The sequence below is a fragment of the Mya arenaria genome, chromosome 10 (genome assembly GCF_026914265.1).
Source record: "Mya arenaria isolate MELC-2E11 chromosome 10, ASM2691426v1".
In the NCBI taxonomy this organism is placed as follows: Eukaryota; Metazoa; Mollusca; class Bivalvia; order Myida; family Myidae; genus Mya; species Mya arenaria.
In genome coordinates, this window is record NC_069131.1 from 40,460,231 (window position 1) to 40,604,409 (window position 144,179).

General features: G+C 35.1%; 5 protein-coding genes and 1 long non-coding RNA gene across 6 annotated transcripts; 2 read left to right on the forward strand and 4 right to left on the reverse strand.

The window, feature by feature from the left end:
• Positions 1-17,485: 17,485 nt before the first annotated feature.
• Positions 17,486-22,137, forward strand: LOC128205271 (monocarboxylate transporter 3-like). Its single transcript, XM_052906795.1, has 6 exons — positions 17,486-17,588; positions 19,020-19,156; positions 19,380-19,608; positions 19,889-20,030; positions 20,818-21,068; positions 21,475-22,137. The coding sequence occupies exons 1-6, from the start codon at positions 17,558-17,560 to the stop codon at positions 21,693-21,695; spliced, it is 1,011 nt and encodes a 336-aa protein (XP_052762755.1). The 5' UTR covers positions 17,486-17,557; the 3' UTR covers positions 21,696-22,137.
• Positions 22,138-23,085: 948 nt separating this feature from the next.
• Positions 23,086-24,984, reverse strand: LOC128204223 (uncharacterized). The gene is made up of 3 exons (XR_008256126.1): positions 24,908-24,984; positions 23,957-24,063; positions 23,086-23,280 (listed from the first exon to the last, which is right to left on the reverse strand). It is a non-coding gene; the product is annotated as an uncharacterized LOC128204223 (long non-coding RNA).
• A 9-nt stretch (positions 24,985-24,993) lies between these two features.
• LOC128204701 (cadherin EGF LAG seven-pass G-type receptor 2-like) lies at positions 24,994-90,894 on the reverse strand (the record flags this gene model as incomplete). Its single annotated transcript, XM_052906102.1, has 17 exons — positions 90,891-90,894; positions 58,337-58,417; positions 51,246-51,422; positions 49,782-49,857; positions 48,276-48,445; positions 43,496-43,666; positions 43,063-43,187; positions 38,803-38,977; positions 38,368-38,526; positions 33,147-33,281; positions 32,363-32,485; positions 31,463-31,648; positions 30,000-30,187; positions 28,573-28,698; positions 28,155-28,275; positions 26,575-26,895; positions 24,994-25,088 (listed from the first exon to the last, which is right to left on the reverse strand). Coding segments are annotated over exons 1-17 (2,433 nt in total), but the record flags the coding sequence as incomplete, so codon positions are not given.
• Positions 90,895-94,756: 3,862 nt separating this feature from the next.
• On the reverse strand, positions 94,757-100,666 carry LOC128204702 (neo-calmodulin-like). Its single transcript, XM_052906103.1, has 6 exons — positions 100,657-100,666; positions 98,174-98,317; positions 96,447-96,509; positions 96,046-96,142; positions 95,445-95,545; positions 94,757-94,788 (listed from the first exon to the last, which is right to left on the reverse strand). The coding sequence occupies exons 1-6, from the start codon at positions 100,664-100,666 to the stop codon at positions 94,757-94,759; spliced, it is 447 nt and encodes a 148-aa protein (XP_052762063.1).
• A 36,440-nt stretch (positions 100,667-137,106) lies between these two features.
• LOC128204703 (neo-calmodulin-like) lies at positions 137,107-141,098 on the reverse strand. The gene is made up of 6 exons (XM_052906104.1): positions 141,092-141,098; positions 140,679-140,723; positions 139,277-139,420; positions 138,002-138,064; positions 137,667-137,763; positions 137,107-137,206 (listed from the first exon to the last, which is right to left on the reverse strand). The coding sequence occupies exons 1-6, from the start codon at positions 141,096-141,098 to the stop codon at positions 137,107-137,109; spliced, it is 456 nt and encodes a 151-aa protein (XP_052762064.1).
• A 174-nt stretch (positions 141,099-141,272) lies between these two features.
• LOC128204704 (uncharacterized) lies at positions 141,273-142,280 on the forward strand. Its single transcript, XM_052906105.1, has one exon. The coding sequence runs from the start codon at positions 141,273-141,275 to the stop codon at positions 142,278-142,280; it is 1,008 nt and encodes a 335-aa protein (XP_052762065.1).
• Positions 142,281-144,179: the final 1,899 nt, after the last annotated feature.

The following is a 144,179-nucleotide window of genomic DNA, read 5'->3' on the forward strand; positions in this document are numbered from 1 at the left end:
TCAGGGCCCAGTAGCCTAACAGAGCAGTGGATTTCAAATGTTCAGGCGGTTTTCTTGATGTAAACATGCAGCCATGGTGATTTAACCTTCTGAAGATTCCTATTGATTTGCTGGATCTCTCATGGTTCAAAATGTATCTTAAATTATATGTCATTCATTTTATCCTATTTGTTACATAATTATGAGTCTTTTAAAAGGTTATGCTATAGATAAGTAAAATAATGCTATTCCCCTCACTGTGAGTCCATGACACATGGTATTTCAGATCGTATGTGTATACAAGAAAACATGGTCATAACTTTTGTATGTGGAAAAGGCAAATGTTTGAATTGAGTGTATCATTAAGTCATATAAATGTACATGCATGATACATTGAAAACTAAAAATTAAAGTATATAACTAATTTAAATAACTATTAACTTGAGAAGTTGTAAGTGACAAGTCTGACGGTAAAATTGTGTGTTTTAATTATGTTTTCTGTATATGTATGTTATTCTTTGTTAAAATGCTTGTAGATGGCTTAATATTCAATGGTGAGGGAGAAAACAAGATCAGTAACAGTTGGAGCATATAAAGCAGACCTTACCCTCATAGAAGGTTTGTGAAGGATTGTATTTATACAGAAAGAAGTATATCTATATTGAATTTAGGGTCTTATAGTTTTAAAGCAGTATTGTTACTCATGTAAAAACAACAACATCACATTTGTGATGAGTAACATTTTTATGTAGCGGGTAATTAAAATGCAGACTATGTTGATTTGAATGTTTGCATTTGTGTGTTTTGTTGCATGTTTCTTGCGATTGCCCAGAGCCATAAAACAGGGTTTGACTGCTGGGCATGTCCTTGTTAACATATCCACCAATCTGTATAAGTCCCGGTGGCTGTGTGGACTAGTCGGCTGTTTTCTAATATTTTCTTGACTTAACCGGCATGTTTCAGATGCATTACCAGGAAAACTTATTTTTGGTCCAAAATCATGAGCAAGTCACTTTTAGCTGTGAGGATGATAAAATGTGCTTGAGAATGTATAAATTGGTTAAAAATGATGCGTTTTGATACTAGTGGTAAAAGAATTTTACATGATATTAAATTTTACTGATGATTGGGTGACGTCATAGTTGCTGGACATAATTCATTTGGATCTGACTGGCCCTGGGCTTTAGGGCTGAAGCCCCCCCCCCCCACGGCGCTGGGCTCAAAGATATGCTTAGGGGAGGGCTGGTCTTTTTCCTGACAAATGCAGGGCTGATTTGACCATTTTCTTGCAGTGTATTCTCTTATCACTAGATCAATACATCATGGTTTGTGACAGTCATCTGGTCAGTAGGCCACTAATCCCTTCCCGGGGGGGGGGGCAATTAACGTTGTCTAGAATACTGTGACATTGTTAAAATTCAAATTAACCTTCTGAACAATTAAGTGTATTCGCAAAGGATATAGTTTTAAACTGAATGAGTTAATGAATGAGCTAATGAAAGCATAATTGAAGTACATTCTTGTTCTGATTTTGTTGTGAACTGTTAAACTGCTTAATTGTGAATATATTCCAAGTTTACAACATATATATATATTATATTTTGATATCAATGACTCATGTTTTGTTGAATAATCTATGTTGTTGTTGTTCTTTAAATGTTATAGATGTATTGTTGTTGAATGTTTATTATATAGTTTAAGGTCTCATACTTTAGATAATTAAATATGTTCATACTTTCTGCAGGCATTGTTATATTCAATGATGAAATGGTGCTAACAACGTCAGCTACAGGGAATTTATATTTATTTCAAACTGCTGTGAGGGTCAAACCATATTTTCGGGGTTATTTGCAGAACCTTGACATCTAAAATATTCACAATGCTGTTTTACATATTAAAATAGTAAAGTACAGGTTGATTGCCAGATAACTGTGATCAATAATTTTCAAGTTAAGGTTTGTTTAACTTGTTATGTTTAAAGTTGGAATCATTATTTTGTTCTGTAACTGCTTGTATGATATTCAGTATTTAAGCTAAATAAGTATATTTATTGAGTTTGTAATTATGTGTTTTCTCAAACATTAAAATATTAAATTTGCTTTGCATTGCCTTAAGCTGACTTGTGATGCACCTTAATGATCTAATTGATCGTAGTCATAGTATGTCATATCAAATCAATGTTGCCTTTTACACTTGTTTATTTAAGAACCAAGAGGGCCCTGAAGGCCCTGTATCCAATTCAAGGTTTTCTATGATTTGACCTAGTGCCCTGGTTTTTGACCTCTAATTACCCAGTTTCAAACTCTACCTAAAGATCATCAAGAATAACATTCTGATTAAGGGTCATGATCATATGGTCATAAATCGTCCACGATTTTATTGAGAGTAACATTCTGACAAAGTTTCATTAAAATTCTGACCAAGTTGTGACCTCTAGAGTGTTAACAGTCAAATTATGGACGACGGACGACGACGGACACAGGGCGATCACAATAGCTCACCTTGAGCACTTCGTTCATTAGCAGTTTCTGTAGTTGATAACATACTTAGAGCCCGTCTAAGGCAGTGCCTTATTTCATATTATCATACTGTGTGAAAACTTGCCCCCTTAACGATTTTTGTATCAAGCTGTGGGGCAGCTGTTTCAGCTGAACTAATTCTACTGAATTATGAGCGAATATTCAACTACTTCACGTTAAAAAGTTAGCAACGAAGTAGTTCATCATATTAAAAAACTCAAACCAAGTCTTGAACAATCGACCCATTGTTCAATCATTTATTTCATATAAAAAGCTAACCTTAATTATCCACCATTGTGCCACCAATGATGTGTTTCTGGTTGCGTCTCTTCAGCCAACTCTGTTGGAAAGGTTTCACTTTCGGTTAGATGGAGCGACACTTCCGGTACCGTTTGCGCTGAAACATTGAACCTATATATGTATATTATGTATATTACCTTGAGCACTTCGTGCTCTTGTGAGCTAAACATAGAGAAGAAATAAAAAAAGACTTCTTCTCATCTCCCTCATTGGCGAAAGAGATTGTTTGCGCACACACACAAAAAAAACTCTTGATCTTATGATAAAGGTAACACACTTGTGGACATTTTGCTTTTTGCCGTTTGACAACAATTGAAAGCAAAAAATAGCAGCATCAAACCAGTAGAAACAGTTCGGGATATTCGTACAAATCATTAAAATTACCAGCAAGCGAAGTGCAAGGAAAACACACAACATACCTGCAATCCCGAATACAACCATTACGAAACGTCCATCTTGTCCCGGTTCCCACCTTCACCTGACCAATTTAAATGCAAGGCTGAATTTATCGCTCCATGCATTCACACCTATTCGACACATGTCCAGGGGCTAGAATGCATATTATTATAAACTAGTGTCTATTTTGCTTCAAAACTTTCACTAAGAGTGTGGACGCGCTGGTCATGCACGGATTTCATGAATTATATATAGGGCCCGTGACCCCCCCCCCCCCTCCAGCGGGCCGGCTAGTAATGTTTTTTGGGGGCACATCTTTATTGATTTAACTGTACAAATACGTTGTTTTGTCACAATTTAAATTGTATGTAACCATTTGAACAAATAAACAACCTGTTTATCAAGAATAATATAGTATACGAAACGAAAAAGTATTTTGAAAAATGACATCGGGCCCCGAGCATTCGATAAAAAAGAATCGGCGCCCTTTTGGGGATTTGTTGTCAAGTTGTTTTTATTTCAGTTAACTTATGCTACGTTTACACTATGTTCCAGGTACCACCGTCGAGAAAACGGGATAAACGTGAGACAGCGCGGGGGAACGAGATATGCAAACGTGACAGACCGTTATTGCCGTGCATGCCGGGCCAAAATTTTAAACTGTCAAAACATTTGCCACGGCAGCCACGGTGAGGATGATACACGTAGTAGGTCGTAGTAAAACGGGGTTAACGTAATGACACGTGGCAGTACGTGACAGTACGTGACAGTACGTAATAGGCCGTTACACAACTTATAAATCGTCCGTAGGGGGGCGGGAATCATATGTAACCCCCGGCATCTGAAGTTCCTTCCCAGTTTTGTCACGTTGTGCTTCGTTTTGTCACGGTTTTCACGGCAAGCTAGGGTGAACGATAGCCGTTTCGTTACGTTTCATTTGCGGTGAAAACACAAAATCTTCTTCATCTTGGGAATTCATGTTTACTTGTCGAAGTATTCTTATACAGTGATACAGTGATTGCTGTTGTTTGCGGGATTTTATTTATACCGTGGACACAAACGTAATCCAAAGTTCTGCGGTGTTCGCGTTCGATAGGAAGCCTTGACAAAACGTGGAAAACGCATCAGACCTGGATAAAGACGTGAACAACGTGAGGGATCCCATCAGAACGTATCGGCCCAGGACGCAACGTACATGCATCCCTGGTAGACCGCGCCCGGACCGTAGTGCGCCTCGGACGAACCACTTTTTCGCCCCTACGGCTTGTCACGGTTACCTTGATAAAACGTGAGGAAACATAGCACAACCTAACAAAACTTGTTTATGGAGACAAAAATGGCCAAAATCACACGGCGCAATACGTTTCTGGCAAACGGGGCTGCCGTGGCCACCGAAAACATAGTGTAAACGTAGTATTAAATTTATAACAATGACATCCGAAGTACTGCAGTATCGTTGAGTGCAATCAATATGATGTAGTGTATGTTTATATAGCACTAATTTTTAAGCTTAACTACGTGTGTCTGAGGTGGACGAGTGTTTAACGACTTAACCTGTTAATCCGTCGACCCTGGTTCGATTCCCAAAAACGGCTAGATACCTTTATTGTATATTGAAAGGTTTATCTCGGTTAATGATATCTTTTAAATTCAGTTTATCTGCCTAAAATTATTGACAGTGAAGACAAATGTTAATTCCATGTCACTATATGATTAAAATAATGCATTCTAAAAAGTTTGATATGTTTATAATTAGTTGTGCCCTCCCCCATTGAGAAAGTCCTAGATCCACCGCTGGCCTGTTTTATATTTTAATACACCATTCCCTTTTTGTGTGCAATAACTTCATATTAATTAGTTGAATCCGTTTAGTTGCAGCGTGTAATGTGGACCATTGGCAGAATGTAATGTGGACCATTGGCAGAATGTAATGTGGACCATTGGCAGAAACATGTATAGTCTCGTTACCGTATCAATTGTAACTTTCTCGATACCAAATTTAGATAGTTCTCAAGATACCGCTACCAGAGTCTTGTATACCCGACCTCCTCCAGGGGGATTGACTTCGAAGCAAGTGATTAAGATTGCGTTTAAACATATCTGTTCTACTTCTTTGGAGACCAAATGTCCCTCCTCCAAGTCACTTAAAGGGGCTGTATTCCGTATGATAAAATTGTGAAAAAAAAAGAAAATTGTCTAAAGCTGTCATAAACTTGGAATTAATGTGTACAATGCATTGAAACTTACTAACTGAAGTACCACAAAGTTACAATTTATTTTACGTTTAGCAGTTATTCAGGAGAACTGATATTTAGGCTGGAGAATAATTTGGTTTTGTTTACAAACAGTGTATTATCATCTTTTATTACTCATCTGAAATGATTCTGGTCATGTATTTTTAATAGAAATTGAGATCATCCTATAGAAATAAAGCGTTTTCGCAAATAGAAACATTCTAAAAACATTTAACGCCAATCATTGTGAGATTTTATGAAATTTCCGATTGACAACACTGACTTATAACATTATTTTTACCTTGTCAAGAGCATCCGAATGTTGTTTTTGAAATTATTGCAGAAAAAATAAGCCATTTTGACTACATATACTTTAATTTTTCATTAATTGTACAATACAGCCCTTTGCTAAACAAAAAAAGGAAATATATAAAAGATCTGGCACCAATATCATGAATATACTTAAGTCAAATCTCAGTCTAAACTCATTTTCCAAATTACAGTTTGGCATTATAAAAAATACTAAAGTTTTACTACTTTTAAAAGCACATATGCACATGCATTGTGTCTATTAACATTATTGTTCAATATTAAAAAAAAAAATTTCTACAGCACAAAATGTACTTGAGTAAAACTCAAAAATAATAAATTTGACTCAAGTACAATTTTTTCTCTCAAATACTTTTTTCATTTAAAATATTGACCAAATTCTTTTATCAACATAATAAATGAGAGAATGCAAATTTAAAAGGGTAAAACATTTGCAATTTTGAATCGTATGATGCTGTAATTTGATAAAAAAAAGTTGAGACTGAGATAGATTAACTTGAGTTTTTCCGTGAAATTGGGGCCTGAATCGTACAAAATATGTTATCTTTACTTTTCGCCCATTATTACGTCGACCAACGTCAAAGAAGACTGGCAAGCCAACTCATTCACACTATTCATCGAATTGCGGTAGCATAACAACGCATAAAAAACAGGCCGGTGATGATGTTGTTGTTGTTGTTGTTGTTGGTATTGTTGTTGTTGTTGTTGTTGTTATTTCCCAGTTGTATGACCCTCCCGCCTCTTTACGAGGACATCAGGTGTGGACATACCAGCTTTACATGGTGAAGGAAGACCTCAGATGCCTCTCCGGGCAATATTCAGGCTCGAGCTGGTCCTTTGGTAGAACCACCGACGTTCCGCAAGCTAGCTCTTGACCGTGAGCCTCGTTGGCGCAATGAAACTTAACGCTTAATAAAACGGATAAGTTTCACCAAAGGGATATTGTTTCGCCGTATCAAACCTTTGCCAATAGAAACAGATGACCAAATGGAATCGGGATACATAGAGAAATCCTTTTGCAACTTTCAAGGTACACGGTAGAACATACTTCACATACATTACATCATTATTCAATCTCACCAGTTGGACAGTCTACATATGAATTATATCATACACAATATTGCAACTTATCATACATTGCTGCAATTAATTCACTATATATCCACGGTTGGAATGTCATTCACAAATCTATAATACTTTTCATTCATAGAAAGGTGGTTGCAGAACCAAATAGCACGTGGGTGTCAAGTCATTGAGTACATACAAAAACACGAGTTAGCTCATGATATTCACGACTGGATAAATTTCACTCCATCTAACTTCTGTTATACAAACACTCGGACTGTTGCGAACTACTTGTTAAATTTTATAACAAAACGTTTTATATAAACCTTCTAGATTTACCATTAATTGCAAAATAGTTCACTACTACTGACTAACAATCATTTATTTCTTGTTCACATTTTATTTAATGCTTCTAATTAAATTATACCTGTTTGCTAGAAAACTGTTTGTATGCTTTAGGCATTATTGCCTGAATGCGTTAAAAGTTGTTGATGGTGTTGTTGTTGTTGTTGTTGTTGTTGTTGTTGTTGTTGTTGTTATATATGATTCATCGTTGATAAAAACGGAACCTCAAAACTAAATTAAAGTCGATTTTGACTTTTGCATCGCAGCCGACCCTTAAGTCTTATTCACTTAAAATCACAGATGGCAGGTTGAAATTTTTGAATAGACAATTTGCTACAAACGTGAGTTTGTATAATGTGTTGAAGGTTCCATTGAGCTGACCTTATTCGATCAGTGATTGATAGTGTTTATTTTCCAAAGAATGGTGAACTTCACGCTTATGTAATAAAAACGAATTTCGATCTCGTGTTGGTTAAAAGTGATCTGATGTTTCATCAAAATTAGAAGGTTTTTTATAGTCTACTTAACAACAGTTAAAGATGCACTCTTACTCCCAAATAAGATTTATCACAATTAATACAATAGACTTAACAACAGTTAAAGATGCACTCTTACTCCCAAATTAGATTTACCACAATTGTTACAATAGACCAAAAAGAATGAATAAATTGAACAAGAGCTGTCACAGAGACAGCGCGCTCGACTATTCCGCCGCTTTTCAGTGTAAGGATTGAGAAGTTTTGACGAAACATACACGGATCACTGTTAGATTAGATTTCAATGCAATACATGATGTGCGGAGATATTAACATAAATGTGGTTACATGCAAAATTTTAACCAGAATTTTTAAGTGTAATAATAAAGGGCCATTATTTGCAAAGCACAGTTATCTAACTTGATTATTCAATTAGGTTGGGTGGTTGAATACCATTGTATAAAGTCTCAATACAATACATCAAGTAGTTGCTGAGATATTATCCTATGTGTGCTAACATGCAAGACCTTAACCAGAATTTCTAAGGCGCATACTAAAGGGGCAAAAATTATATAATATGAAAGATAGAGTTATCTTACTTGATTAAATAAGAAGGTTAAATGGTTGGGAGCCTGTGTGTAAAGTTTCAATGCAATACATGGATGTATTTGCTGAAGCATTATTAAAAGTGGTTACATGCAAAACCTTAACCAGAAATTCTATGTTGAATAAAAACGGGGCCGTTATTTGAATTTAATGCAAACTAGAGTTATCATACTTGGTTATTCAAGTAGATTGGATGGTTGAGTACCATTTTAGTCTCAATGCAATTCATCCAGTAGTTGCTGAGATATTAACCTATGTGTGCTTACATGCAAAACCTTAACCAGAATTTCTGAGTCAAATAATAAAGGGCAATTAATTGCTTTAAATGCAAACTAGAGTTATCTAACTTGGTAAATTAAGTAGGTTGGATGGTTGAGTACCATTGTATCAAGTCTCAATGCAATACCACAAGCAGTTGCTGAGATATTAACCTATGTGTGCTTGCTTGCATGCAAAACCTTAGCCAGAATTTCTAAGTCAGATAATAAAGGCCTATTATTTGCATTAAATGCAAACTAGAGTTATCTAACTTGGTTAATTAAGTAGTTTGGATGGTTGAGTACCATTGTATCAAGTCTCAATGCAATACCTTAAGCAGTTGCTGAGATATTAACCTATGTGTGCTTGCACGCAAAACCTTAACCAGAATTTCTAAGTCAAATAATAAAGGCATATTTTTGCATTAAATGCAAACTAGAGTTATCTCACTTGGTTAATTTAGTAGGTTGGATGGTTGAGTACCATTGTATAAAGTCTCAATGCAATACCTCAAGTAGTTGCTGAAATATTAACCTGTGTGTGCTTGCACGCAAAACCTTAACCAAGGGGTGACGCCGACGCCGAAGCCGACGCCGACGCTTGGGTGAGTAGTATAGCTCTCCTTATTCTTCGAATAGTCGAGCTAGAAAATGCTTATGAAGGATACCGAGATTGATTTGAAAGAAAGGTACTGAGAACAAGGTATTTCTACCATATGAAACAATAGTAAATCACAGTAAATCTTTTACCACTCACCAATCATTTAATATTTTTCGCGTTTTCTGCTATTGAATACACGGTTACAATCTTGTAATCAGTAATTAATAGTTTCCATAAATGCATTATTTAGTATGTAGTGAAAGATTTATCACTCAAAACTAATGTTTGTGAAACATGTATAGGTAGTGATTTTGAATAAGAGTGTCACTTTAAATATGTATGTTCATTGTTTTACAATAATAGAGAGGTTTTATGATTCACTTGTACATTCGTTGAAGTACACATACATTCAAAGAAAACGCTACACAGATTGGTCCCGTGCCATTTCGTGGTAATTTTGTTTTGAAGTTGCATAACCAATTAGTTTTGATAGCGCGCCATACATACATGAAAAAAATGCATAAATAGTCGTTTTTACTCAAGACCTAATGTCTTACACTTTAGTGAAGTTTTAAATTGTTAGAACCCGGATACCTTAAGGAAAACAGCATTTTTGTTAAAATCTTAGTTAATTACTTTAAACGAATCTGATCATGTATTTCATAGTTTTTCATTTGATATCTCATAACTATATCGACTGTATTGTATCCTAAGTCAAATAAATGAATTTGTTTTGTCATAAAAAATAAATAATACTACAGTGGAAACTCACTAAACCGGATCTCCACAAAACCGGAATCCTCGGGATACCGGACTTTTTTTCAGTGTCCCGGTTTTCCCCTTCTATTTTTAATGAAAAATAATCCCAACAAAACCGAAACCTCGGAATTCCGGATACCGGACAAAAATCGAGAAAAATTTGTTAGTTGTCAACGTAATTTTACCTCACAAAACCGGACGTATATTTGTTCAAACATGTCAAAATGAGTTTGTGTATTATGAATTCGCGAATCGCGTGTCTCGTTGACACTTTGTTTTGACAGCCGGTGCGTTGTTAAATATTGCACCTGTGATGTTGTGTTAACTCGATAATCGAAAATGATGATTGCGCTGTGGATTGACTGCCGCGCGATAATCAAACGAAAATTAAACTGGTGAAAAGAAAATTTATTGAAACATTAAATTACGCGAGTTGTTTTATTTTAAGACTTGGAAAAAAAGATGATTATAAAAACGCAGAAATCTAATTTTTGTCAGCGGTCTTATATAACTGGTTTCCATGGATTTTCGCAAAAATTGGCGAATGTCCTTTTTTAATTAAAATAACTTTGATGCATGTTTTTCCCACTTTCCTTTCGTATTTACTTCTTCCGTCAAAACCTTGTTCTGTAGGCTATTTATTATAGATTTAAACATGTCATCGGGTTTCACACATGTTTTGATTATTCCCATACAGTGGACATAAGCTTCCGGTCCGAAATATTTCATGCCATGTGTTCCCCTCTGCTGAGCATCCTAACTTTGCCATCTCTTTTCGTGGACTGATTTTGCGATTGACCAATATGTCCTTCCGGTGTTTAATGCGTGACACGAATGTATAGATTTTTTTTCCAAACGCCAGAGGAACTGATGTTTTAAACTTGTCGGCGAATACAACATGATCATCCTGTGATGTTTTCTCTTCAGTTCTCTACAACTGTTTGAGTAAACCCTACTTCTATCTTTCGACTTAAGTACGCCTGGTAATTCCTGAGATACCCCATGACACACGGAGCACCAACATGTCTTGAATGGTGACCGTGACTTTTGATCATTGCTTCATCAACAGATATGTATTGATGCATGTTGTATTAAGTCATGCTCCTTTCCCATACATCTCTCATAACAGGAGTCACTGTGGTTCCAATGTAACCTTGATGCGACCTTGTGATATTTGTCCGGTTGGTTAATTGTCTATTGCAGTGGTATTCATGGCAACTGTGACAGCTATTTTGTAATGGATGTTCTGTTGATACATTTGCAGTCACTATGGTTTCCATGATAACTTTATAGAGATCACGTAATAGATGTCCGGTTGGATTTATAAGAAAGTTATAGCATATATTTCAACAGTTTTAAAAGGAAGCGTAACTAGCGTTTAATGACCTTCAAAGGCAACGTCGCCTTTGAAATTGGTTGTGTTATGTTGATTACGTATTATGTTTATACAGGAAATACCGCAAAAATTGGCTCCTTCCAAGACAAAAAATAAAAAAAAGTTGTCAACACGTTCAATCTGTGAGAGTGCAGCTTTAAACTACATCATTTGCCGTTGGCTAATATTTTTTTCACATAGATAAGACTATAGGGAATGCAATATTGATAATCGTGTATATGTAAAAGTGCATCGATTTTAAAGGCGCACAATGTAGTTTGATGCCAAAAAAATGATTTAATGCATTATCATGTTTAACTCACTTCATTGTAATGATCAAAACAAAAGCATATGTTCAGATACAAAAATATCAGCGATATTTTCGCGCGTGTTTTATATTTATTTATGGCTTCTGAGCTATTAATCATTCATTTAAGTAAGAATATTTTTTATCTGTACCTTAATTGTGTTGTTTTTTGTGTGTTTGTTTTTTTAACATCATTATTTCTATGAACTTTTATTTGTAAGACGTGTGAATGTAGAATAATGACAATCAGAAATTTAAATTTCTAACTTGCAAACTGTCAGATTTTTGGTGGCAGACATTTCGACTGATAACGTTTACTCATTTGATGTCGGCAAAAAGTGAATACTGTCACGCAAATGCATTGAAACAAATAATTCTGATATAAAACCGGATCGTGATAATCAAGTCCAAGTCAAATCAAGAAGTAATGCCATGGTTTATGGGAAATGTCAAATTTTGACATGTATTTTCATGTGCTAATACTATTCCAATAAAAGTACACACAATGTATATATCATGGAATAGTGCATGAATGAATATGTTTCTTCGCGTAAATCATCTGCAAACATAAACGGATGTTAAAGATTGTTTAGACTTTTTATCGTACATGCCTAGAAAAACATTTGGCGGTCGAATTTTCCATATGTGACCTTTAAAACCATATATATAGACATAATCTGAATCCCCAACTACTGACTGGTTAGCAGTTGAATATTTCCGAATAATGGACTGGAAATGGTCGAATATCCGACTGGCGAATATACGAATAAAAGTGATTAAAACAGCGTTTGTCGCAAAGATACACATGTGTACATGGATAAACAAACATTTGGCGGTCGGATATTCCACATGTGACCTTTAAACCCGTATATATAGACATAATCTGAATCCCCAACTACTGACTCGTAAGTAGTTGAATATTCACGAATAATCGACTGGAAATGGTCGAATATCCGACTGGCGACTTTACGAATAAAAGTGATTTAAAACAGTGTTTATCGCAAAGAAAAATAGGTGTACATGCATAAACAAACATTTGGCGGCCGAATATTCCGCATGTGACCTTTAAACCCGTATATATAGACATAATCTGAATCCCCAACTACTGACTCGTAAGTAGTTGAATATTCACGAATAATCGACTGGAAATGGTCGAATATCCGACTGGCGACTTTACGAATAAAAGTGATTTAAAACAGTGTTTATCGCAAAGAAAAATAGGTGTACATGCATTAACAAACATTTGGCGATCGAATTTTCCATATATAGACATAATCTGAATCCCCATCTACTGACTATTTAGTAGTAGAATATTCGCGAATAATCGACTGGAAATGGTCGAATATCCGACTGGTGAATATACGAATAAAAGTGTTTTAAAACAGCGTTTGTCGCAAAGATACATATGTGTAGATGCATAAACAAACATTTGGCGGTCGAATTTTCCATATGTGACCTTTAAAACCATATATATGGACATAATCTGAATCCCCAACTGCTGACTGTTTAGTAGTAGAATATTCGCGAATAATCGTTTGGAAATGGTCGAATATCTGACTGGCGACTATACGAATAAAAGTGTTTTAAAACAGTGTTTGTCGCAATGATACACATGTACATGTACATGCATAAACAAACATTTGGCGGTCGAATTTTCCATATGTGACCTTTAAAACCATACATATAGACATACACTGAATCCCCAGTTGGTAGTTGGATATTCGCGAATAACCGATTGGAAATAGTCGAGTAGCTCAATATCCACATCTAACTCTGATTTTTCGAATCCCCGACTGGCACTTAGCAGGTAGTTGACTATTCGAATCCCCAACTGGCAACGGGTAGGTAGTTGAATATTCGAATCCACGACTACCAACTACCAACTACCTTCCAACGTTACCATCATTTAGATATCCACTGTTACGAAACACGATAATACCAAACACATTTAAACTTGAAGCAATATTTCTGTTTAATAACAAACGGATACAAAAACTTGAAGCACAAATATTAACACAAGTTGCATCCACAAATCGTCTACAAATCGCCTTAAACATCAAACGTGCTTCGAGCGAAAGTAACACTGAGAGTTAAATTCAACCATTACTTTTATGATTAATGGTAAACTGTAGATTTGTCTTGGGAAGACAAAGGGTCGTTATAGATATATAATCAGTACACTGTTAGTAGATGTTTGTAGGCGAGCATGTATGGAGTATTTCCTTAATAGATTCGGTCTTTGTGGTATAAATCCATGGCGAGTATATATATCCCAGACACACTCAGCTGCTAACGCACCAGTCAATTGTAACCACGCCCCCTCCCCCCCCAGGTCCGGGGGTATACTGGGGATAGCCGGAGAAATGGGCCGTGTTTTTACTTTTCAGGTGGCCCCGCAGTGCCGGGTGAATGCGGTGGTTTTGTCTTCGCTTTAAAAATAGCGCTGAATGGGCATTACCTAGGGTCCCTGGGGTGCGGGGGCATTTTGCGGAGATTTTACCAGCTGTTCGTCCCCGAAGGGCAGAGATTTTAGCCGGGGTTGGCTGGACCGAAAGTCAAAGTCCCCGCTCTTCCCCGGACCTGGGGGGGAGAGGTTACAATTGACTGGTGCATAAAGTGCAACTAATAAAAAACAGGTAACCGATGTAAATACATGAATACCAAACAGTAACAGCAACAATTATCTTAAAGATATATTTATATTACTTGTTAACCAAAATATTATATTAAATACCTGATACATGTGTATATATAAGCACGTACTACAACCTCAATCTAATTTTTTTATGCAGTTACATACAATTATAAAATGTATCAGTTTTTATTAAATTTTACTAAAGCTCAGCTTTCAAAAGCATGAATAATATCGTTGATTATGTGCGTGAATGCTCATTTCGACCGTGCAAGGCATTTTATCTTATGATAAATTCAACTTAGCTGCAATCTATGTGAAACAGCACTCAACACTTGACATTTAGATCAACTCTGCAAGCTTACAATTTATGAAATACAAGTGTTTTAAGTCATTAAAATATATTAAGTTAGTAAAATTGGTCCGTAATTAATAAACTAGTATTTGTAAAGATGGTCGCACAATTAACTATTACTAATTAGCAATTTAAATAATAGGTTTTCTACCTGTTACATATTACTAATGAAATTTTTATAATGTATTCATGGTCGCGTTCTTGTACCAAGTTTGAATAATGTTATAAATGAATTATTAGATTATACATTAGCATTAAACGGTGTATACTTCAATATAACAACATGAAACCAGGACACAGCGCAGTGCCATACAAGGAATTAGATACTAAGGAAATCAAAAATGGCGACAAAAAATCGTGAGTATCCCTTTATATAATATAACGTGATTGGGATGATAATGATTAACACACAGTGTTTCACACAATCCATGGTACGGTTAACACTTCGTATTGATTGTTTGTAGATTGCATACGCTCGAAGAGATTGTTATTATGCTTAGGCCTAAAAAATATGTCATTTTCGGGTAACCCGACCCTACCTATAAAAATGCGCCGACCCTCACTATTTTTTCCGTTTCTGAGCAAAAAAATAATCGTTAGTGAATAGAGAGTTACGAAGGGCGGATAAATGCGAATTGGACGATCAGCATTATTGTTTATATGATAAAACAAAGTCAGGCAATGACAGTAATGTAGGAAAGACTGCCATGTGCAAGGAAACACTCTGAACTTACGACAGATTTTGAAGAAAAAAAAATCTCTACCTACCCTACCTAAATATTTTGGGAAGGTTACCCTAAACAAACAAATAATTTTGTTTGGCCTTATACATAACATTACAACAGTGGTTATTCGTTCTAAACATACAGCAACAAGCAGAAGGCAGAGAAGGAATGATCCGATTTTAACAATGAACGCATGAAGGCTTGTCTGTCCACGCACATTTTAAAATAAAATCGCATTTTGACATCAAAAATGCCTTTTATTCAAATCGCTTACAAAATGTTAAGCTTTTCCATAGAAAACATACTCGGGTGTATATGGACGATTTACAATGTTAGACTTTTTTACAATTAACTTCGCTGCAAGTAGATCGCGTAGTAATTTCAAATTAGCAAAAACCCCATGGATGTTACTGTTAGGAATCATAATTTTATATGCAATGTTACACGAATTATTTACTAAACAATGAACTTTGTTTACAAATCACACGGTAAAGCACTACAATCAATTCATTATTTATACTATCATCATGAGCTTCACAGATGACAAAATTTGCGTTAAATTTATGTTCAAATATGATACCAGTATTTTTAACGCAAATACATAAAATCATTACGATAATATGGTCTGACTTAAATTGATACTATCTTAACGACTTATACATAATCAAACCACTTCTTGGTTGAAACATAACCAAAAAGGTATAGAAACTGAATCAAAACATCTTGTAGTTTGACTGTCTAGTTTACGGCGTCTTTTTCTACTAAAATGGAGCTCTAGATGAGATTTCCAGACATGGTTGAATTAAGAGAACAATCTTGTCGAATGTCTTATAAAAAATATCTCCAACGCCTTACCTTATATTTTTCAGCCTACATGACCCGCCTGTTGTCAACAGACCTCCAACTTTGCGTATTTTTCATAGACTTGAATTTGGTGTCTGCATCATAGAATTTCTTACTGAAAACTTTTCTTAAATGTTTTGAATATTTAACAAGAATATTTAAAACACACACACACACCTTTTCTTGCCCTTTTGATTGTTTTGGTGACATATGATTTGAGTTTTCTTCAAGAAAGATTGGAAAGAAAATTGCTCTACAAAGATGCTTTATGAAAACCGACCACTGCCTTATTTCCGCGGTCATTGTCGATTGCATGGCGCTGCAGTTTATTGCCGCTTGTTAAAGATACGGCCTGCGTGTTACGTACAAGGAGACTACTATACGAGAGGACGTTTGTAATAATGATTTTAATAATGTATTCAGCCTGCAGGCCTCATTTGGACGGCGATCTGCGATCATGGTCGCCTGCCTTGCGCTGCAGTTTATCGCGGTCGGATATGGATACGGGCTGAGTGTCATGTACGTGGAGATTATCCGGGTGTTTGACGCTCCAAGATCGGAGGCAGCCTTAACACAGAGTCTGTACTTTGGGATTATGACGGGCGGAGGTAAGACTAGCTTCTGTTTAGTGTTATAATGTGAAAGAGCATTCAGATTATGACTGGAGGAGGTAAGACTCGCTTCTGCTCAGTGTTATAAAGTGAAAAAGCATTCATACATGTAAATGTTTCGCCATTTTTTATATATACATGTAGTGTAATTGATAACACAACAGATTGCTGATTTTGGTGACAAAATATTAGTCAATAGAACCAATAACCGCCCGAAATCTACTTCGACTTGTGTAACCCTTTTCATGCTATGGTTAAACAGGCTCCACATACTACAAACATGTATGCCTATCACATGAGTTCCAATGGGTAATATGTATGTGTTTTATATCGAACTTTTTCCTAAATTGAGTTTGTTTATTATTTGGTTTATCACTAACTTGTTTTGGGGTAAGATATATCCGGAAGCTTTATACAAATTCACAAAGTTTGGGACTAGTACATTTCACATTACCTTTATAACATTCCCGTACATTGTATAAGTGCGAGAAAAAACCGGGAAACTGTATGAATGCGACTCAGCATGCAGATATAACTGCTATTGCAAATATATCTACTTTTTGTTCAAAGAGAGAAAATTTTGTATCTTCAGGCAGGTCTTGAGTGTGATGATCAATAATGATGATAGATCCAGGACCTTGCGTGATTGAAGCATTTTGCGGGGGGGGGGGGGGGGGGGGGTAGGTTATTTTGTCTGCGAATTTGATAGTGTGTTCTTAAATATTGCAGGCGTGTTTTGGGCGTGGCTTGTTAACATGATAGGCCCGGGACCTTGTATTATTGGTGGTGCAGTATGTGGATGTATCGGCTTTATTATCAGCGGGCTGGCTGTCAACGTTCCCATGGTGGTTTTGTTCACTGGTGGTCTTGCAAGTATTCGTTCACTTTTTTGTAATTAATTAGAGAATAAAGATAGCTGAAACATATTTTATTGAATTGGGGACTTTTCCTTTCTTGTTTGAAACATTATTTTGTTAGATAACTTGCGGCAAATACAAATGCTTATTGCGCTGAGTAATGTTAATACATGAATACAACTACTGCTATCTGCTACTGCTATTACAACTGCGACAATTGCTGTTGCTACTGCTTCTGCTACTGCTACCGCTTTTCCACCTGCTACTACTACTGCTTATACTACTGTGGCTGCTGTTGGCTGCTGCTACCGCTTCTGCTGCTTCTATTGCTACCGTCACTGCTGTTGCTACTGCTGCTACCGTTACTGCCGTTGCTGCTGCTGTTGGCTGCTGCTACCGCTTCTGCTGATTTTATTGATACCGTTACTGCTGTTGCTACTGCTGCTACTACTACTGCGGCGGTGGCTGCTGTTGCTTTTGCTACCGCTAATGCTATCGCTACCGCTATTGCTACTGCTTCCGCTACCGCTAATGAAACGCGCGAATTCTTGATTTGTGTGACAAAATAAAAATTCAGCACTACCTTTGTAGAGTATAATCCGTTAATTATAAAGTACTTATTTTCTTTAAACACTAGTGTTTGCAAACATTTTCTACCACCTCAGATAAGTAGATCCATTAATTTAACCATGCTAGAAATTCTTATCTTGCCCACGGGCGAAGATAAAATGCCCGTATGAAACTTCTTTTTATGGTCACCACATTGTAATTACCTCCCTTGTTGAAGACTGTCGACTGTAGCGCATCATGGAAACCTTGTCTGGTGGCAATATTTAGAACGCGAGTTAATTATTTCTCGCTTCAAATGTCACCAGACAGTTTTCACGCACCTTTCAAGAAATAATGCTTCACTCTTCTTAGAACTATTTAAAGACCGGTCAGACCATTTACATACTCTGAATCACTGTACGAATATCCATGAGAACCATGAATTATTGCATATCCGTACGCAATTATTTTCACTAAGCCCAAAAGAGTTCCGGCAAAAAATACATTTTTACTTAATTTTGTTTAACTGAGGTGGGAGAAAAAGCATCTACCATAGCCGCTCGTGTAAGATAGGTTAATTCCGACTCTCGTGCAGGGTGTTCTGCGGAAACTCGGTAAACCTCGTTTCCGCAAAACACCCTACGCTCGGGTCGGAATGAACCTATCTTACACTCTCGGCCATGGAAGATACTTATAATCTCGTCTTGGCTGGATTAAATGACAGTATTATAATCGTTAGTAGAAAATATTTATTCATTATAATACAGTTAAATAAACGTAAATACTTTTGTATCATCTATATGAATACCAAGTGTTTATTCAACTGTTTTACTGACATAGTATGATTCCTCATATTCCACGTATATGTTTCACGTTTTGTAATTATTTTTCTTCCTAGGTGCAGGTATGAGTCTGTGTTACCTATGTTCGTTCATCACCATCAGCTGGATATTCCATGAAAACCCTGGTGTATCTCTTGTCCTTCTTACCACTGGGTCAAGCCTTGGCCAAATTGTAATGCCCTATCTAAATGAGGTAGGCCAAGTCATTCAGATGTTATAGAGGTACAGACTTAGAACGTAGTTATGCATCATATGAAAAACATGTTTATACTTGTAATATATCTTTTAAAATAATGCATCAACGTTTGGTTTTTATTGAAACAATCAAAATGCGATAATAAATGATATTTAGGCATCCAAACCATAAGACAACAACTTATAATTAAGAATAAATATGATTTACAACATTTCTTCAGATTGTTATCACGGAATATGGATGGCGGGGAGCATATTACATCCTGGGAGCTCTGGCCTTAAATTGCTGTGCCTGCGGACTCTTTATCTATTTTAACAGACCCTATTTCCACAAAGGCGTAACGTCAAATATAAAAGGAAACGTTTGTGACAGACTGTTTGAAAGATCACTTCTGACAGACCCTTTGTTGCTCATGACATTACTGAACGTCCTACTCTTGGCAACAACAGGTATGCAGTGGGGTGGGGGTACCAGACAGTACATCAATACTTGCTCATATGAATCACCCTTGAGACGGTGTCCTCAGCAGTAACCAGTACTGGTTTTAAAGGTCACCATAACAGAGCCTGCCCCCGGATTTTTCTCATGACCTCAAGGTTATAGAATTGTGATTAAATCAATCAGAAACCAACACATGTTATTTGTTCTTATAATTTGCCTGCAGGATAAAATACTGTTACTTTTTGTGTTTTTGTATCAAATATAACATAAAGTCATGTATTTTTAAAGGTCCCATCGAGGCCTGGTTTCTTGTCGATCTGATGGTGATTCGAGGATTTGAAAGAGAGCAAGGTTCCTTGTTCGTATCCATAAACGGGTTCGCAAACTTCCTAGGACGTGGCTTGGGTGGTATTCTGCGAATGTTTTGTCAGTACGTAAGCCAGCTTATAGTTTATTTATAAGAAGATCAAAAAGTGGCAAGATTCAGTTTGCCATCTGCATAGATATTCGTATATACAATGGACTTTTGACCACTTACTACGCATTTAAATTTTCAAAGACGCAATTTATCTCACGAACTCAATCGACACTTTCAATGCATTGATATGATCCCTCACAGTTTCTATTTAATGTATGTAAGTGTATGTTATTATGAGTCATGTATGTTTCATGCGCTGGAACAAAGTAGGTTTCTTTATTAGCTTGTCGGTTTGATTATTCAGATATTCATGTAAAACTTTGTGTACCAAAGGCAAGAACCACATTTATGTTAAGGCCCGTTATTTTTTGTTTAATAAATGTTAAATTATTCCGCTTGTTCGCTCCGCGGCGCTCTTGACTCCATTTATTTCATATGAAATATTGTGTAGCGTTGAAATCCATGTTAATAATGTTACTTGTCATATATATTCATAACTCTGATAGTGAGATTGTTACAATCTTTAAACAAATTATTAGGATGCACGAACGTGTACGCAATGGACTCATATTCATGAGCTTGAAGGCCGTATTCCTCAATGCATTTTATAAGACCTTTAAATACTCCATGATAATAAAATACCCATTTAGGAGAAATGTTGAACAGCGCATGTTTATAAACAGATGAAAAGAAACCCCTTTTCTTCTCTTTTTTTCTTTTCAGAATAATTTATTCCTAATCGGATATAAAGATACCTGTTACACAATAATTATAAGTCATTAATGTTGTAATTTTGCAGTGTACCAACAATATACCATTGGGTATATCTAGCACCAGTCGTTGCTGTAGGACATCTGCTGATTGTAAACTTCTACGATTACTGGCCTTTATTTTGGGCCAACATGCTTTATGGAACCTTCTTCGGGGTGACAGTTGCGCAAGAACCAGCTATTATGTTTGAGGCTTCGGGATTGGAACGATATCCGAAAGGAATCGCTCTGATGAACTTAATGTATGGTATCGGGAATTTTGTTGGAGGTTTAATAGGAGGTTTGTGAAAAATAGCTCATCTCATTTAAAGAAGGCAAAAAAGTGTTGACAGAAATACAGATTAAGTTTAATATATTCTTAGAGCGAGTGCAACACTTACATGTTCGTTGAAAAGCAATGCGTACAAAACAGAGCGCTTAAAACTGAACTCATTGGTCCTAATAGAATTCTGTCAACATTTTATATGGTAACTGATGTTAAGACGTTTCTTTCTTGTTTTTAGTGACACTATTTATAAGTAATCAGTCAACATACGGGGTTTTTAAACGCATTTAGACATACACCTTATAAGTTGATACATTGTAATAATAGACTAGTTCAGTCTTTTAACTTGTTTGAACCTGGTTGTAATGTGACACACCCTGCTTCTGTAGTAAATGAACGATGATTTGATTAACCTTTTCAGGTATAATTAAAGATGAACTTGGCACATACAACCTATTATTCTACATCGCTGTTGGGGCCAGTCTGTATGTTTCCTTAGCCACCGTTGGGATTATTTTCTGTATGAGACATAGAAACAAACATTCAAAGCCAAATGAGCCATTACTCGAACAAGATGTATTCTTCCAAGGAGATGACATTTTCGAACGACAACCACTGCTGCGACGTCATTCTGCGTACTGATAGTGATACTGACGACGATGATGTCTTACCTGTTACTGGCATATACATAATTTATTGACTGTTCTTTTGTTTAAGGCATTTTTCTAAATATTTAAGCATGTACAATAAGTTGGTTTTATACATTTATGTCTGAAAAGTCCATGTAAATGTTTATTCTCTATTGTAATATGCAAATTAATCGATATTTAAATACTTGAACTCCATTACATAAGATACTGTCCATTGAATGTAACGCACTTGTGGTCCACTCGTTTTGTATGTGTTTTATTGCTGTTGTGTATTTATTTCTCCATGTGTTTGTCCATGCTTCATAAGATAACATCGATTTGACCACAACCGAATACGCTTGCATATATTTAACATGTTTTATATCACTAACATACTACAAATAACCGGTGGCCTTCCATATCTTTATGGTGTGTTGAACAATATGTTCGCACTAAAATACACTTGTAATGGCTACATTAGTGTATATCGATGCTTCTTGATAACTTCGGTTGAAGGAAAAAAAACAAATATTTTCTGTGAAACACTAACGCTTTATTAATAAAAAAAACGTAAGAAAACACTACAAGATATTAAGTTGAAAGCAAATAACAAAACACTATCACAGTACAATTTCTGTCAACGGCAGAAACAAAATCAACAACTACACAAGAAGACTAAGCGTGAAAAGTAGGATTTATCTAAAAGATAAAGAATATTGCGGAAATAGTCAAATGTTTTATTTCAGTTATTTGTGTATGTAAAGAACAACTTAAGAATAGTTTTATTAACGTCAATAACAAGCATTATCGAAAAAATATATCCATAAGAACTTGGACAAACTATACCTCGATCAACACTCTGACACTCTTATTTAAAATCAATACATACACATGTTTAACAAACATATATTTTGAGTGATAAACCTTTAACTATTCACTGAATAATGCATTTATAGAAAATATTAATTACTGAAAGCAAGATTGTAACCATGCATTTTATATCTGTCTGAAAAAGAATAATTATTAAATAGCTGGTGAGTGCTAAAATATTTACAGTGATCAACTATCGTCTCATTAGGTAGAAATACCGTGTTTGTTGTACCTTTTTTACAAATAAAACTCAGTATCCTTCATAAGAACCATTGTTTTCGACGTTTATTCATACTTTTTGGGTAAATTGAAAGAAATGAATTAATTGTGGTAAATCTTATTTGGGATTAAGAGTGCATCTTCAAAAATACATCACAGTAGCGTAGCGTTTAATTTAAAGATAAAATTAGTTCGAACATAATATGTCTATATTATAGTCAACATTTGATTGATAATGTTTGCTTTAGTTTGTAGTTCCTTTAAATGTAAATCGATTTAAAGGACATTGTTGTATGATCTCCAGACTTGTTGAACTGAAAGTGAAAATGAATACAATAATCATAAATTAGTTGTTACTGTTTGACTTCACATTGACAAATGTTCATAAAAGTAATCAATATTGATAGTAATGACATTACTAAGTACACCGAATAAATAAATGATTTTTTTACAAAATCAAACATAAATTTCAAACGTACCTTTAGGTGGAGGAGGCTTTCTTACAGAAACTGAAACGAAATGCTCACTGTTATTTAAAAGAATATTTTTGCAGTTGATTTTATCAAAAGCACATGTTTCAGGTTTTTATTTTAAACTTTGAAGACACATTTAAAGTTCTATGAACAATAAACCCATATTGGTCAAACAATAGAACTTCAAAAGATAGATAGGTCAAGATGCAAGTAGAATGTCAGTAGAAAACTGCCAAAACAATTAAAAAATAAAACAGTATTACACCATCTTCCTTACTGTAGGTATTTCAAATGAAAAACACCTCAAAATGTGGTAATGTTAAAGCTACACTCTCACAGATTGAACGTTTTGACAACTTTTTATCTTTTGTTATGGAACGAGCCAATTTATGCAAAAACGCATGGAAACCAGTGATATAAGACTGCTGACAAAACATCAGATCGCAGATTATTTTCATATTTAAGTTAAAAAAGTTCTGTTTGATGCATTTTTCTTCAACCGTAAGTAACGCTTTTAGCCATAAAACATTTATTGTCGAACGGAATATGAAGATCTACGATCTAAACTTTTGTCACCAGTCTGGTTTGCAGATATTTGCGCTTATTTAAAAAAAAAAAACGTTGTGAAAATGGTGAATCTGTGAGAGTGCAGCTTTAACGGTCTACGGTTGATTACTCCTACGATTGATTACTCCTACGATTGAATACTTACACGATTGATTCATATTGACCGCTCTTGGGTTCTGACGCCTATCACGTGGTACTTCATAACTGTGACGCCGGTAGTGTTTCAGATTCATGCGTTTTGTTCTGTTGCAGCTAGAGACGTCATGGAACCACGATCAAGAGATAAAGAACTTTAATACGCATGAATTACACACTTTCGTTTGATGAATTGGTTATTAATATGCTTGTTAATACAAAAATGTATTTATAATTATTTGAATGTTTAACAAAGTTACAGCGATACACCTGCATGGCTCCGGATTTTGCTATTCACATACATTCATGTAATGATATACAGTCGAACTCCGTTGGCTCGAACCATAAGGGACCGGCAAAAATACCTCGAGCCTCAGGGAGCTCGAGCCAAGCAGGAATTCTTATATTCAGTTAAAAGAAATTGGTCATTTATATCCAGTTTGAGCCAAAGAGAAAATCGAGCCAAGCGAGTTCGAGCCAACGGGGTTCGACTATACTAAAAACTGCGTTTAATATGTTCGATTTGGAATTTTTACTGCATTTCAGGCTGTCTGGCCTTTGTAAATACCTTTTGTCCATGTGTTACCTATTTAAATCTATGCTTTTATTTTCAAGTATTGTTGTGTTATGTATGTGTGTTATTCATGTCGGGAAAATAGCTCATGGAGCTAATGTTTTATACCCGACTTTCGATAAAGATTATTGTATCTTGTATTTACTTCAAAATATGAACTCCATCGTATCGAAAATAAAACTTTTTTTTACAATATATACGTTATAAACTGTATTAGTTTTAACAGTTAAGATAAATATACCTTAAGTATCTTAACTATCCACTTTCCGAAAACATTACTAAGCATAAAGTTTATTAAGGTCACTTCATAAAAGAAAACTTATTTCTTATATGTATCGTTTTGATTTCTAATCGATAAATCATCGAAACGTGCGCACACACTCTTACCATGTTCGCAGGAATTGCGAGCAGCCGTTCTCTCCCCGGCACGTGAAAAGCACATAGCCCGTCGCTATTAGACAAACGAGTGAAAGCACTCCCGCGACAACCAGCCATGCCACGTTCTTACTGTCTTCCAAGAACGTTCTGTAGCGGTCTGTAGTCGTTGTCGTGCTGGTGGTAGTGGTGTCTTATGGGGGAAAAATGACGTTATTTATGGAATGAGGATGCATGAAAAAATAACGATTTGGTGGAAGGACGATGTGTTTGGTTTGGTATATATAGTTGTAATAATAGTTCGTAAAGAACGATACTTGCCAACATTTTAACGCTTATATTATCTTTATTCAATTTAATATTTTTCTCTCCTCATTTTAAGTACATTCAGAGTCTGGATTTTTTTTAGCTTATTTTCAAAATATTAAATCTTTACATTATAATTATATTCTAAAAGCCTACGAAAAAGTTCTGATGTATTTGTAAATTGTAAATTTGGCTTTTGCTCCCCCAGAATATAGTATTATTTAAAGTGACACTAAGTGAATTCTGAATCCAGTGCTAGATCGAAAGTTTGTCAATCGACTACATACACAAAGAAAACCTACTCCAAGATTCCATATATTTACAGTTTGCAGTTTAAATCAACAGGTCAAATAAATCGTAGTCTTATATTAGACTATATAGTTAAAACATTAGTTTAAACATTATAGTTTCATAGTTTATTTCAAATGCATAAAGGCCATAGGCCCATTATATATTTTACAACGAATGTGAAGAAAGCTGTGATAGCTTATACTTAGTCACTCTCGTTGGCACGATATTTCGCGAGAGTGTGGTCTTGTGTTGTGGGGGAAACCGGAGTACCCGGAGATAACCCACTTGTCCGGCTTGGCGACCACTAACAGAAACTCACAAATTAGAGTGTTTAAAGTGCAGAAAATTCACTGTTCAAAATCGCGTTGGATTCGGTACGGGCTGAATATCTCTGTGTTGCAAAAAAGTTTTCATTGTTTTTTATAAGCTGATCGACGTCTACGTTTTGCTCAGATTATTTGGAAACAGTAGAAGTTGTAATGAAATACAACTACTGAAACTAGTTGAATTAATGAAGTTGCTGTAAGTAAATAAGTATCACGAAAATAACACTTTTTCTAAGGATTCTAAGCAATAAAAGCATACTATCAAATTTACAAAATAGAGTTTCTCTAAGGATTTTAAGCAATAATAGCATACTATCAAATTTACAAAATAGAGTTTTTCTAAGGATTTTAAGCAATAGAAGCATACTATCAAATTTACAAAATAGAGTTTTTCTAAGAATTTTAAGCAATAGAAGCATACTATCAAATTTACAAAATAGAGTTTTTCTAAGGATTTTAAGCAATAATAGCATACTATCAAATTTACAAAATAGAGTTTTTCTAAGGATTTTAAGCAATAGAAGCATACTATCAAATTTACAAAATAGAGTTTTTCTAAGGATTTTAAGCAATAGAAGCATACTATCAAATTTACAAAATAGAGTTTTTCTAAGGATTTTAAGCAATAGAAGCATACTATCAAATTTACAAAAAAGAGTTTTTCTAAGGATTTTAAGCAATAGAAGCATACTATCAAATTTACAAAATAGACTTAGATACCTGACCACAACCCTAATAGATTTAATGTTTATGTACCTGATACGATAATAACAACAGTCGCAGTATCTTCATTTCCACCTACATCGGACGCCATTGCAGTAATTGTTACGGATGTACCGTAGCCTAACGAGCCAGAAGAGGGCTGAATTTTAGTCGTTATCATCCCCGAAGAATCGATAGCGAAATACTCCTCGCTGAGACTCGCTTGGTCAAGGGTGTACGTTATTACACCGTAAGCTCCCGCGTCGTTGTCTGTTGCCGTTACCGTACCGACGCTTGTTCCGGCGCTAGCATAATAACTGATGTAATACGTGTAAGATAGCGGGGAAAAGATTGGAACGTTGTCATTAACATCGTCTGTAATACAAATGGAAGCTCGTGATTTAGTATAAAAGTTCTGATAAATACATCGTTAATACTGAATAATAGTATAATTATAATCATTATACAAGTAAGTCATTAGACAGAAATAATAATACGGTGCGACCGAATGCCCGTAATACATTTAACAAGGCATTTTATGATATATGTAAATTGCAAACTAACACAAACAAAATAATAATTGTAATAATAAGTATAAGGGAGGGTGGGATGCTTTTTGTTTTTATTTAAGTCAAATACTGGACGGGATGAAATTAAACTGAACAATGACCAAATCGGAGTAACACATAAGCGACTATGGGTGACTGCGCATAAAAGTATTTGCCATAATTATAACATTTTCCGCTAAAATGATGTAAATTGTAATCCGAAAAAGTAATGTTGAGATTACATTCTATTGCCCTTAATCAAATGCAGTATTATTTTTATGGTTCAAAAGTATGTAGACAATTTATTATAATGTGTAATACGTAAACACTCATTGAAATACTATATATATAATTTACTGAATTATGAGAATTCTAACAAATATACTTATCAACTGCAAGTGCATTGAATCAGATGTAAGAAAGAAAAAATATATTTTCAAGGTTTTGAAGGTCATATTAAAATTGTCACATTTTACATTACGGAACACGAAGTAATGATTATATGAACCCTTTCACAGGCAAAGTCATTTGAGGAATACTAAAATGGTTTTATCACATGAGACATGTGGAAGTTAAATATATTAAGAACCAGATATTATTCTATCAATTATCATTATGGTACCCAGCACAGAGCATTCAAGGCAAAGGCTAACAGAAATACAAAATATGTTTACATATTAGAACAAGTAGTAAATACTAATTCTTAACTTTTGATGTAAAGGTAATGCACCAGTCAGTTGTTACCACAGCTCCAAGGTCCGGGGAATAGCGGGGACTTTGACTTTCGGTCCAGCCAACCGAGGGTAAAATCCGCGCCCTGCGGAGATGAACTGATGATGAAATCCCCGCCAAATGCCCCCGCACCCCAGGGACCCTAGGCCCATTCCCCGCTATATTTATAAAACAAAACCAACACATTCACCCGGCACTGCGTGAAAGGTAAAAACACGGCCTATTTCCCTGGCTGTCTCCGGTTAACCCCCGGCCCTGGGGGGGGGGGGGGGGCATGGTTACAATTGACTGGTGCATAATGGTCAATATGACTACATGCTTGTTTCACTAACAAACACTACGTAAAATGCTTACTGATGGTTATAGTTAGGGTGGCAGTGTCGGTTAACCCCCCGTTATCCGTTACGGTCACTGTGCAGGGAACTGTTGTTGGAAGAGCATTGGCGTCAAGGTCGTAGTTAGACTGGAATTTTATCTACAAGAAAGACTGTCACATCATTTAAATATTTCCAATGTGGTCATTTTTTTATTTGTCAAGTTCGGATTTAGTTGGATAAAAATCATAATTTGTTTACTTTTGTGAAGAAGTTAGAAATAAGACCAGTATAAGAAATTATTACACTGCTATTTTCTTAATAATCTAATAAATATATATTACCATGATCCAATATAAAGAGTTACAGAAACATACAATATTGATCATTTTGATATTTGTTATACCAAATGTATAGGGCGCGCTTTAACACTAGTCAATGACCGAATGTTCACAAACCTCCCAGGTTGTTGGATGCATGTAGAAATAGCCCGTCTGCGCACCGCAATCCAATAACAATGTCTTTGAATCTCCATTGTCAGGGTCTGTCAAGCCAAATGAGGGTGTACCAATCACTGTGCCAGCCTTCATAGGGAATAACAAATAAGAATTACAAATGGTCTGTTAGCATCTGAACCCTTATCTTTATTTATCCAGCCCACAGCTTAAAGGAGGAGAAAACATATTGATTTGCCATGATTTTCCAAGGACTTGTTTATTAACAGAAAATAACAATCGTTTAACATATGTAATCAGTGTGTGTATACCATTATAAATTACTATTATTATATTATATGTATAAATAACGTCATATATGCTACGTCGGAAGGCAACATCTTGCTTAAAATGAAGACTTAAATCAAAGATAACTTTTCTTTTACAACACTATTTTAAATGAAACAAAGGGCAGTTTAAAAAGCTTAAAGAGCCCCGCATTTGTTTTATTACCGAAGTTTGATAAGGTGATTAATTTCATCAAACACTTCGACAAACCTGTTTCCAAAATAATGTTTTGACAGTGCTCCGTCAGACGGCCGTATTGTGAAAAGGTTTGTCGAAGTGTTTTAAGAAACTAAACTCTCAATCAAACTCTGGTAAAAGACCGAAGGCGGGGCTCCGTAAGCGGCGTCAACTGCGCCATGTTTCATTTAAAATGGTAAACAAGTAGTGAAGTTATCTTTGTTTAAGTCTTTTTTTCAAATCAAAATATTTCCTTCCGTCGTAGCATTTATGATGCAATTTATCACGTGGTATTCTCACACTGGTAATGCTCTTTTCCGAACAAAGAACACAATAATCATGATGTTAGTAAATGTCGTGTCACCCTAACTTCTTCGTTCTATTATTTGATTACAGCTTTTGTGCATGCTGTTCAGGTTTTTATAAAGATAACTATACCAGTGTGTTTATACCACGTGGAAAATTACGTCAGAAATGCTACGTCGGAAGGCAATATTATGCTTCAAATGAAGACTTTAAACAAAGATAACTTTACTATTTATTTACCATTTTAAAGGAAACATGGCGCAGTCTACGCCTCTTTAATAGCCCCGCCTTGTGAGTTTGATAGAGAGTTTAATCTCAAAAACACTTCGAAAACCCTTCTCACAAAACGGCCCTCTGACGGAGCACTGTCAAAACATTCTTTTGGAAACAGGTTTGTCGAAGTGTTTGAGAAAACTAATCACCTAATCAAACCCCAGTAATAAAACGAAGACGGAGCTCTTTAAGCGGCATAGACTGCCCTTTATTTCATTTAAAATAATGAAGAAAAAAAGAAGTCATCATTCGAAGAAAACTGTTGCCCTCCTAAGTAACATTTATGACGTAACTTATCACGTGGTATACACACACTGTTTACATAAAAGGTGAGTAATCATACACACGTTGCCCTCGTCCGCAGAGAGACTGTAACTAGCCTGACCGAACGACGGAGCCTCGTTTTCGTTTGCAATGATAACGGTCAATGCCGCCGCATCTGACGTCACAGGGTCTGCTACTGTGACACTTAAGTCAAACGATGTTGCTGCAATGGTCTCGTAGTCAATTAGTGCTGAAGTTGTTATTCTCCCGGCTGAAGGCAATACATTATAGTTGTGCATTCAATGATCAGAAAAGGGAAAATGTGACTTCAATTGTAACCTCATAACAAAGTTATAATACAAAACATATCATGAATTAGGTACGGTAGCTCTTAGTGTCAAAAAGCATAAAGTTATGCACCAGCCAATTGTAACCACGGCCCCTCCAGGTCCGAGGAATAGCGGGGACTTTGACTTTCGGTCCAGCCAAGCCCGGGAAAAAACCCCGCCCTGCGGGAACGAACTGATGGTAAAATCCCCGCTATGCCCGCACCCAGGGACCCTAAGTAAGGCACATTCCCCGCTATATTTGGCGCGAATACAAAACCAACGCATTCACCCGACACTGCGGGGCCACCGGGAAGGTAAAAACACGGCCCATTTCCCCGGCTATCCCCTGTATATCCCCGGACCTTGGGGCCTTGGTTACAATTGACAGGTGCATTTAAAGTAAGAATCCTTTCATAGCTAAGTGTATTCACCATAACAATTTTCAGTGAACAGAAACATTCAAATGTGAGTTTAACTGCCTGACTCCGACCTTGATTAAAGACTTTCATTACACGGTCGAAAAGAAATTCAGTGTACATGGCAATATTAACATTGTGAGAAATGCTAATGAACAAAATAAGTTTGATTTTGAGATTGGAAAAAAAAAATAGTAGGATGTTTTTGTTCTTTAACTTGGGCGAATCGAACCATGAACATTTCGTATACAGGTGTATTATGTTAGTGTGTTCCAATCATACTTTTTGACATTTGGTCCCCATTGGTAAATTAACTTAAGGCGTTGTTAAGCCACTGAGCTATTTATCTTCATCATTTCGGAGTTCTAAACAAATGATTCATCAGTATATATTCAAAGGTTCCTAAAATAAACTTCATACTATTGAAACATTACTTTCTGAATAGTCCAGTGACATGATGTCCTAAGTTTTATATTTGTATTCTATGCGATTACTATAAGGGTTTATTTTGCATTAACGGCTATTCTTATGGTACGATTTTATTAATTAAATACTATGAGTATTGATGTGGTCCAGGATGTACTCTCTATGTTTAAGATTTAGAGAGCTACCTCATGTTAATATTTTGTTCAAGTTTACCCTTTTAATTGCTTCAATCAATTGGGTTTGAATAGAATTGTAAGGAAATTAATGGTTGTCGCATACATAAAACGCTAAAAATGCCATTTTATCCAGTCTGAAGTTTCCCTTTTTGCATTGATTTTATAAATTTCATTTTATTTTATTAAAAAAACAACCTACTGTCACGGTCGATCGTGAAATATCCGGTGCCACTGGTGGGCGACGAACTTGTTATAGCAAACGTGCGTGTTTGTGAAGCATCGGAATCAGAATAGGAGACGTCAAAAACTGAGGTTCCTACAGCAACGTTTTCTGTGATCGTTACAGTGGATGGCAGGTTGGTCAAAATAACGGGGTCGTTAATATCTGTAAATAAAATAACTAATGAAAATCACCACCGTCTAAATGCATGCATTTATTTATTATATATAAGACGTTATTTTGAGTATATTCGGGAAGGGGGATCGTCGAAAGCATTAACATAGCATCGAGAGAACATGTCAACTCCCGCATTGCACAGACATAAATGGTATTTAATTTTGGAGAGAATTAGTAATAATCCCGAACTACAAGAACATGATTAACTACACTTTCAAGGGTCGGCTTACCTCTATCACCCACTTAGACAGTTTTGAGAGTTAAAGCTGCAGCCTCGCAGATTGGACGTTTTAACAACTTCTTCTTTCTTTATTGTTTGTCTTGGAACGAGACATTTTATGCGAAAATGCATGGAAACCAGTGACATAAGACTGCTGACAAAAAGTTTTTTTTTCATATTTAAGTTCAAAAGATGTTTTATGCACTTTTCTTAAACCGTTAGTAACGCTTTTAGCTATAAAATATTTATTTTCGAACGGAAATACGAAAATCTGCGATCTGATCTTATGTCGGCAGTCTTATATCACTGGTTGCAGATAGTTACGCAAAATTTGCTCATTCCAAGACAAAAAATTGTCAAAACGGTAAACTGTGAGAGTGCAGCTTTAAAGACGGCGATGTTTTTATCTTCCATTATAACCTTCTCGATAGTAATATATAACCATTTTTCACACAAATTTTAAATGTAAACTGCCATCTTACCCGCTAATGTTATAGTAAGAAGCCTCGGCCCAACCGTGTTCTTTGAATCAGACACGGTGATTTCTAGGTCATATCCAACCGTCGTGTGTCCGGTTAAGTCAGTGTTGATTTGAATTTGACCCGCTATGAAGGTGTAACATTTGTTTAAAATTCAAAACTTTATTGCATTTCATATACAGGTTTTGTAAAACGTAATTTGAAAAAAAAATCCAATATTTTTCAATTTAGTTTTCATTTTTATCAATTTATTATTTCATCCTCAATACATTTTGTACGTGGAAATGTTGCCACATATAAATGCATTCGAAACTCCTCAGCCATTTTTATCGAAAACAACATCGGATGTATTTGGACGGTTTACATACTCAAAAAGCTGTACGTTTAAGTCCGCTGCAAGTAGATCGCGTAGTAATTTTATTTAGCAGTTAAACTTCATGACATTACTCTTGGGAATCTTAATTATGTTTGCTATAATACACATCACTGATAATTAATGTAAACTTAAATCAATAAAATACGACTCAAAAACACTACAAGTAATTAATGATATAATTCAGAAATGTTTGAAGTACTTCAACTAATGTACAGGCATATTCCGAGGTTGTTTTCGATAAAAATGAGCGCGAAGTTCCGAACGCTATACTAGGTGGAAATTATGCGGTTTACAAACATGATTAAAATTACAATGCTATAAAGTTTTATGTATAATACAACACTTTACGTCGTAAAAGTTTATTAAAACATAATTTATCTACAAGTATCAGTGAAAGAAAGTCAATCTTACAGTTAAAGATTTCGAAAGGACCGCAGGACGGGCTACATGACATGGTGAAAGTCAAATCGTCCCCTTCAGCATCGGTCACTAGAACGGTAAACGCAGTCGTACCAACTGGATCGGTCGTAGATATGGACGTAGAGTCTAAAATGAGTATGCATGCATTAAGTTAATAAAAAGTTAATTATATAAGGAATTACTATGAAGTGGGTTTTTTCTTAAACATTACCGCTGTTTATAGAAGTTAATATAAAGTGATTATTAGTACATTTATTAACAACAAAATAAAACTTGTAACCGTATTAGACCTTCAGATGCCTATTGACAAGCCCCCCCCCCCCCCCCCCCCAATTAATTTTGAAAGTTATGATTTTCTCAAAGTTTAAGCAAAACGCCACAAAATAAGCTATGTTAACGCCCCGATGGATATAACCGACATTTAAACTTCACTTACATAAAACCATTGTCTACAAAATCTCTCTCCTCCCTCTGCCCCCTCTGCGGAAGCAAATATGTTTTTCCCCTCCTCATAGCCTACATGTTCTTTATTCAACATAGTGTTTGAAATATATTTGCTATCGATAATCGAACTGAATCAAGTATTTCGATTTACTAAAGTTCATAATATCAGAAAGAAACACATTCTTTATACATAGTATCATCATGATTTTAAATGGTTAAACCTGGAATCAGTACGTGTGATGCTATAGTCATGCTTTTGCAATTTCCAAAATCTTTTTCGGTCTTTAATAACATAACGAAAAAACATAACAACACACCACATACGTAATAATTGCACATCAATTGCAAAATTATGCACAACGCATCCTGTAAGTTATCTTAGCATTTTATCCATGGAAAGCATATTAAATATCAGAACCAGCTTAACATTCAATAACCTGTCATATTGAACATTTCATTAGAACATCTTAATTTCATAAAACTTTCACAAAAGAAACAAGTAAATTAGTTAATCAAGGACAGTAATGTCAGGTGCTTCCAGGTTCCCTGGTTCATTGTTAGTTAATCAAGGGCAGTAATGTCAGGTGCTTCCAGGTTCCCTGGTTCATTGTTAGTTAATCAAGGGCAGTAATGTCAGGTGCGTCCAGGTTCCCTGGTTCATTGTTAGTTAATCAAGGGCAGTAATGTCAGGTGCTTCCAGGTTCCCTGGTTCATTGTTAGTTAATCAAGGGCAGTAATGTCAGGTGCTTCCAGGTTCACTGGTTCATTGTTAGTTAATCAAGGGCAGTAATGTCAGGTGCGTCCAGGTTCCCTGGTTCATTGTTAGTTAATCAAGGACAGTAATGTCAGGTGCTTCCAGGTTCCCTGGTTCATTGTTTGGGGTTATTACCATTGTTATCAATATGTTATAAACGATATTATTTGAAACGACTTGTTTTGGTCAGCCAGTTTTGGATATAGATCTCCACATTTAAGAAAATGCTTACTGGTTCATTCTGTACGTTTTTAGCACCTATGTTCATCCCAAATCTTGTATAAAAACCTCAAAACACTCTGCTAAAAGAATAATTGTCATAACATGTTGGCGGTTATATAGTAAGGGAGACACGGTTAATGAGTTATGTGTGTAAAGCACGTATGAAATAAATGTTCTACCTGTATTTAATTGAACTTATTTGATTGAAGTAAAATTGTTTTATATATTTATATAGAACAAAAGAAAAAGAGGGGAAACAGTCTTTGAGGGGAAGAAAGATGAGGGGGAAGAGAAGGGGGAGATAGAGAGGAAAAGAGGGTAGAAAATAGGAGGGGAAGAAAGATTAGGAGAAAGAGGTAAGTAGAGGGGGAAGAAAGAGAGGAGAGAAAAGGGGGAGAAAAGAGGAGGGGAAGGAAAGGAGGAGGAGATAAAGGGAAGGACAGAATGAGGGGAAATGAGGAGGGAAAGATTGAGAGGAGAGAAAGGGGAGGGAAGAAAGAATGGGAATGAGAGAGTGGAGAAAATGGGGATTGAAAAGAAGAGGGGAAGAAAGAGAGGAGAGGAAGGGGATAAGAAAGAGAGGAGAGAAAGAGGGGAAAAAGAGACGTGGACGAAAGAGAGGAGAGAAAGAAGAGGTTGAGAAGGAGGGAGAAAGAGGAGGGGAGGGAAAAGAGGAGTTAAAGGGAAGGACAGAATGAGGAGAAAAGAGGATGGACATATTGAGAGGAGAGAAGGGGAGGGAAGAAAGAAGGGGAATGAGAGCGAGAGGAGAGAATGGGGATTAAAAAGAAGAGAGGAAGAAAGAGAGGAGAGAAAGGGGAGGGAAAGAAAAAGAGGAGAGGAAAGGGAAGGGGAAGAAGGGGAAAAGGGGGAGGTAAAGAAAAAGAGGAGAGGAAAGGGAAGGGGAAGAAGGGGAAAAGGGGGAGGTAAAGAGGGGAAGAGAGAGGGGAGAAGAGGGAAGAAAGAAAGATAAAAGAGTTGGACGGAAATTAGGAGAGAGGAGAAATAGAATGTGGTAAAGATATTGTTGGAGGTATGGGAGAGGTACAGGCAAAATTATAAAGTGACAGGGGAAGAAGATTGAGGAAGGAGATAAGATGCAGGAGTTGAGAGGTTGAAAGCACATAAGAAAGTTATTGAGATTTAAGGAGTAAAGAGGGGAGGGGGTGTAATGGAAAAAAATAAGTTTGGGGGTAGGCAAAGATAAGAAAGTAATCAATAATTAAATAGTAATTTGATAGATCTCGAAATATGTGCGACCACATACACATGTACGATGGTGGCTCATAGAGCCTGAAAGAAAGACAGAAGACAGATCTTGTCCATGCACGACCACACGTACGAGCGGTGTCTCTCAGAGCCAGTTTCGAGAACCAGCACCGCTAGTTTCCGTACAAATTCATCCAAGATTTGATACCCTGGGGTTTTATCATAATACAAAACTTGAAGGTTTAAATGGCAGATTTATATTACATTTCCGTGGAAATGATATTTGTATAAATTCATGCAGTGGTGCGAAATAAAACCTGCATGTTATAATATTATATTTTAAGAGCTTTATGCTGGAATGACAATACTTCAAAAATGAGTTAATTGCCTTATTTTGACTATTTCATATTATTTTCTGCCTTCCATTTATTGCATTTTCAGTCTATTTATATTATTATTAAATATTCTATAAATAGGTGTATTATTATAATAACAATGATATACAAAAAGCCTTTGGTCATTGCAATAAAAGGTGCGAAAATATGGCCATGAATGAAAATATTACTGTACGTTGTATACCGACAGAAAATGTTAGATTAACTCTTGAAATGTGAAGAGTTCTGAAACATTTTCGTATATAGTGCGACATAGAGGCACCACGCTGCCGCATAATGTCGCCGGCGCATAAATTATGCGGCAAATATATCACTGCATTTAGGTTGCCCCGCATAAAGCACCATTTGAAATACGTAAACATCGCATGAAGATGTTCGTTTATTTATTATTGACAGTTTTGTGCAAACAGTTGATACAGTTTTGGGCAAACAAATGACTAACATGAAGGAAATGAAAATGAAATATTGTGGCCGAGAACATTAACAATAATTTTGCTTAACCTAATGCAGAAAACGCATCATTACAGAAAAAAGTAATTTATATTTGTGTAGAAATGTCCTAAGTTTTGATTCGAAATTTGAAGCCAAAAATGTGGGTGGGTGGGTGGGGGGTCACCTTATATCTAGCAGGCTTGATTACATAAACTAGTTGTGTAAAACTCCGGCCATTCCTGTATCCTACCATGCAAAAGGTTACCATGCTCGCTGAGCCTGAATTTCGTGATGATCTAGCCTTGCAAGACTTCGGTGGCAACCCTGGAGAAGCACGACTTCCTCGTTACCGCAGATGAATCATGGCTACCTCATTATCGTAGGTGAATCACGGCTTCTGCGTTATCATAGGTGTATCACGGCTTCCTCGGCTTTCTCGTTATTGAATCACGTCTGGAGAAGCACGTCTACCGCGTTATCTAGGTGATTCACGGCTTCAGCGTTATCATAGGTGTATCACGGCTTCCTCGGCTTTCTCGTTATTGAATCACGTCTGGAGAAGCACGTCTACCGCGCTATCTAGGTGATTCACGGCTTCAGCGTTATCGTACGTGAAACATGGCCTCCTCATTTTCGTAGGTGAATCACGTCTTCTGCAATCCGTAGGTGAATCACGGCTACCTCGTTACAGTAGATGAATCACGGCTACCTCGTTATAGGAGGTGAATCATGGCTTCCTCGCTATCGTAGGTGAATCACGGCTTTAACGTTGTCTAAGGTGAATCACGGCTTCAACGTTATCAAAGGTGAATCATGGCTTCCTCGCTTTCGTAGGTGAGTCACGGCTTCAACGTTACCAAAGGTGAATCACGGCTTCATCGTTATCTAAGGTGAATCATGGCTTCCTTGCTATCGTACGTGAATCACGGCTTCAACGTTATATAAGGTGAATCACGGCTTCATCGTTATCTAAGGTGAATCACCACTCTTTCGTTGTCGTTAGTGAATCACGGCTTCCGCGTTATCGTAGGTGAAGAGCGGCTTACGCGTTATTATGGGTGAATCATGGCTTCCTCGCTAAAGATGGACCCTTCTTCCGCGCGTTATAGTACAAATACATGTATAGGGAAAAACAATCGACGCCTTTTCATCGTTATCAAAGTGTGCCATAGATTTACTAAATTTGGGACGAACCTGGGTTCTCAAAATTACCAGAATGAACCAGTAAGCATTTTCTTAAATGTGCTGATCTATCTGCAAACACATGCGTTCTGTTACCGGAAAACAATAACAATACCTTTGATTGACCATATCACGGTATCAGAGGAGAATTACACGAAAGAGAATGGTATAAAATTGTTGTTTTGAAGAATACAGTGCATTGAGTGTCTTATAACAGGATTAATCTAAACCCACTGTTTTGTCTTTCAATTTTTTTTGCGTTTTATATACCCCTTTTAAATGGTTTAATACTTAAGATAGGAATTATCGCTACGACTATCACAAAAAAAACATTTCTCATTTATAAAAAATACTATAAATATGTATTTTGGCTAATTGAAATAAGCGACTTAAGCCTGTTAAGCTTAAGAAGTGTCGAGAAATTGGGGCCGGGGATTATCATGCCAAAAATTCCTTAAACTAGGCCTTTAAATACTGAGTCATGGAAGGCTTGGTTCCGATATAGCATTAATTGCTCTCTATGTGTAAATTTCGGGCAAGGTGAAACTAATAAAACAATTAGATAAATACACACTTTGCAGGTTGACAAAAACAGGAGCAGCGTTTTTCAAAAGATAGACGGTGAAATCTTCTGAATCCGAGCTATATCCATCCGAACAGTCGATGTTAAAAGTGTAAGAGTTTGTTGCTTCATAATCAAAGCCAGGATTAGACTTGCTGTAAATGCCATAATCTGAAAATATAATAAAATAAAAGTTTTGAGAATTTGAAATTTCTTTTTAAATTTGTCGATCGAAATTAGGAACTTCTTCTTGACCACTACTTTAGAATTAATTCAGATACATAAGTAAACTTTTCTCTGATTTAAAATGACGTGTTTTCAATAGCAAAGCACGCAGGAACATGTTCATAATATCAAAAGGAAACAATCTGGTTTCCTCAATGACGTTTTCAAAATACTGCTACGTTCAATGTCAAGGTTTCCATGTTAAAATACATTTTCACACACCAGTTGATGACGGTATCTGCTTAACCAGGAAGGGTAACGTGGTTGGTACTCCTGCCGCAAGCGAGCATGTAACGTCATTAGCTGAGTCAGTGGCGGTGACGGTGAATATAAGCGTCTCTGCTGTAACATCCTCGCTCAGTGATTCGGATGCTGGGAGGTTCTGGATTACTGGCGGCTGAGGAGTGAAACGTTGCTTTATGTTTTTCGATGTACAGAAATGTAATACGAATACGTGTGTATTTCAGAGAGCATTCATAATTATGCAGTTCTGAGATTATTTTGAAAAAATCCATTACGTCGTTTGGTCATAAATATTTTATTATTGTGTGATAATGATAATATTTTGTTATTGTGTGATAATGATAATATTTTGTTATTGTGTGATAATGATAATATTTTGTTATTTACGCCATACAATTATTTAATCTATCCGGGTACATAATACATTTTCACTCTGCTATGAATTATATAATAGCAATCTTTTACATCTAAGTAGTGAAGACAAGTCTGGATCCCATTATAAATAAGCATTTACACTGGTGCAAAAGTTTTACCAACTATTTTTGCAAATGTCGACCTAATTTTGCTACTAGATTATACAAATATTTGAGTTTGGTTTGTGGTCACCAAGCCGGACAAGTGGGTTTTCTCCGGGTACTCCAGTTTCCACCACAACACAAGACCACACTCTCGCGTAATATCGTGCCAACGAAAGTTATTGATAATACGCTGTGATTTCTTGTTTATTAATCGTTGTAAAATAAATGAGTTTAAAATAGATTAAAAAGATATTATCATCAAATTAAATATTCTAACAGTATTGTTTAAATCCTAGCAAATGTTATGTGATTCAATGGGACAAATAGTACGTAATTGTAGTTATTGATTCTATAAATTGATAAAACATGTACTGAATAAATGTAATATCTTAGACAAGCACGAATGAACTTAATATAAAATGTTCAATTAGATAAATAGTGGGTGAATTTTTACCCCATTCTATTTCGTAGAGAGTAGAGAGAGAGAGGAAACATGTGCAAAATAAACCGACACAAACATTACAAACTCACAATGCTTTTGGACATTGTAATGCAGAACTATTCACTCCTTTACAATCTCGCAAATATGACACGCATTTGTACAATGAACTCCGGGGAATAAGTACAAATGTTCTTAGATTTGATCCTTTTTGGCATTGACGGATATGAATTAAATTTGATTACCAATTGGCAAACGCATTTGTATATCGAATACCTTAAAGCTGCACTCTCACAGATTGAACGTTTTGACAACTTTTTTTTATTTTTTGTCTTGGAACAAGCCATTTTTGCAAAATTGCATGGAAACCAGTTATATAAGACTGCTGATAAAACAATTGACCGATATTTATATAATTTAAGTTAAAAAAATTGATGTTTTATGCATTTTTCTTAAACCGTTGGTTTTAGCCATAAAACATTAATTATCGAAAGGAAATATGAAAATCTGCGATCTGACCATTTGTCAGCAATCTTATATCATTGGTTTGTAGATATTTACATAAAAATTTGCTCTTTCCAAGACAAAAAAAAAAATAAAAAAACGTTTTAAAAACGGTAAATCTGTGAGAGTGCAGCTTTAAGATGTCCATTCATCCAAATACCAAATCATCAAAGCAAACGATCAACCAAGCATGTGTACATAGTTCAAACTTCAAACACACTCCGGCATTGTATTTAAAAAAAAATAACTGGTAGTTTATATATTAAATAATAATTTGCCAATTCTTTTATCACAGTATTACCACAATCAAGTTTACGAATACTAAGCGAACCATGTATTGGCCAATGTTTAACTTTGTTTTGAAAGCAGACGCATTATTTTCAGCTATTACATGGTCTGGTTAATATTACTTATGAATCAGATTTTAAGAGATCGTACGGAAAAGTTATTTTGATTAAAACATTCTCCTGATATTCATTTTGATTAAGAACATTTATGAAACCAGACCCCATGAGATTCATTATGATTAAGAACATTCATGAAACCAGACCCCTGATATTCATTTTGATTAAGAACATTCATGAAACCAGTCCCCTGTGATTCATTATGATTAAGAACATTCATGAAACCAGACCCCTGATATTCATTTTGATTAAGAACATTCATGAAACCAGTCCCCTGTGATTCATTATGATTCAGAACATTCATGAAACCAGACCCCATGAGATTCATTATGATTCAGAACATTCATGAAACCAGTCCCCTGTGATTCATTTTGATTCAGAACATTCATGAAACCAGACCCCATGAGATTCATTATGATTAAGAACATTCATGAAACCAGACCCCTGATATTCATTTTGATTAAGAACATTCATGAAACCAGTCCCCTGTGATTCATTATGATTCAGAACATTCATGAAACCAGACCCCATGAGATTCATTATGATTAAGAACATTCATGAAACCAGACCCCTGATAATCATTTTGATTAAGAACATTCATGAAACCAGTCCCCTGTGATTCATTATGATTCAGAACATTCATGAAACCAGACCCCATGAGATTCATTATGATTCAGAACATTCATGAAACCAGTCCCCTGTGATTCATTTTGATTCAGAACATTCATGAAACCAGTCCCCTGTGATTCATTATGATTAAGAACATTCATGAAACCAGACCCCTGATATTCATTTTGATTAAGAACATTCATGAAACCAGACCCCATGAGATTCATTTTGATTCAGAACATTCATGAAACCAGTCCCCTGTGATTCATTTTGATTCAGAACATTCATGAAACCAGTCCCCTGTGATTCATTATGATTAAGAACATTCATGAAACCAGACCCCTGATATTCATTTTGATTAAGAACATTCATGAAACCAGACCCCATGAGATTCATTTTGATTAAGAACATTCATGAAACCAGTCCCCTGTGATTCATTTTGATTAAGAACATTTATGAAACCAGTCCCCCTGAGATTCATTTTGATTAAGAACATTCATGAAACCAGTCCCCTGTGATTCATTTTGATTAAGAACATTTATGAAACCAGACCCCATGAGATTCATTTTGATTAAGAACATTCATGAAACCAGACCCCTGATATTCATTTTGATTAAGAACATTCATGAAACCAGTCCCCTGTGATTCATTTTGATTAAGAACATTTATGAAACCAGTCCCCCTGAGATTCATTTTGATTAAGAACATTCATGAAACCAGTCCCCTGTGATTCATTATGATTAAGAACATTCATGAAACCAGACCCCATGAGATTCATTTTGATTAAGAACATTCATGAAACCAGTCCCCTGTGATTCATTTTGATTAAGAACATTTATGAAACCAGTCCCCCTGAGATTCATTTTGATTAAGAACATTCATGAAACCAGTCCCCTGTGATTCATTTTGATTAAGAACATTTATGAAACCAGACCCCATGAGATTCATTTTGATTAAGAACATTCATGAAACCAGACCCCTGATATTCATTTTGATTAAGAACATTCATGAAACCAGTCCCCTGTGATTCATTTTGATTAAGAACATTTATGAAACCAGTCCCCCTGAGATTCATTTTGATTAAGAACATTCATGAAACCAGTCCCCTGTGATTCATTATGATTAAGAACATTCATGAAACCAGACCCCTGATATTCTTTTTGATTAAGAACATTCATGAAACCAGACCCCATGAGATTCATTTTGATTAAGAACATTCATGAAACCAGACCCCTGATATTCATTTTGATTAAGAACATTCATGAAACCAGACCCCATGAGATTCATTTTGATTAAGAACATTCATGAAACCAGTCCCCCCCCCTTGAGAATCATTTTGATTGAGAACATTCATGAAACCAGTCCCCTGAGTTTTATTTTGATTAAGAACATTCATGAAACCAGTCCCTCTGAGATTCATTTTGATTAAAAGCATTCATGAAACCAGTCCCTTCGAGATTCATTTTGATTAAAAGCATTCATGAAACCAGTCCCTCCGAGATTCATTTTGATTAAAAGCATTCATGAAACCAGTCCCTCCGAGATTCATTTTGATTAAAAGCATTCATGAATCAGTCCCTCCGAGATACATTTTGATTAGTAACTTTCATGAAACCAGTCCCCCTGATATTCATTTTGATTAAAAGCATTCATGAAACCAGTCCTTCTGAGATTCATTTTTATTAAGAACATTCATGAAACCAGTCCCCTGATATTCATTTCGATTAAGTACATTCATGAAAGCAGTCTCCTGATATTCACTCACATCATTGGTAATTGTGACAGTAAATGTAGCTGATGCTGTGTTATCACACTGGTCAACAACTTGGAACACAAGCCGGTCTACTGTAGATCCAACGTCAGTTAGGCTGCTAGCTGTTGTCAAAATCTCTAAGAGAAAATTATGAATAAATTTGATACATGTGTCCTTTGAAGAAAAACACTGTTGGGGCACGCTGTCTCTATTGACACAACATGAAAGTAGGATTACTGAAGATTAATTAATAGCTTGCCGTATGATCTTTTACCTAATTTGTCTGGTGTATTTTAAAACCAATCATTCATTATTGAACTGCAGTCATAATAAAATAACCCACCATTTTTGTAACAACATAGCTAGTAAACGATTATAATAATAAACCAAGTGGCATATGTAAGTTCAATATTTTAAACAATCGAAATGATATAAAACGATCTACTTGTTGTCGTATCGAAAGCATATCTGGCGTTTGTTGTCATTGTGACGTCAAGTGTGTCAACGTCATATGAGTCTGTGTCTGTGACGGTAATGGTGACCAGGCTTGTGGCGGCGGCAGCGGCATTGGTTATGGACGTCGATCCGGGGAGATTTGTGAATGAGGGGTCATTATCTGAAAACGATTCATATGTAAAATGCAATATTCGTATTACACTTTTGTCAACTAACACGAGGAAAACTTAAAAACACATTCAAACATATCGAAACATTCAACCATTGCTGTGCTAAGGCTGGTATTTATTCTCATATATGGTCAGTTTAAGCGCAACATTTTCCAAGTAAAAACCAATACCTTCAAAATTATAAAGCTATAATGCACCAGTCAATTGTAACTACGGCCCCTCCGGGTCCGGGGAATAGCGGGGACTTTGACTTTCGGTATAACCAAGCGCGGGTAAAAAACTCGCCAAATGCACCCCATGGACCCTAAGTAAGGCACATTCCCCGCTATACTTGGTGCGAATACAAAACCACCGCATTCACCCGGCACTGCAGGGCCACCGGGATGGTAAAAATACGGCCCATTTCCCCGGCTATCCCCGGTACACCCCGGACCTTGGGGGGCCGTGGTTACAATTGACTGGTGCATTAACACCATACCATACCCGTATTTTAACATAAAACATGTGTTGCTAGTAATAACGAGAACACAGACTTGGAAACGATATTTTAACAATGCTGACCAAAAAAAACGTTTCTTAATACAATTTATATTCCATTTGGCGTTTAATTCCTAAATCGTCATGCAAAGGTCATTCCACTGTGAGTCCGTCAAGAAATCAAGCTGAAGCGTCACTTCACAAAGAATTAATATACAATTAATCCAGTTTGCATTCAGTTCTATGTTTTGTCTAAATTGGGAAATTTAAAGGCGAACACTTAAGGTTATTGCAAAAACATTTGTTTAATTATGATGCATTATCATGTTTAACTCATTTGACTTTATAAACATTTGATAAAGGTACTGATGACGAATAAACATTAGGCTTTATCAATGTTTTCTTTTTAATAGCTACCTACGTGGCCAGACATTCTCATGTTTAAAATGCTTCAACCTCTACTTTACCGCTTTAAATCAGTAATAAAGTTTGACAAATGCAACAACACCGCCATTTATCCAAAACTTGTCACGTGACTGAAATCTGTTAACTCAAGAAAAGATGTATAATATTTTACAATAATATTCAGGTTGTTATCAAACCTTTTCAAAACTTTTTGAATTCACACTTCACTATCCAATGTAATCAACTTACTCGGATGGAGATCCACTCACATGTAATCAACTTACTCGGATGGAGGTCAACTCCTATGTAATCAATTTACTTGGATGGAGGTCAACTCCTATGTAATCAACTTAATTGGATGGAGGTCAACTCCTATGTAATCAATTTACTTGGATGGAGATCCGCTCCCATGTAATCAACTTACTCGGATGGAGGTCAACTCCTATGTAATCAATTTACTTGGATGGAGGTCAACTCCTATGTAATCAACTTAATCGGATGGAGGTCAACTCCTATGTAATCAATTTACTTGGATGGAGATTCGCTCCGATGTAATCAACTTACTCGGATGGAGGTCAACTCCTATGTAATCAGTTTACTTGGATGGAGGTCCACTCCCATGTAATCAACTTACTCGGATGGAAGTCAACTCATATGTAATCAATTTACTTGGATGGAGATCCGCTCCCATTCAATCAACTTACTGGGGGGGGGGATCCGCTCCAATGTTATCAACTTACTCGGATGGAGATCCACTCCTATGTAATCAACTTACTCGGGTGGAGACCCGCTGCCAGGTAATCAACTTACTCGGATGGAGATCAACTCCTATGTAATCAACTTACTCGGGTGGAGACCCGCTGCCATGTAATCAACTTACTCGGATGGAGATCTGCCCCCATGTAATCAACTTACTGGGGTGGAGATCCGCTCCCATGTAATTAACTTACTCGGATTGAGATCCGCTCCCAAGTAATCAACTTACTCGGGGGGGGGGGATCCACTGCCATGTAATCAACTTACTTGGATGGAGATCTGCTCCCATGTAATCAACTTACTTAGATGGAGATCCGCTACAATGTAATCAACTTACTTGGATGGAGATCCGCTCTGATGTAATAACTTACTCGGATGGAGATCCGCTCCCATGTAATCAACTTACTCGGATGGAGATCCGCTCCGATGTAATCTACTTACTTGGATGGAGATCCGCTCCGATGTAATCTACTTACTTGGATGGAGATCCGCTCCGATGTAATCTACTTACTTGAATGGACATCCGCTCCGATGTAATCTACTTACTTGAATGGACATCCGCTCCCATGTAATCTACTTACTTGGATGGAGATCCGCTCCGATGTAATCTACTTACTCGGATGGAGATCCGCTCCCATGTAATCTACTTACTCGGATGGAGATTCGCTCCCATGTAATCTACTTACTTGAATGGAGATCCGCTCCCATGTAATCTACTTACTTGAATGGAGATCCGCTCCGATGCAATCTACTTACTCGGATGGAGATTCGCTCCGATGGAATCAACTTGCTCGGATGGAGATTCGCTCCGATGTAATCAACTTACCCGGATGGAGATTCGCTCCCATGTAATCAACTTACCCGGATGGAGATTCGCTCCCATGTAATCAACTTACCCGGATGGAGATTCGCTCCCATGAAATCAACTTACCCGGATGGAGATTCGCTCCCATGTAATCAACTTACCCGGATGGAGATTCGCTCCCATGTAATCAACTTACTCGGATGGAGATTCGCTCCCATGTAATCAACTTACTCGGATGGAGATCCGCTCCCATGTAATCAACTTACTCGGATGGAGATCCGCTCCGATGTAATCCACTTACTCGGATGGAGATCCGCTCCGATGTAATCCACTTACTCGGATGGAGATCCGCTCCGATGTAATCCACTTACTCGGATGGAGATCCGCTCCGATGTAATCCACTTACTCGGATGGAGATTCGCTCCCATGTAATCAACTTACTCGGATGGAGATCCGCTCCCATGTAATCCACTTACTCGGATGGAGATCCGCTCCGATGTAATCCACTTACTCGGATGGAGATCCGCTCCGATGTAATCCACTTACTCGGATGGAGATCCGCTCCCATGTAATCCACTTACTCGGATGGAGATCCGCTCCGATGTAATCCACTTACTCGGATGGAGATTCGCTCCCATGTAATCCACTTACTCGGATGGAGATCCGCTCCGATATAATCCACTTACTCGGATGGAGATCCGCTCCGATGTAATCTACTTACTCGGATGGAGATCCGCTCCGATGTAATCTACTTACTCGGATGGAGATCCGCTCCGATGTAATCAACTTACTCGGATGGAGATCCGCTCCGATGTAATCAACTTACTCGGATGGAGATCCGCTCCGATGTAATCAACTTACTCGGATGGAGATCCGCTCCCATGTAATCAACTTACTCGGATGGAGATTCGCTCCCATGTAATCAACTTACTCGGATGGAGATTCGCTCCCATGTAATCTACTTACTCGGATGGAGATTCGCTCCCATGTAATCTACTTACTCGGATGGAGATCCGCTCCCATGTAATCTACTTACTCGGATGGAGATCCGCTCCGATGTAATCTACTTACTCGGATGGAGATCCGCTCCCATGTAATCTACTTACTCGGATGGAGATCCGCTCCGATGTAATCTACTTACTCGGATGGAGATCCGCTCCCATGCAATCTACTTACTCGGATGGAAATCCGCTCCCATGTAATCAACTTACTCGGATGGAGATTCGCTCCCATGTAATCAACTTACTCGGATGGAGATTCGCTCCCATGTAATCAACTTACTCGGATGGAGATTCGCTCCCATGTAATCCACTTACCCGGATGGAGATCCGCTCCCATGTAATCAACTTACCCGGATGGAGATCCGCTCCCATGTAATCAACTTACCCGGATGGAGATCCGCTCCCATGTAATCAACTTACTCGGATGGAGATCCGCTCCGATGTAATCTACTTACTCGGATGGAGATCCGCTCCGATGTAATCTACTTACTCGGATGGAGATTCGCTCCGATGTAATCTACTTACTCGGATGGAGATTCGCTCCCATGTAATCAACTTACTCGGATGGAGATTCGCTCCCATGTAATCAACTTACTCGGATGGAGATTCGCTCCCATGTAATCAACTTACTCGGATGGAGATTCGCTCCCATGTAATCAACTTACTCGGATGGAGATCCGCTCCCATGTAATCAACTTACTCGGATGGAGATCCGCTCCCATGTAATCAACTTACTCGGATGGAGATCCGCTCCCATGTAATCAACTTACTCGGATGGAGATCCGCTCCCATGTAATCAACTTACTCGGATGGAGATCCGCTCCCATGTAATCAACTTACTCGGATGGAGATCCGCTCCCATGTAATCAACTTACTCGGATGGAGATCCGCTCCCATGTAATCAACTTACTCGGGTGGAGATCCGCTCCCATGTAATCAACTTACTCGGGTGGAGATCCGCTCCGATGTAATCTACTTACTCGGGTGGAGATCCGCTCCGATGTAATCAACTTACTCGGATGGAGATCCGCTCCGATGTAATCAACTTACTCGGATGGAGATTCGCTCCGATGTAATCTACTTACTCGGATGGAGATTCGCTCCCATGTAATCTACTTACTCGGATGGAGATTCGCTCCCATGTAATCTACTTACTCGGGTTGAGATCAGCTCTTATCCCGTATGAGCGGTCATTAGTTACAGTGGCACCACTCCAGTCGACTTCGTCCCCAACAATTTTCGTGGCTAAGGCCATATAATTGTTTTGATCAGCCTCACCGTTGCCGCCGTCCTTGTGGGTGATGATATCCGCCCCGTCAGTCCACCTGCGGATTTGATTTAAGAAGCGAGTGTGGTACGGCTGAATAAGAGCAATGGATACTCATCATAATCAAGACTTCAAACCTCGGCGTAGTTGATTAAAGCGGAAAGTCAAAGCGAGTAACCTTGGCGTTTAAAAACTGTCACTGCAATGCTAAGAAGAATAGTATTTCGCTTTAAACAGCATGTGTTGCTTTTACTTTAAAGACTTCTTTATAATTAATAAAGAATCTGCGTAACCAGTATAGTTACATGCTAGAAAGGACCCGATCTTCAGTGCTGCATTACAAAGATGTTCGTTCAACTGTATCGTTGAAACGTCCATCGGACGTCAACGTGATCGAGACGTTGCATGTGTATTTATACCTAATACACATTATCACCATACATGTAAAGACACAGCAGGAATACATTATAAACAATATCATTAAATAGAACCTACAGGGGCAAGCCTAGTTGAGTTTAAATAATTAACAACGTTCTTGTTTATAAGTGCAACTGACATTTAACAGTGTGTGTATATCACGTGATAAATTACGTCATATATGCTACCTAGGAAGGCAACATTTTGCTTTAAAAGAAAACTTAAAAATATGATAATCTTTCTTTTTCTTCACTATTTTAATCAAAACAAAGGGCAGTCAACGCCAGATAAAACGCTTCCTCTTTGTGTTTATTCCGGGATTTGATTAGGCGATTAGTTTTTTTCAAACACCTCGGCATACCTGTTTCCAAACACAGGTTTTTACTGTGCTTCATCACGCGGCGGTTTTGTGAAAAAGTTTGTCGAAGTGTTTTCAAAAGCGTATAATCAAACTGTGGTTAAAGACCGAAGGTGGGGCTCTTTCAGCGGTGTAGACTGCGTTATGTTTTATTTAAAAGAGAGACGAAATAATAAAGTTATTTTTGTTGAAAGTCTTTATTCAAAGAAAAATATTGCTTTCCGACGTAGCATTTATGACGAAATCACGTGGTATTCACGCACTGTTAAATTTACTTTCACATTGGAACGGTCAGCGTTCACTTTGGGTGGGGGGGGGGGGCGGTGAAGGGGGGTTGGTTAACTAATGTAAGGTACCAACCATAAGAAAAATATGCTAAGTCTTCTACTTTTCGCGACTGAGTCTTACATAAATATATTTCGAAAACTTATTTTACTTAACTGCTCGTTTTATATCGCCACCTTTCTGCAGTAATACAACACATTCGTTTAAGGATGTTTATAAAAGAAGCCGTTGTTTAGACTCTGCATTAAGGTGATGACTTGCGTTTTTCAAGCATTATGCTGTTTTATAGAAGAGGTATTCAGCAAAATCGCCAAGGAGTAAACTATAAGCATACCATCCGATACGGTCCTGATCTTTCACAGTTATTCTTTTACCCGTCGTTATCGGAAATGTAACCTCAGCGTCGGCAGCTGAAAAGGGGATACAGCAAAACTATCGTTTTCCAAACAAAATTACATTACAAAGCAAAATGTAATCAATTATTAATTCTGTGGTCTGCTTCTTGTTCACGAAGAAATCACTGAATACACTTTAATTTATACTTAAAGTATATTCTAGTGATTATCTTAGATAGAATGTGCCGTATATGTCTGAGATGTTCCGCGAAAGCAAAATAATAAAGTGTCGTCAATTCAATTACATAAACTTATACATTGTGAAAGACTAGTAACATAGAAGGATTATTTATATATTAACATCGATCAGTCTTGATTGTGTATATCATGTATGTAAACAAATAATCTAACTAATTTTGAGAAAATTTAATAATTATCAAGGGAGGGAACTCTTTCTTAGCGCCGAATGTTTAATTGTCCGCCCTTCTTTATTTTGGCGCCTTTCTCACTTGTTCTCTAGTTTTAATCCGGTTCGGACGTGTGTTTTCATTATTTCGGCCAAATTAAATTTATATTTTACATTTGTCTTTGTTTTTCCTGAGCGCAATAATTATCCCCGGCCGATACACTCGTAGGTCAACGTAAGTCAGGAATTGGTCGGAGAAAAAACATGCAGCAGACATAGAGATTTGAGGATTGCTTCAATAAAGAGTCTCAACCTGTATTAATTCAAATCTGTATAAACGTTACAAAATGAAGCATATTTCCCTCAACTTTCTTCTCATTCTCAATACTGCATACGGTAAAATTCGCTCAAATATGACGCAAAATATTGTAACTACGACACAAAGATAATTTCAATGTACGACTAAAATCGATTAAGATCTTTACTGGAACGGCCCCATTCCCGTCTTGATATTTGCATAACTTATATCTGAGATAAGTCCGAGAGGATAATATAAAAGTTGAGACGGCATGTGCCCGACGAGACGATAGATAAACTACCTATTTCTGAGATAAATCGAGGCGGATGACATACAAACAGTTGACAGATTTTAACCTAGACGATAGATTAAACGTCCTATTTCTGAGATAAATCAGAGAGGGCGATATACAGATACAGAATCTTCCCTTGACGATAGATTGACGACCTATTTCTGAGATAAATCAGAGAGGGCGATATACAGATACAGAATCTTCCCTTGACGATAGATCGACGACCTATTTCTGAGATAAATCAGAGAGGGCGATATACAGATACAGAATCTTCCCTTGACGATAGATTGACGACATATTTCTGAGATAAATTAGAGAGGGCGATATACAGATACAGAATATTCCCTTGACGATAGATTGACGACCTATTTCAGAGATAATTCAGAGAGGTTGATATACAGATCCAGATTTCCCTAGACGACAGATTGACGACCTATTTCAGAGATAAATCAGGCAGGATAACATACAAACAGTGACGGAATTCTGCCCAACGAGTCGATAAGTTGACCCTGTAATCGGTCGCCAGACTTGAAAAACCAGAGTCCGTGTGTCTGGTTCAACGTTATCGAACATGGCCTGCCATTTCTCGATAACCCCACAGCAGCCGAACGTATAATCAGGGTCTGCCATCATATACCCGAAAGCTGAAAAGAAGACGTGAAGATACATTATGTTTAATCGGTTTGCCTTTGGTTTTTCGTTCGGTCATTCAGTGGGGTCAAGTAATTCGAGGGTTGAAAGCGAAAAGGTTCTATCTTCTACTTTAATATCACTTGGAACCTGTTCGCATTCTCCCTCGAATTAACATACGCATATTGCTAATATACAAGTAGGTTACTTTTAAATGTTTTGAATAAAGCAATGAAAATAACAGAATTGTATCAAATTCATTCCATTAATTAAATAATCAATTTTGAGTTTTCGATAAAATCTCGACCTATCTCTGCATGGTATTAATGTAAAGTTCTGTTGTTACCACAGGAGATACTGTTTACGAAATTTAACTAGAAAACAAGTGCGGTTTTATATTTGCTCGTAAACGGCGTGTCTAAAGAAGAATAAAACGGTGTGTTTTTTTTCGTTTAAAATTGAAATACATTCATCACTGAAAGAAAAATGTTTCCTCGTGGTGCTTATCATGTGTAATATATTGCCATCTTACACCGAAACATTCATTTATGTTCCTAATTATTTCTGACCCAAATATTTTTAAACAATTTTCAAATATTCGCAACTGTTTGGCATTTCTTTACCGTATTTCAATCGATCATACAGCATATTGTAAGAAGTTGTGGGCGTGGACAATCTCGTGGACAATCGTAAAAGAGTCGTAAGATACTTTTGAGTGTGCTTTGATATAATATCAAAACAATATGGAACTTTAATGTAATAATTTGTCGATTCTTGTAATGTATGTATTAATGTTTAATACAGTCGAAACCCGTTGCATCGACATCACTTGGCTCGACTTTCTCGTTGGCTCGAACATAATTTTAAGAACCGATTTGTTTTTATTCTATATAAGTATTCCCGCTTGGCTCGATATTTGCGAGGCTCGAAGTATTTTGGCCGGTCCCTTGGATATCGAGCCAACGGGTTTCAACTGTATAACTTTCGGCATATGAAGGGATTTATCCTGAAGAGTTCAATGTCATATCAATTCACTTTAATGTATAATCAAATTATTGAGAATTCCTTTGCTTCCGATATAATAACAATGACTGATCGGATAATGAAAGAACTACCGTGGGACATAACATGAGTATTTGTTGGTGCACCGTTTATGACCTGTCGACTAGAAATTACATGAAAGCACTCAATGAACAACAGAAGTGTGCGAATATCACGTGATAAATAATTCATACATGCTACGCCGGAAGGCAACATTTTGAATAAAAGTATTACTTAAAACAAAGATAACCCTTTAGCAGCGGTTTTGTGAAATGGTTTGTCGAAGTGTTTAAGGAACTTCAATCAATCAGACACAGCTAAAATACCGAAGACGAGGCTCTGTAAGCGGCGTAGACTGCGCTAAGTTTCATTTAAAATGGTAAAAAAGTATAGTTATTTTTCTTTATTCAAAGCATTGTCCTCAGACGTAGCATTTATGACGCAATTAATCACGTGGTATACACATACTGAATAGGCGAGGCCTTAGACCTGAACTTAGATAACAAAACCCTTCGTAAAATAACTATATTGCAAAATACCGTTCCTTCTCTTGTTAAAGTTAAGTACCAATATGGGCTCATACACTAATTGTATGAACATTACGGTGCCTTTGAGATGAATGATGGAACATTCATTACAGTTAATGCTTATTAAAGGCATTTATATTCTTTGATTATTCGCACATACAAATGTAAAGACATGTTTTGTTCATTCTATTCAGTCAAAAAATGACATTAAATAGCATTGTCATGATAAAAGTAATATTGACTAGATATGTCATTAAACCCGTTTGACCAAATTTTATTCTACAATTTATATTAATAACAAGCAAATTGTATGCCTTAATAGTGACATTAATGTACTTTACTAATCAATTCCCCATTTTTGAAAAGATCTCCTATTCCAAAGATTTAACGGAAATGTATTTTTTTTTCTTCAAAGAAAAAACTAATAATGGTTTTTATCGTGTTTGTAATTGTCGTTTTGAAGTACATCCAACCTTTCCAATAACGTACGCTTTGCAAAATGTCATGGTTTGAAATATTTAAAATACAAGTTATAATATAAACATAATTTACTGTAAATGTAACAATTAACTTTTCATTTAATTTGACAATTAAAAAAATAATATTCATGACTCATAGTTCTTGCACATTTCATTTGCGGCCCAAATTTTGAGTTTCGCGCATGAATTAAGTCACTTCTTTCCTAATCTGCATGGTTGTTCATTCAACTGAATAGCTATCGGGGCGACGGTCATTGCTCATAACAAACGTTGTTTTATACATTTAGGAGGTCATCATTCATATTCTAAAGCATTAAACAATTAGGTTGCCTTTAAACCTTGTGTAATTATTTAGGTCCATTTCTTGTATTAAGATTTATTTCAAGGTGATGAAAACAATAAACACTTCTTTGCTATATGATTGGAGTATAATCATAACTTTCTAATTAGAGCGGGACAATATTTTTCTTAGCATGATCGTAAAATCGGTCTGTAGTCAATTTGTCCGAATATAGTTTGTACAGAAATACAATGTACGTGAAGTTAGCGGCCTAGCGGCCTAGCGGCCTAACGGCGTGAAGTTAGCGGCCAAGCGGCCTAGCGGCCTAGCGGCGTGAAGTTAGCGGCCTGGCGGCCTAGCGGCCTAGCGGCGTGAAGTTGGCGGCCTAGCGGCCTAGCGGCCTAGCGGCCTAATTATTTTTTCTATGTCCAAGCAATTGTTAATGCGTTTTTTTTTTAAAAAACAATGATAAATCAAGGTTTTTTTATTCATATAGTTACATAGCGGCCTTAAATTGTTATCTATTCAGAATATCTTTCTTTATCTTTTATTCTAAAACAATTTTAAATTAACTGTTTTATGCACATAATATCACTCTGAAGCGTTTTTCAACTTTTTTTCAAAAAAGTCGATCGAGCACTTCAGCGGCCTAGCGGCCTAGCGGCGTGAAGTTAGCGGCCTGGCGGCCTAGCGGCCTAAAATGGTATCCTATTTCAAAGCATGAATACATGCATTTTCTTCTAAAACAATGACATCTTAGCTATTTTTATGCACAAATTAACACTTTGAAGCTATTAGCGATTATCAACATTTTTTTTTTAAAAGCGTCAATTAAGCAGTCAGCTATTTCAAATCATTAAACATGCCTGATCTTCTAAAACAATGATATATTTACTGTTTTTATGCACAAATTATCACTCTAAAGCGTTTTTTATTTTATTTTTTTAAAAGTTGATCGAGCACTTCAGCGGCCTAGCGGCCTAGCGGCGTGAAGTTAGCGGCCTGGCGGCCTAGCGGCCTAGCGGCCTAAAAACCTTTCCTATTTCAAACCATGTATACATGCATTTTCTTCTAAAACAATGACATATTAACTGTTTTTATGCACAAATTAACACTTTGAAGCTATTAGCGATTATCAACAGGTTTTTTTTCAAAAGTGTCGATAAAGCAGTCAGCTATTTCAAAGCATTAAACATGCCTGTTCTTCTAAAACAATGATGTATTTACTGTTTTTATGCACAAATTATCACTCTGAAGCGTTTTTCAATTCTTTTCCAAAAAAGTCGATCGAGCACTTCAGCGGCCTAGCGGCCTAGCGGCCTAGCGGCGTGAAGTTAGCGGCCTGGCGGCCTAGCGGCCTAGCGGCCTAAAATGGTTTCCTATTTCAAAGCATGTTTACATGCATTTTCTTCTTAAACAATGACATATTAACTGTTTGAATGCACAAATTTACACTTTGAAGCTATTAGCGATAATCAACATATTTTTTTTCTTTCAAAAAAGTCGATTGAGCAGTCATCTATTTCAAAGCATTAAACATGGCTGATCTTCTAAAACAATGATGTATTTGCTGTTTTTATGCACAAATTATCACTCTCAAGCGTTTTGTTTTTTGTTTTGTTTTTTTTTTTCAAAAAAATTTGATCGAGCACTTCAGCGGCCTAGCGGCCTAGCGGCCTAGCGGCGTGAAGTTAGCGGCCTAGCGGCCTGGCGGCCTAAAATGCTCTCCTATTTCAAAGCATGTATACATGCATTTTCTTCTAAACAAATGATATATTAACTGTTTTTATGCACAGACTATCACTCTGAGGCGATTATCAACATATTTTTGAAAAGGATAGGCATGTTCACATGCTTTGAAAAGCTGACTGCTTGTTCGACTTTTTAAAAAAAAGGTTGATAATCGCCTCAGAGTGATAGTGTTTGCTTAAAACAGATAATATATCATTGTTTTAGAAAACAATGCATGTATACATGCTTTGAAATAGGATACCATTTTAGGCCGCTAGGCCGCTAGGCCGCTAACTTCACGCCGCTAGGCCGCTAGGCCGCTGAAGTGCTCGATCGATTTTTTGAAAAAAAATTGAAAAACGCTTCAGAGTGATATTATGTGCCTAAAAACAGTAAATACATCATTGTTTTAGAAGAACAGGCATGTTTAATGCTTTGAAATACCTGACTGCTTTATCGACACTTTTGAAAAAAAAACCTGTTGATAATTGCTAATAGCTTCAAAGTGTTAATTTGTACATAAAAACAGTTAATATATCATTGTTTTAAAAGAAAATGCATGTATACATGGTTTGAAATAGGAAACAATTTTAGGCCGCTAGGCCGCTAGGCCGCCAGGCCGCTAACTTCACGCCGCTAGGCCGCTAGGCCGCTGAAGTGCTCGATCAACTTTTTTGAAAATAAAAATAAAAAAACGCTTTAGAGTGATAATTTGTGCATAAAAACAGTAAATACATTATTGTTTTAGAAGATCAGCCATGTTTAATGCTTTGAAATAGCTGACTGCTCAATCGACTTTTTGAAAAAAAAAATATGTTGATTATCGCTAATAGCTTCAAAGTGTTAAATTGTGCATTCAAACAGTTAATATGTCATTGTTTTAGAAGAAAATGCATGTATTCATGCTTTGAAATAGGATACCATTTTAGGCCGCTAGGCCGCTAGGCCGCCAGGCCGCTAACTTCACGCCGCTAGGCCGCTAGGCCGCTGAAGTGCTCGATCGACTTTTTTGAAAAAAAGTTGAAAAACGCTTCAGAGTGATATTATGTGCATAAAAACAGTAAATACATCATTGTTTTAGAAGAACAGGCATGTTTAATGCTTTGAAATACCTGACTGCTTTATCGACACTTTTGAAAAAAAAACTGTTGATAATCGCTAATAGCTTCAAAGTGTTAATTTGTGCATAAAAACAGTTAATATATCATTGTTTAAAAGAAAATGCATGTATACATGGTTTGAAAAAGGAAACAATTTTAGGCCGCTAGGCCGCTAGGCCGCCAGGCCGCTAACTTCACGCCGCTAGGCCGCTAGGCCGCTAGGCCGCTGAAGTGCTCGATCAACTTTTTTGAAAAAAAAAAAACGCTTTAGAGTGATAATTTGTGCATAAAAACAGCAAATACATCATTGTTTGAGAAGATCAGCCATGTTTAATGCTTTGAAATAGCTGACTGCTCAATCGACTTTTTGAAAAAAAAAATATGTTGATTATCGCTAATAGCTTCAAAGTGTTAATTTGTGCATCCAAACAGTTAATATGTCATTGTTTAAGAAGAAAATGCATGTATACATGGTTTGAAATAGGAAACCATTTTAGGCCGCTAGGCCGCTAGGCCGCCAGGCCGCTAACTTCACGCCGCTAGGCCGCTAGGCCGCTAGGCCGCTGAATTGCTCGATCGACTTTTTTGGAAAAGAATTGAAAAACGCTTCAGAGTGATAATTTGTGCATAAAAACAGTAAATATATCATTGTTTTAGAAGAACAGGCATGTTTAATGCTTTGAAATAGCTGACTGCTCAATCGACACTTTTGAAAAAAAACTGTTGATAATCGCTAATAGCTTCAAAGTGTTAATTTGTGCATAAAACAGTTAATATGTCATTGTTTTAGAAGAAAATGCATGTATACATGGTTTGAAATAGGATACCATTTTAGGCCGCTAGGCCGCTAGGCCGCCAGGCCACCAACTTCACGCCGCTAGGCCGCTAGGCCGCTAGGCCGCTGAAGTGCTATATCGACTTTTTTGAAAAAAAGTTGAAAAACGCTTCAGAGTGATAATTTGTGCATAAAACAGTTAATTTTAAATTGTTTTAGAATAAAAGGTAAAGAAAAATATTCTGAATAGATAACAATTTAAGGCCGCTATGTAACTATATGAATAAAAAACCTTGATTTATCATTGTTTTAAAAAAAACGCATTAACAATTGCTTGGACATAGAAAAAATAATTAGGCCGCCAGGCCGCTAGGCCGCTAGGCCGCCAACTTCACGCCGCTAGGCCGCTAGGCCGCCAGGCCGCTAACTTCACGCCGCTAAGCCGCTAGGCCGCTAGGCCGCTAGGCCGCTAGGCCGCTAACTTCACGCCGCTAGGCCGCTAGGCCGCTAGGCCGCTAACTTCACGTACATAGAAATACATGTAGACATACTGTCCATGTGTATACATTTCAGAACATAATATCTATATTTAAGTTGTCAAGTGATCAATGCCATATTCATAATATACAGAGCATATATGACATCGCGTAAAATACAAAACTATTAACTATTGTATACATGTAGAGTAAAATCAATACATGACAATATATGACAGCGAGAGATCAGTGTGAAATAACGTTTATATAGGCTATCACTAGTCACAATAATAATGATACTTGTTTCTTAGACTAAATGCATAATTAATATACATGGCTAAATTTCTATTCACTTTAACGTTTTCGGATTATTCGGATAATTCAACAAATTTTGACACGTTTGGTCGTTTCGATAATACTTTTTGATATATGAACTTCGTAATTCGTTATACAGATGGCATTCAAGAATTAAATGAAATTCATCTTCCAAAACATCACACACATATAATATAAATGTACCTGTATTTCCACCGATGTCGTTGTCTTTGCTTTTGGGGTCGTCTTCGCCCTTTCTGTCATTGTTGTTACATACTCCAGTTGCTGAAACAGTTCAAAAATAACATCTTAAAAGCATGTTTATCATTGAGGATAAAATAGTATCATTGCGGGCCGCTGCAGTTATAATTAATACGTGGTGAGTAAAAGGTTTATGGAGACTTAACGTTTCTGGGCACGTACTAAAGTGCTGACGAGTTAGCTGACGATATAGAAATAAATTAGAGTTGTTGACCAATTGCTCACCATATAGACAAAGGAGGAAAAAATGTTTTGAAATTAAAGATTTTTTAAGACTTATTTTGTTTAATTTATTTTATATACTCCTTAAAGTGTACGTAAAGACGGATGTTTGTGTATTTTTATTGAAAATGGCAGTTCATTGAAATGAATTGAGTATTTTTTTTTTGCTGGTTTGGTGAAAAGATGAGAAGATATCACGGATTAAATTACTTTCATCAATATCTAAGTTGTTGTTCTTTTGCTTTCAATGGTTTATTCAAATGAACTAGTTCATGTAAATGGAAAGGAATTATTTTAAACCCATTGGCAACTGTGCTTGTGCAAGAACTGTAACTTTGGTTTGCCTTATTTATGTCTTTTCCCGAGTAAGCAAGAGACATATTGATTTAATGCTGTCTGTCTGTCACAAGACTTTGTCCCCCTTGAAGAAGTGTTTAATATAATCTGTAGTTGTGTATAGACTAATGTTTTACCAAAATAGGTCTCTTTGAATTCCTTCATAGCCTTGGCCAACTTCAAAATATTTACATGGTAGATCTGTTTGTGGGCCCGCTGTGATACTTTATATCACAGTTTTTCTTGCTCTTTATAAGGACAGGTGAATACCAATATCATAATAATTTGTAAGGACAAATTACATTGAAAGAGTATCATAACTGTGTAAGGCACCAGTCAGTTGTAACCTCGGTCCCCAAGGTCCGGGGAATATGTATATTTTTTCGCTCCACTCTTGTAGTGTCATTTACTGCTTAACATGACTCCTCAGTCACATTTAGGAACAAACACTGATGAACCATACAATTATAGAGTGTAGAGTCCTGTTGTCTGTTTAAACATCGTTGTCTGGTAACCCATATCATACTCAGTGCGTGTATACCACGTGATCAATTGCGTCATCAATATTTTGCTTTGAATGAAGACTTTAAACAAAGATAACTTCACCTTTTTACCATTTTAAATGAAACATAGCGCAATCTACGTTGCTTACAGAGCCCCGCCTTCGGTCTTTTACCAGAGTTTGATTGAGAGTTTAGTTTCTTAAAACTCTTCGTTGACAAACATTTTCGCAATGAAGCAGTGTCAAAACATTATTTTGGAAACAGGTTTATCGAAGTGTTAGAAGAATCTAAACGCCTAATCAAACTCGTGTAATAAGACGAAGGCGTGGCTCTTTAAGCGACATAGACTGCCTTTTGTTTCATTTAAAATGGTAAAGAAAAAGAAAAGTTATTTTTAGTCTTCATTTTATTGGTTTCCGACGCGACATATTTGACGTAATTTATCACGTAGTTTACACACACTGATACTGGTATGGAAAAAAACAAACATGCATTTCAATAAAACATTATACGAAACTTTTAAGGTGCATACATGTATCTTTGCACTGTTTAAATGTGAGATACCGGTGGCTAACATTGCCATGGTCAAAAGCCAAACCATGCATTTTGTGCTTTTATCTAAGTTAATTAAAGTTCACATTAGACATTGGGTCGATCGTTCAATTTCGATGTGAATTTTTACATCGTAGTAAACGTCGTCGTTGTTAACTTTCTTATATTTTCTCTACTGGAACTAAAATGGTCTCACTTGTGATTTGCCGTATTTTTTTATCGAGATCTGAGACACCGGCTACAAATGTAAGTGTTTTATCTAAATATATGAGCATATTACAGCAAAAACATATCTTTTAATGTTAACAATGAAGCCATTAACAACGTTGCCATCTTTAACGAAGATTTCAACAGTTGGCCCATTAATTCTTTAAAAAAAGCCATACTTGTTTTAAAAATTGATATTTTAGAAGACAGATGACACCGCGTTTACAAAAGTAATTATAGGATTTGATAGGCGTTCGATTCTGCAGTGCAAATAATTTGATAACTAAATAAGTTCGTATGTAAATATATAATTGTAAAGATATTAAACTGCTTTTTGAAGTTAACGTTACGGATCAATTTATACCCTTTCAGTAAGGTGATTTCTGGTATAAATCAAAACTTGAATATGTGTTTTGAACTTATTTGTGACATCTACTTAACATTAATTGAAAAGCGGGATATTTGTCGATATGCAATATCTTTTTCGGTAAATAAGGACTCAATAAACCTCTGTTCTCAAAATAATACAAAGAATCTTTTTTATGTTAAACGTTCTATTTTGAAAGCTTCGGCTGTTCATCATTTTCCTACCAATTATACTGATTGATTAAATGTTTACCAATCATTTTAACGCATGTCGATCCTAATAAATAATGAAATATTCGAGCATAACGTGTTGTTTTGCAGATGAGCCAGAAAATCGAATGAAAGATATTTGGAAAGCAATCCCTATTGTTGTTTTATTATTTTATTATTGTTGCCTACGACATCTGAAACATATTAAGCATACACGCATACGAAGACATTCCAAATAACTTTAATTTTAAAATAAAATGAAAATGCACTAGAAAAGACATTGACCATGTGATCTAATGCCTCGTAGCCAAAGAACTTTCAGATGGGGTTTAGTGTTATCAATTATGCAATTTAACAGGCTCTTTGTACAATTCTAGCTTCCAGGCTTATCCCTGTCCATTCCATTGTTTTATAAGTAACATAACGCTAAAATGACTGGCACCAAATTAAAAAACGCATTACAAGCACAACTAGACAACTCACATCGCTTACACACAAATAAGATTAATGGTGCTGTGTTTTCATGAAGATGTTGTGCGAGGGCGGCTCCAGGATTCGACATAAGAGGGGGCGTTTCTCAGGGGCGTACCTTTTTTACTTGCGCCCTTCCCTCAGAAACGAAATTTATATGGTTTAAATTGTTGGCAGGGGGTTTGCCCCCCCCCCTCTCCCCTTGAACATTGTAACAATTTTTATTCCGAAAAAATGCATTTGGGGTGGATTGTATTACTTTCTTCACCTACATTGAAATAAAAAGTGAATTTGGACGATTTTAGATGGAAGGGGGGGGGGGGGAGGGGTTCGCCGGTTGCGAATCCGCTACGTTGACCTTAGTGAAATTAGGCTTTCGTACCGTGCGTCCCGGTGGTTACTTGAAATCGGAGATAAATTATGACTGCTGCCCAAAATACCCTCATGTTCCCGAAAGAACTTAAACGTGAAGCCTCGTTCTGAAAAGTAATGAATTGTTATATTAAAGTCACATCAACATTAATAGCACCCACAACTACTACATAATGTTCCATTAAAATTAGTCGACTAAGGTTGTTTAAAACAATGGAAAAATGGAATGAATCAGAAAATTTGAATGTGTGTATTATACAGGTTTCATTGGTTGATTCGATAGGTATGGAGATAACGTGTTTATATGTTTCGTTGTCATAAAGGAAACATAAGGGTTGGATGTTGATTAATAGAACTCGCGATAAGCAATCAGAATCCTGATAAAAATCAATGTGGCGCGAAACACATCAATTATTAAAAAAATGAGAATACTGGGTGCAAATTTAAAGTTACTTATTATTTATAATATTTTGACATGCGATTGATTATTCAAGTTAAATTTCAATTTCGTATTGATCACCTGCAAACGAGTAAGTCCAGAAAAACATCGCCAACTCTTGAAACGTCCGACGCTATTATTCAACGACAGCCATCGGACATAGCTCGTGAAAGTAAATTCAACGTTAATTTAGAAATATCTGTTTATCAAGTCATATAATAAGTGCATCATTGTATTGAATAGATCCTTTGGTCCTTTATATTGTAATTTAAACGTTATACATTTTATAACGATTGTGAAGAATGTTATGGTAACTAATTCACTCCCGTTGGCACGATGTTGTGCGAGAGTGTGGTCTTGTGTTGTGGTGGAAAACCGGAATGCCCGGAGAAAACCCACTTATCCGGTTTGGTGACCACTAACCAAACTCACACGCGCCGAGGCTGAGAATCGGACCCGGGTCGCCTTGATAATAAGCACGTGCGCTTACCACTGCGCTTACCGGACAACCAATATATTATAAAGATGTTTAAATTCCGAATGAAACGTTTCCTACGTTTTCCATCTAATTTCTGAAGCATTTTTAACTATTTTCCAAATGTTGTTGGCAGCTGAGTGCCATAATTGTGCATTTGAATTGTCGTCATTTTTCAAAGCTGCACGTGCAAATGTACGTGAAGTAAGCGGCCTAGCGGCGTGAAGTTAGCGGCCTAACGGTCTAGCGGTCTAGCGGCCTAGCGGCTAGAAGTTAGCGGCCTAGCGGCCTGGCGGCCTAGCGGCCTGGCGGCCTAGCGGCCTAGCGGCGTGAAGTTAGCGGCCTAACGGTCTAGGGGCCTAGCGGCTAGAAGTTAGCGGCCTAGCGGCCTAGCGGCGTGAATTAAGCGGCCTAGCGGCCTAGCGGCGTGAAGTTAGCGGCCTAACGGTCTAGCGGCCTAGCGGCCTAGCGGCGTAAGGTTAGCGGCCTAGCGGCCTGGCGGCCTAGCGGCGTGAAGTTGACGGCCTTGCCGCCTAGCGGCCTTTTTTCTCAATTTCAAAGCAATTGCTTATGCGTTTTTTGGACACCAATGATAAATCAAAGTGTTTTTTATTCATACATTAAAATAGCGGCCTTAAATTGTGTTCTATTCAGAGAATTTTTCTATACGTTTTCTACTAAAACAATGATAAATTAACTGTTTTAATGCACAAATTATCAATCTGAAGCGATTATAAACATTTTTTTTTTTCAAAAAAAGTCGATCAAGCAGTTCAGCGGCCTAGCGGCCTAGCGACGTAAAGTTAGCGGCCTGGTGGCCTAGCGACCTAAAATGATATTCTATTTCAAAGCATGTATACATGCCTTTTCTTCTAAAACAATGGTATATTAACCGTTTTATGCGCAAAATATAATTATCACTCTGAAGCAATTATCAACATTTTATTTCAAAAAAGTCGATTAAGCAGTCAGCTATTTCAAAGCATGTAAACATCCATTTTCTTCTAAAAATGATATATTTACTGTTTTTATGCACAAAATACCACTCTGAAGCGTTTTCAACTTATTTTCAAAAAAAGTCGATTAAGCACTTCAGCGGCCTCACGGCCTAGCGGCGTGAAGTTAGCGGCCTGGCGGCCTAGCGGCCTAAAATGGTTTCTTATTTCAAGGTATGTATACATGCCTTTTTTTCTTAAACAATGATATATTTACTGTTTTTATGCCCAAATGATCACTCTTAAGCAATTATCTGGGTTTTTTTTTCAAAATAGTCGATCAAGCAGTTCAGTGGCCTAGCGGCCCAGCGGCGTGAAGTAAGCGGCCTGGCGGCCTAGCGGCCTAAAATAGTATCCTATTTCAAAGCATGTATACATGCCTATTCTTCTAAAACAATGATATATTAACTGTTTGTATGCACAAATTATCACTCTGAAGCAATTATCAACATTTTTTACCAAAATTTCGATTAAGTAGTCAGCTATTTCAAAGCATGTAAACATCCAATTTCTTCTAAAAAGTATATATTTACTGTTTTTCAACTTAAAAAACAAAACAAAAAAACGATCAAGCACTTCAGAGGCCTAGCGGCCTAGCGGCCTAGCGACGTGAAGTAAGTGGCCTAGCGGCCTAAAATGGTATCCTATTTCAAAGCATGTATACATGCCTTTTCTTCTTAAAAATGCTCTGAATATCAAACAATTTAAGGACGCATTTTAATGTTTGAATAAAAAACGCATTAGCAATTGCTTTGAAATAGAGAAAAAAATAGGCCGCTAGGCGGCCAACTTCACGCCGCTAGGACGCCAGGCCGCTAGGCCGCTAGGACGCCAGGCCGCTAGGCCGCTAACTTCATGCCTCTAGGCCGCTAGGCCACTAACTTCACGCCGCTAGTCCGCTAGGCCGCTAACTTCACGTACATCACGTGCAATTACAATTTAGTGTGATATTTCCTATTCCATTTACAGATATGTTTACAGAGAGGTGCGTCAATAAATGGGGTTTAGTCTGAATTTCAATTAAATCTGTATAAACGTCAGAAATAACGATATATCTTATTTTTTTATTGCTTCAACCAAATGTTTATTTTAAATGTCGGCGAAAATTCAATTCACTCATATACGTAGCACAATAATAAAGAAACTATCGCACTTAGACTGTTTCAATTTACGACTAAAATCGACTAACATCTTCATTGAAACGGACCCACGTAGGTAATATTTGTCTACTATGTCGAATTAATTATGTAAAATTCTTCCCATGAGATCATATAATAAACAAATGGTTCACCTATTCAGCTTTCTGTAATATAACTTTTATCCACATGCTGCAGGTCCATTTCGAAGAACATTTCTAACGAAAGGATAGATACGCAGTGAAATGAAACTGATTTTGATTTCGCATCACGCACGGATTTTGCAAAATCCCTTATGAAATGTCACTAACAGGTACGCAGTCAAAACAAAAACGCGGAGTACGCGTTACTTGCGGATTATGCTATCGCAAGAAAGATCCTCACGGATGTCTGTGTATGCAACAAAAGCGGAAACATGTCACACATTTGATTTCATTATAAATTCAGCCAAACACGATGTTTTTTTTTAAAATTCAAAAACAAAATATTTCGGTATTAAAACTTAATTATCTAAAGCACTCAATAATAAATTTTATTTCACTGAGAGGTAATCCTGCGATTCACATTTATATTAATACCTGTCTTAACATATTCTTATATTATGCCGCTTTTCCATTACAAGGACTTAACAAATTATTATTATTATTATTATTATTATTATTATTATTATTATTATTATTATTTTTTTTTTTTATAATGATTTTATTATTATTAATTATTATTATTATTATTATTATTAGTATCATTAGTATTATTACAACTACTACTACCAAATGAGACTGAATATTATAAATTAAACCCTGTCAAACCTTTTTGCCATCATTTTATACTGATTATAAGTTAAAATGATAAAAAAGATTATAACTTACCACGTCACAGGCAAATTTATATTTTTTTTTTATTTATCCTTTAATTATCTTAACACTTTGGAGGACAAAATCAGATTTTAGAAATTGTTTCGATTCGCGTTGCCAATGAAATTCATCGTAGACTTGATAATTTCGAAATTGGTTCTTTACATATCAATATCAAATATAATTCTCGGTTCACCTTTAAAAAGCAGGCTTGCAATAAAGTGTTCGAATATGTTAATTAAATAGCACCACGAAGCGTCAAATGAACTTTATATACAATTATGACTCTTACCACAAATACAAATTGCGGATGAGAGCTACAATCTTATACCGATGGTGCGATTTATTTACACAGAGTCGATTTACATAAACAAACGTATTCTTCTTTCACGCCTTAATTGAATGACATCTTGTCTACTGAATAGGAACATCAATAAAACATTATTGACATTATTATTATTGTATTATTTGAACTCAATGAATGGTAATTATATATTTGGCTTACAATTATGACAGGCAGAACTATTCAATATCTTCTATCATCATATGAGAAGTAGACATTACGTTAATTTCAATTGAAATGTAAACTGACTCTAGACACCATGCTTTAATATTTGAAATGGGAGCCCTCATCATAGTGATGTCATTTACCTTCTGGCCCTAACACCTGAATATGTCTAAAATAGTTGGTTTAAACGATATTTATTTCGATATAATATTTACAATTAGTTAAGTTCAACAAATTTATGCATAATCAACAATAACAAAGGCCAAAAATGTAATGCATTGAAACAAAGAACATGTAAATTATGCACAAAACAATAGAGCAAACAGAATTGAGAAGAAAGCCTTACGGCTTATACTTTGTCTCTCTTCTGTAAGTCATTCGCGCTGCTTAGGCTGGTGCGCAAGTTGCCGTGACTCGAGAAGTACTGGCAGTAATAGTTGTAATCCAACAGTCCACAGATTCTTTTCTTTTTTTCTCTTTATTGTCTTTTTAGTTTAAGTTGATACTATACTAAATAATATTGTTTGTAAATTATTGTTCAAGTGTCACTGAATATTGTTGTGAAATAGTGAGAATGGCATTTATTGTAAATAGTAAAATAGTCTAAAATATTTCTTTCTTTTTTTGCGATCTTGTCTTTATAGTTGGTACTGCAATAATTAATGTTGTAAACATTTTTTTCTGAAAAATATTTTTTGCCCAAATTATTTTCATTGATAAAAGTTCGCGAAATGAAATAAAAAATAATGAAAGATTTCATAATTTATAAAAGAACATACGCAAATGCAGCAGTAAAGAGTGGTTTAACGTATACAAAGAATTGCAAACACGCTACATATACGTCACTGTGTGATCGAAATTTTGAAAGATAGAAAATCCAGGCATGTAATCTTTGAAGAGATACACACCGTGCAGGACATATGTACATATATGATTTTCGTGCAAGGTGAACGGCAACGACATCTTCATAATCAAGTGGAATGCTTTTTTTGTGAGGGTCGATCTGCCTACCCGTTCAATCGAAAAGTAGGAAGAAAGGTTTCTCAAACGTTAATACACGTTAAAGTAGTGGTTCGCGCTGTATGACACTATCGCGCATCCAACATCAATGATTCAACGCCATTGGTTTAGGACTGGTGACGTGACTCCATGTTTTTCTATATTGGGTTACTAAAATTTATCGTAAGAAAATGGGGCCTATTTCCCGCCTGTAATGAATAAACGAAGCATTACCTATAAAATGATCAACGTTAATTGGCTGTCGACGTGATACATACGTTTAGTAGGTTAACCAATAAGTGATATACAGGGCAAAGGAAACCGTTTTCGAGTTCGAGTTGCGCTCTCACCCGATTATGTTTCCTTTGCACCGTATATCTCTTATCGGGTCACCTACCATCTCCGTAACTTATCATGTTTACATATACTTTAGCTCAATCATGACAGATGATCGTTTCTAATGCTTAAAACTTGACATTTATTAGCAAAACTTCAAACGAATGTCATTCAATTTAAGATATAAAGCTCATATCCTAGAAAAGTTTGTTGTGATGGTGATTGTTTGCTGATTAGATCCCTGTTCCTATCATAGGTGGCAATTTTGTTTGAGTTCATTTATTGTATTCGAGTACGAAGGCAAATTGTTGTCAGATCGCTTTCTGTCAATGTCGTTATTGGCTTATTTTGTTCTTGTCTTCTAACTTCAGCCTTATACAAAGGAAAATATTTAAGTGTGAAGCGAATGCCTGATTAAATACCTTCTCAAATACCAGAATATAATGAGTTGTTTTAATGTGCTTCAACCTAAGTATGAACATCAAGGCAGCTCACAGTAATTTATTGACAATGTTAACCCTAATGCCTGCTTAACAGTATATTCCTCAATCATCATTAGTGCCAACCTTATAACAGCCTAATATTCATGTTTACAGAATACGACAAACTACCTATGTATCATACACCAGCGAGTTTAAGAAGATGTGGCCATGTGTAAAACAAAAGACTAACCATCCATGCAACATACACATGCGGGTGTAAGAAGATGTTGTCAAATATGACACATAAAGCTAACCAGCCATGCAACATACACATGCGGGTGTAAGAAGATGTAGTCAAATATGACACATAAAGCTAACCACCCATGCAACATACACATGCGGGTGTAAGAAGATGTTGTCAAATATGACACATAAATCTAACCAGCCATGCAACATATACCTGCTAGTGTAAGAAGATATGGTCAAATATGACACATAAAGCTAACCAGCCATGCAACATTCACCTGCTAGTGTAAGAAGATGTGGTCAAATATGAAACATAAAGCTAACCACCCATGCAACATAAACCTGCTAGTGTAAGAAGATGTTGTCAAATATGAAACATAAAGCTAACCACCCATGCAACATACACCTGCTAGTGTAAGAAGATGTGGTCAAATATGACACATAAAGCTAACCAGCCATGCAACATAAACGTGCTAGTGTAAGAAGATGTTGTCAAATATGACACATAAAGCTAACCAACCATGCAACATACACCTGCGGGTGTAAGAAGATGTTGTCAAATATGACACATAAAGCTAACCAGCCATGCAACATACACATGCGGGTGTAAGAAGATGTTGTCAAATATGACACATAAAGCTAACCACCCATGCAACATACACCTGCTAGTGTAAGAAGATGTGGTCAAATATGACACATAAAGCTAACCACCCATGCAACATACACCTGCTAGTGTAAGAAGATGTTGTCAAATATGACACATAAAGCTAACCAGCCATGCAACATACACTTGTTAGTGTAAGAAGATGTGGTCAAATATGAAACATAAAGCTAACCAGCCATGCAACATACACCTGCTAGTGTATGAAGATGTTGTCAAATATGACACATAAAGCTAACCAGCCATGGAACATACACCTGCTAGTGTAAGAAGATGTTGTCTAATATGTCACATAAAGCGAACCAGCCATGCAACATACACCTGCTAGTGTAAGAAGATGTGGTCAAATATGACACATAAAGCTAACCACCTATGCAACATACACCTGCTAGTGTAAGAAGATGTGGTCAAATATGACACATAAAGCTAACCAGCCATGCAACATACACCTGCTAGTGTAAGAAGTTGTGGTCAAATATGACACATAAAGCTAACCAGCCATGCAACATACACTTGCTAGTGTAAGAAGATGTTGTCAAATATGTCACATAAAGCTAACCAGCCATGCAACATACACCTGCTAGTGTAAGAAGATGTGGTCAAATATGACACATAAAGCTAACCAGCCATGCAACATACACCTGCTAGTGTAAGAAGATGTGGTCAAATATGACACATAAAGCTAACCACCCATGCAACATACACCTGCTAGTGTAAGAAGATGTGGTCAAATATGACACATAAAGCTAACCACCCATGCAACATACACCTGCTAGTGTAAGAAGATGTTGTCAAATATGACACATAAAGCTAACCAGCCATGCAACATACACCTGCTAGTGTAAGAAGATGTGGTCAAATATGACACATAAAGCTAACCAGCCATGCAACATACACCTGCTAGTGTAAGAAGATGTGGTCAAATATGACTTATAAAGCTAACCGCCCATGCAACATACACCTGCTAGTGTAAGAAGATGTGGTCAAATATGTCACATAAAGCTAACCAGCCATGCAACATACACCTGCTAGTGTAAGAAGAATTTGTCAAATATGACACATAAAGCTAACTAGCCATGCAACATACACCTGCTAGTGTAAGAAGATGTTGTCAAATATGACACATAAAGCTAACCAGCCATGCAACATACACCTGCTAGTGTAAGAAGATGTGGTCAAATATGACACATAAAGCTAACCACCCATGCAACATACACCTGCTAGTGTAAGAAGATGTTGTCAAATATGACACATAAAGCTAACCAGCCATGCAACATACACCTGCTAGTGTAAGAAGATGTTGTCAAATATGACTCATAAATCTAACCGCCCATGCAACATACACCTGCTAGTGTAAGAAGATGTGGTCAAGTATGACACATAAAGCTAACCAGCCATGCAACATACACCTGCTAGTGTAAGAAGATGTGGTCAAATATGACACATAAAGCTAACCACCCATGCAACATACACCTGCTAGTGTAAGAAGATGTGGTCAAATATGACACATAAAGCTAACTAGCCATGCAACATACACCTGCTAGTGTAAGAAGATGTGGTCAAATATGACACATAAACCTAACCAGCCATGCAACATACACCTGCTAGTGTAAGAAGATGTGGTCAAGTATGACATATAAAGCTAACCAGCCATGCAACATACACCTGCTAGTGTAAGAAGATGTGGTCAAATATGACACATAAAGCTAACCAGCCAGGCAACATACACCTGCTAGTGTAAGAAGATGTGGTCAAATATGACACATAAAGCTAACCACCCATGCAACATACACCTACTAGTGTAAGAAGATGTTGTCAAATATGACACATAAAGCTAACCACCCATGCAACATACACCTGCTAGTGTTAGAATATGTTGTCAAATATGACACATAAAGCTAACCAGCCATGCAACATACACCTGCTAGTGTAAAAAGATGTGGTCAAATATGACACATAAAGCTAACCAGCCATGCAACATACACCTGCTAGTGTAAGAAGATGTGGTCAAATATGACACATAAAGCTAAGCAGCCATGCAACATACACCTGCTATTGTAAAAAGATGTTGTCAAATATGACACATAAAGCTAACCAGCCATGCAACATACACCTGCTAGTGTAAGAAGATGTTGTCAAATATGACACATAAAGCTAACCAGCCATGCAACATACACCTGCTAGTGTAAGAAGATGTGGTCAAATATGACTCATAAATCTAACCGCCCATGCAACATACACCTGCTAGTGTAAGAAGATGTGGTCAAGTATGACACATAAAGCTAACCAGCCATGCAACATACACCTGCTAGTGTAAGAAGATGTGGTCAAATATGACACATAAAGCTAACTAGCCATGCAACATACACCTGCTAGTGTAAGAAGATGTGGTCAAATATGACACATAAAGCTAACTAGCCATGCAACATACACCTGCTAGTGTAAGAAGATGTGGTCAAGTATGACACATAAAGCTAACCAGCCATGCAACATACACCTGCTAGAGTAAGAAGATGTGGTCAAATATGACACATAAAGCTAACTAGCCATGCAACATACACCTGCTAGTGTAAGAAGATCTATTCAAGTATGACACATAAAGCTAACCACCCATGCAACATACACCTACTAGTGTAAGAAGATGTGGTCAAATATGACACATAAACCTAACCAGCCATGGAACATACACCTGCTAGTGTAAGAAGATGTTGTCAAATATGACACATAAAGCTAACCACCCATGCAACATACACCTGCTAGTGTAAGAAGATGTGGTCAAATATGACACATAAACCTAACCAGCCATGGAACATACACCTGCTAGTGTAAGAAGATGTGGTCAAGTATGACACATAAAGCTAACCACCCATGCAACATACACCTGCTAGTGTAAGAAGATGTGGTCAAATATGACACATAAACCTAACCAGCCATGCAACATACACCTGCTAGTGTAAGAAGATGTTGTCAAATATGACACATAAAGCTAACCACCCATGCAACATACACCTGCTAGTGTAAGAAGATGTGGTCAAATATGACACATAAACCTAACCAGCCATGCAACATACACCTGCTAGTGTAAGAAGATGTGGTCAAATATGACACATAAACATAACCAGCCATGCAACATACACCTGCTAGTGTAAGAAGATGTGGTCAAATATGAAACATAAATCTAACCAGCCATGCAACATACACCTGCTAGTGTAAGAAGATGTGGTCAAATATGACACATAAAGCTAACTAGCCATGCAACATACACCTGCTAGTGTAAGAAGATGTTGTCAAATATGACTCATAAATCTAACCGCCCATGCAACATACACCTGCTAGTGTAAGAAGATGTGGTCAAATATGACACATAAAGCTAACTAGCCATGCAACATACACCTGCTAGTGTAAAAAGATGTTGTCAAATATGACACATAAAGCTAACCACCCATGCAACATACACCTGCTAGTGTAAGAAGATGTTGTCAAATATGACACATAAAGCTAACCAGCCATGCAACATACACCTGCTAGTGTAAGAAGATGTTGTCAAATATGACACATAAAGCTAACCACCCATGCAACATACACCTGCTAGTGTAAGAAGATGTGGTCAAGTATGACACATAAAGTTAACCAGCCATGCAACATACACCTGCTAGTGTAAGAAGATGTGGTCAAATATGACACATAAAGCTAACTAGCCATGCAACATACACCTGCTAGTGTAAGAAGATGTGGTCAAATATGACACATAAAGCTAACTAGCCATGCAACATACACCTGCTAGTGTAAGAAGATGTGGTCAAGTATGACACATAAAGCTAACCAGCCATGCAACATACACCTGCTAGAGTAAGAAGATGTGGTCAAATATGACACATAAAGCTAACTAGCCATGCAACATACACCTGCTAGTGTAAGAAGATCTATTCAAGTATGACACATAAAGCTAACCAGCCATGCAACATACACCTACTAGTGTAAGAAGATGTGGTCAAATATGACACATAAACCTAACCAGCCATGGAACATACACCTGCTAGTGTAAGAAGATGTTGTCAAATATGACACATAAAGCTAACCACCCATGCAAAATACACCTGCTAGTGTAAGAAGATGTGGTCAAATATGACACATAAACCTAACCAGCCATGGAACATACACCTGCTAGTGTAAGAAGATGTGGTCAAGTATGACACATAAAGCTAACCACCCATGCAACATACACCTGCTAGTGTAAGAAGATGTGGTCAAATATGACACATAAAGCTAACCAGCCATGCAACATACACCTGCTAGTGTAAGAAGATGTTGTCAAATATGACACATAAAGCTAACCACCCATGCAACATACACCTGCTAGTGTAAGAAGATGTGGTCAAATATGACACATAAACCTAACCAGCCATGCAACATACACCTGCTAGTGTAAGAAGATGTGGTCAAATATGACACATAAACCTAACCAGCCATGCAACATACACCTGCTAGTGTAAGAAGATGTGGTCAAATATGAAACATAAATCTAACCAGCCATGCAACATACACCTGCTAGTGTAAGAAGATGTTGTCAAATATGACACATAAAGCTAACTAGCCATGCAACATACACCTGCTAGTGTAAGAAGATGTTGTCAAATATGACTCATAAATCTAACCGCCCATGCAACATACACCTGCTAGTGTAAGAAGATGTGGTCAAATATGACACATAAAGCTAACTAGCCATGCAACATACACCTGCTAGTGTAAAAAGATGTTGTCAAATATGACACATAAAGCTAACCACCCATGCAACATACACCTGCTAGTGTAAGAAGATGTTGTCAAATATGACACATAAAGCTAACCAGCCATGCAACATACACCTGCTAGTGTAAGAAGATGTAGTCAAATATGTCACATAAAGCTAACTAGCCATGCAACATACACCTGCTAGTGTAAGAAGATGTTGTCAAATATGACACATAAAGCTAACCACCCATGCAACATACACCTGCTAGTGTAAGAAGATGTTGTCAAATATGACACATAAAGCTAACCAGCCATGCAACATACACCTGCTAGTGTAAGAAGATGTTGTCAAATATGACTCATAAATCTAACCGCCCATGCAACATACACCTGCTAGTGTAAGAAGATGTGGTCAAGTATGACACATAAAGCTAACCAGCCATGAAACATACACCTGCTAGTGTAAGAAGATGTGGTCAAATATGACACATAAAGCTAACTAGCCATGCAACATACACCTGCTAGTGTAAGAAGATGTGGTCAAATATGACACATAAAGCTAACTAGCCATGCAACATACACCTGCTAGTGTAAGAAGATGTGGTCAAGTATGACACATAAAGCTAACCAGCCATGCAACATACACCTGCTAGAGTAAGAATATGTGGTCAAATATGACACATAAAGCTAACTAGCCATGCAACATACACCTGCTAGTGTAAGAAGATCTATTCAAGTATGACACATAAAGCTAACCACCCATGCAACATACACCTACTAGTGTAAGAAGATGTGGTCAAATATGACACATAAACCTAACCAGCCATGGAACATACACCTGCTAGTGTAAGAAGATGTTGTCAAATATGACACATAAAGCTAACCACCCATGCAACATACACCTGCTAGTGTAAGAAGATGTGGTCAAATATGACACATAAACCTAACCAGCCATGGAACATACACCTGCTAGTGTAAGAAGATGTGGTCAAGTATGACACATAAAGCTAACCACCCATGCAACATACACCTGCTAGTGTAAGAAGATGTGGTCAAATATGACACATAAACCTAACCAGCCATGGAACATACACCTGCTAGTGTAAGAAGATGTTGTCAAATATGACACATAAAGCTAACCACCCATGAAACATACACCTGCTAGTGTAAGAAGATGTGGTCAAATATGACACATAAAGCTAACCAGCCATGCAACATACACCTGCTAGTGTAAGAAGATGTGGTCAAATATGACACATAAACCTAACCAGCCATGCAACAAACACCTGCTAGTGTAAGAAGATGTGGTCAAATATGAAACATATAGCTAACCAGCCATGCAACATACACCTGCTAGTGTAAGAAGATGTTGTCAAATATGACACATAAAGCTAACTAGCCATGCAACATACACCTGCTAGTGTAAGAAGATGTTGTCAAATATGACTCATAAATCTAACCGCCCATGCAACATACACCTGCTAGTGTAAGAAGATGTGGTCAAATATGACACATAAAGCTAACTAGCCATGCAACATACACCTGCTAGTGTAAGAAGATGTTGTCAAATATGACACATAAAGCTAACCACCCATGCAACATACACCTGCTAGTGTAAGAAGATGTGGTCAAATGTGACTCATAAATCTACCCGCCCATGCAACATACACCTGCTAGTGTAAGAAGATGTGGTCAAGTATGACACATAAACCTAACCAGCCATGCAACATACACCTGTTAGTGTAAGAAGATGTGGTCAAATATGTCACATAAAGCTAACCAGCCATGCAACATACACCTGCTAGTGTAAGAAGATGTGGTCAAATATGTCACATAAAGCTAACCACCCATGCAACATACACCTGCTAGTGTAAGAAGATGTGGTCAAATATGTCACATAAAGCTAACTAGCCATGCAACATACACCTGCTAGTATAAGAAGATGTGGTCAAATATGACACATAAAGCTAACCACCCATGCAACATACACCTGCTAGTGTAAGAAGATGTGGTCAAATATGACTCATAAATCTAACCGCCCATGCAACATACACCTGCTAGTGTAAGAAGATGTGGTCAAGTATGACACATAAAGTTAACCAGCCATGCAACATACACCTGCTAGTGTAAGAAGATGTGGTCAAATATGACACATAAAGCTAACTTGCCATGCAACATACACCTGCTAGTGTAAGAAGATGTGGTCAAATATGACACATAAAGCTAACTAGCCATGCAACATACACCTGCTAGTGTAAGAAGATGTGGTCAAGTATGACACATAAAGCTAACCAGCCATGCAACATACACCTGCTAGAGTAAGAAGATGTGGTCAAATATGACACATAAAGCTAACTAGCCATGCAACATACACCTGCTAGTGTAAGAAGATCTATTCAAGTATGACACATAAAGCTAACCACCCATGCAACATACACCTACTAGTGTAAGAAGATGTGGTCAAATATGACACATAAACCTAACCAGCCATGGAACATACACCTGCTAGTGTAAGAAGATGTTGTCAAATATGACACATAAAGCTAACCACCCATGCAACATAAACCTGCTAGTGTAAGAAGATGTGGTCAAATATGACACATAAAGCTAACCAGCCATGGAATATACACCTGCTAGTGTAAGAAGATGTGGTCAAGTATGACACATAAAGCTAACCACCCATGCAACATACACCTGCTAGTGTAAGAAGATGTGGTCAAATATGACACATAAACCTAACCAGCCATGGAACATACACCTGCTAGTGTAAGAAGATGTGGTCAAATATGACACATAAAACTAACCACCCATGCAACATACACCTGCTAGTGTAAGAAGTTGTGGTCAAATATGACACATAAAGCTAACCAGCCATGCAACATACACTTGCTAGTGAAAGAAGATGTTGTCAAATATGTCACATAAAGCTAACCAGCCATGCAACATACACCTGCTAGTGTAAGAAGATGTGGTCAAATATGACACATAAAGCTAACCAGCCATGCAACATACACCTGCTAGTGTAAGAAGATGTGGTCAAATATGACACATAAAGCTAACCACCCATGCAACATACACCTGCTAGTGTAAGAAGATGTGGTCAAATATGACACATAAAGCTAACCACCCATGCAACATACACCTGCTAGTGTAAGAAGATGTTGTCAAATACGAAACATAAACCTAACCAGCCATGCAACATACACCTGCTAGTGTAAGAAGATGTTGTCAAATATGACACATAAAGCTAACCAGCCATGAAACATACACCTGCTAGTGTAAGAAGATGTGGTCAAATATGACACATAAAGCTAACCAGCCATGCAACATACACCTGCTAGTGTAAGAAGATGTGGTCAAATATGACTTATAAAGCTAACCGCCCATGCAACATACACCTGCTAGTGTAAGAAGATGTGGTCAAATATGTCACATAAAGCTAACCAGCCATGCAACATACACCTGCTAGTGTAAGAAGATTTTGTCAAATATGACACATAAAGCTAACTAGCCATGCAACATACACCTGCTAGTGTAAGAAGATGTTGTCAAATATGACACATAAAGCTAACCAGCCATGCAACATACACCTGCTAGTGTAAGAAGATGTGGTCAAATATGACACATAAAGCTAACCACCCATGCAACATACACCTGCTAGTGTAAGAAGATGTTGTCAAATATGACACATAAAGCTAACCAGCCATGCAACATACACCTGCTAGTGTAAGAGGCGCCATGCAACATACACCAGCTAGTGTAAGAAGATGTGGTCAAATTATGACACATAAAGCTAACCAGCCATGCAACATACACCTGCTAGTGTAAGAAGATGTGGTCAAATATGACACTAAAGCTAACCCCATGCAACATACACCTGCTAGTGTAAGAAGATGTGGTCAAATATGACACATAAAGCTAACAGCCATGCAACATACACCTGCTAGTGTAAGAAGATGTGGTCAAATATGACCATAAAGCTAACCAGCCAAACATACACCTGCTAGTGTAAGAAGATGTGGTCAATATGACAATAAAGCTAACCAGCCATGCAACATACACCTGCTAGTGTAAGAAGATGTGGTCAAATATGACACATAAAGCTAACCAGCCAGGCAAACATACACCTGCTAGTGTAAGAAGATGTGGTCAAATATGACACATAAAGCTAAACCACCCAGCACATACACCTACTAGTGTAAGAAGATGTTGTCAAAAGTCATGCTTAAATGTGTGTTTCGTACTTTATTTTCACCTTAAACTAAAGTTTCCTATAAGGTTAATTTTTAAATACATATTTGCTATATTTTCGATAAAGACATTTAATCGGGTAGTATTTCATACCGTGTTAATATTATTAAAATATAGATATAAATATAGATATAGTAATAAGTATTTAATAGTATTTATTTTTAATCAAATGTTATTCAATATTTTAATTGCATGTTCAATACGTATTCCTGTAATCATGTTTAATAAACCGATTGTGATGCCATGTATAACTTTATTGCAGATTGAAACAAATCTGGAATACTGTAATGAAATAATTTATCACTAAATATTTTATATTCTAGAATACATATTAAACGCCATACGCCCTAACTTCTAATCCAAACTTGCATTTTTTTAACTTCCATTTCAACGATTGGCATACTCTAGAATTGCATGCACACATAATGATAAACCTGCGTATTGATTTTAAGGAAACAATTAAGCTTTGCCTCTGACTCTCACTTAAATTTTCCATTCAACTCTTTACATCGCCATCAGACATGTATTTCAGTTTGTTTTGCTCCATTACTTTAATGTTCAAAGTATGTTGTTGTGATCAACTCTATTTAATAGCCATGATGCCACTTTGATTTTCATTTGCAAGCTCAAATCTGACAGAAGGATGAATCATCGATTTGCCGGTATTCATAATTGTTATTATTGATAATTAATTTTTTAACCATAGTCATTTTCTTAACTTAAGTATAATAATTGTACTTACCATATCGTATAAAAAACTGAATTATTTCTGAAAACTTTTCTTCTAATCCCTTTTTGAAAATACATACTCTTTTTATTAAATCCAATTATAAATTATAAGTTGGAAAGTGACTTAAGATAATAAAGGACTTAAGGTCTGGTGATACAGAACGTATTAGAAAATACTTTAGGCAACTTGAGAAGATTATAATTGTAATGATTATTACTGTCTGTAAGATGAAACAATTTAATAAAGCAAAGGGCATTTTCTCGTCAAACTGAGCGTAGAACTTATATATGTGAGTTATGCGTTCCAAATGTTGTACTTAAAAATACATTACATTAAAGTGTGGAAGTTTTCCAGTCCACCTTTGCTTCGAAGCGATCCCTTTAATACACGAAGCCTCTTTTAGCTCAGCAATCACACTTTTCAATAGGCATTAAAGTAGTTTTAATAGCATTCCAGGGAAATTTGGCATGTTTGAATGAATTGATGAATACCATTGTAATTTGCATTGGAGAAATGAATAAAACGTAAAAAATGTACTTTCATTAACAAAAACGTAAATTGCAACAGCAATTTATTCCGGATGATAGTCAATATTTAATGTTCATCTATATATTTGCGCATTTTATATCGTAAATTGATTGTCAAGTTCACAAACTAATAATGTTGCTAAAAAGAAAGAGGATGTGTATATTGACATAAGAGGTAGACCAAAGTACAAAGATACTATTCACAAGCTTCTGTTTCAGAAATGGCCATGTTGGTACTACTTGCAATCTGTTCATTGTTTTATCAAATTGAAGTAAATACACTGTCTTTGCTTAAAACTGCGATATATTTTATAATCTAAATGTGTCTTCTTATGACAGGACCACAATTGAAGTAAGAAATTGATAATTCCTTTTTGTGTAGTCTTTTGTGTACAATGTAGTTAACATGGACTATAAAACTTGTGCTTTATGTTTTAAAAATGTATAATGTTAGCATGTTCTTTACATTTATTACAGAAATAAATCTATAAATCTATCTACCAGGATTGTCATGTTAAATGAGCTATGCAAAAGGATCTCCATTACACGGTCACTACTGTTCAACATAATGTATCCCTTTGGAAATAAATTCGCAATTATCGAATGTATGTTTTGTTTTTAAATTCCACGAATAAAGACACGGTAACCAACTTAAATACTGCGATTGGCAAACCCGTATCATATGCTCGCTAAAAGTGAGGACAATTATCAAATCATCGATATAACTTAACTGTACTTATGTTTCTCCTGGGATGTGATACCATGTTTGAATTATGTATAGTTTAACCTTGTAGAACTCCGATTGGAGCAGTTGGTCTTTGGAAGAGTAAACATTTCGTGTAGACATTATCCTAACAGTCTAGTTAAAAAAGCGAAACGTATACCCGCATACCTTTTTAACGGCCTGGTACATTTTATTTTGTAATATTGCATTGTAAAGTTTTCACGCAAAATCACCTTTATTTTATCTATTTTCAGAAAAATACAGGAGAGGTAATTTATTTTTTCAATTAAAAACATATCAAACGAATGAAATCGTAATGCTGCTTAATCGAATCAAGTAAGAGCTATACTCGAATTAAATGCGGACTCCACAACAAATATCATATTTGATTTGAATACGAACATGAATATTGCACACTGTTCTAACGTATTTTTCAACAAGTTAGATTTTATCTGGTGAATAACAACAACCTTACGCATTTTTTTATTATCTGTATAAACGACACAAATATTGAAACACAGAGATAAGTGCATCTTCGTATCAATATGGTCACTTATCAAATTAAACATATTGGTTATATCTTATAAATGTAACGAAAATATCGTCTATTATCATTTTTTGGTCAGGTGATTTGATACCATTCTAAAGTTCCATAGTTGTTATTGAAGCAGATTTGATTGCTCGGCTATAAGATATTTCCTAATTACAAATGTATTAATATAATAGTATAGTTCATATCATATACATATAAATACATGTTTAATTTGTATGGCATGACCATGATGAACACATTGTCACGTTGTTGATATTCGTTTTATTTCTTGGATAGGAGGCGTTCAAAATATTATTGTATATAACTAGAAACGGACTCCGGCCTAGTCTCAACGGGCTTGTCAAAATCCTATCGGGATTGAGCAACTTTCTATATGCTCTCTCCCTCCTCCTACCGGTGAGGGGGAAATATAAGTAGATGCATAGTGCGCTATGCATGAATTTTGTGTTTATAGAACTGAGTTTGGGATGTGGATTCTTGCGTAATGGCACACTGATCCTAAGGTAAATAACAAACAGACAAAAACACAGGATAAACCGATATATATATCATTGAACCTACACACCAACATTAATTGCAGAAACAACTACTTACATATATTACACACTGAACCTACACAACAACATTTATTGCAGAAACAAATACAATTGCAGAATTACTGGATTTAACCAGCAAGCAAACATACCAAATTCTGTTTCAGAATACAATTTATGTTTTCTTGATAATAGGATGAAAAGACAAATCATATATAAACACAAAATGAAGCGTGTTTACGTGTTTTGAATGCTCTAATTTTAACCATTCAACTATATAGCGATAATGATAAGCAAATAGGTATGATTGAAATGCTAGCTAGATAATAAACAACAGTTACTCCTAAGAATAAGAAGAAATATTTAAATGAAAAATATTATCAGAAAAGGTGAAGAAGAAACCAATTTTGAGTTTCTTAGAGCTCGCATCAAACGTTCCTAATATTTCCCATCCTTTCCGAGTTATTCCTTATATTACCTTCACAAAGAGTCGCCATAATTTAATATTTCAAATATTGACATACAGAGAACATGTTAACGGTTTTTAGAATTAAGGTAATTATTCAAAGAAATATGTTGTACAATGTCTAAAGCAAAATAGCAACTTTGATGGTAGGCGGTAGATTGAAAGTTCTTTTCCCATCAGCAAAGTATTGTATAAAAGAAGGAATATTGCATTACCTGATTCCATGTTCATGGCACAACAGTGTATTTTATTTTTAGCATATTTGATTATTGGATCATACGAAGGTTGAATTTATTGAAATAAGCATATGGATACAAACTCATACAAATAAAGGCCATAAGTTGATACAGTTAAGGGTAAATATCAAATTCATTAGAGATTATATCTTATTTTTAAAAAACTATGTTATGTTTTTTAAATAGTGTTATCATGTTTTTGTTGGATAAGGCAACTGGCGCTACACTCACAATCCGAATTATTAAAGTCATAATATACGAAAGAAAGGAAACACTACCAATTACGGTACAAATGGTATGAATTTATAATGATTTAAAGAAATAAACCATTTGAGTAACAAATAAATCTTATACGTTAAAGATAAACCTATCCATGGTTTCCGCAACTTGTTTTATCCATTTAGTGCCTTTGGAGATGTTATTTGATGGATCATTGCACTATTACACCAGAGGACATAAAGTGTAAAATCAATTAATTTAAAACATGACAATCTGTGAACTCAGTGACATTTATTGTCTACAGGGGATGAATAACAAAAATAATGGGAATAAAAGCTTTTAGAATTGGTCATTTGGGAAATATATATTAAGTGTTGTGTAAACATATAAAGCTTCAGATAAAGATTTTTAGGAATTGATAATCTAAGAGTTACGTAAGTTAATTATCTGGGAGGGGGGGGGGGGATAACAGAAAAGATGGATATGATGGCTTTTACAATACTTCATTTAGGAAATATTTGTATGATATGTCTGAAGTAAACATATTGGACGCAGTGTTGCTTTGGGCCAAAACATAAGAGAAGTGACATTAAGATGCTAAAAGCTGATTTATAATAGTATTATTGTATCAGCTTATGTGATAATATTTATTTATACATAAATGCAAAAATGATTAGAGGTAAATGTCATTCTGTTTGTTATCGCTGACTCTATCAGAGAAATAACGTTTATAGGTTTATAGGTTCTGTATATCATTATTGGATTGCTGGACAGATTCTAAATCAATAATTATATAGAAACCTTTGGCGAAAAATATCACTGAAGTTCCATGAAGTCAACGTTAGGTTTAATTAAGTGGCTTTTTCAGCGATACAGATGCGCGCTGAGTCAATATTTGGTTTAATTAAGTGGGTTCTTCAGCGATACAGATGCGCGTTGAGTCAATATTTGGTTTAATTAAGTAGGTCATTCAGCAATACAGATGCGCGCTGACTTTTAGTAGAGAAACATTCGCGCCAACACTAACGAAGCTAGCGTGTTGTTTGTTTACTAAAAAATTAAATCGGTAGTCCGGATACGTTTGGCTTATGCCGATTTAGTTGTAAATATCAGTAACATTACCCAATACCTTTTATTTATCAAAAACCAATATATCATCAAAGTATGTCTGGACTCTTTAAAGATAGATATAATAATATAAACATTATACAGTACCAGCTATCGTTGTCAGTTCAATAAAATACAAAAGACGGTGGCGGGTGATATATTTCTATATTAGATTAACAGCATCATATGCACTCACAATACACTAAACATGTTTAGCAATATAGTCATATTCGCAAAGTGAAACACAAAGCAAAGCTGAAAGCTACCTACTTCTGTCTTTTGGTAATATTGTGGACATATTTATGGTAATATTGTGAACATATTAATGGTAATAGTGTGGACATTAATAAAATTACAGACGTGGAAATGTGAATGCTAATGATATACATTCTAGTTATTGTATTCTGGAGATTTTACGCCATATTAAATTAATGTACCTTTAACGAAATTTGATGCAGATATCAGCTTTGGGCATTGGGATTTCCCTGATCAAAAAATATGCATTCAACGCGTATCCTCTACGAATAAGCCTCATCACAAAAACCATGCAACGTTTGACGTTTGTACAGTGTCTAGTTGTACTCCTATTAAAATGTCGATGCATATTGTTAAAGCACCCATAGATATTCTGAAATTAAGCTGTTTTGATCATCGGAAAGTAATGCCATCTAGCGTTCTAAATTATATTTATTTCTTTAATCCTTTTGCTTCGCAATTTCACTAAATTAAAAAGTTAATGGAAAGTTTTTAAATATTTTGAAAACAACCATATTTTCATTCCATCCAACTGATATTCCCTAAAATTCACCTATACCCGATGCAATTTGATTTTTGTTTTTAGCTATAGATACAATATGTTTACGGGGACAAATATTGGCTAAGCTTGAATTACGAATCTGCTGTCGAAAACATAACAAAATTATTGGCAACTCGTATAAAATTACCATTAAACAAATTGATGTCACCCAAAACAGTGTTTACTGAAGTGCTCTGTTTATTCTTATTGATATTATCTTTATTGGTCTGGGTAGCTGTTGGTTAACAATCGTTCAATAAAACAATACCTTATTTTTTCAGTTGTTAAAAAATGCAATTAAACACTTTCAGTATCACATGTTCAGGCATTCACTTGAAAACTGTACTAAGCCCTATGAACGCAAATAGCATTCAATGAAATCGCAAATATCTAACACCTGAGAAACATTATGCTTCTCTTTATTAAATAGGCATTACATGTGTTCCTAGTTCAGTACGGTATGTTTTAATGTGTGTTTCATACTTTATTTTGACCTTTAACTATAACAATGCTTATTCCTGCAATTAGGTTTCATAAACCGATTGTGATGCCATGTATAACTAGATTGCAGATTGAAACAGATATGGAATACCTTAATGAAATAATTTATTACTAAACGTTTTATATTCAAGAACGTATTGAACGCCATATACCCTTACTTCTAATCAAAAATTGTTCATTTAGTTTTAATTTCCATTATAACAATTGGCATGCCATTGATAATCGTTGTCCTTTAAAGGCTTCAGAATCGCATGCACACAGAATGATAAACCTCCGTATTGATTTTGAGGAAACAATTAAGATTTGCCCCTGACTGTCACAAAATTATCCATTCAACTCATTACAGCGACATCAGACATGCATTTCAGTTTGTTTTGCTACAAAGCTTAAATACTTTAAAGTACGTTGTTGTGATCAACTCTAGTAAACGCCCGTGATGCCACTTTGCTTTTCATTTGCAAGCTCAAATCTTACAAATGTTGGAATCATCGATGTGCCTGTATTCATAATGATCATATAATTGATGAGTCATTTTCTAACTATAGTCATTTTCTTATCTTAAGTATTTTACTAACCATGAAAACTTAATTATTTCTGATTTTTTTTTTCAATACCTTTTTGGAAATGCATACTCCTTTTTTAAATCCGATTATGAAAAGGTAGGGAAATTGACTTATGATAATAAATGACTTAAGGTCTGGTGATACAGGCAGACTAAGAAAATACTTTAGGCAACCTGAGGAGAATATTATTATAATGATTATTACTGTCCGTTTAGACTTAACAAATTGATGATGCATTTTCTCGTCAAACTGATCCTAGAATTTTTAGGTTGTATCACTAATGCGTTCCAAATGTTGAACTTAAAAATACATTACATTAAAGTGTGGAAGCTTTCCAGTCCACCTTTGCTTTAATGCGATCCCTTTAATACACGAAGCCTCTTTTAGCTCAGCAATCACACTTTTCAATAGGCATTAAAGAAGTTTTAATGGCATTCCAGGGAAATTTCGCATGTTTGAATGAATTGATGAATACCATTGTATTGTGCACGGGGGAAATGAATGAAACGTAAAATATGTTTCATTAACAAAAACGTAAATTGCAACAGCGATTTATTCAGGATGATAGTCAATATTTAATTTTCATCTATATATTTGCGCATTTTATAAAGTAAATCGATTGTCAAGTTCACAAACACATTGTGTTTCTTCCAAGAAAAGAATGTGTATATGGACATTAAGCGTTAGAAAAAGATACTCTTCACAAGCTCTCAGTTACGGAAATAGCCATGTTGGTACTATATGCACTCTCTTCTTTGTTTCATTAAATTGACGTTAATAAAAGTGAGATCGTTATATCTTGACCAAACACAATAAAAACACTTGACAGTTGGCAGTGTTGTGCCTATCATTACTGCCAATAAACAGTTTTAATCACATTTACATTTCTGTGTTCATTCTTTATTTGAAAGCCGAGAAGGTTGGAACTACCATTACTGTCAATAAACAGTCTAAATCATACCGACATTGCTGTGTTCATACTGCATTTGACAGTTGGCGGTGCTGTTCCTACCATGGCTGCCTATGACAAGCCTAATCACATCGACGCTGCTCTGACATACTATCCTACTATACTTGATAGTTGACAATGTTTTCCCTACCATTACTGCCAATAAACAGTCTAAATCACACCGACATTGCTGTGTTCATACTGCATTTGACATTTGAAGGTGTTGTCTATGATAAGGTATAAATCACACAGACACTTCTGTGATATACTGTCATGATATACTTGGCAGTGTTTTACCTACCATTACTGCCAATAAACAGGCTTAATCACACCAACATTGCTGTGTCTATTATGCATTTGACAGTTGGCGGTGTTGTCCCTACCATTGCTGCCTATGAAAAATATTAATAAATCCTGACACTTCTGTGACACTATTCTTGATAGATCACAGTGTTGTACCTACCATTGATGCAAATAAACAGTATATCACATCGAAACTATCTAATAATTAAATTACTTTAAATTCTGAATAAACAAAGCTGCATTTAGAAAAAAGGCAAAGTTTTGCACTTGAAGTTTAAGAGCTCTGGAGATTAATGAATGTCCATAACAAATAATTATTTTTATTCCATGAACAACACGGAATACTATAGAAATTGAAGTTTTCAATTGAATATGTGAAGGTCGGGAGGCTCTTAAGTTAATTATTACTGACTTTTCGTACAAAAACTGAATAACCCTACCATATAAAAACAAGAAATTAATTTCTCATAATGTGCATCTGGCAATAAAGTAATGCTTCTATCAGAATATATCTTTTAAAAAACCCTCAATTATCCAAATTAAAATAAATATGCAAAATATCACATATTGGTCCACTATTTATTCAGTAGCACTGCGACTTCTGTGAAATATTGTAAACTAAGATCTAATTATCTTTCGAAATCGATGAGATAAAGGTTAAACGTTATGCTGATATTTAAACCGAGATAATAATCAATGCTTATGATATGTTTCAACCCCCCCCCCAAAAGCGAACAGTTGGAGGATGAGAACGAAATAAAAGCTGTGGTGAGTATAATCAACTAAAGGTATTTTAATTACGGATATGAACGGTTCACATTTTTGTATTAATAAATGAAATATTTTCAGACACCTTACATTTATCAAGCGAGTACCACAGAAGCAATCCATACAATCAAACGTAGTGTGCTTTAAGAGTTCCTCATAAACGACAATTGATTCTAATGTGTTCAACTACTATAGGATTTCATAGACACTAAACAAATAATAAAGTTAAGTGCTATGTACCGCGTTAAATGGATTTAAAATAATAAGCAACACAGCTTTTCTGTTAACTTTCAATTTTCTAGTTCAATGTTGTAGCTATGTGAACACCATGGCTGCCACTTATTGTTAGAGACACCCAAAAGTTTGTTACTGACATATTTTATTCAAAGTTCTTACTCCGTTTGCATTGTCGCTTGTTTGCAAGTGTATGTACAATTAAATTGAAATTATATGTCAAAAAATTAAATGCCGCAATATCCACTGAAGAAAACAGCATCAATAAATCATCTATTTTGACGAGGAAGAGCCATCATCGTAGGCAGTTGTCCAACGCAGGTTTCCATGCAAATAATTAGAGTAAAAATGTTAATAAACTTTTAACGAAAAGATGTGATAGCACACATATTCATCCTGTATATGTCTTTAAGCAGTGTAACAACTTCCTATGTCTTCCTTTTGGCAGTGCACCAACTATTCCACTTTCAATATTTTCTTTAAAGAATAATTAAATCGAATTGCATGTACGCGCTTAAATTGTTATTGCTTCAAACAATTGCAGCTATAAAACGTATTAATTTTACTTCATTTGTCAAAAGTTAAAGGTTCAGTTCAGTTTTAAAGTAGGTAAATCCAGTGCACATCAATTATAAGTTCTTTTGAAATGGAGCTATGTTGTCAATTTATCGGCTAACTTAAATTTGATACCTCTGTCTCCTTTAACGGATTAACTTCACATTTGACTATAATATTGACAAGTCTGGTTTACTGGAACTATTGTAAATGGTTTAGGTGACGACGGATGAAACCAAGGAAATGCTAGCGCCTGTTTAACGCTACCTTTCGGCTAGTGGGCTTGTCCTTGTAGATTTCATTGTTTATATTAAATAATATTAAAAAAGATGATATTTGAATTTGAAAAAAAAAATAAAAAGGAAATTGACTAAAGATAACTTTAATGACTGAAAATGTTAATGCCTAATGACAAAATATATTTTGAATAAATAAATACCGGCCCGGAAAATGAATTAAGCAGAGCTTTGTAGGCAACCTTATTAGATTGGTGTTATAACTGTCGTATTGGATATACAATTTGATGCTGGAAAATTCTTAATTTGTTTGTCAAACTGGTTCAGAACTTAAAGGTTTGGGGGTTTATGCGTGCAAAATATTATATTAAAACTGTGTAACACTAAGGAACCTTTTCAGTCCACATTTGTGATGAGGCGATCCCGGTAATATAGGAAGCAATTTTAGCAGCTGAAGTTCGATTCAAACAATCACATCTTTCCGTAGTCTCTAAAGTAGGTAAATGACAATCCAGGGAAATTTCGCATGCTTGATTGGAATGTTGACTACCGTTGTATTGGCCTTTGGGACATATTAATCAGCAAAGCATGTTTCATTACCAAAGAAATTAACTGCAACAGCAAACTATTCCGGATGATAGTCTATGAGAATTGAATTTTCATCAGGAACTTTATACTCATTAAACAGCTTAAAGATTGCCATTTAAATAACTAATTTCATAAAAGGTTTACTTACTTCAAGAGCTGATTTTGAGATTAAAATAAGAATGATAATACTCTTTACAATCTATTAGTTTTAGCAATGACCATGTTGTTTATAATTTCACTTTGTTTGTTGTTTCATCAAACTGACATACATAAAAGGTCGTTCGTTATATATCGACCAAATAGAATTATTGCATTGTACAATTGGCTGTGTTTTACCCTTTATTGCTACCAATTCACGGTCATACACTGCTGTGCAACCTGCTTTCATGTGGTTCAGGTCGTAGAACAACACATATCACACTTTAAAGGATCAATATCTACTGAGCAAAAGCTCAGCAGCTGCATATTGACAATGACGGTCTTGTTGTTTATATTCAGATTCATCAAACATACTTATTTATAAACAAAGAAAGGTCAATGCAAAATATATTTATATTTTATATCAATATAGATAAAATAGTTCCAATTGTATTGTGTTATATACTGAGGAAGTATATATTATGCGATTGTTCGAAGCAACAGTTATGTATTGTGTTAGATAATGTCAATACAAATTTAAAACTTTTCCGTTTACACATTGTCAATCCACAATATGTATAATTTCGTTGAAAAAAATGCAAAGTCCATACCTTAGTTTTCTTTTTAACACAAATAAAACCCATTTTAGAGCTACGTGTAAATACAAATTTCATAATATGAACATATTGAATTGCATGCAGTTGATATAATGCTGCGCTAATCGGAAGAATTCGAGCCAGTAAAGAAAAGAAGTTATCGTATTATGAATGTTTCCAGTATATTTTTGTCCAACCAATAATCATGAACAAATTAATTAGTCTTTATCATGAATCGAAGAATGTCTAATTTCCCTGTATCGGCTGAATGATATGAGATGTCAACGTTTCCTTTGGGAATTGTAGTTCAACCGATAGCCTATCGTATGCAACCCTATCGAATATGCAACATAACATTTAAAATGTCTCATATGTTGAGATATCAACGTTTCCTTTGGGAATTGCAGTTGAACCGATGACCGATAACCTATCTTATGAAATGTTATCGAATAGGCAACATAACATTTAAAATGTCTCATATGTTAAAATATCAACATACTAATCTGCTTTATTATTCAGGTTGATCTGTTGTGGATGCTTTTTTTAAATTTATATGAAAAACTACAAAAACAAGCTCAGTAGCCAAAAGTGTTAACATAAACCCCGTTCAATGGCACTGGGTTAACGCCAAAGACATAGGACACAAAAACAAACAATCACACACAAGAATCATGGAACTACAGCACAAAACTCCAAAAACAACACAAAACATGTAAACTATATAAAAAAAACTAGGTTTGTTTATCAGGATTGCTAGGACCGCCTTTGAACGGTCGGTAAAATATAAATTTACTGGGGGTTTATACCAGTTTGTGTGCACAGCCACACTCTTATCCAAACAATCCCGAATAAAATAAAATCGTAAAAGGTAAATCTTATCAAAGATTGAATTACAATGAGGAAACTAAATAATAAAACAAATACTAATAAACTAATAGGTGAACACCACGTACTTCAATGATTTGGGATCTATAATATATCTGCAGAAAAAGGAATACAATTCAGAGTACTTAATGCAAAAAACTTTTTAAAGATACGATTGTTTGAAACTATGAACATCACACGCAATTTGTTTGAACAAGTAAAACGTTTAAAAGTGTGTGATCATATAGTCTAATAATGATAAGCATCATTGTACTTCACATGGGAACAAACAAAGGAAACATTATTAGAAATAAAAACACCCCATATATTTGCTAAACTTTTTTTCCAAATGATTACCTAAGTAATTTTTTTAAAGATAAAGACATCATACGCTGGAACATTCCTAGCAAGCAAAAACACGAAACTGCATTTTTTTATAAAAACAAAGCAATAAAATTTAAGTTATGTAAGGACGCCATATTCAAACTTATAGTTTGTATGAGGGTAAATAAGATCCAAGCAATTCATTGAGTCTATCTGCCAGATTAGCTGCTGAAAACATTTTAATTTTACGAATTGTCTTTAAAACATCACCATAAAAATTGGGATGAGCGAAACTATTAGCAATTAGCGATTTAAGAGTACTTTTCTACTTTGATATACTATTAAAAAGGCCATTTACAAGTTTTGAAAAAAGTTTTCTTTAATTTATGATATTTGAAACTCTGTTTTAAGACAATAATACGATAGAAAACGCAGAGACAAGCACCAATCAGCCTAAAACTTGGCTTTGTAGGTAATAAGGAAAGAGAAATTAATTAAGGAATGAATTGCGGGGTTGATGTCATTATCGGGGTATGAACGCAATTGGGCTGGTCAAAGTGTGTAGAGTCCGAATAATGACATCGACCCCGCAATTCATTCCTAATATTTACACCAAAAGGTCATCATTTCATTCAAGAATTGTTAAAAAAACACTTCATTTCATGTAAGAAAACCTTTCACTAATCCTTGCTTACCCATTCTGCAAATAGAACGACCCGACTGTAATCGGAAACATTTTTTTCAAATGAAGACACAATAACACGGGAAAAGATCAACCACTTGAAATCACATTTAAACGTAAAATTGAAACACTTATGGCAACAATACTTTTAAAATATAATAAATTGACACTTTGTAAAATGTTTTTTTTTTTTATATTTTACGGGACCTGCTGACACAATACAAAAAATATCAAGATTATTGTTTTAATGTTAATTGTTATGCGATGAATTACGATCTGAACATATCCGTAAATTTTGCGTTCATCGATTGATAAACGCAATTACCGAAAGGCAGTTCATTTAAGGAATGGAAGTGGATGTGTAAATATCATCGTTTAACTTACACATGTATGATTAAACATCTTTTACATATTGTACCTAGAAGTGTTCGTTTTTAAGTATGTTTATTATTTTTTTAACAAAAATGCTTAAGTCTTGATATACTCGTAAATGATTATTTCAAAAGAGGTAGACTTCAAATAAAGTGTTCTGCAAATATGACAATTAATATGGTATTGGAAAATACCTTATAAAATGACAATGCAATGATATGTACCGTATTCGAGTTCATAACAACCAAAAAAAACTGTTAATTGTAAGTAATAATTTCCTTCCTTGTGATTTTTGATTTTTGTCATCAAGGTTATCGTGTTAATATAACAAAAACATTTATTTAAATGTATCCATGTTACAGTAGATATCTAGTATTTAAAAATCAATAATCATTCGTGAAAATAATACGCCAAAACGTAAAACAAAAACAATAAACAATAGTCAATAGGGAAGACATAAAATATATTACTTTCCGCACAGTCATGTTACAACTACATAAATCAAGCTAATAAATTACACGTATACTGTATAATAATAACACAGCGTTTCATGAAATCTTGTTTTATAGGATTGTTTAGAAAAATCTCACCGTGAATGGCGTATGCACTTGGTACTAATGTCAGAAATTATCAAAGCTACGCTAAAAAGGTATCGTTTTAACGGAGTAAAGAACGTTTAACCAGGAGTTTGTATGACGTAAGTACGCTTTTGAACGTAATGAAATGAAGAGTTTGTTTTAATCTCTTTAAACCGGTAACGTAATGACAGACGTTAGACGCACACGGAACAGAAAGTTGTTCCCTATCTGTTAACGGGTGGTATTGCAACGACATATTATAAAGTATTATAGGACATTTTAAATACTCGTACTATTAGATATTTATACTTGTAATTTCCTTGCATGCACATTGAATTATGTGCAATTAAATGGAAGCCCAATGTCAAACTAAATACCGCAATCTCTACGGAGGAAACAACAGCAATCACCAATAAAGCAGCATTTCAATATTGACAAGCAAGATAATAAACTATGCAGCAAATCAGAACAAACAGCGCTAGCAGACATCTTACTCTCGTTGTCATGCAAACACATTAAAGTGAAATGTAAATCAGATTTGAAATAAAAGGCCGGCGAAGAAATATGCATTTATTTCAGCGTTAACATTTACATGCAAAAACGGGATAATATAGTCAAAAACCGCCAAACAAACACAATGCTAACACAAACAGGTTATGTAACTTCAGAAAAAAAAAATTCTCTTAAATAATATACTTTACAAACTTAATGTTTCGGAAATGGCCATGCCGGCACTACTTGCACTATGTTCGCTGTTTCACCAAACTCACTTTAATTATAAAATCATTGTTATACATAAATCAATCAAAAACATCGTTAACACTTTTGTACATACCATTGCTGGCAATAAACTGTCTTCATCACACGGACAAAAGCTGTGCATACTGTTCTTGACAGTTGACAGTGATGTACCTACAATCGCTGCAAACGAACAGTCTTATTCACCCACACCGCTGTTTAATCTTACTGTGCTGCTTGTATCCGAGTGAAAAAAAACATGAACATGATTTAAAAAAAAACCAATGCAAAATATAAAATCCATAATAGATTTCAGCAGGGCTCATGACGAGTTCTAAGTGATTTTGTGACGATCTTTTTTTAATTTTTGCGAACTCAATGAGATTAAGCTTATATATTGCTATTGATTGAAACAATAAAAATATTAATTATTTTATGGTGGTTATTTTGTCTCCGACAAGGCGTTGGCTGGCCCACAGGGCAACATAGAATAGTGAACAACTGAGATGTTAGAAAAAAACAATGCTATGCTGAAAATAAACGACTCAACACGTTTGATCCAAGGGTATGTACGGTTCACTATTTAATTAAATATTTTTAAACACAAAATCTTTTTTTGTGTCAATACCACCAAAGCAATCCATGTTTTAAACATTTAAGACTTAAGAACTCCTGGTAAAAGAGAATTATTTTCATTTTGTTCAACTAAAGTATTTAACAGAAAAAAAACAAGTAATAAAGTAAAGTGCTTTGTTCTGCTTTAAACCAAATTGCAATTATTTACAGCACATATATTCAAACTGATATCAAGTTGAATAAGTGTTGCAAGGCGAACATCATTGCGGTCATATATTGTTAAAAACACCCAACCGTTAGATAGTGGCATGTATTATTCATAGTTGTTACTGTGCGTGTTTGGTCGCTTGACTTTATGTGCATTAAATTTTATTCCTATGTCAAAACTTTCAGTTTCTAAATGCCACAAACTCCACTAAAAAAACAAGACATCATAAATAAATAAACTACTGTATTTTATACGTGAATGATGATAAACTGTTCAACCAAGAATATTAAGTCCATCTCAAAAGTTCTAAGTGATAGTGGTTAAGTATTGTGTCGCTTGCTTTCCATAAGTATTGCTTGGTTGAACATGTCCAATTTTTCTGATGAAGAAACTCACTGTAAAGTTGCTAAGTCGTTGTGCCAGTGCAGCACAGCTGGTTCACAGTAAAATACTACTGATATTCCACGCTTTCGGATTGTTTTCGAACAAAGTAGCTTAAAAGTATTTTTAATTTTCAATTATAAGTTCATCTTTAATTTGGCAATTATCCTGACCTAATATTGAGTAAACCGTACGAACTGCCTTAGTTCTGCCAATAATACAGTTAAGGTTTTTAAAAGTGAGTTTACTGTCAATCAATCGTTATGATCCCTTTATTTGTTGTATAAAACTTCTTATATGATTCACCGATCACTTTCCTTTTGATAGTTGTAACAAAATTCATATATTGTCCACCGGAAAAGAACCGTTTAGAAGTTGTATCAAACGTATCATATACTATACCGGCCACGTGCATTTTGGTAAGTGCCTCAAACGTTATATATACTATATCGGGTGTGCCTTTTAATGAACATATGAGTACAATAACATGTATTACGTTAATACGCGCCTTTATGTCATTTAATGCATTAGCCGCAGTAAACGTTAATGATGGTAATTATTTAGATAAACGATTTCCCATCAGCGAGTGCATAAACGTCCCTTTCAAATGGAATATTTCCATTCTCTTTTTACAAGTCAATTTCGAGAACACTTCGACTTCAGTACAAGAGAGTATTTCCAATTGCTAAAATAAAAAGTACCGTTTTGAAAGCAATATGTGAACGCTAGTGGGTTCAATCGGTTTTAAGTGTTTAAATTTGAAATACACAATTAAAGGTTTACCTTATTGCACCAACTGAAGTTATTTTTAAATAAAGCTTTCTATAGCTTTAACAACAAATTTATTGATGATGTCAAATCTGACTGTCTAAATGTTCTATGGAAACAAGAACAGTACCATATAATTTATTAAAAAATAAGCGTAGATACATAATCATATTCCTTTATAGTGAAACATATTTACAAGGATGCATAATGCCAGTCCATTTAATGTAAATGATAACTATGTAGCAGGATAGGAGTTCCTCAAGTTGTTTCACACCATATCTTAACGAACTCTGAAATATAGAAATCTTTAATAACACACATATTTTCTTGACCAAATTATATCAAACTAGTTCATAAATATATACTTTTAGTGGAATATCATAGACAATGAAAAGTTAAAGCTAGCCTTCCTAATACTTTATTTGGCAAAAGGTTTACTTTGAAACTGACCCGCCATGTATCCGATGTAATAATCATGGTAATTTGTCAAATATTCGGATGAAATTAAAATTGTTGACTTCATGCAGCATAATAAAACTGACAAATGTTCCTAATCATTAAACATTTACTCCAATATCTTTATTGTTGATTTTGTCGTCCACATGGCAATCATTTTTTTAACATAATGACATACCTCAACAACTATACAACAACTCAGATTGTTTTGTCGTAACCATCAATATCAGCTTGTTCATTATAATAAATACAATTAAAATCGCTACTCTAAAACATACATAGTTCATTTGCCCGTCCCGATCGAGATTAGCTTATTTGGTCATAATGACTTAACTTTAAATATTGACTACAATGCTGTCATAGTTGATAGTCCAACTCCTGTCGACAACGACATGTTTTATTATGATGCCCTCATCTAAAACCTTAACTCCAATACATTCATAGTTGATTTTCATCACAATGACATAACATAAAACATTGACTCTAATACCTTCATAATTGATTTTACCATCCTCATCGACGTCAGCTTGTTTCATCATATCGTCCAGCTCCTTGTCCGTCAATGCTTCACCCAACTTCTTCATTGCAATTCTGAAATTGCAGTATTTGTTGTATTGTTAGAACCTTTATTTAAATCACTTAAAAGACGCGTCAAAATTCTTACTGTGTATTGCTAATTGCGAACAGTTGGAGTATCCAGACTTTCTTGATGAACATAAAACAACGACCATCTTGGTTTGTATTTTACCACTAAATTCATCAAAACAATCGAAACAACCATTTTCATACATTGCCATTTTTGTTCGATTTTGTTCAAAACCAATCCAATCGATGATTGTAATCTTTAAGGAAGGGTTACGAATGACTGCGACCAATATAACTGACTACATGTATAGCTAATGGCAATATCAGGGACAATTAGTCGTTTGATTCAACGGCGTTATCGATGTCAGTGCTTAAACGAAGATATCGAAGTTTTAATATCTCATTGTTAAAGATATCATTACGGTTGGCCAAATCTTAACTGGAAGGAAAAATAAACAAAATCCATCTTTTTAACTCATTTCAATGCCAGCAACTGGAGAAATCACCTTAATTCCTTCTCGTCTATGTATCCATTTCCATCCTTATCAAACGTCCGGAATGCTGAGCGTACTGTGTCTTGATTGTTGGTGAAATCTGCTTCATCTGAGGCAAGAGGAATAATGATATTTCTCTTCTGTTAAAGTCCGATAATAATTATACTTGCAAATAGTACCTTGTTCTCGAAGATGAATTGAAGCAATTCAATATATAAAAAGATTCCTTCTATATGCACTTATAACTGTTAAGCAAGAATAATGCTTTAGCACGCGAATCATAAAAAATCCAATAGGCGGGTGACGGATTCCGTGTCTACGATATGCAATAATGCAACACATTTGAAAAAATAGCAAGTTTGTTTATTGGTATATTGAATAAAAAGAAATACAGAAGAGATTCTACTACATACTCAGTTTAGTCATCTCTGCTTGCATAAATTTGTAAAATTCTTGAAACTCGATCCTGCCATTTTCTGAAAAAATAATCAAAGTGTCATATTTGATAGAACAATTCAGTCAGAAATGTTATGGAATATTCTAAAGAGTACATCAGTATCAAAGATAAAAAGCATTAACAGTGATGCATTAACCATTTAATAAAATTTTCAATGAACCGAGACATTTATTTTGCCATTATTGTTATTCATCCAGTAACTATATTATAATCTGGATTTCTATACATGGTATTTTCACGAGGCCCCAAATTTCACGAACAATATTAAGCATTACACAATAATGTTTATTATTTTATTCCGCTGACAAAAACTTAAAATACGAGAAATGGTTAATCCTGACTATATTTTTTTACAATTTTCTTAAACCGTATCAAAACTCTTTGAAAGGACAATATTAAAGAATCAATACCGAAAAATAAAGAACTGTGTGTAACCGGGTATACGATGTATATAGCGGCACTTATACTGTCTCGTTATAGAGTTAGCTTTTATAGCGACGTGGTAGAGTGTCCGTCTGCAGAGCGAGAGGTCGTGGGTTCGAACCCCGACAGGTGCACATAGTAATTTGTGCAGTCTGTTACATTTGGCGCCCAACGTGGGGATCGTGTTATACGATAAGCCTCAAGGTCATTGCGAATTGACCTTAGTCTCCGAAATTCGAGGACAAATTTCAAAATGGAGGGGGAATGTGTAACCGGGTATACGATGTATATAGCGGCACTTATACTGTCTCGTTATAGAGCTAGCTTTTATAGCGACGCGGTAGAGTGTCCGCCTGCAGAGCGAGAGGTCGTGGGTTCGAACCCCGACAGGTGCACATAGCAATTGGTGCAGTCTGTTACATGTGTGTTTAACTTGTTTCTGTAAAACGTGACGTAAGATCGTCCAAAATAAGTGGGGCCTTCACTCAAATATGTGCCAGTAAGCAAAGCTAAACATATCTCAGGTTTGTACTGTATAATTATAAAGCAAATGTCTTTGAAGTCAAAAACTACCAATTTAAAAAGAATTTGTTTGTTTCGTTGCTTTTAAGTTTCCATTTCTTTCTATGACAAAAGCACTGCATAATAAATAGCAAAAATGTACCTAAGTGACATAAGTGAAAAGCCGTTTAATCGATCTTTATGTTATTTAAAATGAATAGCTGTTCCACGTTCTACTTCAAACTTCAAACTTCTACTTCAACTTTTTTTAAGACTTAAGCAGAAGATGCAGAGAAAGACTTAACCAATTAATCAAAACAACCAACAAGAAGTTGTGAGTAAATGACCTCCCTGATATATTGATTTCTTTATGCCTGTTTGCAATAATGATAGTGTCAATAGCGAACTACTTCTATCTCTGCTTCTATATCTAATCTTACTTACAACTTATTTACTTTCACACCTCGAATACATGTAGTTAACATTTTTTTTATTGTCAACGACACGCGCTACTTTGGTTTCTTAATCAAATAATGGGGATTATGTTACACACATGGGATATTACACCGCCTAAGGAAGCGATGTTTCTTTAACTCAAAACCTATTGTTACTTGAGCTACACTTTTTAATTGCAGACAAATAACATACATTTACATTTTCATAGGTAGTGGAAGCTTTGGTTAATCGGATGATATTAATTAATTGCAATCTATAGTAATACCTAAAACAAAATGACTAAGTGCGAGTTAAGTTTGATACCGTTTGTGTCCAAGGCACTCATGGCGTCAGTTATCTCTTGTTCTGAAGGTGACATCCCAAGAAACCTCATCGCCTTGCCCAGCTCCTGCAGTGATATGGACCGATCGTTGTTTGTATCAAACAATCGGAACAACTCACGTATTTCTGCAAACAGTATGTGCCAATGTTAGCATTAAATGAAAGACAATATTGTTCAGAAAGTACAGTTTAGTAGAGTTATAATATTTCTGGATGACACTGTATTTTAGTTATAATACTATATTGAAATATATGGAAGTAAACGGCGATACCTAAAATGTATTAGTGAAATAACGTATGTTATGCTGTTCAACTACTACTGCATTTACCGAACATTTCAGTCATGAAACACACAGTGCTCTGAAGATGATGGTATCTTTAAATATGTGCAATTGCAAATAGATATGCTGTGTGTGAAGCCAGGTGTAAAACGTTTGTAAATGATTTGGTATGGTAAAGTTAGCCAAAGCGTTTTATGACATTCGTCAAATACTTACCATCAACCAATGAAATCAATTAAATGCGCAAACTAGCTTATAATTTAACCTGTGGACATATTATCAAATTTCTATTACTACTTGAGTTACAATAAATCCAGTGGAACTATAAATTTAATTTTAAAATTCATTGTAGGGAAGTTTCAATATGACTTGGAATTGCAGTCAATAATAACTGATGTACTTTTATGCATCTAACCCTTTAAGATGTGATTAAACAAACTGGTACATTAAGCCAGAATGCAGCCAATTGCATTGACACAGTCTAACTTGATAACACTTTATAGCAGCATACAAGATGTTTACAATTGGGAGCTCTATATGATTTATTATGATATATTGAGTTGAGTTGAGTTGACCTTTTTCATGAATATGTATGAACATTATTGCAATATCATATATGCATGTGTCTTTCAAGACGGTGCATTTTGTATAGACATAATCGTTTTTGAAGTTTCGATTCATTCAATTAATATTCAATACGTAAGTGAAAAGCTAAAAAAACAACAACACACTATCATTTGTTAGCTAAATAGTACACTAAACTAACACTGTAAGATTGTGATATCATTATTTTCTATTTAAAACCTTCATTTGTAACAGAAATACAGTTCCTGAATGCGTTTGACTATGAAATGCATCATAAACACAAAATTCCCCGCAATATTACACAGCGCAGAAAAACTGAGGAGGCAAAACAATAATAACGGTATGAGAAAACACATACATACCGAAATAATAACGGTATGAGAAAACACATACATACCGAAATAATAACGGTATGAGAAACCACATGCATACCGAAATAATAACGGTATGAGAAAACACATGCATACCGAAATAATAAAGGTATGAGAAAACACATGCATACCGAAACAATAACGGTATGAGAGAACACATGCATTCCGTAATAATAACGGTATGAGAAAACACATGCATACCGAAATAATAACGGTATGAGAAAACACATGCATACCGAAATAATGACGGTATGAGAAAACACACGCATACGGAATAAATATGAGAGCCAGTTCCTTTAATATAGATGCAAACTAAACTTAAAAATGCACTCAAGTAGGACGTTTACGTGTCTTTTTGATTGTCGTTTGAAATTATCTAGACAAGTCATGTACTTAAAAGCAAATTGAAATATACAACAGAAAAGAAATGAGCAGCAAAACGGGCAAGTATAAAAAGAAACTACTACAACAGCCACAACATAACAACAACAACGACAACACATGACAAACTAATACATCGTGTTTACAATTATTTATAAACTTGCCGGAATCAAAGTTCTTTTCCACATCGTGTCTTGAGCATACGCTGGCTGCATGAAAGATTATGTTGCTTATTTTATAAGTAAATAATTTGTACATTTAATTATATTACCAGAACATGATCAAACGCGAAACACTTTTGTCAATGAAATTAGCATATAAAAATATAATTATAACACATAATTTTAGGATCCTAATAACTATAACAGTTTATTTCCTTTTGATGTATGGATATATCAGTGAAAGAAATTAGATATTTTACTGTCTCAGCAGTATATATTCCAAATTTGTTTTCAAATTTCAGCCCGCCTTAGTTCTAATTTAAACGGCTTTGACACGTTTAAATGATGTCATTCCTGAAAGGTATCTTTTTTAAAGTGAATTCATTTTCAATAAAATGATTAATTTTATCAACAATGCTATAAACGCTGTCTAAACTAAGTGATGCACATCATGCAGGGTCAGTATTATGGACTGAACCTATCAGAAAAACCTCGATAGCTGTAATTATTTGGCAATGACAGTTTCTTAAGTATATCGCTCTAGCTTTTACAGTTTATTCTTCTTTCGTATTTATATTATGTGCCTTCGAATGTTCTCTTTTCCAAAATATATTTGTTGGTAAAATAAAAGCACAGTTAGACACAAGACACTTTTTACGGACTCTAAATACAAAAAATGTGATTACCTTTATCCATCGTTGTTTCACCATCTTCTTGTTTAGGTTTCTTGTTGCTTACCTGGAAGATAAAACCCTATTTCAAGCACACTATTGATCAATTTTCACAAATCAGTGTAAGCTTACCATTAACTGTTTATTATTGTAGGCATGGTATACTGTTTCTGTGGTTGTTATTGCTGTTTGCCTTGCTTTCTTTTTTACTCCGAATATTGTCAGATGAGTCTTCGAATCGGTTTTGTATAATCTCTATCGCATAGCAACGTAGCCTGAACTTCTTTGTAAAACATTTTCATGCAACATATTGATTAAAGACAAAGAAAGGTTAGAAATAATAGTCAGACATTTTAATATGCACTCTTAATCCAACATAAGATAACCTTAATTAATACTGTTGTTAAAATTTACTGAAAAGGATGAATAAATATCGAAAATAATGGTTGCTATGATGGATACTGTGTTTAATTTGAAAGAAAGGTGCAGAAAGCCGATCAATGTATATCTTTTAGGACGCACCAGTCATTTGATATTTGTGCGTTTTCACCTAATAGATTCACGGTTGCAATCCTGTTTTAAGGTATTAATAATTCCCATAAAATGCATTATTTTGTAAGTAGTTAATGGATAATCACTCAAAGTATGTGTTGTTATACATGTGTATGTATTAATTTAAAACACGAGTGTCTCCATTGTCCATAACTACAGGATTTCTAAAATGTCAAAATATCTGCAAATTCTTACTTCAAATCATTTTTGAACGCGAAAGTGGTATTTCTCGAACCTTTTTGTTTGTCACGAAAAAACATTTTTTTCACCCCAAAGACAAACGCAAGTTCGTCCGTTTCAATGGAAATTACAGGGACATGACCAGTAGCCAAACTTGTAGCAATGACCACTAAAAAGGCACTAGGCTAACAGAAACTGAATGAAAAACAAAAACATACAAACAACACATACATACGACACATGCAATAACGAGTCAGTATGATAACACTTCAGGTTACTGCCTTAGGTCGGTCAGAAAATCAGGGAATCGTCGATTGGTTAAACTAGTTTATGATTCCTCAACCTCATACTTCAATTAAAGGTCATCTAAGTTTGATTTAAAGTAATGTCGAATATAAGATATTGTATTATATGACCAGATCTTCGGTTAGAAAAGAAACACAGAACATCCGAGGCAAAATATCTGTTCGTTTTCAAGAACAATGTTTTAATACAGTTTGCATTAATAGAAAACAAAAACAAATTCCAGTAAGCGAAAAACAATGTTTATTGAGCTGCGTAAAATGCTAACGTTTGATCTACATTACACGTTGATTAATGTTTAACAGCATTTTTCCCTTGGGAAAAAATACCGCAATGATAAATAACGAGTTTTTTTTCAAGTTACTACAAATAAAGATTTGATTACAAAATTATACAGTGAGATTGGCAAATCCGTATCATTCTCTCGGTAGTTATTTATCAAAATGTTGAAATGAATTTATATATGTTGAAAATTTCTTCAATGTATCAATTGCTCTCCAGGTATTTGACAACAGGTTAAAATATGTAACAAATTGACAATACAGATACTAAAGAAACCAGCCCAATGTTCGCGTTAAAACGTCGCGAATGAGAATTTCCTAAGTACAAAATGTTTATATCACATCACAGTTCATTTTTTCTACAGATAAAAACATGCTTCAGTTACTCGGCATGACTACCATTTAAGTATTACATTATTGTGATTAATATTCTCTTAATCTCACGCGAGATATATATATTCATATATTACAATCACTTGCAATAGGCGGTTCATTGGTTAGAAAATGTATATCTTTTCCAAGAAACGTTAATCAGTTCAAATGATATAAATAATGCACCTATAATGCAAAATGGCATGTTCTGTTTGACCGTCGATATAAATTTCGATTCAACTCTCATCAGCTACCTATGTTTCACACATTGTATGTATAAATATGTAATCAATTACATATGTAATACGTTATATGGATTTTGAACGGTGGCATACAGGTGACGTACGTGTTATTTATTTTTATCTCGTTTAAACGACTTAGTTATTCGTCCAAATGACTAAGTATCTCGTTAAAACAAGTTATTTTCTCGTTTAACCAATTAACGTATCTCGTTAAAACCAGATAGTAGATGTCTGGTTTTACCGGCAGATAATACGTCATAACTTGACAAATAATTAATATAGAGTGATACACCCGTCAATGCACCACCGATGAAGTTACTGGGATGTTAAAGCAAACCCATTGTGGTACTTGATATTGTTATTGAAACAATGGCTCTTCTATAAGCAGACTAGATTAATTAATAAAATAAGTGCGTCATTTGAAGGCTCAATTTTTATTTACCATCAAGTTTCAAATCAATTTGAAATTAAGTCGTGAATAATTAAAACTAATGGAGTGATTCATTATTTTCTGAGGTACAAACTTGAAATCAATGACGGGGCCTTGATATTTATAAGAGGAAGTGAAAAAGACTACACCATATTTTTCGATGTGCATCTGGGGAGGATCACACACGTGAACGAACTTTTGCCCCAGATGTTCAGTTGGTTAAATTATTGATCAGTTCACTCATTCATGTCAGTATAAAGCAGCACAGAAGCTAATATCTTGAAAAAAATCGATATATCTAGAGCTACGTTTTTCAGCAACAATACGCATTGAATGGTGTCTGTTTAATGTTAAATAAGAGTATTCCAACACTGAACTTATTCACTTGTATATAGACTTGTGTTTTGTTTCGATGTTTAAAGTTTAATAAGATTAAACCAACATTGAAACAATATTCGGGTTCGAGCTGCGATCTCAACCGCTATGGTTTCCTTTGCCACGTATATCCCGTACCTTGTCACCTACTAACCCCGTAACTTCATATTCTCAATAATGAAGTTCAATTGGCTACTATTTGATACCGTAGTACGATATATAAACCAACAATATTTTTTTTTAATTAAAATGCAACTCAAGACTTTAATCTCATTACCTTATTGAAATGTTATAAATAATTAAATTGCTGATAGAGAAAGGATATATAATAACTCAATGAAATAATTATTATTTTGAGCCGGTATAATCGGCCAGCAATTAAAAACAAAATTGATCCGACACTACACTCTAACATGACACTCATTGTAAACACCACTTTTAAGTGTGATTTGTTTTATAGACAATTGACGCCACGCTGTTTTATTGATTGTTCTTAACGATTCGTTCAAGTAACATTGATGGTTATTGCTTATACTTGATCAATTATTGTAATTTATCATGCAAATTATTTCGAAAGTTCACAACAAAAAACAGTTCCATGCTTTAGATAGTTTATTTTATTTTAGCTTACTGTTTAACACTATTCGTAATTTATTATTTTTATTATGTTTCAGAATTTAAAAATTTGTATCTAGTCTTTGCGCATATAAGATCGGGTGTTGCAAGTGTGTTTCTTCCGCGAACCACTCTGTCGCCAGACATTCTAACAACTATTTCACGATTCTAGTAAAACGCACCCACAATGACATCAAAAATCGAGGATTTTGAGATATATCTTGATGATTGAAATGAAGGACTATAAAACTTGAGACATTAACCTGGATAGATTGAATCTTACAGGTTTAAACAAAGCCCTTTCTTGGGCAGCATTTTGATTACCTCCTTATTTATGAGTTTTAATGTTTGTTATGAATTCAATGCGTTGGCCACTCTGTCATAAATACAAGAGTAAAACAATCGAAAGTACGTGGCCAGATCCAATATTCAATATCGTGCTTAAAGGCACAAGCATCCGACATTGAAGTTAAGCACTTACTTTGCTATTGTTAATCAGAAATTTGATTTAGAATCATGAAACATAAATAAATATGATCTACACAGTGCATGCTCGGCTAGTACAACAGTAAATACTCTGCAAGAACGAAAGTAATTCTGCACTACAATATGAATAACACTATGCATATTAATGACAAACTGTCTAATTTTTATTATATTGACTTTCATCCTGCGGATATTTGGTCCTGGTGCAATGAACACTAGAATAGGGTAGGTGTTTGAAATGTTGATACCCTATCGAACTCGAGCCGCCTTCATAGACGTGTGAGCATGTAGACGATATGTAACGAAACTCTATTATAAAACATAAAAACTAAAATATAAAGTTGGTCGGAAAAAATCTTAAATTAAAAACTTACTTCAAACAAGTAGGTGATGGATTAGTCACTTAGCATTATTTTTTTACAAAATACAGAACAACAATTTTAAATCGTATGTTATAACATACAAAAATAGATAAAAACATGTATATTAAACTATAAATGAAACAATAGAAACTACAAAACAAGCCAATTTAAACAAGACATGGCCGATCAAACACAAAGCATACTTATACTAGTGATAAATTTGACAGTATTTATTCAATAAAATATTATTAAACAATACATTAAAACGTCATACATACCATAACAAGTTATCCAAGAACGCACAAATGTTAATGCTTAATGATGATTTTAACCTTCCATTTAATCCTTAAATAGCTCTAGATTTCCAGTGTGAACTGTTAACCTTAGAATCGCATGCACGCAGAAGGATAAACCTGTGTATTGATTTTAAGGAAACAACTAAGCTTTGCCCCTGACTGTCACTTGAATTATCCATTCAACTCCTCAAATCGCCATAAGACGTTTATTTCAGTTAATTTTACACTAAAACTTCTATTTTCAAAGTATGTCTATACGTTTTGCCTGGTGTGAACTACTCGTTTTAACGCACATGATGTTACTTATCAATTCGATTGCAAGGGAAGCCTGCTAACATCTGAGAGATGTAGAAAGCATCGATGGTTTTGTTATTTTCACCAGATACAGCCTCAACCTTAAAGTGTTCTGGAATGTTTATAAACCATCTCGAAATTTTGAATCATTTAATTTTAGCTAGTTGGAAAATTGGTCATATTTCTATGATAAATTTAAGTATATAAACAGCTTTGGTATACCAGAAAATATGAAATTAAGAAATATGAGAAAATGATGTACATATTAGTTCAGTATGAACACATTTGAAAAAAGTAGAGGCTATTGAATATATTTGCTCAGTACATCCAAACAACTTTTGTTGCATCAAAGTGTATACTATTTTTTATAATGAATAGATTATCAAAATACTACTACCGTAAAGGAAATATATTGTGATTACATGATTAGTTGGCGGAGCATACTTTGTTATTTATTTTCATTCAAATGTGTTTTCAAGGAATAAAAAAGAAATGTAACAGTTTTCGAAGAGGGTTAATTATGTTGGTTCCTGAGAAAAAACATGCTTTAGACAGATATGCAATAGGATAAAACAGATTAGTTAATTTGCTCATTTATTATTGTAGCACACATATTCTGTTTTGAACAAATATGAGATAAGGACGTATTTGCCAAACACAGCCTCCTGAGAATCAAGGTCCGCGTAAAAGATAATTTTCGGAGTGTTTGCAGTATCAATTGCATTTATTTATTTACTGGATTGTTGCTACATGGTTTATTCACAGCTTGAAAGACTAGGGCAATATCATACATTCTTTATTACGTATTGTTATCGTTATTTCTGATGTGACAAAAGAATCCAAAATCAAGCACCGGGCGAACAACGTTATTATTTTGGACACATCAAAAGAGCATTACAAGTGTAAACATAGGTTAATTTAAGCTTGATTTGCGTCATTGGATAATTTGCAACGTACGTTAAAATGTATGAAAATCACCAAAACCTGACAACATCCACATGTATTTCTGACAAGACCAACACCGTGGCACGGGTGTGTATATAACATATAAATGACTGGAAATATAGTTATTTTCTAGGATGAGAAATCCCTCTGAACAGTGTCACAATAGAAACCCATGTCACATATGTTTTCTAGCATAGCATATTTCAATAACTAAACTTGACAGTTAGCGTTAATATTACAAGGACATTCACGCGGTGTATAAAATATTGCATCGCAAATCGGTAATTCAGATATCAAGTATAATAACGGTGCGATAAAGTGCCAGCTATGTTCAACTAAAAGGACTAATTTTGTCAGCAACCAGTAAATACAAATGTTTAGGAACTAGCATTTAAGTAATTATCAAATGTTTGACATTATTGTTGTCATTATGAGTTCAGCAGTTAGCTTTTTTTATCCCGATTGAATGTTAAGCAATGCTTTACATTGTTTGAAATCATTACTCCAACTGTTGACGTCAAGTATCCAATACATTATTGATATACGAATTTATTTGATATAATAAATACAAGAATATGTATCCAATTGTGACCCGTAAAGTACGAACGTACGTTGTATACTAAACAATGCAATTTATCCTGTATACTTGAAAGACTCGTTTATTGAAACGCCTTCGAAGCATGGCCGACACACTTTGATTATATTGTCTGGCATTGTCCTTCGTGCAGTCATCGACGGCGGCGGCATCACACTTTCGTTTCAAGTCAATAACTTGTTGTGAATCATTCAAACATGATTTTGATCAATGGTATTTTTGTTCATAATAGCTTATGTGTCTCAAATGAATTCTTTCATGTATTTGTGTAATTAATTTAACCATCATCCATTTAAACGCTACTTTTCGGCTTGTGGGCTTGTCCCTGTAGGTTTCATTGTTTTATTAAAATATTAATATAAGGAGTTGTTATTTGATTTTAAAATTTTTAGGATATTGACTAAAATTACCTTAAATGGACTGAATGTATTGATTACTAATGACTGAAGTTCTTTTATGAATACTAATGGCCTGGTTTAACAATATACTTACTGAACGTACTGAAGTCGAATTATAAATATGCAATTTTTCAGGCAACCTGATTAGTTTGGTATTTTACTGTCTCATTTAATTACACAATTTGCTGCAGGGAAATATTTGATCTTCTTACATTTTTCGTATAACTGGTTCATTTGAGTTTTGGGGTTTATGTGTTCAAAATGTTTAAATGTACCTAAAGCTTTTGTTACACTAGAGTTTGGAAGCATTCCAGTCCACATTTGTTTTGAGGCGATCTCGTAAATAAAGAAAGCTGAAGTCCGATTAACACAATCACATTTTATTACAGTCTCTTAAGAAGTTTAATGACACTCCAGGTAAATATTGCATGTTTGAATGAATTAATGATTACCGTTGTATAGGGAAATGGGGAGGGGGGGGGGTGGACAAAAAGTAAAACACCTTTCATTAACAACAAGAATAGCGCTGGAGGTTTTAGATGTTCTCCATACGCCCGTCGTCTATGAAACGGCAGGATTTGTAATACAATGTGCTCGTAGAAGGTAAATTGTTAAGCATTATTTTACACTGTTGGAAAGATTCATAACATAAACGGATAAGGGCAGGTTTGAGAAACAATTTTGAAGGTAATTTGCAAGAAATGAACAAAAAAGCAATTGAAACCCACAACTATTGAAAATATGGCGCGGACAAACTCCTGCCAAAATATGTCAGAAAAAAATATGGTTCTGGATGGATTTGAACCGCTACCTTGAAACCCTCAAAAAAATTGTAGTCCTGTGCTTAACAACATAAGCTAAAGCATTAAAATTAAGAGTTTCAAGTGGAGGTTTTTGATTAGGAGTGTGCTACCTTAAAATGCACGATAGGATTACGGTGCTTGTGCACTGCACAATCTCTCATTGAAATCTATCTAAATTCAAAGTTTTATTTCAATCCCATCAGGAGTTTTGAAGTTATGGCCCGGACGAGCACCAATTATGAACAAATGGTTAAGGGGAGATAATTTTATAAATATGCAATATAGGATTATGGTTCTTGTACAATGCACTTCCTCTAAATGCCATCTATCTATATACCAAGTTTTATTTTAATAGCATCAATAGTTTTGTAGTTATTCTCCGGACTAGAGTGTGACGGAAGGAAGGACGGACAAAGCAGCAACTATGTGCTCTGCCTTTAGAGAGCATAATTTTTTTTTATTGCAACAGCAAAATATTCAAGATGATAGTCCATATTGAATTTCAATAGGGAAATGTACGCCCATTATACAGTTTATAGCTTGTCGAGTACAGACACTAGTTATGCAAACAGGTTTTCGTTTTTCAATAAAAAGGAATGTGTATACTGACAAAATAGATAGAAAAAATACTCTTTACAATCTATTTGTTATGAAAATGACCATGTAAATAGACGTTTTTTTTATACATTGACCAAATAGAATTACTGCACTGTACAGTGTTTTACCTGTCATTGCTTTCATTTAACGGTCCGACATTGCTTTGCAACCTGCTTTAATCTAGTGTCAAGGCACTATATCACTAGAGCAAAAAAAAACTCAGTAGCTGCATTTAGATAATGAAGGTCTAGTTGCTTTTATCTGGATGCACCAAACAAGATTATTTACCAAAGTGGAAAATTCAATGCAAAATCTATTGATATAATTTATATTTCAATAGAGGTCAAAACAATGCTGAGTCATATTGTAATTATCAAAATGAATGTGTGAACAGGCCGAGTTAGTATATATCATGCGATTGCTTTAAACGAGATTTATTGTTTTATGTTAGATCATTCACTTGAACACTTTCAATACAAATCACTAGAACATATTATCAATAAACATCGCAAGCTTTTTTCGGTTACACTTTATCAATTTACGAGATTTTAAATGTCGTTGGACAAAATGAAAAACCATACCTTACTTTTTCTTTTAACACAAATACAATCCATTTTAAAGTTAAGTGTTAGACAAATCTTAGATTGTGGACCTTTTCAAGTGCATGCAGATATGATTGTGCTGAACTAATCGGATGGGTTTCAGACAGTAAAAAACAACAGTTATTTTATTATGAATGTCTCAATACAATGCTGTCCAATCAATAATCATGAATTAATTAACCAGTGTTTATTATGAATAGAAGAATGTCTAATTTATCAGTGTCGGCTGAATGATATAAAATATCAACGTTTCCTTTGGGAACCGATGAACCTTGTTATGTAACCTTATCGAATATGCAACATAACATTTACAATGTCTCGTAACATTTAAATATCAACGTGCTAACCTGTTTAATTATTGAAACTGCTCTAGTGGCAAGGCTGTTAAAAACCACCATACTATTATTTTTTAGGTTCAATGTACATGGTTGCATTAACATTTTAAGGCATTCTTAGGGCTGTTAAATCTTTTCATTTGTAATATATATGCTGATTCAACACGTTTTGGAGGCCTTAACCTCACATTTGTAACGACATTTATAACCCATTATATGAAATACATTATATTAATCGGCACTTAGTCTTAGGTGATTGGACAAGAATTTAATAATCAAGAGCCGTCGTAAGACAGCGTGCTCGACTACGCCGCTTTAACTAAGAATACAATAACGATGTAATAATACCAAGTTTGGTCTCTTTATGTCAAACCTAACTAAAATTATTTGATACATAAGGTGACTTTGATGCTGCCCTCCCACCAGCCCGCCCAAACAATGACGCAAGTCATTCAAATAACTTGATTTCCCATTATGAAAATGTGGTTAAGAATATACAAATATGCCTTTCAAAGGAAATTTAAAATAAAACTCAAGGGCCATAACTTGTATTTAGGCTTAAAACGGAGTTATTTTTATTGTTGTAAGATGGTCGTAAATAATTTTGAATTTTATTAAGTGCATTTAATGAACGGAAGTTTTTTTTTATTAAAATTCCAATTTGCCCTTAACTTTTACTTGCCTAAAACTTTAACCTAAGTCAATCAGGGGCCATAACTTGTAATAAGGATATGGAGTTATGTAACCTCATTGGGTGATGGTCCTGAACAATTGTATGAAGTATTAAGTCAACTGAATGAAGGGTATAGAAGTTATTTAACAATATCCCAACCTGCCCTAAAACTTTAACCTAAGTTCCATAGTCAATCAGGGGCCATAATTTGTATAAAAGATAATATGGAGTTATCTAACCTCATTATGTGATGGCTCTGAACATCTGTGTGAAGTATTAAGTCAATTGAATGAATGGTATTGGAGTTTTAAGTGAACATCCAACTTGCCCTAAAACTTTAACCTGCCCTAAAACTTTAACCTAAGTCAATCAGGGGACATAACTTGTATTTAGGATAATATGGAGTTATGTAACTTCATTGTGGGATGGTCCTGAACAACTGTGTGAAGTATTAAGTCAATTGAACAAAGGATATAGAAGTTATTAATAAATATTCCAAATTGCCCTAAACTTTAACCCAAGTTCCATAGTCAATCAGGGGCCATAATCTGTGTAAAGAATAATATGGAGTTATCTAACCTCATCATGTGATGGCCCTGAACAACTGTGTGAAGTATTAAGTCAATTGAATGTAGGGTATTGGACTTATAAGTGAAAATCCCAACTTGCCCTAAAACTTTAACCGGACGCCGACACCGACACCGACGCCGACGCCGACGCTGGGGCGAGTAGTATAGCCCACCTATTCTTCGAATAGTCGAGCTAAAAATTAACCCGTTTTTCAATTTATTTAAATATACATCGAAAAGCACGATAAGGGGCACGCCACGTACCCAACTGTGTTTCGCTTTAGAAGCCTAGGACTCAATGATCGATACAAAATCTCAAGAGACAACAAATTCAGGTTTCCGTTGTACATGCAATTCTCTATTTAAAGGTAGCCAATTTTCAAGTATATGCAATGCTAGGTAGCGCTGTATTACTTTGGTGAAATATGGAAACGAATGTGCAAAAAATATAACAACACATATTACAAACACTCTGTTATTGGCCTTGAAATATTTCAAATAGGTTGCTTTACGTCCCATATCAGTTGTAATAAGCGAATAAAAACATACAAAATGCAAACTTTAACAGCTTTATATTTATTATGTTTGCTTCCATTTGTTGTACATATTAATAATCAGTAAACCATTATATTCCAAATGAAACCAAAGTTGTTATCCGATGTATAATAAAACAGACCAGGCTATCTGTGCGTCGGTTAGCTAAAGCATAAGGGTAATGCTGGTATAATACCACACACAAAATGTTCCTCACAAAAAGAACTTCCAAAGGCTTATTGTTCAATAAATTAATGCTGCTTTCGAGTATATTCATTCCAATTCTTAAAGAGATGAGTTATCATCAATTTGCTGTAAAGCAAGAATACGACGGTTGTAGATTGGTGAAATCGATAATATATATAATGGTATTAAAAGGCCGACTGTTCAGAACGTTAACAAGTTAACAACTTTGTGAACGATTTTATTGTTAATTTTCAAATAATTTCTCAGCAGTATTACTTATAAGATTTGAGACAACTGTTGCAGCTGTATTTAATGTATATAAATATGTGTTTATCATAAACTAGTTCACATTTGAATGGTAAATTAACAACAATGTTATTAATCACGTCGTTAACTTTAACAGTGTTGTGACCATTCGCTCCATTATGTTTTCTTTTGTTTCAAACAATACAATAATTGTCTGAGTTTATATGTATGTCTTATAACACACTTACGTATTTAATTTTGAAGTAAAATATGCAAACATCGTACCTTCTTTTCCCTTCTAACACAAAAACAGTCCATTTTAGAGCTAAACCAAAATGTGACCCTATTCAGTTGCATACAAATGCTATAATGTTGCAGTATTTGGGATAATTCCAGGCAGTAAACATAATGAGGAATTATATTACAAATGTGTTCAATACAATTACGTTAAAACCAATTGCAGTGCATGAATTAATTGGTCTTAATCATTAAACAGTGTCTAATTTTCATGTATCGGCGAATGATACTAAATACCAATAATTCCTTTAGGAATTGCAGTTGACCTTTCTAATGCAACGTCGTCAGATATGTCACTGCTAAATGCCATTTAAGATGCCTTGTTATTATGACTTATTATTCAAAGGTAATTTAAGTTGCTTAATTAGATTGAGCTTGTATCGATATCAATAATACAACAATAGAAGCTAAGCAGCCTTAAATTAAACCTGGTCCTGTTTAAAGACGAATCAATAATCCAGGCCAAAACTGCAACCAACGAGAAAAAAAGGAAAACGGGCACTGAATGAAAGAATACAGTCAAAATAGGCTGAAAGCGAGCGAAAGACAGGCACTCAACGAGAAAAACACAGGCCAAACATGCAAACAGCAGCAGAAACAAGGAAAAAGGACACTTAATAAGTGATACATATGTCAAACATGCACTCAATGAGAAAATATCAGGGTCAACATGAACTCAGTGGGTAAAACACAGGCCAAATAGGCACTAGACGAGATAAAGATAATCAAAGGTGAAACAGGCACTCAACGAGAAAATCGCTAAGATTAAATAGGCACTGAAAGACAGAAACACGGCATTTCAAGACAACAAAAACACAACAAATATTAAAGTCTTATTGCCAATAATGGTTGGGGTACAGCCAAGTACGTCTAGTTAAAAGAAACACCGAGAGGCTAATTAATTTGCGAGCGTGTTTTCATTTACCTAGTTGATACAAGAGATTCCGCCTTACACAGTCAGTGGAAACTCAGTAAGTATTCACTTAAAAAAACAGTTTCCGAGCGCGCTTCATGCAACATCGTTGATGTTGCCTCTCACATTTGTCTTTCACTACATAGAGTGTTTCTAATATTTGACATACATAAGACATGTAGCATATCATTGAACGTAATCAAACTTGTTACTCATTTATAATTTATTGAGGCAAACAATGTGAACACGTTTGATCGGAATTTTATGGAAAAAGTGCCCTTCAGAGTGTCAACAAGTTGGATTTTTAACAAGTATACGGAATTTTGACCGACGTGACTGACATTCAAGTTTGACTTAGCTTTTAAATCAAACGAAAATATTGAGGAAAGTTGTTTACAAAATGAGACTTCTGAATTCTTCACGCGCTGTTTTGCATATTTGACACATTCATCTAGCATTTGAGCTCGCATAACGCAGTTCAATATTGACATATATTTACTGAATAAAAGAGAACATGAAGTTGAAAAAAAAAGTTTCGTCGACACACGAGCAAAAAGGTTGGTGATGGATTTTTTTTTAATCAGGCAAAGTGTTGACCACGTCAACGGTGAAAAGACAATAGCTCACCATGACTGGGTTGTATGCTCTCTTAACAGTTGTAAAGAAAAAATCAAAGTCATGTTTGAAAGAAATGTGTTTTACAGGACCTGTATATGTCGTACTGTTGTCTATAATGTTATACTATCAAATTCGGACATGTCATTTGCTTGCAAGTCAACTGTTTTATTTGCAATTAAACAAAAATCCTATGTCAAGCAATTAGTTACTAAATGTCCCAAACTCGTTGAACAAAAACAGCCACCATCAACAAATCAGTTTTCTTTTCCGACGTAAAAGATAATAAAATGTGCAACAAAGCAGAACACTCATCGTTAATAGATATCGAACACAGGTTGCCATGTAAACAGTATTTTATGGAATGTATACGTCTCTTTGAAAGAAATACATAAGGCAATTAAACTTACAAAACGACCTTCCGTGTTGTAGTGTTTGACCCGTCGTGATCAAATATGGTACTTGACAAAATTTAATTATAGCAAACTGCTTTATCATGTACGATGAAGCTAAGTAACTTGTGTTAATGTTAGATTATTAAAAAGTATGTACTTCTTATTTTATAAAAAGAGCAACCGCAAGAAAGTTTATGACTGTAGGGAAGCAGATGCTGTGCTGCATTGTTCACGATGACATCGTTGCATGTTTGAACGAATGACCTAGCGTTAGATAGGATAGGATATAACCCAAGGTCAAATTTGCCCTTCACTGTATAATAAAAACATAGCGTTTCATGGCATCGTGTTAAAGAGGATTGGTCAAAATGTTAAAGAAAACGTGTTTTATTAGGCATTCTTGGCCTAGCAACCGGACGACAAACAAATTGAGGTGGCAAAAACTCGCAGTGACAGGCGTGTACACTTAAGAGAGAATTCAAAGCTACGCTAAAAGGTGTGGTTTTAACGGAATTAACACCTTTTAATTAGAAGGTGGTATGTCGTACGTACACTTTCGTACCCTATAGGATGAAGCATTTAATCACCTTATATTTTTTAACCGGTTCCATAAAAGCAATTCATATAACTATTGACAAAAGTCAGAAGTCGTGGTTACAGAAATTGGATTCCAACCTGTTAAACTCATCATAGCACCGACATCTAAACAAAAGGATATTTATATTACTATTATGTTTCTCGCTTCACATTGTTAATGCATGTTTATCATGTCTGCGATACATTGTACGAGACAGTTAACAGATAAAACTTATGCTCAAACTTGTTGTTTCTTTGCATGTACATTGTATCTGCAATGATGTGAATTTAAATGGAAATCCTATGTCAAACAATATGCCGCAATCTCCATGGAGCAAAAACATCTGCAATCACCGATAAAACAGCCTCTACATATCGACGAGCAAGATAACAAACTGGATATTACTTTCAACGTGTTATATTGTATGAATTGAAATATTTTTCATTATGAGGGAAGATCATATACTTTTTAAGGATAGGTAAACCATTAAGAAAATATTTACTTATAAATGTTACTTTGTTTGGATCGTATATTTTCTCAAAACTGTTTGAATAAACGAATTACAGAAAAAAAACGATAAAAAAGAAGAAAAAAACAGAACAAATATTGCTACCAGATATCTAACTTAAGTTTTTATGCACACAAATATTATTGAAATGAAATTCAGCTTTTAAATTAAATAATACGCATTTAATCCAGCTTATAGATAAAGGGTTTTCCCTGAAACGTAAAGCCAATTGAATGCAAGTGCATCATGATCCTATAAAAAGTGAACAATTCTCTATATTACGTCCAGCATCGATTGGGTTTTATGAGAGAATTGATATGCATTACTGTGAACAAAGACCTTTGTTTCACTCCAAGTGTTTGTACATTGCATGATCCCGTAAGAGCATGCCGGTGATCGCTCGACAACAGCAGTGGTGTCGCACGGTCAACGAACGATGTTTGCACAGCCGCCAGGGCGTAGCCTTAGTTGTAGGGGCTTTTTACGCCATCTGTAAGGATTCAATGTTATATAACCAGAGCTCCGCATGAATTGCCCGCTGTGTCCGTTTTTACATGCCACAATTGGTTGTGAATCCCTCTGTCGAAACACAATGTTAGTGTTTTTTATGATGTTTACTTTTCATAAAGGTTCCGTGGCAAGTTTTAGCCATAAAGCAGTATTAATTTCACGACTGAGTCATTGTAATACTGAATTCTAAATAAGCTATCGCATTTATTATGTAGTGCTTATACTAATGCTGATCGTTTATCCAAATGGGAAAATTCAATACATTTTGAGATGGTGCTAGTAGATCAAACCGTTTTAAGTATAACTTACAATGTCGCAAACGAACGCCTAATCATATTCATTTTGGTTAAATTCAAAATATATTAATCTCCAAAATATTAGCTGCTTCCGAAAAGCATGGCAAAGACAATCCATGTGATCCAATTTATTTCCGAATAAGCCCGGTTTATAACATTAAACACAAATATTCTCGTCAAAATTGGAAATATTTAAATTGATACATAAAAGAAACAATCTGAACATACAAGTGGAGAGATAACTGTTCTGAGTTATGTTTCTTTACCGAGCTGAAACTTGTCGCATAACAAAGAATTGCAAACAACTGCGTTCTATTCATACGGCAACCTATTATATAAACATTTCTAGTAGTGAAAACTAGAAACAGTCAACGCTCAGAATTATTTTTCAGAGCATATCATACTGTATCTTGTTGCAAGGCTTATATGCAATTAAATGGAAGTATTCTCTGTCAATCAATTAGTTACTAACTGTCACAACAATCCATAGAGGAACATAAATGGTAAGTGGGCTTCGAGCGATTGTTGTGTAACGTTGTGTGACATTCAGCAGAAATATTGGAATTTACAATTTGTTCCCTAATCGACATGCATAACATTTTAGGAAAGTTGTCCAGCATTTATCTACTCGTCATAACTCATTGTGTTATAAATTTGAACTACACAGGTTTAAACTAGCAGGGTTGTTCGCATACCTTTTATACCGAATTTGTTTTTGCATTTTATGAATAAAGCTCGAAACCTACGCGACATTAAATTAAAAAAACAACAACGTTTCTCCCTTTTTCTCTGTTATATATAATTATAATTATACGAATTTCATATACATATATAACCGACGCTAGAAAGACTGATATTGGTAAATCATTGATGTATGCGCTTATTACTTTGGCCTTTATGCTTTTAAAATATGGTGTTTCCACTGTTTTAATCATGAGTACACAATTTCAATGCATAGACCTAATGCCAGCTATACAAAGGTAGGATTGATTTCACCGTACCTTTGTGGAGACAGAGGTACTGGGCAAATATTCAATACTAAGCAAAATAAAATCACAGAATTACATTGTCTAATTAAAAACAATGAATACAAAATTCAGGACAGGACCGTACATCATAGCTTTTGTTTTGCTCTTTGAATACTCCTTTAATGTATAACGTCAAGATATCATGTCGAGATTTCAAAAATACCCATCCTACTCAGATTTCATAACAAAACCAGATTTCTTCAAGTAAAAGTGATTTATCGCAAGTGTATATGAAGTTAACCGGGCAGTTTATATACATTAAGGCAGTAAACACAACCATTGCTTACAATAATAGGAAGCAAATTAACATAGATAGTTGTCTTACTTGTTCAATATGCATAGTGACTGCGTTCTATCAGGTTGAAGCAATAGGTTGCAGTATCAGCCAGAGATGGTCGGGTGCGCAATTTATTTTCCAAAAATGTAGATGTGCACATAAAACAGTGAAACAGCCTGGTGTCTTCATGTTAATAAATGGTTAATTTGAGTGTGTTTTTATAAATATTATAAATAGATCATTTTCATCTAAAAGTATGGAAACGTTTGGGGAACATCTGATTTTATTGTAAAATGTTGCTCAATTTAAAACAAGCGCATGAGGATTGTTTTCAGTGGGTAGTTTAAGGGGTTGTGCTAATTTACATTGCGTGTAAATTAGCACAAATCCTTAAACTATCCACTGAAAATTGCATCTGGAATGGCATCAGTACCACATGAGTACGAGAACGTACCAGTCAACTGAATACATTGTAAAGGTTCAAGCAAACACTATAAAAGAGGCGAGATAAGATTGTCGTACACAAGTATCACGGGATTAATTAATAATGAAATACGACACGATATAAACATCGCGCTGCATGCAGGGTTGTAAAGAATATTGTCTAATTATCGATGGCTTGGCCTTATACTGATGGCATTAAGGTCAATTTGTACGAAAATAAATAACTTAATGGAAATATTGATTACTGGCAAATAACTTGTTAAGATCAAAAACATAAAATAATATCGCTTAAAAGTCCTGGTGTCACATATATTTCATCAATGTCACCTCAAGGTGGGTTCCTTGTGCATAGTATTTGTCTTGCACATCTGTTTATCAAATCGCAATAAACTTTCCAAAACACATTCAGGAAAATGTATCAGTTTAAGACTGCAGCATAAATGTTATCAAGTTGACGCATACTTCGACATGGCTGATAGTTATAAAAGTACAATTATCAATTGTGATGTCGAATATTCATTAACGAGTTTAAACCGCAGCGAGCTCCTGTTTCACTGACCGTTCCAATGCTTTAACCCAAACAGCCGCTAATAAATATAGTTTAACCGTGTGTGGTATGTTAGTGTTGTGTTGTACGTTGTGTCTTTCTCGTTAAGTATGAGCTTGGATTCGACATTGAATCTTTAAACACGTGTATCTTTATTTTTGTTACCGGGCTTGTCATAATCTCCTTCAATGTGATAGCCTTAAAGGAGCAAACACGATTTCTTCTACCACGAACGAAAATAGGCTGGATTTAATCTTTATAAGTTTCTAATCAGTTTTTAAATAGTTCGTTTGCAGGTGTGTGTATATTTTAGTAGTTAACTTTGTTTTCAAAGTTATATAATATTACTTCAACAGTTTTTTTTTCTTTTCACTTTGACGTCACATAATTTTGATCATCATCACATGACACGCGTCAATGAACTTTCAGTTAAAATCCCTGGGCAGTTAACATTATTCAATCGCGCTCAATTTCTCCTAGTTGATGTTACTATATTTATTGTTTTTCTACATTGAATGATTCCTCGTTTACGACCTACGGAATATATTGCTACCGGATTATAATGAATTGAGGCACACATTGTGTCCACGTTTGATCGGAATTGTATGGAAAATGTTCCATCCAGACTTTCAAAAACATACTGAAACGTGTCAGCTTTTTTGCCTAATGTGACCTGTATTTCTTGTCTTACTCTTCAAAGCAAACGAAAAAATGATGAAATTGAGTAGAAGATGGGACTTCTGAATTCTTCACGCGACAATTTGCATACTTGAAAAAAACTTTGAAGTTTCATTAAATTCAAGTTCCCTGAAGCCTTGAACAAAGATGATGATTTGTATCAGCCCAAGTGTTGATCACGTCATCAGGAAAAATATTAACCCTGTTGATCGGTTGACGGACAATAGCTCACCATAACTGGAAGGTGCACACTCATTTCTGATATGAAGTAGAGCTAGAAATAATCATTATCGGACTTAACACCATTATATGTCCGGTTGTGTCCAGTACATTTTTAATATCTGTTTATTATCGAATAAGGCTTTATACTTGTGTTTCCCTGTTAAGAGCTGGTACTACAAAAGTCATAGAAGTATTACCAGAGAAAGAAATTCTGGTGACCAATTTATTAAACTCTATTTCGAACGGACTCTTAAACCTGCAACTAAGTGTTAGAAAAATGTTAAGTTACGTTATACGATTCTTGTAACATCCCATTAGCATGTCCGATGGTACTATGTGCCCAAAGAACTGTAAGAGACAGTCAATAAATAGAAGTAAGTTCATACTTGTCATCGGTTTGTATGTAAATCTCCGCTTGTGCTTATCTGCAATTTAATGGAAATCCTATGTCAAGCAAATAGTTACTATATGCCACAAACTCCACATTGGACAGCAACAGCCATAACAAAACAGCTTAACTACTTGGTATTTTGACGCGAACGATAATGTTTTGCTTTGATATGAACGCTGTGTGTCTTAGTAGTAAGGGGATATTGGCACGACTTCTTTAAAGTGTTAAACATATTATAATATTAGGATAAGACAAAAACTAATACGTGTACTTTTCTGTGTCGATAGTTTTGTTTTAAAATTACAAGCAATATATGTTCATTGCAAATATTTATATAATTTAGGAAACATTCATTTCGGCTTCTTAAATATCTCACGTCCAGGCCTCATCCATACAAGTTTACTTTTGTTACATTTCAGCCTTATTCCCGGACGGAAATGATATTCCTTAATTCAAATAAATTAATGGGTTATTGTTGAAGACGACGCGAAGTTTTCCGAATAAATGACTAGTTGATTGTCAATCAGTTTGTTTATACTGGTGAGAAAAGACACCTTGTAGAAGGTGTTTGAATGTACCAAACAATGAGTTGTTCATGTCAGTATCAAACTGCTTTTATTCCATAGTATAACTAAAGGACTTTCCCGGAAATTCGAGATAAACAGTAAACTACAAAGTTCAAAATAATCAGGTCAACTGTATTTAAGTGCATCGATTTGACATTGCTTTGAACAACTGCACACATAAACACATTCCATTTATCTGAATGTGACAAAAGTTGTAGAGGTTTACTATTTAAATTGTTCTAAATCAAATTATCAATAAATAATAATTATAATTTAACCGTTGATATGTATGTCAATTAAACAGCTGCATGATATTTGATACCTTTGTCGTTTTCAGCTGTTGAATATCAGCAATAACAATTATAATAGAAAAAGAGAGACTGTAGTTCGATGGGGCGGCAACGTTGTTTTGTTTTATTTTAAGAATCATATCTCGTGTCGTTTTTTGACAGGAATACAACATATTTTCTAAAAAACTGACAAATCTTTATGAGAAAAAAAACTTAACGGAAAAAAGTCTTTTTATAGTAGTTTCAGGTGTAAGCGTCGAAGAACTGTCAGAGAAAAATATTAGTCCAATTGAACATAAATCATACTAGATCTCAAATTCACACTTCCCACAACAGTTACCAATAGAGGCACACTTAATATGTATGCCGTATCGGATGTCTAGTGGATGCTATAACATTCATACAAGCATTAGGTTGATCTATTATTCGATCTACTGTATTGATATAATGTTTGAACCAACAAGATCACACTGGGTACTAGACTAGATTTTATTAAAGCAATCGTTTTAATAATGTACAAAAAGTCTTTGTTATTGCTAGAATATTAATAAGTATTTTCCTCTTTTTCCTAAAAAGGGAAACCGCAAGACGTTTGATGACGATAGGGAAGAAGATGATCTGCTGAACTGTTCACGATGATTTCTTTTCATATTTAAACACATGTCCTCTTTTCGGTAAGACATTACCTTATTCAACTTCGACCTCTCCAGTTTAATAAAACCAAAGTTTTTCATGTAATCTTCTTTCATATGATTGGCTAGAAATGCTCACGGTGAATGGCGTTGGCACTTGGTACTGATATCAGAAAGAAATTTAAGCTACGCTAAAAGGGAAGCGTTTTAACGGATTAATCACTTTTTTACCAGGTGTTTATATGACGTAAGTATGCCTTTGTACATTATCAAATGAAGCATTTTTAACTTCCTAACCTTTTTTGAACCGATTACACAAAATGATTTTATATAAGTATTGACAGACTTAAGTTATCCTCGTATCAGAAACTGGATTCCAATCTGTTGAGCACAAGAATTTCACTGACACTTCAACATGTAATAAAGTGATATGAAATTTATATTACTATTGGGTTTCTCGTTGCATCTTGTACAAACTACACGATTGACATGACTATGACACACTGCAAAGACAGTTAACAGATAGACAATATAGGAGATATATTCAGACTTGTTGTTTCCTTGCATGCACATTGCATCTGCTATGATGTGCAATTAAATAGAAATCCAATGTCAAACAAAATGCCACAATCTCTACGGAGGAAAACAACAGCAATCACCGATAAACCATCCTCTTCATATTGACGAGCAAGATCATAAACTATGCAGCAAAGCAGAATTTCCCTGAGACGTTAAGCAAAGTGCATGCATGTGCATCCTGTTCCTATATAAAAATTGTACATTTCTCTATTTAAATCGAACTACGATAATAAATCAATAATGAAATCAAATTATGTTTACATGCAAAAATGTATCCATTACCGTGAACATAGACCTTCATTTAACTCCAAGTGTCTATGGGCGGACGGATGGACAGAGGAAAGGAAGGACGGACAACGTACTGACAGACAGTATACACATTTCAGATCAAAAACGAATTACATACACAGACAAAGAAGAACGCTGATATAATACCCTGATCACAGCCACGATACGGGCTCCGGACAAGGATTTTTTCTGCACAATTACACGACCGTACGGAAAGCATTGATTCTTGCGAGAATCGTACGGATTTTTCGAACTCGTAGATAACTCGTTGAAATTCTTTCACCGAGCTCTCGACTCCTTCCTTGCCGACATCGTAGAACTTTTCTCTATGTCGGGAGCAGCCCACAGTGGCCCCGGTAAAGCTCGTACAGTCTTCGTAAGATGTCCATGCATATTTTCAACACTGCGAGACCCGTACGAACTTGCTGGTGTACGCATGACTATTGTACGATATCGCATTGTCAACGTAAGATGTCAGTACGATACTACGATCACCGGGCGGTGAATAAGCGATTGTAGAATCGTTGTAAATCGTACGGATATAGTGGGGATATGTGACCGAGACATTAGGGCGTAGTTCGTTCATTCTGGCTTCTAGATTACATTGCATGGAAACTAAGTCTTAGCAATATCCAGCCACCAGCGGTGGTGAATCCCCCTTGTATCAACGCGACATTTACACTTACACTTTGCACTGGTTGTGTGGCTGTGTTACCTCGGAGCCAAACAATCTTTCTTTTTTTCAACGCAGTATAAGCCATTGCATTTGTAATGTTAAGCTTATAGTAACCGAATGGGAAAACTGAATAAATCTTTGGATGGTACTTATGAATAAAACCGTTTTAATTGTGTACCAAGTTACAATGTCACATACGAGCATTTGTGCCGAAACATACTTTGTATACAATGAAAGAACATGCTTATTTTGTAACACTCTTGAAGACGAATATCACTTTTTACTTAAATGTCAATTGTATGCTGAAATACGAGAAATGTATATCAAACCATATTACTTTAAAAGACTGAATATGTTTAAGTCTATTGAGTTGATTACCTCTCAAAAAAACTGATGTTAAAAAAAAAATTGGCGATGTATGTGTATAAAGCGTTCGAATTACTAAAAGCTTTTCATATGTATTATGAGTAGATAACATATCTGTTTTTCGCTGTTAACACATCATGTCTTACGACCTATGACTTATTTTGTATAACAATTTACGTTTTATAATGTGTATACTCATGGACATATTGTCTAATGCATTATGAAATAAAACATATATTAAAAAAAAAACAACAACAAAAAACAACAAAACATATATAACCAAAATCTATAAAGCTGAAAAATATTACCTTTTTCCATATAGCACGGCAAAGACAATCCATGTAATCCAAACTTATTTCCAAACAGACGAGGTAAATACAAGTTTTTTTACAACAGATAAAACACCAATAGTCAATGTCAGATGTTAAATGATATCTTGAAGATAAATCAGAATATTATATGTCAAGAGATAACTGATACGAGTCCAATTTCTAAACTGAGCTGAAAAATGTCGCATGATAAAGCAATGCATAGAACTGCTTTCTATTCATACGGCATCGCAGAGACAATAGTAGTAGTAAAAACAGTTAACGCTCAGAATTATTATGGAGTTTTCCATGCTTTATCTTGTTGCTAGGTTTTATTTGCAATTCAATGGAAATGTTCTCTGTCTACCAATTAGTTGCTAAATATCACAATTTCCATAGAGGAATATGACAAACAGCAATGCTCAGTGGACTTCGAGAGATTATTGTGTAACGCTGTGTGTCATTCAGCGAATCTAGTGTCATTACACTCTTAATATTTGACATGCATAACAAGGTTGGCTTGCATTTACCTACTCGTCCAGTCTCTGTTGGAATATGATGTTGAAACTACACAGGTTTAAATAATAAGGGTTGTGTGCAATTCTTTTATACTAATTTCATTCCTGCGTACATGTAGATATTTCAAAAACTACGCGATATCATATCAAATTAACTTGAGCTTTTCTCCTTTTGTATATATTTACATACGTTACGGCGCAGTGGTGATATAAACCAATGTAATAGTTTGCAAATATAACATGTGTAATAACAATGCAAATTAAGTTACCGCATCACAGAAAATTGTATGCATACGCGCTGTCAAAAATGTTAACAAACATGTTTTTGATACTTGGTTCAAAAGATGTACTTTCGGTGTCAACAATATCAGCTCCACGATTTTACGAATGGTAAAAAGGTTGGGCGTTATCTTCCGTCTAATCATAGCGCCAGAACATACCTAGTCCTGAAATTGGCGGACAACAAGGTTCCTGTGAACCAGATTATGAAAAAATCGGCACATAAGAACATTCTGACATTTTAAACTTTTGAAAATCGATTTATACTTGAAACATGATCTATGGTTTTTACTGTAAATGAAATGCTTTCATGTTGGACTATTTTTTTGCGGATGAAGCAGCCTTGTAATACCCAATGCAAATGCATCGAATAAACCTTGACCCAGATTTCGACCGTAAATGAGTTTTATCGTATTAAATGGAATCTCGAATTCGTGTTTATTTTGTGTGATCAAGTTTAAAAGTGTTTGACCTCCTGTATGTGTACACGGTTTTAAACATGATTAGATTATATGCGTGAATAATTTGAACCTTTATTGAGGCAAGCTTTGCCAGGTTTGTGTGTACTGTCGTTCCTTCGAGGGCTCCCATCCGCCAATATTCAACACTCAAAAATGGAAATCTTATTTTAGCACATTGTCGAGCTATGAAAAGAGAATTGCTGGTGAAAAAGGTTGGAAATTATGAAACACATATTCTATAGGTGTTGACATATATTGTAATGTATTTAAATACATTTGTATATATATATATATATATATATATATATATATATATATATATATATATATATATATATATATATATAAATATATATATATATATATATATATATATATATATATATATATATATATATATATATAGCCTGTACAATTGTAGATATGTCCAGTTCCAAGCTTGATATCTAGACGAAAGTGAATATTGACGCTGGATTAATTCATTCGCAGGACTGGTGATGTGTTTATCTTGTCGTTGAGTACTTAAAAGTTGGCATTTGTTTGCTTACGTCTTTATTGTCTTGATGCTGTCTCCTATCTGGCTTGTTTGTTGAGATTTACAAATGTAATGATAAGTATAAGGAAAATGTTTCGTAAAACCGATTTACCGCCAATCTCCAGAAAAGTCCTTATTTTAATAACCGTTTTAGATGGTAACTCTTAAAAAAAATTGAGAGGCATTTGGAGAGTAGCAATTACGGACTGTACACTGATGAATGATTTAATATGCAATCTGTGTTTGATGTTTTGTGTGTGTCGCATTGATGTTAGTCTTCACATTCAAATTTAGATTCACGGCTGAACTTTCGATTAAATTGGCATTACTTTAGCTCTCTACCCTTATTACCAGTGATTCGTTATCGAATATATTATAAGTGCATCCCTCACTTACATGGGTGCTGAGTGACATTTGGCGATTCCCACGCAAAGTTATGTGAACATATCAAGCAGAAACAACAGCTGTCACAGTCACGTGACAAATGCAGCCGATTTGGTATTGGCGGACGGATAGCCATTATTAGAGCACAACAGATATTTGTGAACATTTATGCCCCCTAATGGCATCCAATAAGTCATTATCATTACACTCCTGTTGGGTAATTTAAGGTCATGTTCACCACCAAAATTGACGACTGTATGACCAAGCGTTGTCTTAATAATGATCAGGCAAGGTTTTATTGTTCAAGTTGACTGTGGTCTTTACCTTTGACTTGCTAGCTAGGATAGGAGTCATCTAGTGGTCATGACCAACGTCCCTTCCAAGTTTAAGGACCGTAGTGCAAATATAGTGTAGTTATAAATGTTACAATATATTTATTTCGGTTCAAGGCCTTCTGACCTCAAAATCAATTGTGGCCACCTTTTGGATATGACCAACCTACCTACCTAGTTTGAGAACCTAAGGCCCAATTCTACCCTAGATATCAATCTGACAAAATTTTATTTACTGACCGACGGACAAACAGCGTTATGTGCGAAGCAATATACCTTCGCATTTTCGAGTATAGGTGACTGAATTACAATGCCTGATTTATTGCATTGAATTAAATTGATCTGCAAAAAAATTCAGGACAGATCCGTACATCTTAGTCTTTGGTTTGCTCTTTGACAGGATATTTTGATAACTATTCATAAATGATGGGACAAGTATAAGGTTGCAAATACCTAATGTAGTTTTTTGTACGGTATAAATATAGATTGAGTGTAAGGACTATTCACATCAATTAGTTACTGAAACCTCAACTTAATATTTAGGGAAGTTGATATTACACGTGGTTTAACTTTAATAGAAGATAAGAGCTAAATGCAAAGAAGAGCAAACGTGAAATCCTCTTCACTTATTCAAAGGCACTCTATTGGACAAATACTAATGCCAGATTGATAGTTATGGGTTTTGTTTTACATACAGCAGATTATATCAGGTAACATGACTACCAAGTCATTTTAGTTATATCCAAAGCTGTGCTAATTTTATTTTTGGCCGGGGGGGGGGACGAGAGAGAGAGAGAGAGAGAGAGAGAGAGAGAGAGAGAGAGAGAGAGAGAGAGAGAGAGCGATATATAGAGAGAAACAATTTTATAACAAAGTATGTTTCATACTTATAATGCACAGTTTTTCAACATACATATTCATGTAAAATAACACTACATTGATAACAAAAAACGGATATTTGAAAGTTCATTCAACGCAGGATGATTTTCTTATCATATCACTAAAATGTAAAGCAATACAGCCTCTTAACTTTGCACAGAATATAGCATCATCAATGACACCAGTACCACATGAGCAAGAGAAAATTCCAGTCAACTGAGTACATCGTAAAGGTTCAAACAAACACTATAACAGAGACAAGCGAAGATTGGCGTACACAAAGCCTCATTCAAACAATGCATACAGCACGGGATTAATTTCAAATGAATTATGACACGGTATAAATGCAAACAATATCGCGCTGCATGCAAAACTTTTGCTGGTCGGTTGTAAAGAATATTATCGCATAATCGATGGCTTGGGTACATTGCATGTAGGTAAAGGTGGATTTTTTTTAAGAAAATAAATTAATCATCGGAAATATCAATACTGTCATAGAACTCTTTAGGGTCAAATATATTGATAAAAAGATTTAATAAATAATATCACGGAAAGAATTAAAAAAATGCATAAATGACATGATTATGATCATTGTTGTTATTTTGTCTTGAATATTTAAATGTCCTTTTGTTGATAATAGTGCGCTACACTGTTCAAATCGCCGTCAATAATTTTATCCGTTTTAGACTGTGGCTTAAATGTCTTCAAGTTGGCGCCGTCCTCCATCCGACTTCTATGTTTAAGATTGCATTGTAAACAGGTGTATTATTATTGAGTTTGCTACTGGGCTTGTCCCAGTCTTCTACGTAGTGATCTCCCTTGAAGAGCAGAGAGATCTCACCACGTTCAAAAATAATAACGATTTCAGCTTTGTACGTTTTTTTGTTTATATAGTTATTTTACATGAATGTTTGAATGTTTAATAATGTTCAATTAAATACCTTTGTTTTCAAAATAATACTATAGGAATGACGTCATATGGTTTTGATTACCATCACATGACATGCGTGGTGGCAGTAATTACTGTACGTGAAAGGAAGTAGCCGCTTTGAGTAAGTTGTGCTTGTCCCTGTAATCTTAATTGTATAATAACATTTCAGTTTGTATCGAAAATGTTCTCAATTCCCTGTGATGCTTAATGGCATTAAATTCTAAGTTTAATGATATTACAATCAAAGAAAACGTTCAATGAATTAATTGTTGTTTTTGTGGCGTGATCTTTGAGGTCGTTTTCTCGTAATTTCATTTGAATGACGCCACATGGTTTTGATCATCATCACATGACATGCGTGGTGGCAGTGATTACTGTTCGGCATGGGAAGAAACCGAAATGATGAAAACGGTCCTGGTTCTTTTCATTGTATGATATTGCAATGGTCTCAATTCAACGTGACGGGTAAGAAAATTAAAGTATGATGATACTTCCATCAAAGAAAAATCAGCTAGGCGATATTAATAAATAAGACACATGCATATCAATTATCGATTAACAACTATCATGCAATTTCGATACCAAAAATACACTAGAAGCTAAGAAGCCTAAGTTTAACCGCGTTATGACCCAATAAGCATGGCCAAATTGGAACATAATGACAAAATACAGGCTTTATTTATTTTTTATATTACATAGAGTGTATCTAGTATAATTTATGCAATACAGCATATATTGGTACCGGATTAAAATGAATTGAGACAAACATTATGACCACGTTTGATCAGAATTTAGTGACAAATGTTTATTATCTGAACGTGTAAGCTTTCTTTTGACTGACGTGACACGTGTATTAGCTTTTAAAACAAACAAAACTAATAATGAAATTGAGTAGTAGATGGAACTTCTGAATTCTTCATGCGGCATGTTTATAATTGACCAAGTGATCTAGCATTTGATTTGACATAAACCAGTTGGAATTTTACCTGTTCTGTATAAAGTTCCTTGAAAGCTTGAAAGAAAATGATGGTACTGTACAAAAATTTGTATCAGATTATGAGTTGATCGCGTAAACAGGCAAAGCGATCGGACAATAGCTCACCATGACTGGCTTGTGCACTCATCGTTGATGTTAGGCAGAGATTAACGTTACGTTAAAGTAAATATTTTTACGGACAAAAGATCGTCATATGTCTATTTTGGGCAAGTACATTTTTCTATATTTGTATGTTATCAAAACGTTAACCTGTTTAGAGCCTGTACCACAAACGCAATTCATATTTAAGTAGTACCAGAGTCTTGGTTACCAATCCGTTATTAAATCTAATTCTTAACGGACACTTAAACTTGTAATAAAGTGTAAACAACTGTTCGCTTGAAAATAAATTTCTAGTTATATTACGATTATCATATTCGATATTTGTCCGATGCATTGTAAGAGACAGGCAATAGGTATGCTTGGTTATATTTGTAATCGACTTGTGTGTATTTTTTCGCTTGTGCTTATTTGCAACAGCAGCCATAACCAACGTATCAGCCTCTTTTTTATGACGCGCAAGATAATAATATAAGTTTTGCGTTGATAAACTCGCTTTTTGTCTTACCCAGAATAATGGCACGGTTGCTTTAATCTGTCAAAAGCGGCAAAACATATTATAATATCAGGGAAGACAAAGACTAAAACGTCTTCTAAATTCTAATAATATTTAAAGTGTTTCATGCTAAATACAACATATATGCATTGCAAATAACTATATCACGTAAACTTGCAAACTTTCAATTTGGCTTGATGAATATCTCACGGTTATGCCTCATCCATACAAGTTTACTTTTGTCAACTTAATTCCCGGATGGAAATGATATTCCAAAATTCACATTAATTAATTGGTTATTGTTGAAGAGGACGCGAAGTTCTGCAAGCACATGACTAGTCCATTGCCACTTAGTTTGTTAATAATGATGTAGCATGTGTATGAATGTATAAAACAATGTTGGATCTACATGATTGTCAAACTGTTTTTATTCCAAAGTATAGGTAAAGAACTTTCGCGGAAATTAGAAATAAACAGTAAAGAAATACAATATATATTATTTTGTGCAGAACCAAGCACAACCACGTTACACCTACAAAATTAAAAAGTCAAGTAAACTTCATTTAAAGTCATCGATTATACTTTGCTTTGAACAACTTAACACATAACCACATTCCATTTATCTGAATGTGACAAAAGTTGTAGAGGTTTACTAGTTAAATTGTTATAATTATCAATAAATAAATAATCACAGTGGAATTGTTTATCAATTAAACGGCTGCATGATATTTGATACCTTTGTCGTTTTCAGCTGTTGAATATCAGCAATAACAGTTATAGTAGAGAAAGAGAGACTTTTTTCGATAAGGCGGCAACGGTTTTTATAAAGAATTATAGCTCGTGTCCTTTTTTGACAGTAATACAACATATATTCTACATAAATTGGCAAGTCTCATGGAGAAAAAAAAACATTAAATGGAAAAAGTTTTTTAAGAGTAGTTTTAGTGCAACCGTCGCAGAACAATCAGAGAAAAATAGTCCAACGGTACATTAACCATACTATTTCTCAGACTCACACTTCTCCCAACATTTAGCAATAGGGTCAAAATTAAACTGTGTGCCGCATCGGATGTCTAGTGGATGCTTTTAAATTCATAGATGCAGTAGTGATCTATCATTCGATCTACTGTGTTGATGTAATGTTTGAACCGGAATGATCAAATCTGCTACTAAACTACATTTTATTAAAGCAAACAGTTTAATAATGTACAATGAAGCCATGACTAGTTAGTTATTGTTATTGCTAGAATATTGACATTTTTTTTTTCTTTTTCTCTAAAAAGAGAAACCGCAAGACAATTGATGAAGATTGGGAAGCAGATGGTCTGCTGAATTTTTCACGATGAATTATTTTCATATTTAAACAAATGCCCACTTTTCGATAACGGAATCAACACAATTACACAAAAACATTTGATATATGTTTATTTTGTAAAGACTTAAGTCGTCCTCGTAACAGAAATTGGATTCCAATCTGTTAAGCTCAAGAATTGCACCGACACTTCAACATTAAATAAAAAGGTAAATTTATATTACTATTAGGTTTCTCGTTGCATCTTGTTCCAACATGTCTGCGATACATTGCAAAAGACAGTTACCAGATAAAGATATAAAAGATATATTCAGACTTGTAATTTCCTTGCATGCATATTGCTTCTGCTATGATGTGCAATAAAATGGAAATCCTATGTCAAACAAAATGCCACAAAGGAAAACAACAGCAATCACCGATAAAGCATCCACTCCATATTGACGAGCAAGACAATAAACTATGCAGCAAAGCAGAACGAACAGCGTTAGCAGACATCTTACCCACGTTGCCATGCAAACAAATTAAAGTAAAATGGTATTCAGTTATTTGAAATCATAGGCCGGTGGTAAAATACACATTTATTTCAGCGTGTAATTCAAATTACATTTACATGCAATTATTGATATGCATTTCTGTAAATGAACACTTTCAATAGCTTTAGGCTTGGTTTTATGTTGTTTTATTTCATTTTGATCAAGTAAATATAAAATATTTTATCTTTCGAATGAAACATAAATATGATTGTCAATAAATCATGACATGAAATTAGTTCAAAAAGGAATAACATACACTGACAGAAAACAACTCTGGTATAATACCCCATTTACATCCATGCTTCGAACTCAGTACTAGTAGGTTTTGAAACTTCAGCCGCCAAATTGCTTAAATGTCGTTATTTAAATATTGGACTCTTGCGCGAATCGTACGATTTTTTTACCTCGTACAGCTCGTACGGCATTGCACGATGTCCATGCGGACTTTAAACATCGTGCGCCCCATCAGGGCTTGCAGGTGCTCGCACGACTATTGTACGGGCATTGCACTATGTCCATGAATATATTGAACACTGCGCGGCCCTTCAGAGCTTGCAGGTGCTCGCATGACTATTGTACGGGCATCGCATGATGTCCATGCGGATTTTGAACACCGCTAGGCCCGTAAGAGCTTGCAGGTACTCGCATGACTGTTGTACGGAGGAAAAACGTACGATGTCCGTAAGATACTAAGGCCACCGGGCGGCGAGCTTGCAATGTCAGCAAATGGCCCACAGGGCGTTACGTTCGTCCTACGGGCTCTGTACAATATTAGGTTTGTGACCAGAATCTAAGATTGTACAGAGAAAGTACCGATTTTTAAAGTTGGTGGATTCGGACGATATTATTAATCATACTGACATCGAATGGATATGGGACCTAGGCATTAGGGCATAGTTCATTCATAGTGTCTGCTGTTTTTTTGCTGTAAAACTAGTTGTTATGCCTATGTCCCACTTACCAGCGGTGTTGAATCCCCTTTATGGCAACACAATGTTTGTGTTGTTTTCTTGTTTTTCTTGTAATACTAATTTACCCTTGTTGTGTGGCTGTGTTACCATTAAACCAATGTCCTTGCTATACTCAACTCAATATAAGCCATCGCATTTGTTATGTTAAGCTTATTGCATGATAATTATCTTTTTTATTACGTTTCAGTGACCAAATAAGAAAACTCTATAAAACTTGAAACTGATGAATTAAACCATTTTACGTACATACCAAAATATAATATCGCATACGACTAAGTCGTGATGGCGTCACGGCGAGGTAAGCCATAATGCAGCCAATGGGCGCGGATAGACCTTATACTCAAATAAACAAACAAACGCATACGAACATGTGTGCCGAAACATACTTTGTATATCATCAAAATCAATAAAGCTGAAAAATATTACCTCTCTTCGTACAGCATTGCAAAGACAATCCATGTTATCCAAACTTATTTCCAAATAGGCTAGGTGAATAAGTATATTTACAACAGGTAAAACACCAAAGACAAATGTTAGATATAAAGTGACATCTTGAAGAAAAATTAGAGTATTATATATCCAGAGATAACTGTGTCCGAGTTCAATTTATATACTGAGCCGAGGTTGTCTCATAATAAATCAATGCAAAGAACTGTTTTTTATTCATACGGCAACTCTGAATCAATACTTGTAGTACAAAATTGAGACAGTTAACGCTAAGAGTTATTATTTAGAGTTGTTCATGCTTTATCTTATTGCTAGGTTTTATTTGCAACTAAAAGGAAATATTCTCTGTCATTATTTACTAAAGGCCACCATTTCCACAGAGGAAAATGACAAACAACAATACTAAGTGGGCTTCGAGTGTTTGTCGTGTAACGTTATATGTCATTCATAAAATATTGTGTCATAACAATTTGTATATTTCTATATTTGACATGCAAAATATTTTGAGAAAGTTTGCCAGCTATTACCTTCATGTCCAGACTCCACTGTGTTATAAATTTTAAACTACTTAAGGAATGAATTGCGGGATCCGATCATACGCATATATGTTGCGTTCATCGGATGATAGCCTCAATTGCTGAAAGTCAGTTAATTTAAGGAATGGAGTAGAGGTGTAAATATACAGGTTTAAATTTGCTTGTCTTTTAATTGATTGAATTGATCTTTGCATTTCATGAGCATAGCTAAACAACTACGCGATATCATATTCAATAGACAATAACTATATGTATTTCTTTAATTTATGCTGTGGTTCCTATTGCTATTTTACTTTTAAACTTTAGTTACTAAAGTTTGGTTCTTTTTGTTGTCCTGTATTTGCACTGTTGTAATCATAATTCGATTATATTAATGCATTTTTTAAACCGGAACAAAGGCCAGCTTTTCCATGAATAGTTAATGCATTGTACCTTCGAAGAGTAGGAATTCAATACTCAAATATTAAAACTTAAAATCTCAATGTTATTTTATTTCTCAGAAAAGAGAATTGACGGTGAAACTATCTGCACTTGTTATGAAAACATATTGTACTGTTGTATACACATATTTTGTCTTGAAGTCTGTAAAATGTTAAATATTTTCAGTCCAAAACTCGGTCTGAAGACGAAAGAAAGTATTAACAATGGTTTCATTCATTCACAGGACTAGGAATGTCTTTATCTGATTGTGAGTACTTATTAGTTGATATTCGTTTGCTTAATAGATTAAGGGCTTTATGCTGTCTCCTATATTGTAAATACTTTCCGATTTGCTCTTCTTTATTAATGTATAAATAGGATTGAGAATTATAAAATCGTAACCAGGTTTATCACCCCTCTTCAGAGAACTCCTAATTGATTTTATTGACAGTTCCAAGGCAATGATCAAAATAATATCATGATCACCAAAAAGAAAGTTCAATTTTCGTAGACATATTAAAACGCCACATTGACCTTTCTATTTATAGACCGGAAACAGCCTAACAAATGACGTCATTAAAGCTAATTGTGAGAACAATTATTTGATAATAAGTCAATACAAAGTTCAATTTATGAAAATAAAATCACCTAAGAAAACAGTCATTTACTTTTTTGCTGTGAAATATGCATATCATATTGTTACACCATTTTACAGGTAATAAGTTCGTTATACTAATAATCTTCACAAACTATATGTTTCGGAAATGACCATGTCGGCACTACTTGGACTATGTTGCAACAAAATTAATACTATAATAATAAGTTTGTAATACATTGATCAATCAAAATATTGTTGACAGTTTTGTTACTACCATTGCTGCTAATAAACAGACAAGTGCTGTGCATACTGTACTTGACAGTTGACAGTGTTGTTCCTACCATCGATTCAAATGAACCGTCTTATTCACACCGACACCGCTGCTTCATCATACTTTGCTGCTTATTTCCGGATGAAACAAACATGATTTAAAAAAAATATATATAAATTCAAAATATAAAATTCCAAAAGCTGTATCCTGAATTGTTCTCAGTAATTGTGTAACGATCTTATAATTGTTTGCGAACTCGATGGGCTAAGGTCTACGTAATGCGTTTGTTTAAAAGCAACATGATTATTAATTATTTGTATGGTAGGTCATTTGTCTCAGAAAGGTGTTGGCGGACCAACAGGGCAACATACAATAGTGAACAACTGAGGTGTTAAAACAATCAAAGCTTTGCTAAAAAATAAACGACTCAACACATTTGATTCAAGGATATATACGGTTCACTATTTAATTAAATATTTTTAAACGCAATTGAGTCAGTACCACCAAAGCAATCCATGTAATAAAACCTCGAGTCTTGAGAACTTCTGGTAAAAAACAATTGATTTCATGTTTTCCAATCAAAGTATTTAACAGACAATAAACAAGTAATAAAGTAAAGTGCTTTGTTCCGCTTTAAACCAAATTGCAATTATTAACAGCACAGATATTCAAATTGATATCAAGTTGTTAATTAGTGTTGCAAGGCGAACATCATCGCTGTCATATATTGTTAAAAACACCCAACCGTTAGATAGTGGCATGTAATATTCAGAGTTGTTACTGCGTGTATATGGCCGCTTGACTTTATGTGTATTAAATTAAAATCCTATGTCAAAACATCCAGTTTCTAAATGCCACATCTCCACTGAAGACAACGAGATATCATCAATAAATAAACTGCTGTATTTTATGTATTATACCAGGCTTGGCTATGACTCTCATATCACTAGTTAGTAAGTAGTCAACAAACGACCAGTAAAGGTTTGTATATGGGCATTTATTCAATGCCATAACAATAATATACATCATTTGTATAAACAAGGTAACAATAATTTACATCATTTGTATAAACAAGGTAAATGTTGATGATTTATCTGGCGGCCAAAACCGTCACCAGTATGAAATAGTACAGAAATCTGCAAAATTGGCAGTAATGACACATTAATGAATACAAACAAACAAATAAATGAAATAACACCCTTTATATACAAAATTGGCTAGAAATGCCAAAATGGGTGTTGAGTAATGGAAACAGTTCTTTAACACAACTCATGTGAAATGTAAACATAATATACAAAGTTGGTAGAAAGATCAAATAGTCAATACAAAAGTTTATATAGTTGATACAAGTTTAACTAGACACAATTAATTGTAAAGTTGGTGTGGAGGAGGACGTGGAGGAGGTAGTTATTGATTTTTTAGCATTTCACGCAAATCTTGTTCTCTGAAGACAAAGGATAATGGCGGTAGAGATTTCATTGGTTTGTGAAAGTCACGTGGTATCCATCCTACAAGCTGATTGGTTATCAAGCCAGGCGAAATAAGTCTGGCAGTGAGACCTCGACGCACACTTACGCTTGTCGTTACCACGAAACGGTAAACTTGCCAAACCAATAAAGAAATGGCCTAGCAAGCTACATAAATACTTTTATGTACCATTGCGTTAGCGTGCTTAAATGAATAATGCGTTTTCTTTAAACAATGGCAGTTATATAACACATTTTTTATTCCCTATGTCAATAGTTCCAGGTTATTTTCTGTTTCAAAGCAGATAAATGCAATGAACTGAAAATATACGTTACTTAGAAACGGAGAAATGTTGTGTTGTTTTTTTTTTCAATTTATCTGCTAAAGGATATGTGATATCTTTGTTCCCTTTATATGAAGAACTTGACATTTCACTTCCCGGGTCCGCAAGTGCAGGTAGTTTACGTTTCGTTTTTGAGGACATTTTTAAAAAAAAGTTATTCTAATGGATGTTTTACAAATGAAACGATAATATCCATTTGCATGTGGAAAAGGCTTAATGAAGGTATCAGTCATGCATCGTTTGCTATATGTTCAAAACACAAAAACAAGGATGTGATTCAAAAATATTTTTCTCTCAGTTCATATTTCAGTTGAAACCAACAATAATCAACTATTCTGTGTTTTAAATAAAAAGTTAACCAAGACAATTCACCAATATAAACATATCAAAAAAACAACATTATTTACGTTAAGAATTGTAAATGAACCGATGAAAATTATAATAGTCATGTCGAAAGAAATATAAACAGTAGCCCTATCAAATTTGATACAATAAATCATGTAATTGCAAAAACACACGGCTTTGGATTCTGCATACAAAGAAAAGGAGTTTCAATGTTGACAACACATATTCGAGGATAAAAGCAACTAGGTTAATGAAGACAAAACATAAAAAAGTGGTCCTAAATTTATTTCATTTAAATACTATATTTTGTTTGCGCTTACATTTGCCGTTATAGCACGTACTACATAGTTACAAAGGTAAATTAGTAAAGTAGCGACCGTTGATGTTCAGAAATATCATTTTGTTAGGTCATATTAATTCAGCATGATCAATACATGTACATACGTTTTTAAATGCAATAATTTTCTTAAAGGGAATACACAGAGGAGGATAATGTCCATTCGGAAAACAACAAATTTTCTATTAAATGCTTTCCGATTGGATTTCTCAAATCAAAGCCCAATTCGAGAAACAACGGTATTCCTCTCAAGTGCTTTCCTAACGGGAATATTTTGTCGGAAAATAGAATGTCCATTCGTCAATGACTGATTTCGCCATCCTCATCGACATCAGCTTGTTTCATCATATCGTCCAGCTCCTTGTCTGTCAATGCTTCGCCTAACTTCTTCATTGCAATTCTGAAAATACAGTATTGGTTTTATTGTTGGCACCTTTATTTTAATCTTTAATAGAACGCGTCAAAATTCCTAGAGTGTATTGCTTTATTGCGAACACTTGGATTATCCAGACTTTCTTGATGAACATAAAACAACGACCATCTTGGTTTGTGTTTTACTACTATATTTCTCGAAACAATCGAAACAAACATTTTCATATTGCCATTTTATTTCAGATTTTTTTTTTGAAAACCAATCCAATCGATAATTGTAATCTTAAAGGAATGGTTGCAAATGACTGTGACCAATATTACTAACTACATCTATATCTGATGGCAATATCAGCGACCATGAGTCGTTTGATTTACGGCGTTATCGTTGTCAGTGCTTAAACGAGGATATAGAAGTTTTAATATCTCATTGTTAAAGATATTTTTATGGTTGGCCAACTCATTTCAATGCCAGCAACAGGAGAAATCACCTTAATTCCTTCTCGTCTATGTATCCATTTCCATCCTTATCAAACGTCCGGAATGCTGAGCGTACTGTGTCTTGATTGTTGGTGAAATCTGCTTCATCTGAGGCAAGAGGAATAATGACATTTCTCTCCTGTTAAAGTCACAATCATGGTGTATAGCGAATTATACAAAACTGCAACGGGCGGGTGACGGATTCCGTGTCTATGATATGCAATAATGCATAAACACATTTGAAAAAATAGGTTAGATATCATTTATAGTATATAATAGAAGCAACAACTGTTGTTTTTTTGGTATATTGAATAAAAAGGAATACAAAAGAGATTGTACTACATACTCAGTTTGGTCATGTCTGCTTGCATAAATTTGTATAATTCTTGAAACTCGATCCTGCCATTTTCTGAAAATTTAATCAAGTGTCATATTTGATAGAACAACTCAGTCAGAAATATTATGGAATATTCTAAAGAATACCACAGTATCAAACTAAGATAAAAAAAACCTTAATAGTGATGTATTAAGCAGTTACAGTCGAAACTCGTTGGCTCGATATCTCATGGCTCGATATCCTCGTTGGCTCGAACCAGATTAAAAGGACCGATTTTTATTTACTCTGTGTTCATATAAAATTCGATCGGGTGGCTCGATATCTTGAGGGTCGATATTTCAATAAATAAAGAACATTATTTTATTCCGCTGACAAAAACTTAAAATACGAGAAATGGTTATTCATGACTAAGTTTCTTTTGAAAATTTCCTTAAACCGTATCAAAACTCTTTAAAGGACAATATTAAACAATCAATACCAGAAAAGAACTGTGTGTTTAACTTGTTTCTGTACAACGTGACTAAAGATCGTCAAAAAAGTGGGGCCTTCACTCAAATATGTCCCAGTAAGCAGAGCTAACATAACATATTTCAGGTTCATCCTGCATAATTATAAAGCAAATGTCTTCGAAGTCAAAAACAAAAATTTAAAAATGAATTTGTTTGTTTCGTTGCTTTTAAGTTTTTTCTATGACAAAAGCACTGCATAATTGATAGCAAAATTGTACCTAAGTAGCATAAGCGAAAGCCTTTAAATCGAGTTTTATGTTACTTTAAAATGAATAGCTTCAAACTTCTACTTTAAACCTTTAAACAGAAGATGCATAAAAAGACTTAACCAATTAATTGAAACAACCAACAAGAAGTTGTAAGTACGTGGCCTCCCTGAGATATTGATTTCTTTATGAATGTATAATACACGCTCGAGGAATTTATGCGCAGATGCCTGTTTGCAATAATGATAGTGCCAATAGCAAACTACTTCTATCTCTGCTTCTATATCTATTCTTAATTACAACTTTTCCCTTCACACCTCGAATGTATGTTCAATCAAATAATGGGGATTCTTTTACACATATGGGATATAACACCGCCTACGCAAGCGATGTTTCTTTAACTCAAAACCTATTGTTACTTGACCTACACATTTTTAATTGCAGACAAATAACATACATTTACATTTTCAAAAGTAGGGGAAGCATTGGTTAATCCAAAATTTATTAAGCAATTGCTATATAGAGTAATGTCTAAAAGATAATGATAAAGTGCGAATTAAGCATGATACCGTTTGTATCCAAGGCACTCATGGCATCAATTATCTCTTGTTCTGTAGGTGACATCCCCAAAAACCTCATCGCCTTGCCCAGCTCCTGGACTGATATGGACCGGTCGTTGTTTGTGTCAAACAATCGGAGTAACTCACGTATTTCTACAAATAACAAGTGCTTATTTAGCATACGGTGACAGACAATATTGTTTAGAAAACACAGCTGAGCTGTGTACAAATAGTTTCGGAGTACACTGTATTTCAGTAATGATGCTATATTGAAATATCTGTAAGTTAACAGCGAGACGTAAACTCTAATATTAAAAGAACGCATGGAATGCTGTTCAACTACTATTGCATTATACAGAACATTACATGCTCTGTAATGTATGAAGTCATTAAACACACACTGCTCTGAAGATAACGTTATCTATAGCTATGTGTATTTTTTTGCAAATAGATATGCTGTGTGTAAGCCAGATGTACAAATTTTGTAAATGCTTTGGTATGGTAAAGTTAGCCAACGCGTTTAAAAAAACAATTGTCAAATACTTACAATTAAGCAATGAAATCATTTAAATGAGCAAACTAGCTTATAATTTCACCGGTGGACACAATCATATTTACCACTCTACAATGTGATTAAACAAACTGCTACATCAAGCCAGAATACAGCCAATTACATTGACACAGTCTGACTTGAAAACACTCTATAGCAACATACAAGGCGTATACAGTTAGCATCTCTAAATGGTAAATTATGATAACAAGAATTAACCTTGTGCATGAATCTGTCTGAACAATTTTGCAATTCATGTATACATGTGACGGTACATTTTGTATAAACATAATTGTTTTTGAAGTTTCGATTCATTCGATTGATATTCAATACGTAAGTGAACAACAACAACAAAAAACAACATAAACGTTGTTAGCCAAATAGTTCACTTAACTAAAGTTGTATGATTGTAATGTCATTCTTTGCTATTTAAAACCTTCATTTGAATCAGCAATACATTTCCTGAAGGGGTTTGACCATGTAATACCATGTTTATCATAAACATAAAATTCCCAGAAATATGACACAGCACAGAAAACCTGAGGAGGCAAAACAATAATAACGGTATGAGACAACACATGCATACGTTATAAATATTAGAACCAGTTCCTGTAATGTAGATGCAAACTACATTTTAAAATTCACTCAAGTCGAACGTGTTGGTGTCTGATCTGAAAGTCATGTGAAATTATCTATTTTAATCATACAAATATAAGCATTTTCAAATATAGTACAGAAAAGAAAAGGGCAGCAAAATGGGCGAAAAAAAGAAACTACTACAACAGCCACCACATAACAACAACAACAACGACAACACATGACAAACTAATACATGGCGTTTACAATTATTTATAAACTTGCCGGAATCAAAGTTATTTTCCACATCGTGTCTTGAGCGTACGCTGGCTGCATGGAAGAATATGTTGCTTATTTTATAAGTACATAATTTGTACATTTAATTATATTACCAGAACATGATCAAACGCGAAACACAATTGTCAATAAAATTACGCATATAAAAATATAATTATAACACATAATTTTAGGATCCTAATAACTATAACAATTTATTTCCGTTTAATATAAGGATATATCAGTGAAAGAAATAAGATATTTTACTGTCTCAGCAGTATGTTTTCAAAATTTGGAAATTCAGATTGGAGCAGTTGAGTGGTGGAAATTAATTGATGATAAAATTACTGATGAAACCAGCCCAATGTTCGCATTGAAGCGTTACGAATGAGAATTTCTTAATTACAAAATGGTTATATCACATCGCATTTTTTTTACAGATATAACATGCTTAAGTTATGCGAAGGTAATGCGCATGCGTGAAAAGTGATGGCGGATTTTCAATCAGTGATAAAAAAAAGGAATATTTTTTTCAATTTAAATCACGTTTCAAAACCAATTACGTTCTTTTTCTGGTTCTGGAGTAACTTCTCAATGTGTTAAATGACTAGAAAGCGAAAAAAGGGCAAATCGTCACCAGGGGACGCCAATTTCCAAACACCTGTGAAACGGCGGGAATCCAAACCGGTCCAAACAATGGCAGAGGCGTTGGCCGAGGCAATCGCACCCAGTGGAGAAAATATGCAGCCGATGCATTATACTGGTCAAGGCATGTATCAATCAAGCCCAAACTATGTGTTACATCAAAGTATGCCTTATAATGGAAACACTGTATGGAGCCCAGGCCCAGGAAATGCCACACCTGTATCCATTGGTACATCGCCACAAAACGTAAACAACGATTTATGGGTCAAGGTTATGAATAAATTGAACATAATGGACAAAAAACTGGCGCAACTAGATTCCATTCAATCTAGCGTAAATAACCTAACTGTCCGCATGGACAGCATAGATCACAAGATCAGTGACATTGAGGGCAAAATCCGTGACATAAAGATCAGGCGGGTATTCGATAGTAAAACAGTCCCGGATTTAGCAAAACAACACCAAGATCTAGAGTCACTGGTGAAAAAGCTGACAAAATTCGAACAAGAACAATCACAGAAGGAAAACTCTCTCAATAATGAGATACAGGACTTAAAATGTCGCAGTATGCGGGACAACCTTCTGTCCCACAAAATCCCTGAAGAGAGAGACGAAAATTGTGAACATAAAGTATTAAAACTCATTGAGGAAAAGCTTAAAGTCACAAATGCATCAACCGATATTCGGATCCAGCGCGCCCATCGCATAGGCGCTTTCAACGCAGTCAAAACGCGGCCGATCGTCGTCAAATTCGCCTTCTACCCAGATCGCGAGCGGGTACGTCAGGCAGCCCGCCAGGTCAAGGACGATTCCATTGGCGTTTCCGAGCAGTTCCCGAGGGAGATCATGGACAAGCGCCGGAAACTGGTCCCAATTATGCTCAAGGCACGTGAGGATGGGAAGGAGGCGTACATCAGGGTGGATAAACTCTACATCAACAAGCGTCTCTATAGAGACAGTGAGTAGGACGGTGGTGAGGATTGTCTGAAGTGTATTTCATGGAACATTGAAGGACTTACAGTAAATAAACAATCGGACTCGGATTTGGTGAATTTGTTGTGTGGATATGATATTATCTGTTTAAGCGAAACGTGGACCAATAGTAAGTCAAATATTAATTTTAAAGGCTATGCTAACCCAATACATTCATATCAAAATACCAGAATCGTAAAGCCAAACGCTCTAGTGGCGGAATTATAATATATGTTAAAAATAGTATTAGAAAAGGCGTAAAAGTTGTTAAAAACGATATCGATTGTCTTGTATGGTTAAAGTTTGATAAATATTTCTTTAAAACAAACTATGATATTTACATGGGCGTTACATATATAGCGCCGGAATCATCTCCTATACATAACATGTATAATGTTGACATTTTTAGACAAATCGAAGATGGTTTCACGTATTTTAGCCATATTGGTAAAACTTTTCTCACAGGTGACACCAATAGTAGAGTAGGACGTAAAAATGATTTCATTGATAATGACCGCCGTATTGATATTGATGACATAACCCCGGTTGATACGCACACGAATCGAAAGTCACGTGATCTAACATCCAACCGCTTTGGGGATTATTTACTTGATCTTTGTAAAGCTACAAATATCCGTATTGTAAACGGCCGATGGGGAAATGACCGTGGGACTTTCACGTGCATGACCCACAATGGACAAAGTGTTGTCGATTATTTGTTATCATCTCTCGACAATTTCAATGCATTAAGGAGTTTTATCGTTGGGGATTTTAATACCTTTTCTCATCATGCACCTCTATGCTTTTCATTTCAAATACATACTAAACTCGATGATTGTGTTTCAAATAACAGGATATATTATAAATGGGACACGAAATTTAAAGATAACTTTATGTGGGACGTATGTGCAGATATTCACAATTTAAGGAAGGATTTACATGATGCAATTTCCAAGGAAGGAAATGTAGTCGAATTGACTAATATCTTTACGACCTTTCTGTGTAATAAAGGTCAGAAAAAGGCCAAATGTTCAGCATATTTTGATAATGCACACACAAATAGGAAGGAATGGTATGACCAAGAATGTAGACGAAAATATATTGTTTATAAAAACGCTGTGTCTCAGTACAATATTTCATTATCTGATGCAGATAAAACAGCAGCTTTTAAAGGAAGGAAGGATTATAAATATCAGTGTAGAACGTCCAAAAATAATTTTAATAAAGAGCGATGCAGAAAAATGAATAATATGCGTAAAAAGTCGCCTAGAGAATTTTGGAAGATATTTAAGAGGAAGACAAGTAGTAATTCCGGAGACAATATATCAAATAGAGAATTTAAGGACTATTTCCATAATTTAAAATCAAATATAGAGGTTCAAGTAGACGACGAAAGTAGGGAATATGTCGAAGATTTCGATACTAAACCCTATAATGGCCCTACGTTTGATAATTTAGATAAACCTATAAGTGACGAGGAAATTATAAATGCTGTTAAGAAATTAGGCAGCAATAAAGCCTGTTCTCTTGATAATGTACTATATGAGTATTTTACGGCATCAATACCTATTATAAATAAACCTCTAGGATTATTTTTTAATCATATAGTTAATACCCAATCATTTCCCAGATCATGGGCAACAGGGGCCATAATTCCTATATATCAAAAGGTAGATACATCTGATCCTAATAATTACTGCTGTATCACGCTCCTAAGCTGTTTTGCTAAATTATTTACCGTTATACTAAATGACCGACTTAAAATGTGGGCTAAAGAGCAAGTTATTCTGACTGATGCTCAATTTGGTTTCAAAAGCAAGTACAGTACGATTGATCCGGTTTTTTTACTCAACTCAATTATACAAAGGCAATTAGGAAAGAAGAAAAAAAAAA

Bases quoted from the DNA above. Each gene is read 5' to 3' on its own strand.
- LOC128205271 (XM_052906795.1), top strand. From the start codon at position 17,558: ATGGTGGTTTTGTTCACTGGTGGTCTTGCAA. The intron at 19,609-19,888 runs GTATGCAGTGGG...GTATTTTTAAAG, and splicing joins CCTACTCTTGGCAACAACAG to GTCCCATCGAGGCCTGGTTT. The intron at 20,031-20,817 runs GTACGTAAGCCA...GTAATTTTGCAG, and splicing joins ATTCTGCGAATGTTTTGTCA to TGTACCAACAATATACCATT.
- LOC128204702 (XM_052906103.1), bottom strand. The intron at 95,546-96,045 runs GTGATTTCTCCA...CTGCAATTTCAG, and splicing joins ATAGACGAGAAGGAATTAAG to AATTGCAATGAAGAAGTTGG. The intron at 94,789-95,444 runs GTATTAGAGTCA...TCTATATTTCAG, and splicing joins TGGTAAAATCAATTATGAAG to AGTTCGTTAAGATATGGTGT.
- LOC128204703 (XM_052906104.1), bottom strand. The intron at 138,065-139,276 runs GTATCATGCTTA...TTAAATTTTCAG, and splicing joins GAGTGCCTTGGATACAAACG to AAAATGGCAGGATCGAGTTT. The intron at 137,764-138,001 runs GTATGTAGTACA...CTCTTGCCTCAG, and splicing joins AGCAGACATGACCAAACTGA to ATGAAGCAGATTTCACCAAC.
- LOC128204704 (XM_052906105.1), top strand. From the start codon at position 141,273: ATGACTAGAAAGCGAAAAAAGGGCAAATCGTCACCAGGGGACGCCAAT.